Here is a 144,179-nt window from a genome sequence, read left to right as displayed (position 1 = left end):
TGGTGTCTCAAAAATGATGCGGCTTTTTATCTAAAGAAAATAGCGCGTGAAAATTCTTTATTTTACGAAATTAAAATTAAAAGGTCGTGCACGAACCAGCTTCTACAATACATGTTTTATGGTCGCGCGTGCTCGTCTTTGAACCTTCAAAACTGCCTCTACTTGCCGTGAGATGGCGCGCTCTTAAAATTGCCTCATCACATTCGAGACATAAAAAAATGTAAATTACTATACCAGCGATACATGTCCCTCTTTTAGTAGGTGGTCTGTATTTAAACTAAAGCCACGGTCACACCAGACCCAAAAACTCAGTTTAAGTCGATTTGATTGCCAGTTTTTGCCAATGAAATTTAGAGAAACTCACCAAGTGGTCTGACAAGTATTCTGTCCGGTTTCCTTCGTTTTGTCTTAATGGTTAAAATGTTACGGTCAGTAAATGTTATCATAAGTAACATAATAATAATAATAATAAGTATGACTCTTAGTCAAAATCATGGGCGAGGGGATTTTAAAAACAGAGCCCCCTAGTGTCTAAATGGGCGAAAAGCGAAATATACTACTACCGAAGATAGTAATACACTATTCAGCTCGTTGGAAGTACAAGTCAGTACTGGTCAGTTTTCGTTAAGTGTCATACTAATTGACTTATTGTTACTCATGATGTTAGATAATATTTGTCAGACTTAAAATAAGATGAAGAAATTTCCACGAAATGGTTTTTAATAAACTATTTTCGTTTGAACTACAGATAGGTTTAATTTCCATTAATGATGTTATAGTCGAAACTCCACAAAGTAACGCTCAGTCTTCATTATTATATTCATTATTCCCGTAATGTTCCATTTTAGCCCACGCACTTTTAACTTCGACAATACACGATAGTTAAGTGCCTGCTTAGCGTGTGGTTTTTTTCAATTTAAGCTTCGCAGAAATTTCAATAGATGGTGCTACGAACTCTACACATTACGTGACGTAGCGCGCGTTGACATGCACTTGTCTACAATGAAACGGCTGTTTAATACTCCTGTTTCATGAACTCCCCTTTTATAACGCGTGTCTTTGAAGTAACAATGGCCTAATTTTAGAAGTCATTGTCCTGTAGCTTTCTATTCTCTAGGGATTAGGTTAGTATACTAGCACGCAATAACTCAATAACAAAGTAATCTTTTCTAATCTAATATAGACATTGAACAAAGAAGTCGGCTGGGCCATTTTCTACAAACATGACAGGCAACACTGCTATAATGTTTGTTTATTAGTACGCAGTATTTAACTTTGACCTTAGTTACAGCACAGACCACCTAATCCAAGAAGGACTTGCATCAAACTCAAAAAAAGATGTATCAAAAGTGATGCGGCTTTTTTTTTACAGCAAACACAAAATAGCGCGTAAAAATTCTTTATTTTACGAAATTAAAATAAGATGTTAATTTTTCATTATTTTGTTTCAATCTTAATTTTAGGCCAGAATGTATTTAATTCTACTAACTGAGAACACAGACCATCTACCCGAAGAAGGACTTGCATCTAACTCGAAAAAAAGGCGCATCAAAAGTGATGCGGCTTTATTTTACGAAATAGAAATAAAAAAGTCGTGCGCGAGCCAACTTCTACAATACATTTTTAATTGTCGCGTATGGTCATCTTTGTACTTTCAAAACTACCTCTTCTTGCCGTGAGATGGCGCGCTCTTAAAATAGCCGCATCACATTCCATACATAAAAAATTTAAATTACTACCAGCGATACATGTCCCTTTTGGAGTAGGTGGTCTGTGGTTCCAGCTTTATTTTGGCAAAAGAATGCATTGATTTAAACGTACGGAGAATGACTTTGGGGAGACGATCTGTTGGCATCATGGTCTAATTTTCATCTCGTGGCGAGAAGGGGGGATGAAATTCGTCACCGGTGTGCGCTTCAATCGCGCCGGAAGACGTCAGTTTTAAAGAAACGATGAAATACTGTTAAGTGTTTGATTGGCGACTTGCACAGAAATTGTTAAATTTAAAAAAGCTGCTACTTTATTTTATTCGGAGCTTTCGGACCGTGGTCCTTCTTCAGCGAGTGACTGTTACAAGTGATTCTTTAACACGAATACAAAACCAAAAATATTTCTACCATTGGGCAATGAGCTTTAACCCTACTCTCGGATTGCAATACCGTGCCAGACTATCGGTCGCCTTTCTGGGTTATCCGCGTTAATATCATTTTATACTAAAATTACTATAAGACGCTACAGTTAGGTAGCCCAGAAAAAAAAACGTATTTACAAGAATCGTTCATAAATTATTAGTATTATTATTATTATTAGTTAGTATATTTGGTTTTGTATTCGTGTTAAGGAATCACTTGTAACAGTCACTCACTGAAGAAGGACCACGGTCCGAAAGCTCCGAATAAAATAAAGTTTCTTTCTAAGTCATGAAGTAGCAGCTTTTTTAAAATTTAACAATTTATAATAAACCATGGCTAAAAGTTTTAATATTTATTGCACAGAAATATTGGTTAAATCAAAGGACAACGATATTTCAAAAGTGCACAAGAAAATTTTATTTAAAATTTATTTAAAACATTATTAAAACTAGTCGGGTTTTAATAATGTTTTATATAAATTTTAAATAAAATTTTCTTGTGCACTTTTGAGATATCGTTGTCCTTTGATTTAACCAGAATGAAATACTGAGCTAATTTTATTGTTTTTTGAGAAAAGGACCTTACTCGTCGAGTATGAGAAGATTGGGATACACACTAAAAATCTCTCAAACAATAAATAAATACATTCTTTATTTAAAATTGCCAACTATTGCCGATATTTTTCTGCATAACTATACGGTAAAAAAGGTGTAGCTGAATATGCGATGCATCTTTAAAGCAAAACTTGGTCAGTAGGAGCATTTCGATGAAAACTACAGCAAATATTGCAACAATAACCACTAATTATAACATTTACACCAAAACGTCACGTGAAATGCACCGATTGTTACAATTTGGTGTCAAATTATGATAGTTGTACGCAGATTTGGGGACAAAATGTGTTCGACCTGTATTGTAAATGGAGTATTTAAACAGTCAACGAGATTTTAGTTCGCTGTACGCAATGTTTGTTTATTTAACCGAGGAATGAGCTATGTGTCGCGTTAATATCACCTCTTTAATCTTATTAAAAAGGGTAAAAGCAGAAGATTTTAGGATGACTGTAGAAAGGTGGGATAAATTTTACAAAACAGCACTTACAATCACTGCTGGGTGATGGGGAATGGCTAACTATGTCCCCTAGGAGGGGTTTTACAATCACCGTGTCGGTCTGTGGGTCTGTCTGTCTGGGCTGCAAACGCGTACGCATTTTCGGGGCAAAGTGTAATGACTGCGTACGCAGTTTCTTGGAATTAGGGAAAAGCTTTTTCCAAAAGAGCCATCTTTTTGTCATTGGGTATATAAAAGTTTATCAATTTGCGTTAGTATCGGGCGGGATTCGAACCCGAGCCCTCCTGCACGACAGGTGAGCGTTCTACCACAGAACCACGGATATATGTTCCACTTCAATGAAAATTAGAAACTCTTCCGAGGAGAGAAATATTTTGGCTTGCCAGCTTGTTTTGCAGAACGATCATCAAATTGAATGTTTCAAAACAGCACATTCATCACTTTCTACTAACTAGCGATAATTTTATATTAGCAGGTTAGTTTGAGTGATATAAAGCGAAGGCTTTTATGATTATGGCACATCCAAGCCTATGGCCTCCGACTTCAAGGGCCCCCACAAAACTCGATAATCCGTAAAATTCTGAAAATAAATTTATTGGAAATGTTACCTAACAGTGTGAGTTTGTGAAATGGGTATCTCAGTTACGGATATGAATAGAATTCAAAATACAATTGTGAGAAATTAGTGGAAATCACCGAAATTTTTTAGAAAATCATGAATAAGGTTTGAAGTACATATATTATTATTTGAAATTTGATTTCCTCGGAAGACAATGAAAAGAACTTGACTAGACAACTTGAACTCACAAGGAGAGTAGCCGAGGTGTATATTGCCGATTTTGTTCCAAGTCGATCGTAATGTAGACTTATATGAGATATGAAATTTCCCAAAAGGAGACGTTGCACTACCCATTCGATTCGCCATGGCAACAGTAAATGGTTTTGACCACTTAAAACAAAAATCTCCATTTAATTAAGCATGAGATTTTCTCGGTTTTAAAAAATTTCAAAATTTCGAAATTGGTCATTTGGACCACATTTAGGTAAATTTCATCAAGTTTGGGTAAATGGGAACATTTTTGTGTAAAATAAGGATAATTTTTGTTTTAAGTGGTCAAAAATATTTTGGGTTAACAAATCGAATGGGTAGTGCAACGTTTCCTTTTGGGAAATTTCATATCTCATAAAGGTCTACATTACGCCCGACTTGGAACAAAATCGGAAATAAACACCTCGGGTACTCTCCTTGTTAGAGGTCCCTAAGGAAACAATAGGTCTACGAGAAAAGCCAGAGTTCTTACACAGTACTGATGAGCCTCAAATGGACGAAACCGGTCTACTGTTGGAATCTCTGGCTAAAATTTTTCCTTTTTATCTTAACGTTGGAATTCAATGGAAGCCCGAGCGTAAAAGATGTCTGCTGAGTAGCGACCGCCATGCAATAATTGGCGAAGAATTTCACTATAAATTGCAATGGACTGCTCGGATATAGGGCACCCTGAATGTATATTAATAGGTCTACGACTTCAAAAAGCCTTAGTCCACTAATGGCTACAATTGATGACTTTATAATTAAATTTTCTAGTGAAAATACCTCCTACGTGTTCCGACCAAAAGTACAGGTAAATAAGGCCGTTTGTTAATTACAGGAAGTGATTGTGTGACACGCCAGAATGTCGTTTCAAATTCGGTCAAAGCGATTGAAGCGAAGTTTCAATTTCACCGACTTCAGGTGACATAGTCCATAATTTCTCAGACAGGCAAAAAAGTTAGTAGTGTCGCTAGATGCAGATTATTTGGTTTGAAATGTTCCGTAATTGGCGGATCATAGGATTCACTAAATAAGTCTATAAGTACAAAAAGCTAATTTTACCTGTCACTGTTGGTCGTCTAACCTTTGTGGAATAGTAACTGGTATGGTTGTTTCGAAACACTATAAGTGAAATACCAATTGCGATTTAAAGCTCGGTAAAACATCTCGCACGCGAACAAAAATGTAGATTTTTCATTATTTTGTTTCAATCTTAATTATAGGTGTTGGTTCATTTGATCGAAAAATATGTGATCGACAGTCGATCATTATATGTTGCAACTGATCGAAATTCCATTTGATCGAATCCCATTTGTCATTTGTTTCATAAGATCGAACCTTCAAATGATCGAATACTATTTGATCGAATTCAAAAGTATTTATAGTACCAGTTGGTATGTTTTTATTTTACTGAATGTCAATATGAAGTGCAGAAGGAATAATGATGGAATAATTCATGGCTTAAGTGCAGAAGGAATAATGATGGAATAATTCATTGCTTTAACTGTATTAAGCCACAAAGATGAAGAGATTTTTACTTTATACACTATATGATGGAATTTTTTATGACATCGACGATAACGGCCCGTTGTTTTTGATATATATAAATAGGGTCAGGTTAGGTTGATGTACGCGCGCCGTAGGTGCGTATGCACCGTTTCCTTTTCGATTTACTCCCAAAAACTAGTAGTTTTACCCTACAGTAGCTTTCGATCAAATTTCGTTCGATCAAATGCCATTCGATCAAATGCAATTCGATCAAATGGGACCCGTTCGATCATTTGGGAATCGATCAAATAGACTCAAACCTAATTATAGGCCAGAATGTACTTAATTCTACTAACAAGGAGACATCCCGAAGTGTAACCCACCGCTTTGTTTCAAACTCGGGGTATTGGTATTTTGTTGTCAAAAACATTTTTCGTTGCCACGGCCAAACGGTTGCCCATTGAATAAATTCCCTTTAGGATTTTTCAAGTTACATAAAGGTCTATCAATCCCCCGAGTTTGAACTAAATCGGTGGGTTACACTTTGGGATGTCTCCTTGTATGTGAGAACAAAGACCATCAACCCGAAGAAGGACTTGCGTCTAACTCGAAAAAAGGTGTATCAAAAGTGATGCTGCTTTATTTTACGAAATAAAAATAAAAAAGTCGTGTGCGAGCCAGCTTCTACAGTACCTTTTTTACTGTCGCCCGTGCTCGTCGTTGTACCTTCAAAACTGCCTCTACTTGCCGTGAGATGGCGCGCTCTTTAAAAAGCCGCATCACATTAAAGATATAAAAAAAATATCTACCAGTGATACATGTCCCGCTTGTGGTAGGTGGTCTGTGGTTAGAATGACTATGTAGATACGATTTTTAGCGTCGCTCCAAATCCTCCTCCTGGTCGAAGAGCCAGCTTCTTCCCCTCAAAAAATCAGATCATCCCGGTAACCAAAGTCTTTCAACACGACTGAAGCGCTCGCTGGTGATGTATTTCCTTCCCCCTTTTGCGCCGGAGGAAAATAGACCATGATGGCCGCGGATTGTATCCACATGTTTATACTCCCTAATTATTTTAATAATCAGCTAGGCTAGGCTAAGCTAATACCAAGGCACCACACAAGTCCAAAGTCACCTAGCGTCTTTTGTTGCCTTTAATTCAGGTGGCTGGGTTACAATGTGAAGGAAGGTGGTGACAAGCCCTTCATGCCACGCGAGCCAACAGCTCCCTACACTTACTATTACCGTTAACCTCAACAAGTATACTCTTAGTTAACCCGTTTTGTATACTCGCAGTTAGCCCGTTTTGAATACTCACAGCTAACCCGTTTTGTATACTCATATAGTTAACCCATTTTGTATACTCTTAGCTAACCCGTTTTGTATACTCGCAGTTAACCCGTTTTGTATACTCGCAGTTAGCCCATTTGTATTCTCTTAGTTAACCCGTTTTGTATATTCTTAGTTAACCCGTTTTGTATACACGCAGTTATCCCGTTTTGTATACACGCAGTTATCCCGTTTTGTATACTCACAGCTAACACGTTTTGTATACTCACAGCAAACACGTTTTGTATACTCACAGCTAACCCGTTTTGTATACTCATATAGTTAACCCATTTTGTATACTCATATAGTTAACCCATTTTGTATACTCTTAGCTAACGCGTTTTGTATACTCGTAGTTTACCCATTTTGTATACTCGCAGTTAACCCGTTTTGTATACTCGCAGTTAACTCGTTTTGTGTACTCGCAGTTAGCCCATTTTGTATACTCACAGCTAACCCATTTTTTATACTCATATAGTTAACCCTTTTTGTGTACTATTAGCTAACGCGTTTTGTATACTCGCAGTTAGCCCATTTTGTATACTCGCAGTTAACCCGTTTTGTATACTCGCAGTTAACCCGTTTTGTATACTCGCAGTTAACCCGTTTTGTATACTCTTAGTTAACCCATTATGTATACTCGCAGTTAGCCCGTTTTATATACTCACAGCTAACCCGTTTTGTATACTCATATATAGTTCATCCATTTTTTATACTCTTAGCTATCGCGTTTTGTATACTTGCAGTTAACCCGTTTTGTATACTCGCAGTTAGCCCGTTTTGTATACTCGCAGTTAACCCGTTTTGTGTACTCGCAGCTAGCCCATTTTGTTTATTCTTAGCTAACGCGTTTTGTATACTCGCAGTTTACCCATTTTGTATACTCGCAGTTAACCCGTTTAGTATACTCACAGTTAGCCCATTTTGTATACTCTTAGTTAACCCGTTTTGTATACTCGCAGTTAGCCCATTTTGTATACTCACAGCTAACCCATTTTTTATACTCATATAGTTAACCCTTTTTGTATACTATTAGCTAACGCGTTTTGTATACTCGCAGTTAGCCCATTTTGTATACTCGCAGTTAACCCGTTTTGTATACTCGCAGTTAACCCGTTTTGTATACTCGCAGTTAGCCCATTTTGTATACTCTTAGTTAACCCATTATGTATACTCGCAGTTAGCCCGTTTTGTATACTCACAGCTAACCCGTTTTGTATACTCATATATAGTTCATCCATTTTTTATACTCTTAGCTATCGCGTTTTGTATACTTGCAGTTAACCCGTTTTGTATACTCGCAGTTAGCCCATTTTGTATACTCGCTGTTAACCCGTTTTGTATACTCGCAGTTAACCCGTTTTGTGTACTCGCAGCTAGCCCATTTTGTTTATTCTTAGCTAACGCGTTTTGTATACTCGCAGTTTACCCATTTTGTATACCCGCAGTTAACCCGTTTTGTATACTCGCAGTTAACCCGTTTAGTATACTCGCAGTTAGCCCATTTTGTATACTCTTAGTTAACCCGTTTTGTATACTCGCAGTTAGCCCATTTTGTATACTCACAGCTAACCCATTTTTATACTCATATAGTTAACCCTTTTTGTATACTATTAGCTAACGCGTTTTGTATACTCGCAGTTAGCCCATTTTGTATACTCGCAGTTAACCCGTTTTGTATACTCGCAGTTAGCCCATTTTGTAAACTCTTAGTTAACCCATTTTGTATACTCGCAGTTAGCCCGTTTTGTATACTCACAGCAAACCCGTTTTGTATACTCATATATAGTTAATCCATTTTTTATACTCTTAGCTATCGCGTTTTATATACTTGCAGTTAACCCGTTTTGTATACTCGCAGTTAGCCCATTTTGTATACTCGCTGTTAACCCGTTTTGTATACTCGCAGTTAGCCCATTTTGTTTACTCTTAGCTAACGCGTTTTGTATACTCGCAGCTAACCCGTTTTGTATACTCATATATAGTTAACCCATTTTGTATACTCTTAGCTATCGCGTTTGGTATACTCACAGCTAACCCATTTTGTATACTCATATAGTTAACCCATTTTGTATACTCTTAGCTATAGATTTTATATATTGTAATTCTTTTTTAGCCCCTAATTCATCAGAACACACGTTTTTCATACGAAACAACATTGTTATATACTCTCCAAGTTTATGATACAAAAATCCCGACTACTTTCGGAACAACCATCGTTCCATTGTCAAGAGATAAAAGGTTAAGAATTTAAAACATTTTAGGTGATAAAAATAATAATTTTTAGGCCCCTTTTGTCCTACTATTGAATATTTGACAATCTAGCTATAAATATTTGACGATAATTTGCTAACTTAGGAAACTATCCGTGTTAAATACAGTGTTGATGACTTAACTGTTCTAAAAATCGTGTTTCAATGTTGATGACATTAATATTGTAAAGTGCAATATACAAAAATTAACATTTCTAAAAAAAAATTTAAGTTTCTTAAAATCTTTATGTAGGGGCTATTTTTACCATGGAAACAAACATTCAGAATTTCAAAAAAATGCATTTTACTAGATTTTATGAATTGTAAGGTTAACCTTTTCAATTTAAAGAAGTGGATCTAAGTCGGGAAAATGTGTAATTTTCATATTCGGAACTTTGTGTGGGCTAAACAAAAACGAAGGGTCTGACAATCGTACAAATCCCGTACACTCTAGATGAAAATAATTTTAGAAATATTGAAATCCACTTCAAAAGCCTGAAATCTTGATTCAGCCAAAAACTTCAGAAATATACACGAAAATCGTGCTCTGTAATCTCAAAATCAGTTTCTAGGTTCTGAAATCACTTTTAGATATAAAATCCCGTACGCGAAAATTTGCGAAAGTTGGACCACTCGAAACAAAAAAACCATATGTATCTAAGAAATATTTTCATTAGGTTCAAAAGTCAAAATTTCTGCCAAAGATTTCAACAGTAGACCGGTTTCGCCCTTTTGGCGATATAAGTAAAACTAATATACACCCTGGATGTATTTATTCCGAAAAGGATTTTGAAAAATCAGCTGGATCGTATGAAGTTAGTTAAGCATTGTCACCGGCCACCATTAACAAGGCTTTGCAAGTCGCTAGATGACTTAGTCCTGTGGTTCCCAGGGTTGTTCAAAATGCAAAATGAAAAATGCAAAATACTTTCTCCATGCATTTTGAAAATTGGTTTTTCTAAATGCAAAATGTAAAATGGTTTTGCAGCTGAAAATTAAAATACAAAATGTATTTTGAAAATGTTTTTACAAATACACTCTGTTTACTTTTAATTATTTATATTTTAATTATATTAATTACTAATGAATTATTAATAATTAGTAATTAATAATAATTACGTAGAGATTTCATAACCATCCTCTCAGCCAGCGTGGGATATAAAGCGGTGGCACTGTACGAATGTTCGTCTGCTTCTGAGTAAGTGAGTAACTGAGTTTCTCCATCTATGATTACTTGGGAGTAATTAGCAGACGAACTTTATCTACAAGAGTTGCAATGATGGTACCAGAGTAAATACATTTTGAAAAAGAATTTGAAAATGTTTTTCCACATTTCAAACCCACAAATTGAAAAAAAAGTTTCATAGAAACTCAAAATGCAAATCGTTAAATGCAAAATACTTTTTCTAACTGAAAATGCATTTTGAACAACCCTGGTGGTTCCTTAAGATGTTTCAAATAAATAATATTAGCAGCACTTATAAGAAGATGATCTCTTCACTCGTAAGTGATAGAGCAAGTACCGAAGGTTTTAGCAGTGAAATATTTATCGAGATGGTTGGACGCTTAGCGTATGACAGAATTCAAGGTTCTTTATTTGACTATGTCAAAAATACCAAAGTAAACACAATGTCGAAATATTGTAAGAAAGAGAAGTAGTAGTATTGATTTGTCTCTTTACAAAATGCGCTTCTTCGCGAAACAAGCTTCTTAAACAGGGATGGTTGGGTTCGAAATTACCCTCTTTTTAATCTAAAATTGGCCACAGAGTTGGGAAATAAGCGTATGATTAAATGAAATACTTTCAAAACTAGATGACGAGAAAGAGGGGTGTGTCGACGATAGAAATGGTTTCGAAAATCAATGATCGTAAGTTTCTTTTCAATTTTCTCATTTTAGCCGCGAAAGCAGGTGCGGCTTTCGTTAACCACCGCCCTGCACCCAGCGTTAGTTTTTCCCTCAACGCAGTTTCCTGAAAGGGTAGGCAATTCTAGAAGCCATTAAGAAATTCTTATCAGAAACGAAGGCGATTTGTAAAAGGGTTTAAATTATGCAGTATCCCGCCGCCAGGGGAATTAAGGCCGATTAAACTTCGATTGGCGCTGGGCAATTGATTTTCTTACGAAATTCGGCGCACTGTTACCCAACCGTTCGATGAATCTTTAGACAAACGGTACAGTTTGCGTCCGCCAGCTAGATCTTAATGTACTCATTCACCTCCTAATAAAGTATATTCAATAGAATATTTCTCAGTTTTTCGGATGGAAAGGAAACTTTTTTTCGTTTAACGCTCTTTTTGGAACTTCCTTTTTCCGAAAAATAGTTTCGATAAACTCGGTATGAAAGAAACTCAATTAGTGTAAGAATGATAATAGCGGCAAGAATTTAATCAATTTCCGGTTGTTAAGATTTCGCCCGAAGATTTCCAGAAATTGAAATGTCGGATTTAGCTCCCATTCATTTCATTGGAAACATCTAACGGATAAAATTCCAAATATTAAATTTGTTTAATCAGGATGTAGTTTTCAATATGAACTAATTTCCCTCGAAACCGCTGGAAATTTACCAACTGTATTACTCCGCCTAAGGATGTTAAATGTAAAGCATTTATAAATCATGCTTTCTACAGGGTGTTTCAAAAGGTTATGCAAAAATTTTAAGGAGTTGTAGGGGGTGAGTTGAGAAGTATGCCTGTTTTTTTTTCCATTTTCCTACGATGAGTTAAAAAAGCGCCAGAGAGCTTCAAAGTGTGGCCTACTAGCCCCTGGGAGTAGGCTGCAACAAGCGCAATATCAAGCAGCAGGGAAACGCGAACATTAAGGTTTGGGTTCGTGTGATAGGTGAAAAAGGCCTTTGTAAACAAATCGAGGTAACCAGCGTAAAAAAGTAAACTTAAACAGTATTTTAAGTCCCTGCTGCTTGGTTTTGCGCTTGTTGCAGCGTACGAAGGTATAATAATATATTATTGAATTGAATTGAAATTTAATTTAATTGAAGTCATTTTTCTAATGTTTATATTATATTGATTATTACATCTACCCTTGCCACATGAACTTATTTGCTCGTGCGGGCAGCTAGGAGCAACAAACACAAGGAGAACGCAGCTAGCCTTTAAACGTTAAAATTATATTAATTATATATAATTATATTATTTACTTCAATCGATATCAAATAGACACTACGTTAAAAGGCTAACCAATTAAAAAATAATTTCCTACATATATACGCTCCCGTATCGATCTCATTTTCATTAAATCAGAAGACAACTGGAAAGTACGCGTATTATATTGATCATAATGTGCTTTGTTTCTCGCCCACCTTGTCGAATAACTGAATAATGTACATTTACCAGTATATCGAAACTTGGTAGCTAAACGTATAGAAGAATTGATCGACGGAGCTCCCATCCGTAAGTAAACACGGCGTGATTCGTATTAGCTATGCCCTTGATTACACACAGCCTCTGTTTTAACCTGATTACTAAACCGACTTATTCACGCGGATCCCAAATTCAAATATTCTTAGCGTCTAGTTTACTAAACAACAAAAAAATTCTTGAAGATGGCGTTAAAAAAACACACCCAAAAAAAACTAATTTGAAAGCTGCATTGTTACGGTGTACAGAAACGGTGTCTGCAAAAAATCCAAAGAAACCCAGGGGACTCTCAAAACGAGGAGATAGGATAAAAAAAAGAATCATTAAGAAAATTAATCTATAGAGGGACGAAGTAATTAATTTATAAAATAAAACTTTGGGAAAACTTGAGAATCATTCTTTTAAGGGAAGAGGCCCGTTCTTGAGCCCAACTGGGAGCTCAAAATGAATATCCTCAATTGATTCCGCGAAAGCCCCCACGCGGCTTATTTATAATTAAAAACATCAAAAGCAGCGGGGAGCGTCCGAAAGGGACCAATTTTTAAAAGGGGCTTTGCTTGTTTGAACCTTTTGCGGACCTCACTGCAGCGCCTTGCGGAACCTTGGAACGAACTCGTAGAAATGAAAATGATCATTTCTGAGTGTTGGGCGGCCATTCGCCGCAAATGGTCAAGATTAATGGGATTAATTTTAATAATGAAATTGATAACCCACAACGAAAATGGTAAATAGATGAATATTTTAACATGAACGAAGAGAGGGAGGAGTAGCCTAGAATCTGTGTACGTGATTTCACTAAATTACCCGCTCAAATGCTTCCTATTGAAATTTTGGTCCATATAAAGAATTTTAGATTTTTTTTAAATGGAGATAATAAAGCTATTCTCTTTGTTTAATTAAAGAAAACAATTTTTCAAATAATCAATAACGTCGCCTTAGTCCAACATAAAAGAAAGAACGTTAATTGAGCGGAACTTCATTAGTTTATGTATTCTAAATAATACATAAAATTAATTAGGGATGACACGCGATGATTTTCCAAAATCCATATTTCGTATGATATATACACGCCAAAGTCTTTACCTATGACCTCCTTACACTAATCATGATATTTAGATTTTCAAATTCCAGATTTTTGAAAATTGGTTGAATACAAAAATGTAAAGCGGGTTGCAGACTGTCTACAACTATCACATCAGAAAAATTTGGTTTTTTAATATGAAATATTTCTCCGCATCGTAATTTCAACAATAAATAAGTGTAGGTCTTTGAGGTTTCCTGGAAAATTCATACCAATTGTTTTACCACGAATTTATTCATTTCATTTTATTGGGTGAAACCAATAAATAAACCTTTTACAGTTCAGACATAAACTTATCTTCAAATAATGTATTGTATACTTTTGCTACACGTTAAAAAATTCACGAATTAATATTTTAATAATTATTGTATGAAATTAATTGATGGTTTCCTTTTCAAGGTTCTGATAAACGATTCTCTTCTAAGTAATTTATAATATACTTCTTATACACGTTAATAAATATTCCCATTTACGGTTCGGACACAAACCTATCTTCAAAGTAATGTATTGTATACTTTTGATAGTAGTTAAAAAATTCATGAATTAATATTTTAATATATATTGTATGCAATTACTTTATGGTAAGTAAAATATAATTTACTTTTGATAGATGTTAAAAAATATCTTCATGTTTAGTTAGATGCGTGTCACCATGCAGGCTTCAAAATACCGTTGGTTTGACTTTACACGCGTCTCGATCGGAAAAGAAAGTAAAACATATCAATTTGTTTTTAATTAAAAGGGACAAGAGTGACAGGATCCCCGCCCTTGCAGCAAAAAAATCATTTAGGCAAAAGTCTTCGATAAAGAAAAAAACTGACGCTATCGAAACAGGAAATTAAACGCCGTGCATCGGCCAGCACTCATACTTTATGAAAACGTCTTTCAAAAAAATGAACGCGAAATTTATAAAATAAAATTCTTCTATAAATCACCGCTTGCAAACTCATTTTTAAGTAAAATATTGCCGCGTATCACGAAATTCCTCGAGATAGCCAATTACTTTGGAACAAACCTCCACGAGAAAACGATGCGCCCTATAGTTTATAACTTAAAGGTTAAAGTTGAAACGGTTTATCCAATTCAATCTTTTTAGATTACGGCAAGCCCTACTTCCAAATGTTTCCTAATATCATTGTTTTGCGCTTTGGGGAGACAATGCATAATGCATTACATAGCGGAGAATCCGGCAGACCGTCATCAACAAAACATTTTATGGTATCTTTTAAGGGTTTTAAGAACAAAAATATGAAAAGGTATGTTAAGACTTATTTACACGAGCCAATGTTTTTTAACCAACTTTGTTGGGTAAACTACAAATCGTAAAACACGTTAACAGGCAAAGAAACTCACTGGTAATTCTTACCAAAAAAACGTTTTCTACTAAAACAAATATGTACTAAATAATAATATAATTGAGTTTTGCGTAATCAAAAGGAAGTTACTATAATTATTAGATTTGAAAGATTTCAGTAAAAACCGACCGTTCTTCGAAAGCTGGCTAAAGAAGCGTTTGTGTTACCTTTTTATCAGTTCAACCGGGCAACAGTGTTTTGCAAAAAATTTTAAATTTACACTTTGGGTTGCTTGATATTAAAGTTCTATTATTATACACTTCAAGGATGATTTTTACCGTGACCTCCCGAATTGAATGCGAAACAAACTATATTTGTTGCTGGTGTATTTTAATCGTAATATTTGGAATCCACGAAGTATCTGATAATTTGAATTTCGTGAAATTCCAAGTCTAAAGTTTCAAATTAATATATGCCACCTAATATGTAGAGGAGTTAACTCGGCTGTCTCATGGCATAACCTAATAAACGCCAATTTCGAAAATTTAGAGTTAGTCAGGCCCGTAGCCACGGGGGGGGGGGGGGGGATTCGGGAGCGAGGTCCCCTCTAAAATAACTGTTGACCCCTCAAAATAAATTTTTATTTGTCCCCACCTGCCCCCTCAATTTAATCCATCCCCCATCTAAGAATATTCTCTGTCCCTTCATCTTTATTAGTTTTTTAAACTTATATTCGTTGAATTTTCCTTTTGGACCACTTGTCTTTGTCTAAGGTTTAGATCATTATTTATAGTTAACCATTTCTTAATAAAATACAAGTTGTAGAATGGTTTGCTTCAGAAAGCAACGGTTTTTTTGTTGAACACCAAAAACATTTCACGGCGCCACTTCGAAATTAGGTAACGAAATAAATGTGTCCCCTCACAAAAAGCTACTGCCCCCTTAACAAAATTTTTCTAGCTTCGGGCCTGGAGGTAGTAAACCGTAGTATAGTAAATTCCAGTACATAGGCGAATGGTACACCTACTGGAATAAATTCAATCCGTCAAAAACCTCCTGGATAAGTAATACCTGTAAATACCAAGTACGTTACTTTAAGAAATAATATCCATCATAATAAAGAAACGAACATATGTCGTTTACTAGGCTTTGCCCCGAAACCGGCCAACTGTGAATTCGTGTATTCGTCATGTAAAGGCATTAATAGGCCTAGCCTTAGTCTAGCGAAAGTAAGCGCGAATTTTCGGGCCTTTGAACTTGGCATCTCGATTAGCAATATTGGAATAGCGAGAAGCAATTGAGTTTCACGGTAGCGAGGGCGCAAACATCCCAGAAATGAGGTCTAACGGACTCTCAAATTATATAGAGCACCGCGTTGATTAATTACATCCCGGATATTGACTTGTCAGGAATCGTCAAAAGCTTAAAACCGGGCCTTGGTCTTTCGATAAGCTTCGGCCAACGACCGATTCGTCCCCGAAATTCTTATCAGCGAAAACATCGTCAAGTTTTATCAGATAATTTATTAACAATGCTAGACGTCGAAGGACTAGAAAAATATTAAAAACGTCTGTTTCGAGACAATAATTCAATGCTCGGGATCCGTAAACCACAGCAACGCCTTTTCAGCTTCTCGGGAGAGAAAAAAAAACGCTTTTGTTGCCTGGCATTCGGATATATATAAATAGCAAGACTAAAAGAGCGAGAAGGTATTAAAAACTTGAATGGCGGGTGCGAGTGCCTTGGCAAAATAAAATAATACCGGGGATCTAAAAGCCACGCGTTCCGTTTAGGCATTTTTATTGGCGATTGTTTTTTGTGTGCGACAGAAACGAATGCCTCTTAAAAACGCAAACACGAATCGATTAACACGACGCGAGCATCCAAGATCGATAAATCGTTCAACGTTTAAGTAGCGACATCTGTATTCCGAAGTTCTATTTGATTTTAAATTCCGTACTAGATCTAGTGAATATATTGTTTGCTATCAATAGCTCGTTCAATTAAAATAATTAAATAATAATTTGATCCACTATTAAGTTCTATAATATCGGGTAATGTGATTGATTTATACTGCAATCAGAGCGCAACGTCATCTACCGAATAACATTAAACAATTTACAAATATTTTAAGTGATTTGTAATCTTAGATAAATTTTGATTTAATTATTTTCTCCAATTATGTACAACTCGAAGGTTAAAATAACCAGTTCTGAAAATAATAATCCATTTATCGTGATATCATCGTCGGCTAGATTCAAATCATGATTATGTCAAGGATTCTATATTTTTGATTATGTTATCGAATATGCAAATCACTTTTATAATAACAAGAAATTCGGCACTTAAGTCGCCATCTAGATACGTTAAGCAGAACAATTGGCGAGAAAAGCACAGTAATAATATTTTATATTATCTTCCCATTTTATTTTATTTTAATTCAATAAAACTAATTTAATATTATTTTTTTAGTTTAATTTAATATTAATATTATTTTTTTAGTTTAATTTAATATTAATATTATTTTTTTAGTTTAATTTAATATTAATATTATTTTTTTAGTTTAATTTAATATTAATATAATTGTTATTTTTCATTTATTACGCCTTTAAGTTTAACCTCCAGCCCCAATTCTTAGAAAGACATTAGACGGTGACGAATCGAAAAGAAAAATCTTCTATATATTAGATATCTATTCCCCGCGAGCCACGCTACAGATATGACTCCGCCGATCTACCTTTGGCAATGCTGTCCACTAACACTAAAACGAAACCTACAAAGTTTGTGCATTTATCAGATTATAGTTTTGGCGCCATCTAGCTATGATGCACAGAACTAAAAATCGATTGCCGTGCTTTTCTTTTACGAACCTTGCGTTAAATCGATTGATTCACTCGCTTCACCCTGATTGTAAAATTTTAACAGGAAAATAATGCCATCTAGGTAGTGAATTATTATACAATCCATTCGTTCCTTTTAACACAATAAAAAGTATTAGCTAACATTTAAGTTTCCATGGGCGGTATACCGCTTTCAAACAATTAAATTTGCAAGTTCAAATAGGTGTCTGTTATAAATCGATTTTAGCCTGAATAAAAAATAACGCAGCAAAAGTAAACAGAGTATACCTTAAGGTTCGTGTTTTGAAATAATATTTTGGTCAATACTGTTCTCTTTTGTATTTTAGAAAAATATTTACTTTATAGCGTGAACTACATTTCTTTAGGGATTAACACACGTATCGACTAGTTTACATTGGCTTTACAATTTATCCGATAATACATCTTATTAAATTACTATTAAAATTATAAAATCACGATTAAATTTATTAAATTACTATTAAAATTATAAAATCACGATTAAATTTATTAAATGACGATTAAAATGATGAAATCTGGAATAAATTTATTAAATAACGATTAAAATAATTAAAGCACAAATAAAATTATTAAATCACGATTAAATTTATTAAAGCACAATTAAAATGATTAAATCACGATTAAAATGATTAAATCACGATTAAAATGATTAAATCACAATTATAATGATTAAATCACGATTAAATTTATTAAATCACGGTTAAAATTATTCAAGTAGATTAAATATTAATTAAAATGATTAAATTGTATTAAATCATGATTAAAATGATTAAATTGTATTAAATCATGATTAAAATTATTAAAATTATGAAATTGGAGTAAATCATGATTAAAATTATGAAATTGGAGTAATGATAAAAACTATTAAGTATTATTAAATCGTTATTGATACTGATTAAATCGTTTTTCGAATAATTAAATCTTATTTGAAATTATTAATTCGACATTTGATTGGTTAAATTGAGATTTGAATGATTAAATCGAGATTTGAATGATTAAATCGCTTGAAAATGTGGCTAAAAGTTAGGCTTACCCCCAAATCCCAAAAAAGCGGAGCTTCTGCCTGTAAACTTAAATAGTAACAGGGGCGTAGGAACGTTCTAGAAGTTGGAGGGGGCAAACTAAAAGGGGTCTGGAGAATGGTTTTGAATTTTTAATCGAGTGTAGCTTTTCCGAATGCACGTGTACTTTTTACTACTTTGTAAATTGGCGGGAAAATACTGAAATTTAAACACAGTTGTGGTTCTGTAAGCTTTTTATGCTTTTAAAATTATAATTTGAGCCTTGCGAAGATTTCAACTGACCAAAAAGTTGGAGGGGGCAATTACATTAGTTGCCCCTACCAGCCAATTTATAGGAATGGGCATTGCACCCCTTGCCCCCCCCCTGGTTCCTACGCCCCTGAATAGTAATAACTTAAATAGTTATTTATCTTCATTACGTAGTTTGAAACTTAAATTAGGGTGGTAGCTTGTAATTCCAGACACGTTTTAAAAAATATTTAAACATAACTCACACGCCAATTTGGATAAAATACGTGATAGTGTATACCTTTAAGCATCGATTAAGCACCCTAAATTTACGTATGGATGTTCTTTTTCCTCATATGCGTTGGCACGTTTCGGATTAAAGGGAGTTATTAGTTGGAATATTGAATTTGGCTTCCCTCATAATCGTAATAAAAATAAGCAAAATAAAGGATAATATATTTTTTTTTATCGGATGAGTGCGGTTACTAATTACTATGCACTTTATAGTATACTGTATTTAATTTGAAAAAATTGTGTTTTTTCAAAAAATGTATTACTGTAGTACCAAAGTTGTGAAGTAGCACCATTAAAACTTAGCCTCATTTAAAATTTCTTTGAAATTAGTGTAAAGCAGGATACGTGTCGATACAAAATTGACTTTAAACGAGACTAAACGATAAATTATAAGATATGCACGCTGCTAGAGTAAAATAATTTTTAATTCAACTAAACACTTTCAGTCTCGAAACCTACAGGTAAATTTTATTTAAGTTACCTTTAAAATTATAGGTACCTTTCCATATATCAGTTTGGCGCCTCGCCGGCAAGCTTTTGACGCCACTCTCAAACCAATTGGCATCCCTTTCCAATTTGACGAGGGGTGGTCGTTTGCTTCTAGTGGCGACCTACGGGTTTTCAAATGGTTCGACCTCCGGCTTCTTAAATTGGAACACGCTTTCAGAAAGAGTATATGACAAACAGAAAAATGATAGGTTGATTTCCGTATAAATTGCTACCGAAAAGAGTCTTAGTGGCACTGTGGCGTCACGCCTTCCGAGGTAGAGCCTATGATCTAGCGCCTGCTATGGTCAAATTAGATAAAAATGCTTAAATCTTTTCTCTGTGCTACCCCCGAAGAAACCCAATAGTTTAAAATTATAATAAATTGAAAATATTAACCGTTTTTAGCTTCTATTTCATCAATCATAACCCTCTAATACGCGTAATTACGTACCATTAAAAGAACTCACGCTTCTGTTTGCCAAATGCTAATAGTGTCTGCTATTATAATACTACTACTACTAACTTGTACCATGATTGCATTCATTTCAACCATTAATATCGAACTGCATTAGGTAGTCTGACCTCAGTCGCTAAGATGGGAGGGGCTTAGCTATCATGACGTCGGTCACGCGCTGCCGCCGCTCAAAAATTGTATTGAAGGGCAACGTTTTGAAACTTGACTAACTTTCAGTGCCAAGACTTAGCGTTAAATTTTGTTTCTAAAATTTTAATACACATCTTTTTGATTGAACGAAAATAGGTAAGAATATGAATAACAAATTCCATTATTTATGATTATCAATTGATTTGGTAGTAGTAGAGGTATTTTTCTAAGAATCACTAGTAATTTTTTTCGCCGGTTAAATCGCGCATCCCGGAAACGTTTTGTTTATCGAGTCAATGACAAATGTCTGTCTCCTAATTTGCTCAAGTGATTACGTAAAACGCGGAAAGGAACCGCCCATCTTAGCCCCATATGGTAGAAAGGGTAATGATTTACATGTAGTTCGATATTCATGGTTGAAATGAATACATTCATGCTTGTTCTAAGTCTATCTATCTAGTTTTCGATGGCAACCAAAAGAGGGCGTAGCAATAACCTTCGGTAACGAATATAACAGGTGTCAAAAATATTTATGTAGGCCTATTCCATTTTGCAAGAATTACCTTAGAGAGATCGCTTTATGAGAAAGTTTGAAACTCAAAATGAACGTCGCTGTTGAGGGTTAGCAGATTCTTATTTCTAGCCCAGTTCGTGAGGAAGTGAGGTCAAACTAAAGCGTCGTCCGCTCGTAAAGCGCGGGAAAATGTGGCTGTATAGTCAAGGGTACATAATGCATTAAAGCGTCTTGATTAATATGATTAAAATCGTTTAATTTAATTTTATCGTGAATTAATGAAGGATCAACGAGTGAAGTAAGATGATGTCCGAAATTGGCTACTCGATAAAGGTTCTTATAACTACTCATAATTAATTAAGTTCTTGGTCTATACGATTGAGTTGGGAATATAGTACTTCTAGAGCCAAAATTAGAGAAGACAGTGGTTGGTGTATGTATTTTTTCCTTAAGTGTTAGCGAAATAATAAGATAAAACATTAGTATCCTAAAAAATTGGATGTTCTTGCACTTGAAAAAAACCGGGAAATATTAGTGGAAACATCTACAGGGAAATCGGTCTGAAAATAGTTGTATGAACCTTGCATGTGAGTGATGTGACGTAACATTTCAAATCATTTAGCAAGAGTGCAAGACTGTGCAACTGAGTATACCAAAGATACTAACAGCTACAACAATAGTCAGCGTTGCCAGATGTAAAAATTGAAATGATTTAATATACGGACTCAAAAATTATTCAATTCTGCGTAAAATAAATTCACTAGCATTTTGTATGCTAGTTTCGAGAATTTGGCAAGTTAAAAAAAGTTAATATTAAAGATCAAATGACCAAAAATTGGCGTTATTGACGTCAAGATTTATTTTAAACAGAAGCGACTAATAACCTATTTGGGCTGAACATGAGAGCAAAATGTTAGTGAGTACGAAAATAATTGAAAATAAGCTGTGTCCTATCAGAATTATAAAAATTATTGTATGGTCTGTTAAAATAATTGCAAAAAGGCGTACCATAAATTATGGTACACTGGTAAAATTATGGTACGAGCAAAATCCGTAGCTAGAATTATTGAATTGTACAATAATTATGGTACGTCTGGCAACGCTGACAATAGTCTTAGTGGATAATTGAGAATAACGGTCGGAAAAGCCGCCGATCAGTTTAGGAAAATATTTGAGCGGGGTAAACATTTTCCCTGCTGAGAAACGGCGCTGCCAGGCAAGCAAATTACCCATTGGAAGGACCGTGTTTTGGCTTAGACAAAATAGTTCAGCGGCCAAATTAAAAAATCGTGCGTTTAGTGATAAAAGGGCGAAATTTTGTGTTTGTAGTTTTTGCTATAGGAAATTAATTTCCAATTGGAGGCACTGTCCATCTTCTAATTGACATTAGTTAAGCGAGATTAAAGTTTATTGAAAAGTGTTAAGCCCAGTTCACACTATACAATTAAATGGGACACTTAATTGTATTCCACTAATTGTAAGCAAGAAAATTGTAAAGTGTGAACAGAAAAATTGTAACAATAACTCCCACTTTTTCTGTTCCCACTATAAAATTTTCTTGCTTACAATTAGTTGGATACCATTAAGTGGACCAATTAAATGTATAGTGTGAACTGGGCTTCATTGATATGTATGATTGATATGTATGATTGTCCTTCAAATTGAAACAACGCCATTGGAGTGGACTCGCCGGTCAAGCACCGGGTTTCCGTGTGGATGTTTGTTTTGGGGGTCATTACTAGAACGTCTTTTATGTCAAACTCACTCTTGCTATAAGCGTAAAATTATTATTTCAAAGTAAACTGTACCATAAATGAAAACTAATCCAATTTTATTATAGAAAATCATAAGTTATTTTATATTTAATCAGTTTTAATAGTGTTTAAGAGTTATAAGGAATGGAGCCTTTACATCCGCCACGTTCACACAGGGCCGTGCACCGTAATTGAGCTTTCACACATTTACAGTTTTGTTACATCCTTTCACGCAACCGCATTTCAACATTTCTTGGCAAGCTTCCCCCGCTGTAGGTAATGTAATCCATAAAGGTTTAAAAAGAAAATTATATTCGTCCACCCAAAACTAGTTGGATCAGGTAGGATTGGACATTTTGCCATGGCATGACCATTGAGTTGGGAATATTAATCTAGAGATCCAATCAAATCTGCTCCCCGCGAAACAAGTTTTTGGAAATTACGAATGTGCCGTCTCCTCTAAAATGACGAGAACGCGTTATCAAATGACTCGTGGCGCCATCCATTATTTTTGAAAAAACAATCTTTTCGCCGGAAAACGCGTCTTATTTGAACGAACCATTGAGAGATAGACGGCGCCACGTGTAGAATGATAAAGTTTTCTCGTCATTTGGGAGCAGACGGCAGTATTCTTATTTTTTTTTAACTTGTTTCGCGAAATACTGAAATCCGACGTTTTGATTGGACCTCTAGATTAATATTCCCAACTCAATGGGCATGACTCCAAACATAACCAGCCTGATACGCCACTTTTAAGATATGTTGAAGAAGCGCATTCTGTGTTGGTGGAATTTTTTCAATTTCCCAATTTTTATTAGCGAAAAGTATTTTTCTGGCTTTATTTACATTGCTCTCTGAGCTACAAATCGTTCTATAGCCGGAAGCGAGTCACTAACGTCTTCAGTCGTTGGTTTCGATGATATTTTGCACAGCGCTGTGGTCAACGCTTTGAATCTCTGCCGCGTTTGCCAGGCAGTTCGCTTTCCCCCCCCGGCAAATGAAGAGGTCGTATCGCGGCCTTAAAGCAAGTGTCGGCTCCTATTTTAAGGTTAGTATCATTGGCGAGCGAAAGATGTCACTAACGTAGAGTTTAGTGGAAATTGAAACAAGTTGAGCAAGCAAATTATTCCCTCAAAAGTAGGTGCCTCGACGTACCTCTTCCTTTAATTGGCTTTGCGTAATCACGTGCGCAGTTAACTTAGCTTGGATTGGCTTTTCCGCAACCACGTGTTTCAATCACGTAATCTTCGACTTTCAAATAAATGACAATAAGTTTTTGAAAGTCGATCTAAGCAATCATAGCCATCTTCGTTACATAGACCCAATCAAAAATACAGAGGGCAACGATAGAGCCGACACTTGCTTTAAGAGCGTGGAACACTGGCAAAGCCAACGATTTTTTCATCACCAATTATTTGTGAAATAGTGGTGGCAGCAACATACCGAAAGCGATATAAAGCTTTTCGCCAAAAAAATTAGGAACGAAACTGACAGCTAAAACCACTACGTCCGTGTCTGCCGTCCTTATCATTATTCTCTTGTACCCGTGCTTGGAGCCGTGGAGAACGTGAAGCAGCAGACGGGTGTTAGCTTCTTCGTGGGTGCAAGGTGAGAGTTGTTCCGAATCTGGGACAATTAAGCTACTAGCGATAGTTTTTCCAGTTGTGACTACCACTGTTCTTGGATAGTCCTTGATAATTAATGTTGAGAGAAACACGAAGAGTTCTGTTTTATTTTAGTTCATGCGGAGAAACTCTGCCCAATTGCTAGGAACCTTTTTTGAGCCTTCAGCTCTTTTCCCCTTTTTATCCTGGCAGTTGATTTGAAACTATTCTAGAGATAGACGTCGGAAATAATGTCAGTTTGGCGAACGCTATCAACAAATTGTCCACAAATATAGGCAGCAAACGCGATTTAATAATCGTCAAACGTGGCGTGATCATATCACAATTACCGCGCCATCAATAGCTATCATGTCTACTTCTGGTACTGTGGACTGATGTACCTCATCAAAAACTTCTAGGCAATGAAATAGATCAGCTTTATTTACAAATCTCAAGCAACCATTTTCAGAGAGCGAAGTCGGAAAAGGGTGATTTTCGTGGCGAAAAATGTCATCTAGACTTCCACAGCGATTCTGTGATGCAATATAGAGCCTCGAATAAAAGTTGCGATTGCGTTTTATGGTTGAAATTTGATTGGATTTTGGCTTGCTCGCTAGATTTCTATTAAAAAGGGGTACTTTATTTTCTTAAGGTGTCATTGACGTCTACAGAGTGCTCCACTAAACGACTCGTGAAAAATAACCGGCTTTTTTATATACCCAATAATTTAAGGTATTTTAAAGCCAATGAATTAACGTCTTGGTCTATAATTAGCCGACTGTCAAGTACGAGTAGATCGTGACTAGTTGTCCTTGAATCGATTTCCCATTTCGTTTATGGTACTGATAAGGGAACTGACGTCATTTATTAATCTCTGTTGCGAACTCGAATTATCTTCATGGTGTTTAAAATCACTTGACGTAGGTTTTTCGATCGAAAATATAAACTAATTTACAATTCTTGCCATTTACAGCCTAACACCATCCACCTTAAATGGGCTGATGGTTTGTCAGTCAATGCAACTGCACGACCATCACCCTTAAGACACGCGTTGTTTTGTTCGTGACTTTCGTCGAGACTCTCGAGAGACATCCTTGAATAGTGCCTTTTGGTTTTGTTAACGGTGAATTTTCCTTTTCAAAATTGGTCAAAAACGGACGGGTTCATATCTTTAAGACAGATCATATCACGAATGTGTATACTGACGTATTTGGCGAATTTTTGTTGGTCGAGTGCGTGAAATATCCATTGAATTCCCTTCAAAGATTCCATGTAAAACCTGAAGCTGTGCACGTTCAACACAAGCTGCCAAAACTGAAATGGCGGGTGTTTATCCGCTTGCGTCTCGCTCCATACTTTAATACTTTCGAGAGCATCGACATTCTTACTCTTCTATTCTTAAATGGTATAGAGCACAAGCTGTCAATTGGTGCGCACATGGCATGCCTTTAAGAAAGAATTAGCTTTACCCGATGAAACAATACCAGCTTCCGTCCAGAATATCACCAAGCCTTTTTAATAAAGTCATTTTTATGTGAAGGCTGCCGACCATTATTACTAAACGGTAAGAGTTAGTGTAGGGATCTGTTGGCTCGCGTGGCGTGAAGGGCTTGCCACCACCCTCCTACGTATTGTAACCCGGTCACCTGAATTAATGGCTTTAAAAGTAGCTTGATGACTTAGGCCTAAGGTGGTGCCTTGGGTATAAGCCTAGCTAATTATTATTAGAAAAAAAGGTTTTTTGGCCATACGACTCCGGCCAGTACCACTGTATTTCTTTGGCCAATTTAAAAAGACGCTGATCGCAAGCTAGTTATGACGGGAATCTGCCCGGGATTCAAGATATTGGTGGCTTGTCTTATGACACCCATGGCATCGCGATTGATTTGGAATCATCGGGAAATAATGGAATGTTTTAGCTATACAATTGCTTGATATCTACAGCTAATATGGTTAGCTGCCCATGATACTGTCGAGTTACGATCGGCAGTCTTTTCCGGTGTAATGATATCACTGACGTGTTTACGCCATTTTGTTTCTTCTATTACCTCTCGTTCCATCAAATTCGAATCATTAAAAAACAAAGTGTTCAGCCCTGAAATTTCCGGTATATTTGGTTTTTTCTTTGGTACGTAAACCAGTTAGACGTTGGTATAGCTCTCCGGAAGGGTCGTCACTGTTTTTCCAGTTTTATTAAAATCGTGTAGCGCATGTTGGAAAAGAGGGCTTGTGGATGTCGGGTTGGGGTCGATGTTATCAACTGCGGATGTTGTAAAAACGCCTATATATAAACAAGGTGGACACACGGCTCCTACATTTTCATAGTGCTTAACTACAGAATTTCCGAGGTCAGCTGATACTCTTAGAATTCGATCATATGACACCGACAGTCCAAGCCTATAAAGAGTGTCTACTACATCTCTTGATCTCGTTTTAGAGTGCAAAATTGCACCGAGAAAAAGTGGGAGTGGCGTTTCATTTCACTCATCGCGCTTAATTACATTTTGAGGGATATTGCGACCACGATCGACATTTAATTATGTTATTGAACACTAACAATTGGCAAATCGTTAAACACGCTTGGCTCAGGTAATTAGATTGCGTTTCTATATTTGAGTCGTACAAAATCATCATCATGATTACAAGTGTTTATAGAAAATTAGGAAAACTATTTACTTGGCAGTCCTCCACGGAAATCCTTCAAAACTGTGGCTAAACCAATTTATTATTTCTTTTCGAACTATAGCTGCTTGGGCCAAAGCTATAACCTCAAGGTTTTCATTAGATACGAACTAAATATCGCGCCCTTCTTGATGCGCTTCTAACGGAGGAAAGTAATTTAATATTTTGATTTTCAGTCGTGTTGAATTCAGTTCGCTGCCTTGTCCTACAAGCTGAATAACTCTTTCTTGATACAGTTTTTTGGTGTCACTTAGCTTAAGAATTGTAGCCTTAGATGTGTCGTGAGTAAGAGCGTTTTCAATATTGATAAGTAGCTCAGCGAAAGTGGTTTCGTGAAACGTATCTGTAGCCTCATTAGTATAATTCGCAATCTTACTTCGATGACGATTGTAAAGATTTGTCAAACAAGCTCCGTGATACACAACGTTAGTGGCTACCATGTCTCCGGCACGTAGTTGGGCAATCAACGATTGATCTTCAATTTCTTGAGCCAAAAATCTAACCTTTCTGTCGAGCTCGAACGTCGAAGCTACGTGAAGGGCCTTTCCTTTGGATACTGGAGCGTCATAGAACAAACACTTGCTAGTGTTGGACTTAGGCGAAGAAGCACTTTTCCGGTTAAATTTTGTTGTGGGGCCATTTAATTCACTCTACCGCTTCTGTACCCTTTTACTGCAGCCAGATTTAGCTCCGTTGAATTTAAACGCAAACCGCACGTTTTGCGAAACTTAGCATTTTCAGAACGCAACGTAAATTCAATGCCCGAAACGTTGTCTAATGCACTTACATTTATGGTAGGTGACAAACACCTGAGATCTTGAAAAGCTTTTAAATTTTCTGCCAGAGTTTTGTAGCTTGTATAGCTTTGTATGGTTATATCCCATACAATCGAATTCCCATTCGACCGAATCAATATATAGCCAATATATTTATAAAAATAGCACCAAGTTGGCGGGGTCCCACTCAACCGAATTAAGTAATATCTGATTTAGTAGGTTAGGTTACACTCTTAAAAAGGTTGGGTCAAATGGTACCCAAAATGGGTAAAATTTTACCCAAAACTATGGTAACTATTGCACCTACCCAAGAAGTTGGGCAAACCTTAAAATACCCAAATTGGGCAAAAAGTATTACCCAATTGTGGTTCAATCTAAAATTACCCAAAATGTTGGGTAATAAAATATTAACCCAAAAAATGGGTTATATTCAAAATAGCCCAAATTTTAAGGTTAAGTTGTTAATTTAACCCAAATATCTTGGTAGTTTAAAATACCCAATTATAAGGGTTGATTGAAAAAGTGGCCCAATTAAAAGAGCCAAATATATTTGACCCAAAGAACTGGATTACTCCGTCAGAAATTTGATATATATTCACTCGTGAAGGTACTTATTCTACCATTCCCATTGTTACTACCCATTATACATCCAGGGTGCCCTATATGTGAGCGGTGCATTGAATTTTACAGCGAAGTTATTCACTTTCTATTGCATGACGGTCGCTTTATAGTAGACAGCTTTTAGGCTCGAGCTTCTATTTCAAACTCCAACGTTAAGAAATATATACAGAATCCAAATTTCAGTCAGAGATTCAAACCGCAAACCAGTTCCCCAATTTGAGGCTTATCAGCACTGTCTAGGAACTCCATCTTTACTCGGAAGAAGCTGCCGATATCATTAAATTAATATTCATCCAGGGTTCCCTAAATGTGAGCAATCCATTGAGATTTATAGTGAAGTTGTTCACCTATTATTGCAAGGTGGTCGCTATACAGCAGACAACCTTTACGCTCGGGTTTCCGTTTGAAAATCTAACGTTAAGAACTACATCAAAAGTCAAAATTTCAGCCAGAGATTCGAATAGTAGACCGGTTCGCCCTTTTCTCCGAAAGAAATTTTGACATTTGATATAATTTTTAACGTTGGATTTTCAAACGGAAGCCCTAGCATAATTGTTGTCGGCTGTTTAGCTACCGCCATGCAATAATAGGTGAATAACCTCACTATAAATTGCAATGGACTGCTCACATATAGGGCACCCTGGATGTATGTTTACTGATATCGGCAGCTTCTTCTGAGCTAACACGGAATTCCCTCACAGTGCTGATTATCCCTAAATGGGTGAAACCTTTCTTGTTTGAATCTCTAACTGAAATTTTGGCTTTTTTTTTACCAATCAAACCTTCAAGAAAATACCAAATATGGTATTCCGCTCATTGACGCTCTAACAATCTCGCTAACCCCGCCGTAAACCTTCATGGGCTAGTGAATGTTTCAGCGTTTTCATAGTGTTTGCTCAGTGGGGCTTCCTCACTGACGTCGTGAGTGAAACACGATCATTTTCAAACTAAAGTGCGCGCCCATTGTGGGAGATTTTCAAAAATAGCAAGCGCTTTCAACTTCTGCTCGCCTCTGATGTAACATGGTAACTTAACAAACGTGTTTTATACTACCAATTATAAAAATCAACGTTACGTCAATTTTAAATAGGGCACTTTAAATCTTGGCTTTGATTAATTATTAACGGAACCTAATAGTAAAGAAGGTTAATAGTACTTGTTGCTTTAACAAAGCAACCATTTCAAAGACCCAAATCTTAGGCTTTTTAAGAGCTAGGGCTTATTACAACAGTCTGGAAAGCTGCTGGTGAAGAGGTGGAAACTTGTCAACAGCTTAGATTTGTGCAAATTAAATCTAATAATAAACAATTTGTAACTCGGATCTAATTTTAAACGTAATCTTAAGTACAATAAATTAATTTACCCTTAAGCAAACTCCTTCCAACGTCTGTCGCTAGTTTATGAGGCGGGAAACGAATATCCGAAAAAGTGAGAAATAACTTTTATTCTATGAACCAGAAAGTTGAAAAGACGACCAAATTTCTTTTACTACTTTTTGGGCAGAAAACAACACAAGTTGGGTTTGTGCTATAATCCATAAATAACCCAAAAGCCTTGGTGAAACCCAGCTACCCAAAAACGTTGTAATAACCCGAATTGGGTGACTCAAAATAGGTCAAAAAATATTTTACCCAACATTATTTACCCAACAATATTTAGAGTGTAGGTTGGTTTATTATCGGATTGGACAATACTAGCTGCGTTTGGCTAAGTACTGTCCTCTAGGTCGCGTTGTAGACGGCCATCGTGATAGCAAGAATGAGGTTGGGGTGGCGCAATGCGCCCCCAGCGCTCGAGCGAAGCGAGTGCGCGGCGCCAATACTTATAATACATTGCACGTTTTATAAGTTAAACCGACACTAAAGACATAGTATAGGCTATAGTTCTGGTTGAGCTTAGGTAAGGTTAGGTTAGGTAAAAATCCGTCAAAATCGTTTGATTCGGCCGAATGGGAATTCGCTTGTATGAGTTTTCCCATACGACCGGATTCCCATTTGACCGAATGTATAGTAGTTGTATTTAATGTATCTTTTATATATTTATATAAAAATTTATCCCTAACATTATATTGATTGAAAACCGCGCAAAACGCATTTTTCGGTCAATTGGAATTCGGTTCACTGGTACATTTGGACGAATGGGATTCGGCCCAATGGTATACAATCGCTTTGTATCTATTAACAAAATCTGCGGGACAGGTCAGTTTTTCTGACGTTTCATATTGGAATAGAGCTCTGACACTGGGCGCGGTCTAGCCAAATTACGTAGGTGTGACGTCATATTCTTAATTTGAAAACGAGCCTTGGAGGGCAAACAGGGTTTTGGCGGCATATAGAGCTTACAATAAACTTACTTATTTTCTTATTAATTTCGTGAAATTATCTATTTAACATGTTAAAAATAAATAATTTTTGCGCTTTTTACGATACGCGGAAATCGAGACGGCAATAAGGTATATTTTTATCGCTTTCCATCATTAAACGAAAATAATAAGAACCAAGGCATAGGAAAACTCAAAAATAAGGAGGCAAAGGTGGATTCAAGCTTTATAAAGGAAAGAACCAAGTAAAGACAAAATTAAAAGTGCAATAATATGTTCTCTTCATTTCATCACAGGTGAGTTTATATGTTTCTTTTAAAATTTAAGTAAATAATGGTAAATTAACAAATATTTGTTTCAGGAGCCCCTGCCAAATTGTTAGACCAAGATAACAGAGATTGGATCCAAAGTTTGAATTTGGGTTACAAATCTCAAAATTCCAATTAACATTTAAAGATTATGGATAGAAGAGAAAGATTACTGCGAAGATTATAAATTACTAAATCAAAGACAAACACCCATGATACGCCTAAAGAGCCAAAAGACACCCTTATGGTTTCGGAAGAAGAGGTGGTTCTTGAAGATATCGTTTCTTTACCTGAACACGAAGAGTCTTCGTCTATTGGTGCATTCAAGTTTGTCGTAACATTCAAGATGCTTCAACTCAATCGGATTTGTGTGAAAAAGATATAGTCAAAATTGAATAAGAAATCTTTAGAAACCAAAACTTAATTCCAAAAACTACCGCGAAACTCAAAGCTACAGCAATTACGGAAGAAAACTTTCTAGATTAATTGAAAGTGAAATATTATTACAGGCTTATCAAGTTGTGAAACTCTGATGATTGTATTCAACATTGTCAAACCAAATAAATCTGCTCTAGCGAAATTTGAACAAGTTATTATTTTTCTAATGAAGTTGAGATTAAATCTGGACTTTTTAGATATAGCGTACAGGTTTAATGTTTCCAATCACACAGCATCAAGAATATTCCATTCAATTTTGGATGTATTTTCCCTTTCAACTTGGGCATCTTGTTATTTGTCCATCTAGAGATCAACTCTACAAAACTATGCCACGTTCATTTTTTAATGTGTTCGGGAATAAAGGAGCTGTTAAAATTTACTGTTTCGGGATTTTCATGGAAAAACAGTATAATTTGTTAGCTGAAGGGCAGTTCTTAATTGGAGTAACCAATTTATGCTCTGTTTCATTTTTGTCCAAAGCATGGGGTAGAAGAGTGTCTCATAAACACTTGACTGAAAATTGTGGTATATTAAAAAATCTGGGGCCTGGACATTTAATACTTGCTGGTAAAACATAAATATGATCCTTCAAAATATCTTTTAAAACATTATATTTAATTATTCATAGATACGAGGATTCAGTAGGTTTCCATTGTACTGAGGTGAAATTGCTTGCATTTAAAAATGGGGAAAAAACAGTTGTCAAAATAAAAATTGTACGCTTCTAAACTTTTATAAGCTTTCAATTCATCAAGCGTGTATGCACTTTTACGTAAAATTAAGTATGTAAATAAATCTAAATATGTAATTGGAATCCACAGTCTGATATCAGTTATGTTGTCATTGGGCCTAACCCCAACTAAATATGTATCTTCACCATCTATTAAAGTAATTTTATTAGCATACCGCTTCCCCACTGCTACGTCCGTAATACACAGACTTTTAAAATATTCACTTATTAGTAACTTTTGACTTATAACCAATTTTAAAACTGAAATAAATTAAAAATGACTAGCTATCTTCCATAGTTTTTCCCGCTGTAAAACCGTGCTTGTCCTCCAAGAGTTTGAAAAGTCGTCTGCTACAGCGGTTGTCATGGAAACGGAGGCGGAGCTTATGGCCAGTGTCAGAGCTCTATATTAAACATCGACTCGAATCTATTGATCTTCCTTCCTTTTCCTTAACTACTAAAGAACTATCACTAACTAACTGTAATGTTCACTTCATGGTTAATGAGAGCTATACCCGAACCGTGACTATTTGAGAATATGTGGGAAAAGCTTTCACTTCAGCCACAAAAGAAGGATTTTACGGGGTAAACCAGATGACCTAGAAATAGAATATCCCCTGGTTTTGTTGCATTGTAAATCCTACTGAACATACCAAGAATAACAAAGACCAAAATTTCCAAACGTGTCAACTTCCAATTGCCTGGGGCGCGTAGTTTTCGAAGGGCTCGGTTTCGAATATTAAAGGGAATATCACCTCACGTATTTGGCTTTAAAAATATTTAGCGCCACTGTACAGGGCAGTTTGAAAAATTGAAGGGGTCTTCCATAAAGATTGCTTTGCAGGTTACATTCCCTTTAAGTTTATTTTCATATCCGTATGTCAATATAAACTACGCTGTGATTAGCAGAGTATATTTCTACAGAGTACAGAAAATGCTTTAATCTAATCAAATGTCTAAAGGCCCATTTTCATGCTCGCTGGTAACGGACACAAATCATCAAAATTCGCATCCGCTACTCGCAAGCGTGAAAATAAAGCTAAAATATCTGTTTGAAACGGATCGACGCGGAAAGTGAACAACTGTGTAGCGGAAGCGGATTTTGTCGATTTTTACCCGCTACCAGCGAGCATGATAATGGGGCTTAAGACCTAACATTTTTTAAATTAAATTTACTCATGGGTTCCCGTGTTAACTTAATATAAATTAGGTGCGTCCACAGGTATTTCGTTAATGATCTGTATACGGAAGTGATGCAAATCCGCCTATTTTCCCAACCGATATTGTCCGTCCGTCAGTCACAGTTCACAACCTTTTAATGTACTTCACTCGGTTTCAAGACCATGCCTAGGTCCCTGCCAGTAGACCAAAAAATATAGCAGGGTTGTCAGATTAAGATCATTTTGTTTGAAATACATCGAAAAGGGAAAACGTTCGTTTTCTTGTCAAATTTGCATGCAGGAATTTCATATTTTGTTATATCACAAATTACAAACATTGCACTCGGGCTCTAAAATAAACATGTTAATTGACAAAAATAAAGTAACATTTTTGTAGTCCTTGGTTAAATATAGTTTAACTGTTCATGACCTTTCAATACTAAAAGTAGGGGTTCTTATGATCTAAATAGATTCGTCACTAGAGAACTATATTCTAAAAATACCAGCCTTTGGTAGTAGTAGCGAATAACAGTGATTTAACGTAAATATGTCTAGCGGATAAAATATAATGCCTGAAACTAAATCTGTGGAAAGTAGTGGGCGACTTTTGAATTTTAATTTGCTGAAACTTAAAGAGTAAGCGACTTTCTCAAACTGTATTTCAAACTCTGCAATAATATTGACCAAAATTTGCAAGAGTGTTATTGCGGCAACGTTTTACACTTGGTATACAACTATTATTTCAGGTAAATTCAACTATACTTTTAAATATCTAAAGGATTTACCTCTGGCGTGTCGAAATCATCTGTTGAGTGTGAAACTATACTCAGTTGCAGGTTAAGAAATGCCATATAGTATATTTGGCGGAAAGATACTAGCACCAATTTCTTAAATTCTGGTAAATCGGCGGCGGGAAGTTCGAATTTGGCCTGTTTACGGTTTGTTTGGACGTTGGCCTGGGCGGACGGCTTATCTATTCTACGTTATCGCAGGCAGCTGGGACAGCAGCTCCTCAAACATTTCTGGAGACGCTGCAGCAGCGAGTACCTTGCACGGCTGCAGCAGCGTCCGAAGTGGGCCACATCCAAACCCAACCTCGACGTCGGTGACCTGGTCCTGCTGAAAACGGACGATCTTCCTCCATCTAGGTGGAAGATGGGTCGAGTCACGCAAGTTCATCCTGGCGCCTAGGAGCAACAAACACAATGAGAACGCAACTAGCCTTTAAACACGCTAACAAAGGGTTGTGTACGAATTTCATTGGACGAGCGTCACGAGCCCTTACGCTGAACGTTTTACGGACGGGGAGGAAAACAATTTCCGAATTTTCCCCTTCCGACGGCAGCAGGCGCTAAAGCGTCTAGCCAATGAAAAACGTACGCAAGAAACTCCACGACTTTTGACGGGTTGCGTTCTCCTTGTGTGGGGCGTTGTGTTTGTTGCTCCTAGCTGGCGCGTATGGATGGGTTCGGGTAGTCACGGTGAAGACGGCGGAGAAAACATGCCAAAGACCCGTCGTGAAGCTTTGTTCGTTACCCTTGGAGTTTGAACGTTCTTCAAGGTGGGCGGGATGTTCGGACGTTGGCATGGGCGGGCAGCTTATCTATTCTACGTTATCTCATTAATTTTTTTTTATACTCCGTTCCGTTATATCATTCTAATTTGTATATAAGCGCTATGTAACATTTCATTGTTGTGTTGTAGTTTGGTTCACGATGATTTTAATCTAATTTAAACAATGAATAATTAAGTAATTAAGACCGTAGTCCAGTTCTTTCAGCGCTTGAATGCCCACGATCACGGTTGGATTTCTGAGTATACAAGCGCGCGTTGTATAATTTAGGAAAATACCGTTTATTGCGTTATATTTCAAAGTGATAATTAATTAACATATAGATAAAATTTAAAAACAGTTTTAATAATTAATCTTTAGTACTTCAAGTACTTAAAAAAATTTCGTTTGGCGAGTCCAGGGTAAGTATAGAACGGTAATTCCGAAATTACCACGTTGAAGTACATTAACCGTGCTATTTGATGATTGTTTAGGCGCACAACACTAAATATACGCTATAATGAAGCTTAAAAATATTAATCTACAGTAGAGGGAAAGTGAGGGTATGACATCGATCCCGGGTTCGGGTTTGGGTTCGGGATCGAAATCCGGGGTTTAAGGGGTGAAATGGGGGTAAAATCGTCGAAAAGTCAATGTATTTATGATATTTCTCGCGACGATTTGTTTTTTCGTATATCAACATATTATGTCCAGGCCAACTTGTTCATTTATCTACGCTTATCTCGAAAGATACTTGAACGTATATCTTATCAAGTTTTATCGTACGGAATAAGTTGAAATGATGTAAAAATTGATAACCTAGGCGACGCGTGCGCAGATTACCCCGGGGGACGCGGTTAATTTGAATTTAAGAGTGTTTTGACGTCATGGAATATTCGTTGTTAAAGTAGAATGGAAATATTTTTAAACTTCATTTTAATATCATTGTAGTATGCTTGACACTTGAACCAATCTCACGAGTATTTCTTAAAACGAATATCTCGATCGCGTTTTATCGTACGAAATAAGTAGAAATTATGTAAGTTGTATGATTAATAACCTAGGCAGGAAGATAGCGCGCGCGTGCGTGGATTACCTGGGAGGCGTGGATTACCTGGGAGGCGCGGATTGCCCGGGCGCGCGGTTAATTTGAATTTAAAACATGGATTCCCTCTCCGAAATAATTCATGTACCCAAAATTGGACCGCAAGTTTTTTTCTTTTAGGGGAATCTCTATGGGAGTTTAACATTACAATAAAGCTAATAGGTCCAGTTTGGGGTACTTTTGGTCCGAAATGGGGTACATAGGGCCGAAAATGGTGACTTTGGTCGTTTTAAGGGTACTTTTGTTCTATTTTGGTCCATTTTTGGGTACATCAGAAAAGCAGTTGGAAAAACGAAGAGCCTTATTTTTTTTTCCCACCCATCTCCAAACTCCAAAAATTTACTGCTTTAATTTATTTATCGCTTCCGTAGGTATAAAATAAGATAAAAACCACTTACCTATATTTTAATTACGGTAAATTAAAAATACTTAATTAGTGTACTAAGTTACGTTTAAAAGAACCTTTTGTAACAATTCCAATATGTAAATATAGGTATAAGGATTGAAAAAATACTTAAAGTGGTTTTACTGATAAACTCTAAAGGAATTTAACTTTAAAGGGTATCTTAGATTATTGTTTTTAATTTTATTCAAGTTGAAAACGTATTAAGAGTCCTTCAAAGTACTATAAAAGGATTTTATTTACGAACTTAATTCATATTTTCTTCAAACTTTCAATTCGCTTTTATTACTATTTAAATACGGTAAAATATAATTCTTATACACAAATATAGTCAGAAAGATACTATAAAACACTAAAATTAAAATTAAATTAAATTTGTGTGGATAAGATTTGTAAATATCATTTTGAAACTAATACCTTTCACGCTTTATTTAAGTCAAGCCAATAAAAACAATTACCTATATTTTAAATACGGTAAAATATAAATACATTTCCGATATGTAAATAGGTAGAATAACACTATGAAAAGTTCCTTTTTCTTCTTTTAATACGACAACACACAACTCTGATACGAAAATATATAAAGAAAATATTAAAAAAAAATTTACTCTACGTTCGATACGTTAAAATACATTTCCGATACACAAATATAGATAAAGAAATACTATAAAATGTAAAAAGGTAGAAAAATACTACACATTAACCATTATGAATTTAAGCTTACAACATCCTTCACGTATAGAGCATAACATATATGTTCAGAGTTAACTTGTTTCCTCGTTATCTTTATCGCATGTGTTTTAAATAGCGTATGGAATAAGTTAAGAATGTACTGAAATGGTGTATGTTTAAACCTCGTAGAATAAAGAGTAAAACATATGTTCAGATTCGGCTTGATTACTAAAGCGAATAACACAGAGACGTTTCCGGTGTAGTCACGTAGGAAGAAAAATACTACAACACTCTCTATACTCTACATTCAACACGTTAAAATATACTTCCGAAATGCCAATATAGGTAGTAAAATACTACAAAATCTCTATACTTTACCTTCAATACGTTAAATTACATTCCAATATGTAAATATAGGAGGAAAAATACTACAAAAGCCTCTTTTCTTGGCGTTCAATATGTTAAAATAGATTTCTGAAATGCAAATGTAGGTAGTAAATACTACAAAATCTCTATACTCTACCTTCAATACGTTAAATTACATACCAATATGTAAATATAGGTAGTAAATACTACAAAAGCCTCTTTTCTTGGCGTTCAATATGTTAAAATAGATTTCTGAAATGCAAATATAGGTAGTAAATACTACAAAAGCCTCTTTTCTTGGCGTTCAATATGTTAAAATAGATTTCTGAAATGCAAATATAGGTAGTAATTACTACAATTTAAAAAACGTTGGTAAAAAGAATATCATTTTAACTTATTTAATTGTGTTTTTTACCCAACCAAGCATTTATTTGAATAAAAGTGGTATTTATTTAAATAACCAATAGTTAAATAAAAATTGTTAAATGTTTAAATAATCGAAAGTGAACAAGCCTATTTTTTAAATAAAACAAACAGACTTTAGAGTTGATAAGATTTGTAAATATCATTTGAAACTAATAATTTTCACGCTTTATTTAAGTCAAGCAATTACATTTGTAAATATTGTAAATATTTTTAGGTAATAAAGAAATTAAGAAATGTTTTAATTAAAATATCTTTCATTTTCTACTACATTTTTAAAAATGAAAGAAGTTTAACAATATAATTATTCTAATATAATTTCAAAATCAGGTATTATTTAAAGTACAAATGCATAATTTAGTGAAGCAATTCTTATTTAAATACTTTTATTTAATTAATTTGTGTATCTGAAATGTATTTATTGAAAAATAAGTGGGTTTTACTATTTATCACGGTTTTATATATATATATATATATATATATATATATATTGGAATTGTTACAAAAGGTTCTTTTAAACGTAACTTAGTACATTAATTTATTTTGGAAGTTCAAAACGTATTAAGAGCCCTTCAGAGTACTATAAAAGGATTTCATTTACAAACTAAATTAATATTTTCTTCAAACTTTCAATTCGTTATAATTCGAATTTAAATGAAAACATCATGGATTATAGGTGCGTAATCTACTATACCTGAAAAATGGACTTTAGAGTTGATAAGATTTGTAAATATCATTTGAAACTAATAATTTTCACGCTTTATTTAAGTCAAGCAATTACATTTTTAAAAATGAAAGAAGTTAAACAATATAAAAATTTGTAAATATTGTAAATATTTTTAGGTAATAAAGAAATTAAGAAATGTTTTAATTTAAATATCTTTCATTTTCTACTACATTTTTAAAAATGAAAGAAGTTTAACAATATAATTATTCTAATATAATTTCAAAATCAGGTATTATTTAAAGTACAAATGCATAATTTAGTGAAGCAATTCTTATTTAAATACTTTTATTTAATTAATTTGTGTATCTGAAATGTATTAATTGAAAAATAAGTGGGTTTTACTATTTATCACGGTTTTTTATATATATACATATATATTGGAATTGTTACAAAAGGTTCTTTTAAACGTAACTTAGTACATTAATTTATTTTGGAAGTTCAAAACGTATTAAGAGCCCTTCAGAGTACTATAAAAGGATTTCATTTACAAACTAAATTAATATTTTCTTCAAACTTTCAATTCGTTATAATTCGAATTTAAATGAAAACATCATGGATTATAGGTGCGTAATCTACTATTAGACCGAACGGATTAAAAAATACTTAAAGTAAGTGGTTTTACTGATAAACTAAAGGAATTTAACTTTAAAGGGTATCTTAGATTATTGTTTTTAATATTATTCAAATTCAAAACGTATAAAGAGTCCTTCAAAGTAATTTAAAAGAATTTTATTTACGAACTAAATCCATATTTTAGAAGTTAGTTTGTATGAAATACTTACTAATACCTGAAAAATGGACTTTAGAGTTGATAAGATTTGTAAATATCATTTGAAACTAATAATTTTCACGCTTTATTTAAGTCAAGCAATTACATTTTTAAAAATGAAAGAAGTTAAACAATATAAAAATTTGTAAATATTGTAAATATTTTTAGGTAATAAAGAAATTAAGAAATGTTTTAATTTAAATATCTTTCATTTTCTACTACATTTTTAAAAATGAAAGAACCAAATAATTCGACGTATTTGTTTTTGAAATAACTAAATAGTTTGCATATTTGTCAAAAAAACTAAAGTAATTGAAATTACTATTAATTTTACTTGCAATAGTAAAATACTAAACCAAATGTATAATTTATATTTTATTTTATTTAATAAATTTAAACTATAATACTAAACTTTTTCAAAAAAAACTTTTACAAACCAAATTTAAAATACACATTTTTAAAATTTAACTACACCAGCTCCAAGTCAGCTAGCGACTTTTTTTTTAAGTAACTACTAACTACAATTAAAATCAAAGGATCTGCTATTTTTTTTCATGCTTTGAAAACAATTCATTAAAATCTCGAGTTTTTAAATATATGTAAAACACGAAGGAGCAGATCTTTTATCACAAATTTTCATAAATTATATTTAATTTAGTTTATAATAATATAGGGAACTCAAAAATTAAAAAACGAAAAATCAAAAAAAATTACTTACTTCAACCTTTCTCCCAGTTATTAGTTTCGTTTTAAACTTGGTTTACGTTTTAGTTTTACTTTGCTATTCTAGAAAATTCCAAAATTCCTTTAGAGTTTATCAGTAAAACCACTTACTTTAAGTATTTTTTTAATTAGTTCGGTCTAATAGTAGATTACGCACCTATAATCCATGATGTTTTCATTTAAATTCGAATTATAACGAATTGAAAGTTTGAAGAAAATATTAATTTAGTTTGTAAATGAAATCCTTTTATAGTACTCTGAAGGGCTCTTAATACGTTTTGAACTTCCAAAATAAATTAATGTACTAAGTTACGTTTAAAAGAACCTTTTGTAACAATTCCAATATATATGTATATATATAAAAAACCGTGATAAATAGTAAAACCCACTTATTTTTCAATTAATACATTTCAGATACACAAATTAATTAAATAAAAGTATTTAAATAAGAATTGCTTCACTAAATTATGCATTTGTACTTTAAATAATACCTGATTTTGAAATTATATTAGAATAATTATATTGTTAAACTTCTTTCATTTTTAAAAATGTAGTAGAAAATGAAAGATATTTAAATTAAAACATTTCTTAATTTCTTTATTACCTAAAAATATTTACAATATTTACAAATTTTTATATTGTTTAACTTCTTTCATTTTTAAAAATGTAATTGCTTGACTTAAATAAAGCGTGAAAATTATTAGTTTCAAATGATATTTACAAATCTTATCAACTCTAAAGTCCATTCTTTATACGTTTTGAATTTGAATAATATTAAAAACAATAATCTAAGATACCCTTTAAAGTTAAATTCCTTTAGTTTATCAGTAAAACCACTTACTTTAAGTATTTTTTTAATCCGTTCGGTCTAATAGTAGATTACGCACCTATAATCCATGATGTTTTCATTTAAATTCGAATTATAACGAATTGAAAGTTTGAAGAAAATATTAATTTAGTTTGTAAATGAAATCCTTTTATAGTACTCTGAAGGGCTCTTAATACGTTTTGAATTTCCAAAATAAATTAATGTACTAAGTTACGTTTAAAAGAACCTTTTGTAACAATTCCAATATATATGTATATATATAAAAAACCGTGATAAATAGTAAAACCTACTTATTTTTCAATTAATACATTTCAGATACACAAATTAATTAAATAAAAGTATTTAAATAAGAATTGCTTCACTAAATTATGCATTTGTACTTTAAATAATTCCTGATTTTGAAATTATATTAGAATAATTATATTGTTAAACTTCTTTCATTTTTAAAAATGTAGTAGAAAATGAAAGATATTTAAATTAAAACATTTCTTAATTTCTTTATTACCTAAAAATATTTACAATATTTACAAATTTTTATATTGTTTAACTTCTTTCATTTTTAAAAATGTAATTGCTTGACTTAAATAAAGCGTGAAAATTATTAGTTTCAAATGATATTTACAAATCTTATCAACTCTAAAAGTCCATTTTTCAGGTATAGTAGATTACGCACCTATAATCCATGATGTTTTCATTTAAATTCGAATTATAACGAATTGAAAGTTTGAAGAAAATATTAATTTAGTTTGTAAATGAAATCCTTTTATAGTACTCTGAAGGGCTCTTAATACGTTTTGAACTTCCAAAATAAATTAATGTACTAAGTTACGTTTAAAAGAACCTTTTGTAAGAATTCCAATATATATATATATATATATATATATATATAAAACCGTGATAAATAGTAAAACCCACTTATTTTTCAATAAATACATTTCAGATACACAAATTAATTAAATAAAAGTATTTAAATAAGAATTGCTTCACTAAATTATGCATTTGTACTTTAAATAATACCTGATTTTGAAATTATATTAGAATAATTATATTGTTAAACTTCTTTCATTTTTAAAAATGTAGTAGAAAATGAAAGATATTTTAATTAAAACATTTCTTAATTTCTTTATTACCTAAAAATATTTACAATATTTACAAATGTAATTGCTTGACTTAAATAAAGCGTGAAAATTATTAGTTTCAAATGATATTTACAAATCTTATCAACTCTAAAGTCTGTTTGTTTTATTTAAAAAATAGGCTTGTTCACTTTCGATTATTTAAACATTTAACAATTTTTATTTAACTATTGGTTATTTAAATAAATACCACTTTTATTCAAATAAATGCTTGGTTGGGTAAAAAACACAATTAAATAAGTTAAAATGATATTCTTTTTACCAACGTTTTTTAAATTGTAGTAATTACTACCTATATTTGCATTTCAGAAATCTATTTTAACATATTGAACGCCAAGAAAAGAGGCTTTTGTAGTATTTACTACCTATATTTGCATTTCAGAAATCTATTTTAACATATTGAACGCCAAGAAAAGAGGCTTTTGTAGTATTTACTACCTATATTTACATATTGGTATGTAATTTAACGTATTGAAGGTAGAGTATAGAGATTTTGTAGTATTTACTACCTACATTTGCATTTCAGAAATCTATTTTAACATATTGAACGCCAAGAAAAGAGGCTTTTGTAGTATTTTTCCTCCTATATTTACATATTGGAATGTAATTTAACGTATTGAAGGTAAAGTATAGAGATTTTGTAGTATTTTACTACCTATATTGGCATTTCGGAAGTATATTTTAACGTGTTGAATGTAGAGTATAGAGAGTGTTGTAGTATTTTTCTTCCTACGTGACTACACCGGAAACGTCTCTGTGTTATTCGCTTTAGTAATCAAGCCGAATCTGAACATATGTTTTACTCTTTATTCTACGAGGTTTAAACATACACCATTTCAGTACATTCTTAACTTATTCCATACGCTATTTAAAACACATGCGATAAAGATAACGAGGAAACAAGTTAACTCTGAACATATATGTTATGCTCTATACGTGAAGGATGTTGTAAGCTTAAATTCATAATGGTTAATGTGTAGTATTTTTCTACCTTTTTACATTTTATAGTATTTCTTTATCTATATTTGTGTATCGGAAATGTATTTTAACGTATCGAACGTAGAGTAAATTTTTTTTTAATATTTTCTTTATATATTTTCGTATCAGAGTTGTGTGTTGTCGTATTAAAAGAAGAAAAAGGAACTTTTCATAGTGTTATTCTACCTATTTACATATCGGAAATGTATTTATATTTTACCGTATTTAAAATATAGGTAATTGTTTTTATTGGCTTGACTTAAATAAAGCGTGAAAGGTATTAGTTTCAAAATGATATTTACAAATCTTATCCACACAAATTTAATTTAATTTTAATTTTAGTGTTTTATAGTATCTTTCTGACTATATTTGTGTATAAGAATTATATTTTACCGTATTTAAATAGTAATAAAAGCGAATTGAAAGTTTGAAGAAAATATGAATTAAGTTCGTAAATAAAATCCTTTTATAGTACTTTGAAGGACTCTTAATACGTTTTCAACTTGAATAAAATTAAAAACAATAATCTAAGATACCCTTTAAAGTTAAATTCCTTTAGAGTTTATCAGTAAAACCACTTTAAGTATTTTTTCAATCCTTATACCTATATTTACATATTGGAATTGTTACAAAAGGTTCTTTTAAACGTAACTTAGTACACTAATTAAGTATTTTTAATTTACCGTAATTAAAATATAGGTAAGTGGTTTTTATCTTATTTTATACCTACGGAAGCGATAAATAAATTAAAGCAATAAATTTTTGGAGTTTGGAGATGGGTGGGAAAAAAAAAATAAGGCTCTTCGTTTTTCCAACTGCTTTTCTGATGTACCCAAAAATGGACCAAAATTGAACAAAAGTACCCTTAAAACGACCAAAGTCACCATTTTCGGCCCTATGTACCCCATTTCGGACCAAAAGTACCCCAAACTGGACCTATTAGCTTTATTGTAATGTTAAACTCCCATAGAGATTCCCCTAAAAGAAAAAAACTTGCGGTCCAATTTTGGGTACATGAATTATTTCGGAGAGGGAATCCATGTTTTAAATTAAAATTAACCGCGCGCCCGGGCAATCCGCGCCTCCCAGGTAATCCACGCCTCCCAGGTAATCCACGCACGCGCGCGCTATCTTCCTGCCTAGGTTATTAATCATACAACTTACATAATTTCTACTTATTTCGTACGATAAAACGCGATCGAGATATTCGTTTTAAGAAATACTCGTGAGATTGGTTCAAGTGTCAAGCATACTACAATGATATTAAAATGAAGTTTAAAAATATTTCCATTCTACTTTAACAACGAATATTCCATGACGTCAAAACACTCTTAAATTCAAATTAACCGCGTCCCCCGGGGTAATCTGCGCACGCGTCGCCTAGGTTATCAATTTTTACATCATTTCAACTTATTCCGTACGATAAAACTTGATAAGATATACGTTCAAGTATCTTTCGAGATAAGCGTAGATAAATGAACAAGTTGGCCTGGACATAATATGTTGATATACGAAAAAACAAATCGTCGCGAGAAATATCATAAATACATTGACTTTTCGACGATTTTACCCCCATTTCACCCCTTAAACCCCGGATTTCGATCCCGAACCCAAACCCGAACCCGGGATCGATGTCATACCCTCACTTTCCCTCTACTATCTACATTAAATATTTATTGATTACTTTGAAATTTACGCGATAGAAATTTCAAAAATGGATTAATGTAACACGTGTAGGAACCTTTAGTAATAATTCAACAGAAAATTGGCGAAATTCGAAATTTCCGATGCCGATTTACCTGAAATTCGTGCTAGTATCTTTCCGCCAAATGTTCTAGATATTTTGCCTTTCTTAACCTGCAACTGAGTATAGCACAAAATGAAACACATTTAACACAACGTCCCATAAACCTAATTAACAGGACGTTTTGCGCAACAATTGTCAAAGGAATAGTCTGAACTATTATGTCTATTATATTAATGCAAAAATATGAAACCGCATATTCTCCAGAAATAAAAATCTTTTACATCTTAGCAAGAATATATTTATACTTATGGAGAATGACTATGTTAAGACAATCCTTGGCACGAGAGGGAGAAACGAAAAACGTCAGTGGCGTGTGCTTCAATCAGATCGAACGATACCAGTTTTAAGGAACCAATGTCATTCAGTGAATTACCGGGTTGATATGATTATTTCAGGGGGAATTAGCTTACTCTTCGAGCATGAGGTGGATTGAGTGCTATAAATCGTCTCTAAGTAGAAATAACAAGGGTTACCACGGTACCTGGAAAACCGGAAATGTCAGGGCATTTAAATATGGGTCTAAAAATCAGGGAAATGTCAGGGAATTTTTTAAATTAGTTTAAAAATCCGGGAAATGTCAGGGAATTTAAAAAAATAGTCTAAAAATCAGGGCATTTTCAAAATTAGTCTAAAAATCAGGGAATTTTCAAAATTAGTCTAAAAATCAGGGAAATGTCAAGGAATTTTTAAAATTTGCCTAAAAAATAGGGAAATGTCAGGGAATTTTAAAAATTGGTCTAAAAATCAGGGAAATGTCAGGGAATTTTAAAAATTAGTCTTAAAATCAGGGAATTTTTAAAATTAGTCCAAAAATCAGGGAAATGTCAGGGAATTTTAAAAATTAGCCTAAAATCTGGGAAATGTCAGGGAATTTTAAAAATTAGTCTAAAAATCAGGGAAATGTCAGGGAATTTAATAATTAGTCTAAAAATCAGGGAAATGTCAAGGAATTTAATAATTAGTCTAAAAATCAGGGAAATGTCAGGAAATTTTAAAAATTAATAAAAAAAATCGGGGAAATGTTAGGGAATTTTAAAAAATTAGTCTAAAAATCAGGGAATTATTAAAATTTGTCCCAAAATCTGGGTTATATCAGGGAATTTTTAAAATTTGCTATAAAAATTAGGGAAATGCCAGGGAATTTTAAAAATTAGTCTAAAAATCAGGGAAATGTCAGGGAATCTTAAAAATTAGTCTAAAATCAGGGAAATTTAAAAACATTGTTTCAAAATCAGGGAAATGTCTGGGAATTTTAAAAATTAGTCTAAAATCAGGGAAATTAAAAAAAATGTCTCAAAATCCGGGAAATGTCTGGGAATTTAATTTCGGTTGCAAATAGGAAACTTTTACTAAAATATAGGTTAAAAATACAAAATTGTGGCACAAAATAAGTCAGGGAAAACCTGGAAAAGTCAGGTAATTTTAATCTGTAAAAAGTGGCAACCCTGAATAAAGAAAGTATGGCTTAGAAATTATCGTAACACAGAATATGTATCGGGCTTCGTCGTTTTTTGGTGTCTCCAATCTTTGGAGAGCACCTTGCTAAGGGACGATTTTCTTTCTGTGATAATATCACTTACTTAAATATTTCGCAAAAAGAGACACACGACAAGGAACAATAATTGTTGATTTACGGCGTGACGTTAATAATAAAATTGTATTAAACAAAAATTAGTCGCTTCTCCAAAGCAAATAGAGTAAATATATTTATTAAGATGACGTCAGAGTGTAGCCTAATTTCTCTGACGGATAATTTGCAAACGTGTAATTTTGTTGCATTAGAAAACCTAATTAGAAGCAGCGGAGGAATTCATATAGTAGACTACCATTTAGAGCAATCAGTCGTTTTTCTTTCCAATTTATACCGATTTCCCCATACTACCTAAGGAGTAAAAAAGTCGGTCCAGCCGTAATTTAAGTTCCACATCGTAATGTTAATTAAGCTAATTCCCCAGGCATGTCCAAAACACTATATTCAAACACCTCGGGTACTCTCCTTGTTAGTATCGTACTTATAGATATTGTTACTTATGTTTGTTCGTTAAACACACGCTCACAGCTTCATATAGTGTCATATACTCATATTTATAAATATAGTTACTTATGATTGTTCGTTAAACACACCATTCACAGCTTCGTATTTAGTGTCATACTTATGATTGTTGATACTTATGATAGTAAATTACACAGCTTTATTTAGTGTCATACTTATGGAAATTTTTACTTATGTTTGTCCTTACGAGTCATTGCTTATGCAGACAGATACTACATAAAATATTCCTCAAATTATGTATCTTTATTTCTTTTAATGAATTCAAAGCTAACAGCTTCTCAAAACGTTGCAACGTGAATAAACCAAAGAATATAAAGCCCAGGAATGGAAGCTTCAGCTCCCTCTAGTGGAGCTTTTTTCCGCTTGTTTCTAAAGAGAGGCCCAGTTGCGATGCTTATTTCCGGTTTCTTTGATTGATGGTGATTGGTTGATTTTCAAACTGATTTTGTCGTTTTTTGCCAGTTGAAAAGAGTGCTTGTTTCGCTGCTTTAATAACTTTTCTGTTTTAATTATAAACAGGGTTCATACAAACATGGAAATCAGTGAAAACCAGGAAATATCAGTGAAATTTATTTAAAGCAAAAAAGTCAGGGGAAATGAAATTTTTCCTGAAAAATCCGGGAAATCAGGGAAAATAATTATGAGAACTCCAAATTATGTGCAATTTGTTTTAGTATTACTGAAATTATTACTTAGTATTGAATTCATACGTTCAATCTTGACTATATTATATTAGAAAGTGTAACAGTAATGCTTTTAACAATTTAGAGACCCCTATTGTTTTAAAAAGTACACCTGGAAAATATTCAAAACTACTCTGGAAAACCTGGAAATATCAGGGAAAATGGTTTTTGAAATATTGTATGAACCCTGATAAAGAATTTAAAATATAATTTAATTTTACGCGTTTACAAACAACATAAGTTTATGACGAATATTCCAGGCGATTTGACAAGGTAAGAATGGAAATAATATTTTAGGTCAATTAACAGTAATAACGTTAGTATTATTTTCATTTAGAAAGTCATAATGGGAAAAAAATCTTTATGGTCCCTGCAAATCTAAAGAAAATTGAAAAACCAAAAGTGTGAATGGAGCACCTGGAGTTTTTTTCGTTAAATTTCCCTCTTAAAAATCTCAGCCTGAGAGGTGCAAAAAATGGGTCGTAGCCTGTGGTAGGAAAATCTCACATTGTCAAACATCAATAAGTGGAGCCACATTTGTTCCAAGCATTTTCACGGGTTCCAAGGACCAACCCCAGAATACCCAGATCCAATTTCTTTATTTGACGTGTTAACACCAACAATATTTAAGACACCAACTTCAAAAAGTATTAGCTTCACAGGAACACCTAAAACACCAAATCAACAAGAAACTGAAACACTACTTATGAAACCCCGAAGATAAGATTACCATTTAGACGCCAAGAACTATTCTTAGAACATAAAACAAGTACCGAGTCTGAAAGATTACTGGTAAGATGTGTGGTAATTAAGTTAACTTATTTTTAATGTATATTTAACTCTACTTACTACCAGTACTTGTGTTGAAGTCACAAAATTATTTCCACCGACTGGTTGGGCTTTGGAGGTTTTTGAAAAAAACGTTTCATTTTCAAAACATGAAAATGATGTTAAAGTGATCAAGTGTAGATTTGATTTAGAGCCATGTGTACAATTTTGACTTAATATATTGGGTAAAACTTTTCCTCATGAAACGATTTTACCAAATGTTGATATCAAAAGCGACATTATTAACCTTTTAAATAAGGTAAATGAATTAAAATTATAACGTGGTAGTGTAGTTAAGGATTGGATAGACATTTTCAGTAGAAATTGTTTGAACGATGGCAAAAGGTGCAGCAAAAACGTTTTCTACAATGATAAATTTATATCGGTTCACAGCGTCAGATGTGTTTGGTTCCTCAAACTAAGGAAAAATCAAAAATGTGTTAAAATTGTACTGCATACAGAGGAACACTCAGGAAAATGAGGTTTAGAAGAGCAGCCCAAAATCTAAATGTGAAAAAAACCGTCAAACGTACCACAAAGAAAATAGTAGAATTAAAAAAAACTAAAAGGCAAAGGGAGTTGATAGAGAGTTCATTTAGAGCTAAACTTCAAGACGTGAAAGATTCTTCATTTACATCTATAATTTCTAAGGAGCAAATAAAAGCTATTTTAACTTCTAAATATGGAATGCGATGAGATCAGGGTTTTCTTAATTGATGTTGTTATATGAAAAACGAATCTAAAGCAGCATACGAAATTTTAAGAAAATCCCAGATCTTACCAATGCCAACAACCAGAACATTATACAATCATAATCATCTATTAGATTATTTTAGTGGATTCAACAACGAGAAGTACGTTCAAATGGTTCATGAGCTTAAAGATCATAAAAAATATTTTGTTTTGCTCCTAGATGAACTTGATGTAAAACCCGATTTAGTTTACCCCAAAAATACAGGCTTGCTCACTGGATTTAAAGATATTTCACCAGTTCACAACAAACAAGACGACATTGAACGTGAGGCAAAAGGCTCTTTAACTTACGAGGAGACTACCCGAGGTGATAATCACCGATTTTGTTGAAACTAGGTGGGTATGTAGACCTTATGGTAACATGAAATTTCACCAAGGGAAAAGTTGCAATGGGCATTAGTTTTGCCATGGCAACCAAAAATGTTTTTGACCACACAGTACGTATATTTTCTCATTGAAAATAGCATGGGAATCTGAGCGCTTCTAAGGGTCCTCCCACTGTGAAAATTTTCAAAACCAAAAAATAGATCAAAATTGACAAATGAAATTAATTTTATGATATTTCGATGAATTTTGGTCAATTTGATCAAAATTGATCAGAATCGGTAAAAATGGAGAAAAGCGAAATATAAAAATAAAAAGTTGTATTTACCAACTAATCGCCAAATCGACGGTAATAAATGAATTTTATCAAAATTAATAAAATAAAATTTAGTTGTTTGAATTTTATCAAAATTAATAATTTTAATTAGAAATATTATTATTATTTTTTTAGAAGTGCTCAGATTCCCATATCATTTTCAATGGGAAAATATACATACTGTGTTGTCAAGAACATTTTCGGTTGCCATGGCAAAACTAATGCCCATTGCAACTTTTCCCTTGGTGAAATTTCTTGTTACCATAAGGTCTACGTACCCACCTAGTTTCAACGAAATCGGTGATTATCACCTCGGGTAGTCTCCTCGTTAGATCCTTGGTAATAAGTGAATGAAAAGTATTCTTCACTTTACAACTTATTTGAGAATACTTTTCATCTTCTAAATTAATTAGGTCCTTTAGGAAGTTGTTGGCTGTTAAGTGATAATAAGATTTCAGATCATTCTTCATAAAGTCTAGGGTTTTTGTAAATGCTATAATACAAGCACTTGAATCTAATAAAACCAAAAATATATAATATTATATTACATAACATAAGATTATATCAATCAAAATACTAACTATTTACCTTTATCATTGGCCATCGTTGTATATGCAAGGCCTTAACGGAAGCAGACTACGTGCAGACGACTTTAACTTTTACCGGAAGTTCCTAACGCAACCTAAATCGTGGCCAATAGTAACCATCTTTCCATTCCTGGGCTTTATATTCTTCGGTTTCAGTTTCGTTTTAAGCCGTCGATATGAATGTTGGACTCCCCAAAGGAGTATGTAAAATCAAAACGTAATCATTATTATAATTTTACGGAACGTAATCAACATCCTGAAATTTGAGAGCGGACCAGGAGAGAAAAAACATCTATGCGCGAAAAATCATTTTCGAAATCTCAGATTTTGTTAAAATTCCCAAAATTCAAATGTCCGACTTCTCGGTTAAAAGTGTAGGCCGATAATTTTCGCCTATTATTTAAAGGACGATGGGAAATGGTGATTTCTGAAGTATTTGATAATTTGTTTAACGTGTCCTTTAATTCCAGCCACTTCAATGTCGTGAGCCAGTAAGTTTAAAATGTGAGCCGAACACCCGTACGTCAATATATCCACTGTTGTTGGACATAGCTCGTCTGATTTTGCTAGTTCTGCTCTCATATTCACCATGTTTCTTGCAATATCGGTTTCAAAACTTCCAACGGTGCACTTGAATTTTTGACAACTTTTAATAGCTTGAATAGCGAGAGGTAACAGTAGATACATCCGTCACTGAAATGCAAATATTTGGTTCCATGTGCATATGGCTCCATCCATACATTGCCATGTAAACTGTTTTCCCATCTAAATCATCCTTCATTTCCGATGATGACTAAAAACACCATCGAGCAAATCAGTTCCAATTTGACGTCGAGAGGGTGGCTGATAAGCTGATCTGAACATCGTGATTAGCTTATTGAATTCGGTGTGTTCAACATGTCTGAACGCTGAATTCGTAGCATATATAAATCGTGCTACTTGCACATCTTAACTGTTTCTTCTCAGTGGCAGATGTCCGAATAACAAATTTGCTTATTTTAGTGATGATGCTACCCCTAAAGGGCTAAAGGCCACAGCTTTCCTTTTTCCAGCTGATGTTCGACTAAGGCCTGAGTGTGTTGGAGTTAAGGAAGGGGTTATCGAACGTGGAGTTACTGGAGTAACTGCTGAACAACTTGAACCTCCAGAAGCTGGTCTGCATTCGGAATCTGTAAAGTATAGAGTAACACTTAAAACAAAATAAGATCTTTTCGTTATTTTACCAAAAAATGTACCAATTTGCCCAAACTTGATGAAATTTATCTAAATGTGGTCTAAAATACCTATTTCGTGATTTTCAAATTTCTTAAACCGAGAAAATCCCATGCTTTTTTAAATGGAGATTTTTTGGTTTTAAGTGATCAAAAAACATTTTCGGTTGCCATGGCAAATTGAATGGATAGTGCAACGTCTCCTTTTGGGAAATTTCATATCTCATATAGGTCTACATTACGCCCGACTTGGAACAAAATCGGCAATAAACACCTCGGGTACTCTCCTTGTCAGTCACTGGATTGAGAATCGAGGCATTTTCCGATTTAAATCGTCTGAAAATCCGAAGGTAGTCTATTGCGACTCTTGCGAGGTTGGCGGTAGACAAAAAAAATCGAGAGCTCAATTTTTTGAAACTGTTTAAAACACTTTTAAAACAGTCTTCGTTGCTGTTTTTTTGGTTCTCAAAAAAAAACCGTTTTAAACAAAAAACTTTTTTTTAAACATTAATTTTGCCAACCCTGAAGAGACAATTGATCGATAATGAACAAATAGCCGCCAATTAGGTAAAGATTGTTTTATCCAACAATTAAATGCTTTTATTTCGTCAACTCGTTTCTATAAAATTTAATTATTTAATTCCTTTTACAGTTTTAAATGTCTATTAATATTTCAAACGATGAAGAATATCGTTTAAAAAGTTTATATCAACGATCTTAACGTCGTGGATTTAAATAATTTTGTTTAAAATGCCATTGTTTTGTAAAGTACAACAATATTTCGTCTGTCTTCACCCAAAATCCTAAAACAAGCGTCAATTCACACCTGCATTTAAAAATAACAGGTCAATAGGTAGAAATATACGAGCCAAAAATGAGAAAATCGAATACTATAGTGAGTTGCAGTCTAAGAAAGACAAAATATATAGTACAATCGGCACAAGGATACCTCAGATCGTTTCCGGTCATTCCACCGCGTGAAATTTGAATTTGGCCATTTTACGGTCAAATTCGAATTTTGCTCTTTTTGTCGTCTTTTAGCGCCATCTAGAGACCGAAATTGGAATCTTTATTTGTAAATTTCATAATTGTGGTGGTGAGCAAATTTAAAAGATAAGGCATTCCTATCATTCTTAAATTTAAAATAGTATTTATAATTATTTAATTTTGTTAATTTATTTCTACGTCTTACCAGTTAAATCGGCAATTTCTTTTAAAATAGTTACCACGCTTGCTTTGGTGTAACGTTGTCTTAATGAGCTATAGACGTTTAAAATTATGTTTTTATCTTTACTTTTTAACAATAAACCTTTATCGTGCTTTTTATAGTAACCTCTTGGGCTATTTAAAATATTTGGAGCTTCAATTATCGAACCTTCTTTAGCTGCATTCAGTAATTAAACTCATGACAACATGAAATTAAAAAATAGATTCCAATTTCGGTTCCTAGATGGCGCGAAAAAACGATGAAACTCACGAAATTTGAAATTGACCGTAAAGTGGTCAAATTTAAATTACGCGCGGTCGACTGGCCGGAAATGGTCTGAGGTATCCTTGCGCCGACTGTACTATATATTTTGTCTTTCTTAGCCTGCAACTGACTATAGTGCCTTCACATGATGAAGACACTGGCCAAGGTTCTAAAATTTGACACGAATATTACCACCAACCTTTCATTTTTAGAAGCGATCAAATATTTGGTCTCGTTGCGTAAGCATTTAAAATTTGCAAAAGATCAGTTTTTAATCCTAAAGTGGAAAACATTATTTTAATGGTAGGCATAATTTAGCCCATCAGTATTTAATTATTTGGTGTTCGGTATTTTTAGTATCAATAATTTTTCTTTTTGAAATCTGAGACAGATTTTCACATTTACAATAGAATTTTGAGACTTCAAGGTAAGAATTTGAACAGTATTTTCGATTTTAAAACCATTTTGTTGTAGGTTTCAGCCTTAACTTTAACCTTTAAAAAATTAAGATCTTACGGTATGATATTGACCTTTACAACAATTTTGTTATAGGTTTTCAGCATCAACTTTGTCACCACCTTTCAAAATTTATAGATTTTAAGGTAAGATTTTGAATGAGATTTTGAACTTCGAAACCATTTTTTATAGGTTTTCAGAATTAACTCGGTATGATTTTGAGGGAAATTTGAACTTCATATCAATTTTTTATAGCATTAACTTGACAACAATTTTCATAGTTTTGAAATCGAATTGCAGGGTTGTCTTTGAGAAATGTCGACCGAACTTTAACATCATTTGAATGGACGCAACGAGAAGCATTACACAAGGTAACATTTAAACATGCGGAACTAATTAAATTTTTAAATTGTGCATAGATTTTTAGACTTTACAATTCGAAAGAAATTCCTCGATACTTTGATTAGCCTAATAAACGATAAAATCGATTACTAACTATTTAATTATAGTTACAAATATTCGATTATTTTTCAAGAAAATGTTCGAAACATTTGTTTGGCATATTCCATCCTATTGGTTTCGAAACATTCGACTAATCGAATATTGCTACGCATAGCAAAAATACAAAAAGAACTCTAATTCGTATAATATGATCTTAAAACAAACAATTATACAAAGAATGATTTTCTTTTCAGGCAGCGTTTGTAATTTCAAATATGGCAGCCGTTACTTTAAAATATTTATCGTTATTCCACTTTATCGCGGTTTGGGTAAATCAAATCAGGATCATATTTTCGACCAAAACAATGTGATAATGAAACATCTGACAATCATTTATATTTAAAGTAAATATAGACAACGCTTTTTCACTAAGCAATGCAATTTATAAATTATACATTCAACCATCTTAGAAGTACTGGGTATATCAACAAATAACAAATACATTTAAATCTTACAAATTAATTAACAATTTTAATCGTAATATATTTTGCAAAATTGTTTTCTGCGTCTAATACCTGTATTTTTATATATGTTTTTAAGTTAGTTAAGAGTTTAGTTTGTTTTACATATTCAGCACCTTTGGTAGAGTATTTTAGAGATACCGGTATTTTGGTTTTTGAAGTCGGTGCTTTAATATAATTTAATTATACCAAAAACCCTATTGTGCGCGTAATTGAAATGTTTGCACTCCGATTTAGTTTTTAAATATTTTATTATATAGTCTTTTTGTCGTTTGCTTTATTTGCGAAATAACTGATATTTGTTTGAAGAAACCTGACGTTCATCAATCAATTCCTTTATAAAAATGGCAAATAACTTCAGAGCCCCTTTTTCTTAAAGTTATTTGGATCGTTATAAAGTTTAGCCTTATATAAATAAATAGGCGTAATTTAAATTCAACGCCAAATGACAGAAATTATGGTCCTTCAGAATTTCGGTAATTCACGCTAAATGTTTAAATTTTTTATTATCTTCTAATACAATTTGCAATGTATTATAAATTTTAAACTACTAATAAGTGTTGTAATTGGGAATTACTAAAATATGGTGTTCTCATAAGGCTGTGTTTTATACAAAATAGCAAATTTGAAGACGAAGTATTTACGTTACATTTGAATAAAACAAGTGTCTAAATATTTTTGGCAATCACACTTGTAACGATAACTTAAGAAATAATTCCTAAATATAATTTTCGGGCTAAGGCAGGTCGCATTTTCAACGCGACAGTCGTGTTGGCGCTGAATTTAAAATAGGCTTATTTATCGTTCCACGCGGGACTACACCGCCATCTACCTTATATTTTTATCATTAAAAAATCCGCCGAACTGAAAATGTTTGGCCTCTCGTCACCAGGAAGAATCTCTCTCGCAAACAGCGTGTGTGTGTGTGTGTGTGTGTGTGTATGCGCGTGCGCTGGCGTGCGCACGCACGCGTCGTCGGAAAACGAAAATAGTCATCAACATATTTTACAGGAGGGGAGGGCGAAAGGGGAAGAGGGTGCGCGTAACTCGTCGCAACAAACTTTAAAGTTTTTAAAATATCTTTATCTTTGAAACCTATCCAAGATATCATTTTTTTTTACTCACTACCAAAGCAAAAGTCTTTCTTTTCCCGCTCCCCCTTTTTAAAAGCGCAAAAAGTTTTATTTTTTTATATATATACTTTATCAACCTATCCTGCTTTTTTACTCGCGTATAAAAAAACCCGCTATGTGTATATATATATATATATCGCCGTTCGCTTATGGTGAAGAATATTAGTAAAAGCAGAGCCCCCTTTCCGAAGCGTTTGCCAAAAAAGTAGCAAAAAACCGACAAAATAAAGAATAACTCGAGACGCGATATATAAACGAAGGTCTACGTAATAGGTTGTCGGAGGGACGAGTCGCCAAAAGAAAAATGGAACACCACAACACACGGTATGTATTTAGTTGAGCCCGTTAAATATATAGCTTTTCGTAATAGATTCGGCTATTTACAAGTTATTTTTGTTTTAATATTCTGTCTTCGTTAATCGCGCGATCTGGTTAAAAAATGTACAAAAACCCGCATATTTCGTTTTGTTTGTGTCCTTTTTTTTAAGTTTCCACTATGACACTCTCCGCGGAAAAGTCCGGAATTTCGTCGTCGATGATATACAAATACATTGTCCAGTAAATTAGATTGAGGACGGCAAAGGTACACGGGAATACGAGTCTAGCTGTACAATCTATTTTCGCGGCTATTAAAAAGAGCGAAGCGACCGCCGGGTCTTCCGCCTCGACCTCGAGTTGTTGCAACAGAAGCACGTCTCGAAGCCTTTGCGACTTGGGTCTTTTCCGACGTAGCCTTCGCCGGAGGCTCTGCATGCAACTGGAAGGCATTGGACGCGCCACTTCTTCTCGTTCGAACTCGATCACTTCCTCCACGGCGAGACTGCAAACGGCCGATCCTTCCGAATGCAGTTGCCCTTGCTGGAATTGGAATTTTGGCTGAGACGACGTCTCCGGTTCCAGCAGCGCTTCTTGGTTTAAGACGTCACCGTCTTGGTTGACGTCGCTGTCCGACGTGTGACCCAGTAGTTCAGCCTGCTGCCTTTCTAGCTGCTCCTAGATTTGAAAAGTCAAGCAAAATCACAGACACTGTCGCTTAGCGCAACGCTTTACAAGATTCAACCACAACGACGCGAAGAATATCATGCAAAATGCGCGCGATTAAGTAGTCACTGTGCCATACTTGTTTAACGGTGACGAGCACGCGCTAGTGTGAGGAACTATCTACTTCCCTATGCAGTTAAATCAAAGTTTTTAACGTGAATTTAGTAATACACCACTTCAGTTAAACTGTCTGAGCAGTGTTTCAAAACGCATATAGAATCTGCTTACGAAAAATGTCCATAGATGGTACAGTACCACAATAACAAGTCACTAGTTGGCTTAGGCCTATGTGATTCAATGGGTATTAGCTTAGCTTATTATTATTATTATTATTTATTATTATAAATACTGAAGTTATGTATTTATTTTATTGCGATTTTTATCAAGTCATGATAACATTTTCGACCCAAAAAAGTGATAATGAAACAACTGACATAATCATTTATTATATGTAAACAGAGCTAGAGTCAGATCACACGTTCTAATAATCATGATTTTATTTTTATACAGACAGAAGATAGAGAGTTGGATTTAATGTCTGTTAAATCATTAATGTTTCATTTCTCTAGTCTAGATCGATACTCCACCGCGAGAGACATGGAACATTCTTCTGGAAACAATTAGAAAACGAAGGATAAACTCATTCCAAAACATCATAAAAGGAATCTGGCAATAACCGTTCCAATGCCATATGAAACAAACATTAACGAAAACTTCTTCCGGCCAATAACATTCCAAATAATATGAAGCAGCGTTCTAAGGCTATTTGAACCACTTATCCGATTCATTTCAACCAAAAAACAAGATTTCACGGACATTTGAGAACACACAATCCCTTAGATCCGGGAGCCCTAGTGCCTAAAATGATATAACGACAGAGAGGGCTCGATATTCTCTGTCGATTGATGTGTTATTTTTATTTCTAACCCTAGTGGTGCGGGGGCAACCAATGTCCAACATCTGCCGCACGCAGTGCCCAAATGGATATAACGACAGCAAATGCTCGATATCCTCTATCGATTGGTGTATTATTTTTCTTTCTATCCTTAAATCTACGAGAGCCGTGTCATTTCGCATTCTATCCCTAACGATTGAAGAGTTCGATTTAATACGGCAACGACGGCGACATCGTACGTGATTTTAATATACACTATCCCCGAGGGAATCGTTTGTGAAAAGCGGAAGATAAAGAAGTTGGAGAAAGTTTATCCTTCAATAAATGCTCTTCAAAAAGATTCTTAGTTGGAAGTAAGCGAACCGTCTCTTAAACTCTGGGAGAGCTGCCGAAAAGCGAAAGTTCTTTTATCCTAGTTTAGCTTATTCCTGACTTTCATCCATTCTTTCGCTACGCTCGGCGTTCGGTAATCTTATCCCTTGACAAATTATGACCGAAGTAATTTCACTAGAAACCCTCGATTTATTTCAGGAGTTCATCCCCTGTTTCCTCCCCTAGATAAGCCTGACCAAATCCGTTGAAACGCTCCGGCTTGCCATATATTTACGCGAGCATACCCGGAGAATCCCCTTCAACTATTCGCCATACAACTTCCGAGTTGCGGAGAAAACCCGGCACATAAATAAACCCATATTACGGTATTTATAAATCGGCAACGATATCCCCGTATAGCTCATATTTCACTTTTATTCAAGTAACGGCAATTTTTACATTTAGCCTCGGTAAAGTTACACCACGAATCTGAACGAAATAGCTCAGGGTTTCCGTTAAGGGTTGCTACTATTCAATTCAGTTACTTTAAAATATCAAACAGCGCGAAAAGGGACTGAGTTTCATCATGCGATTTTAAAATAATTGGCAAGAAAAATAAAATAATGCATACAGTACCGCTATTTCTTAAGTTCTTAACAAATAGGGTGCACAATTTATAACACTTGTTCATCGGAGTTTCCATGCATTTGACGTGAATATTGTAACTAATAGCATAAGTCTATAATATTGTTCCATAAGTTTGTCACTTTGGGGAATATTTTACTGAGAGCTAGTAACGGAGTGACGTCATCCCAAGAAGAAGCCAGTGGACGCAAAATGGCGACGAAGCCCGTAATGCAGTCTGTCTTGTGAATAGCTCTCAGTAAAACTTTTGCATGTGATGCTTCACACTTATGCTAATAGTTGTCAGTAGACATGTCCATCTACACCATAAAAATAAAATCTTTATAGGCTTGAGGCATTTTTAAATGGGCCGAATTTCCCGGTGAAAGCTTACACCGTATCACAGGTAAATATATAGGGCCTGTATTACTCCGCATAACGATGTAAAAAGTAAAAGGATATTTACTTATATAATAAACTTATTATTTACCATGGTGAATATTAGTAGAAATTATGTTTAATTCAGAGAAAACGGCATGGTATTAGAAGATAAAACTTATTTTATACAAGACGTTTCGAGCCGAGGCTCTTCTTCAGTCGTTCGTTAGTTTTAATTTAAAATAATTAAAACTAACGAACGACTGAAGAAGAGCCTCGGCTCGAAACGTCTTGTATAAAATAAGTTTTATCTTCTAATACCATGCCGTTTTCTCTGAATTAAACATAATTTCTACTGATATTTACTTATTTATAAATGAAATTTTCGCTATGTACTAGTTTAAAAATCAAATTAACGGTAGCCTGCGAAGATAAATTTTTTAAGATGGATGTCGGTAGTATATAGAGAAACGTTTTGCACTGTGATTTCATTTGTTCGTCGAAATTATGTAAGCATATCAAAACGTTTCCCGCATTTTCGTCTTCAAGCGGTTATTAGAATTAAATCTTATGTTTGAAAAAGTCTAATGGTCTTTCGAGTGCGGTAGTAAAACAATGAAAGGGCATGTGGTGGCTTACCATTTCGGCTTGGGCCTTGAGAATGGCGTCTTTTCTTTTTTGCCTTTTGTGTTTCTCGTATTTATCTACAAAATTGACACACGCGTACTCGACCAGGGCGGCGAATACGAAGGTAAAGCACATGATGACGAACCAATCCAAGGCTGTGGGATAATTGGCTCTCGGTAACGCCGCTCGACCCGTGAAACCCATTGTGACCAGCGTCAGCACCGTCGTTGCCCCTAAACACACCAACACAATTTATGATAATGAAAAATTGTAATATCACCAGGAAAGATAATAGACACTTCAATAAAACATCGCCAAGAAGTAATATTTCCGAGAACCAGGACCTGAAAGTTACTGTTTATATGGTGCTTGTTTAAATAATGGAAACTTTTCACCCGTACGGTATGCAACAAGTGTTTCCTTTTAACCAGGTAGCTCTTTTTGACATATTAAGGCTTTGTAAACAGTACGTCGTATTTTTGCAAGTGAAAAGTTTCCATTATTTCAACAAGCTTGAACTTGCAGGTCCTGGCTCTATGATATATTACTTCTGGGTGATTTCCTTGAAGATGTTTTATTTAAGCGTCTATTTTCAAATTAATTGACACAGCACGGACTCATTATATACGTTGATTTCGATTTTTGAGGTTACCGGGTTTTTAGATCTTTTTAAAAACTAATTTTGGGTATTAAAATAGCACTCTTTTACTTGGGCTATTCAACTTTCAGAAGGTTGGATGACGACTCTATACGAGTAATAAAAACGTCTCACAATAAGTCAGACTTTTTAATCTCTCTTGAGTGAAAAAAAAATGGGGTTTTATGTTAATTTTCCCGCAGTCTCCTCTGTTGCAGAATAAAGAAGACCATGAAAAATAAGCAAACAATGATACTTAGAAAATAAATACATATTTTAAAAAAATATTTAAATTGTGGCTTTCACTACTTGAGTAAAGAAAGTTGTAATTAACCTATAGTTGGTGCTCCCATGCAGTAACGATAAAACAGGTCGAATTTGGGGAAAGTCTGATTTATGTACGCCATCCAATAGCTTCCGTAATACAACCTCCTAAAGCTAAATAAGCTGGTTTTACAACGATTTTTTTAAAGCTGGGTTTCAAAATTTTAAATATCAATTTTGAATATGCTCTTTGGAAAATAAAGATTTAATCGGAATAAAATAAGTGGGAAAATTTAGCGTAACATGTTTTGGTTTTGCATAACTATTTCATATTTTAATTACATTCAGAACTATTCTGAAATATTTCACCCATTACAATTAAAATTGAGGTGAAATCTCAACATTTTATTCTGAAGTTAATTAGTATTTTATTTAATACATGTTTTTTAAATGCTAACAAATTAATGACAATGCTTTACGTTATCTCGAATTAGAAAGGACATCTTTTCGACCGAGTGTACTTTAATAATCATTTACCGAAAAGAAAAATAATATTAAGTTGTTAAGTTAAAAGAAAACACACAAACCACTCAACTCGCAGGCTAAATTAGGTGTAAAAAATTAATAAAAAATTCTGATAGTGTTGCTGACTGAAAAATTAAAATTAAGATAAAAAATGTCTGGTGGACATAAGATTTTGACAAAACAAATGCACTATATAACAGTTTTATAGGAGAGCGTCTTTTCTAAATTCTCGTCGCTTTTCCTTACGCGCATGCAAACTGCTCCGAAGAAAGCCTCGCCAAAGAAATAAAGAATTTCCTATTCTTCGAGAGCATTGGAGCCGAAAGGAACGGAGAGAATAGGCTCCACCGATCGAAGCCGTGACTCCGAACCCTTCTCAACTGACACTCGCCCGAAAAAGCTCGATTTGCTGACTCGGCCAATTCACTAGCCTCGACTAAACTATCAGCTAAACCATGAAACGAGTCGGTGGGAAAGGAGCGAAAACTCAAAAGTTGGCAATTAGATTGGAAAAGCGGCAGTTAGTGAGTCCCAGCGAGCCTATTGCGCGTCCCTTCTCAAATTTGCAGCTTTTTTCTTTCGCCTTTTTAATAGTTCCCTCGTCGGCCGATTCCGCGAAAATTACTTGTAAAATAGAAGGGGGACAATTTGCTGGTAATTGTCTTTGACGGGGACTAGAGATGTCCGCTTTAGAAACCACTCCCCCAAATGCCACTGCCAAAGGAATGAATCGCGTCGTCCATTGCGTTACGCGAAAAACCTCTTTCATTTAAAAGTTATTTCCTTATTTTTTAGGGTTTATTTTTTCCTCGAGGTGATCTTAATGCAATTTAAATTGAGTTTAAAACTAGCAATAGTAAATGAGTTTGGTGATTGCGGAATTCGATTTGAAAGAAACCAATTTATTATGGTTCGATAATTCCGAGTAACAAAAACAAAGCGACGTTTTTGATAAGTAAATTTTGAACAGCCAATAAGAATCAACTTTTTTTATCATGAACGTTTTAATGTTCTATAGAACGTGGTGTTGCTCATCACGAAAACACTTTTTGCCCAAATTTCTTTCAGACCTTTCGTGATTTTTGCGTGAAAGATATATTTGATTTTTGCGAAGTGCAGGTTTTGGTTCGGACTTTCTCCTCGCTCTTCGCTGGAAGGTGACATTATTAATAAGGGAATTGTTCTTATCGAATTTCTGAAGCACAACGCGTTTGCAATCTAAGGTTGTCGGAAGAAACACGCAACACCACACCATTCCCTTAGTATCCCCTCGTTGGTATGGCCGTTACACACATCTCGCCCTGATTAATCAGATGGACGAGCGGACTGTATTGTCCTACACGTTACAATAGCAATAAAAATAAATCGTTTGAAAAGTATTCAATACGTTTATCTGAAAATTTAGCTTGACAAAACGTTTGTTTATGAACGAGTTTTAACGCCTTGTTTCTATCAACTTTATTGCTCAAAAATGGCATTCAAACCGAATTAAACTGGGTTATGAGGTCTAGTGTGACCGTGGCTAATAAGCACCAAATCTAAATTTGAATGACAAAAATATCTAAAATAAATAGAGAAATATTTGGATAAGAAAGTAATCACGCATTACGTGATTTTATTGTAATCCGACCAATCTTATTCGCGACTCCCACACGACGATAAGTCATGCATTAGGTAAGGAGCCAAAGGAATTGCAAGGTGGGCATATATAAAAGAAATAATCTAATTGAGAGGAGATTTTCTTTTGGGAATACTTTTCCAATCTAGTACTTCTTTCGTTATTTAAATCCAACTACGCCTTCATTAGCCTTAATTAGTCATCGGTCATTAATTAAGCAAACGCGGAACTTTTTCAAACAAATTAAGCCTATTATAATTCATTCTCCAAAAAGTCTCAAGGTCTCGTATTTTATAATAAAGAATAAAAAAATAATAAAAATTCAAAACCGATTAGTGTTAAAAACAATAGAAAAAAATGTCAAAGAAAGAAATGCATATCATGCAAATAATATTATGATTACTGCCAGCACCACGAGCGTCCAAAGAACAAATTCTGATCAAGGACTCTGTATGTACTTGCCCTTGGGAATTATCTATGGGTTCACGTTTCTAATAATGGAGCTTAGGACTCGGCCCCGCCATTTTGTGTCCTGTCTGTGAACGCTCATGGCGTCAGCCGCAATTTGGTACAAGACTCAAGAGGGGTCCCCCGTAATCGTACCAACTGCAAAAAGAAAATATACTTATGCCAGGGGTTTTCTAAAGGAGAAGTACACTCCGTTAAGGTTGAAAAATGTACTGACAAACAGGCGGAATTTTTTCCTCATTTGATTCTACTTGTAGAAGCGCATTGCCCAACAATTTATCCTTGTTACTTGATAAAACACCATTCGGCTAAGTCTAATTACGAACATCCCCACATGCAGTTAGGTGGATTTGTAGTGGTACTATGTATTTAAGGATAACAAGGTACGTAGTTTCTTTTTCGTTACGTAACATCAATATCTCATTTGTATCTAAAACACAGCAACCCGAGGGAAAACGCCTGCTAAACAAATTCTACGGTAGATTGCTGAATTTCTGTAGAGCGGAATTTATTAGCTAATTTTGACTTCTACAAGTCATCAATTGAAAATAAAATAACCAGATAAAAATCTTTAACAGAGTGCACGATTTACTGAATGAATCCGTGCTGTTAGCCAAGTAGACGGTCAAAATGGACGTGATCAACCAAAGGATTTGTGCAAATCGTATGAGAAAGAGATTTGACAATGTGTGTTGTGAAATGAAATGGGTCGATTTACCGACTGTGACTCTCCCGGCGGCGTCATTCCGGTTAATCCAGAAGGCGACCCAGGAAGCCCCGACGATCATGGCACATGGTGCGTAGATTTGCAGAATGTAGTAGCCTCGACGCCGCTGCAGGTAGAAACCGACTACGAGGCTGGACTTTCTTTCCTCTGCAAAATCGAAGAGACTATTTTAAAATGAAAGCCGGAAAAATATCACGCGGCTTTTCGCCACAATTGCTTTTGTCTTTGACCTTTGAAGGGTATCTTTTTGGAGCTGTTTACAGTGGTCATGTTGAAGAGATCGTACTGAGATAGCGTGACGTCGTCCGATATGACCACTGGATTCGGGCCTTTCCATCGGTACAGTAAGTCCTTGTCATCGTAGCCAACTGCAAAACAAAACGATAGATTGAGTAGGTTTTAAATCAGTATTCCGAAGATTTTATATAGTTTTGTTCAAATTATAAACCCAAATCAACGCGTCTTAAATGTTTGCGAGTTAGAAAGGTTTTCGAAACTACATAAAGGAGATAAAGTTACAACTAGTATCAGAAGGTGTACCGTGTACAGCGACTGCCCAACAATCACTATCATTCAATTAACAATCGAATGTAAAGCGCGAAACGATGTCGCTCGCTAAACACGACTTAGTCCTTTCATTTAAAGACGAAATAAATTAACTTATATATAGCTTAAGACTACTCGAGGCATACTACTTTAGAAGCTTTGAATTTTAATTACACTGAAAGTCCTTTTTTTTTCAAATTAGAAAGATTCACCTCAGTTTCCGAGGTCTTATCGAAATTTCTAGCCAATAAAATCTTTATAATGTTCATTTTACTAAATAAATCGATACCGAAAGTCAAAGGGTGAAAATCCCCGTTCTTCTGAAAACTCACTACCCCCTACGTTATAACGTCATCCGTTCCGTCTTCTTCAATTAAGGCTGGTTTTCATTAGGGCAAAAACGCCACGACGGCGAACGTCGACCTGAAAAATTCCCGTTAGGCCTAATTCGGAATTTTTGCGTTGACTCTCACCGTTGTGGCGTTTTTGCCCTAGTGAAAACCAGCCCTTCAGCTTAGGTGAGTGGAGGAGAAGACGACGCTATGGCGCAACGGAAGCGAGTCTTCGCAAGGTAGTAGTGACAAAAAGTACGTAATTTTTAAATAGGTTGAAGTGACTGTTTCCTAGTTTCTAATCAAACATTTCTAGCCAAATAAAATATATATAAAATGAATTTCCCAAAATCGAGTGTTGTAACTTTAAAAATGAATAGCAAAACTAGGACAAAACAATTGCGCGTATGTATAACGCTCGTAAATTAGAAACTAAATTTAGCGTCGACCCGTTCACGAGGCAATAAACATCAGGAAACTCCCGTTGATTGCAAACAAGAGCAAAACCATTTCGCGTCGACATTAATTTCTCTAATTAACGATTAAATTAACAAGACTAGAAAATTAATTTCGAGCTCTGAAAGCGGCTAGAGAACCTTTCATTAAGTCGGCGTACCTCTTTACGTCACGCCTTCGGACTATCATTATGGGGAGGCTCAATTGAAAATTTCCTGGCGGCGAAAAGAAAAAGAGTTCCGCTGAAAGACGCAAGGTGAGGTGGTTCGGCGCTCGGCTTTAGCGGGTACTTCACACTCGTCATAGCGGCGAGGCTGGCAGGAATGAACAATTTTTCAAGCCGCAAACTGGGAAAGAGCGGGCTGTTCGGAATTCATCGCGGCAGCAGCCCTCTTTCGACGAGTGTGTGTAGGACTGTTGGATTGGAAAATGGGAACCGGGAAAGCCCATTCGATATTCCCATTACGGTAATGGAATAAAATAAATGGAAGTTCGACGGAACGATTAAAGGGGCGGAGCGCGCCACTTTCCAGCGCCCCTCTTCTTTTGTTTTTTCAAAAGAAAAACCACGTATGTTTCTAAAGAACGTATATATATATCTCTCTCTCTCCGAATCATTTACTCGACCATTTTCAAACAATACATTCTCGAAATTCCCAATCTGATGACGAATGACCGATTTGAACGATGTACTTCCGTTATTCTATCTACTAGTTTCGTCATTTATAGCTCTATTTTTAAAACTGCCGGCTTCGTATTTTCCATTTCTGAAATATGAACCAGCTTTAGTCTAGGATGAGTTTAAACCTATTATACGCAAATTTTATTTTATTTTTCTTATTTATTTATTTTTACGGTTTAAATATGAACGTCTTTGGTTTTCTATAGTTGGATAAAATGTACAAGGATGTCACGCGCCTTTCACCTTTTAATATTTTTATGCAATACCAACTAGAGTACAAACTGACGTTCACTATTTCATTTTCTTTCGGTTTGGCAAGCCACGAAAATATAATTGTGTTAACTAAATTTAACAAATTTTTATTTTCCGTGTGCCAACTGGTTTTTACTGTTTAATATTCTCAGTGTCAACCGGTTTTTACTGTTTAATATTCTCAGTGTCAACCGGTTTTTACTGTTTAATATTCTCAGTGTCAACCGGTTTTTACTGTTTAATATTCTCAGTGTCAACCGGTTTTTACTGTTTAATATTCTCGGTGTCAACCGGTTTTACTGTTTAATATTTCCAGTGTCAATCGGTTTTTACTGTTTACTATTCTCAGTGTCAACCGGTTTTTACTGTTTAATATTCTCAGTGTCAACCGGTTTTTACTGTTTAATATTCTGTGTCAACCGGTTTTTACTGTTTAATATTTTCAGTGTCAACCGGTTTTACTGTTTAATATTTCCAGTGTCAACCGGTTTTTACTGTTTACTATTCTCAGTGTCAACCGGTTTTTACTGTTTAATATTCTCGGTGTCAACCGGTTTTTACTGTTTAATATTTTCAGTGTCAACCGGTTTTACTGTTTAATATTTTCAGTGTCAACCGGTTTTTACTGTTTAATATTTTCAGTGTCAACCGGTTTTACTGTTTAATATTTTCAGTGTCAACCGGTTTTACTGTTTAATATTTTCAGTGTCAACCGGTTTTACTGTTTAATATTTCCAGTGTCAACCGGTTTTTACTGTTTAATATTTTCAGTGTCAACCGGTTTTACTGTTTAATATTTCCAGTGTCAATCGGTTTTTACTGTTTACTATTCTCAGTGTCAACCGGTTTTACTGTTTAATATTTTCAGTGTCAACCGGTTTTACTGTTTAATATTTCCAGTGTCAACCGGTTTTTACTGTTTAATATTTTCAGTGTCAACCGGTTTTACTGTTTAATATTTCCAGTGTCAATCGGTTTTTACTGTTTACTATTCTCAGTGTCAACCGGTTTTTACTGTTTAATATTCTCAGTGTCAACCGGTTTTTACTGTTTAATATTCTGTGTCAACCGGTTTTACTGTTTAATATTTCCAGTGTCAACCGGTTTTTACTGTTTACTATTCTCAGTGTCAACCGGTTTTTACTGTTTAATATTATCGGTGTCAACCGGTTTTTACTGTTTAATATTTTCAGTGTCAACCGGTTTTACTGTTTAATATTTTCAGTGTCAACCGGTTTTACTGTTTAATATTTTCAGTGTCAACCGGTTTTACTGTTTAATATTTCCAGTGTCAACCGGTTTTTACTGTTTAATATTTTCAGTGTCAACCGGTTTTTGCTGTTTAATATTTTTTAGTGCGCCAAACGGTTTTCACGGTTTAATATGTAGGATCAGACCATATTTTAAGCTATTTAATTTAAATTTAAAGGGCCTAAATGGGTTTGGCTATTCTATAAATAACAATAACGGCATACTTAGATTTTGCTTTAAATCGCGATCTCAGTATTCACGTAGTGTTCTTATATGTCAAACACGTTTGCTAAAACAATCAAAGCTAGATGCTGAACACATGTTGGAATTAGGTTTCCGCGGGGACAAACTATACAGGACAATAATTCACTTTGCGTACTCACGTATGTACAGTATAGGTCTAGTAAAAAGAACCAGGGTAGATTAATAACTTGAGTTGACACAAAATTTTGCCATTCAAGGACTAGGAACGAAATTTTGCTGTCATTTTGACCTGTAAAGTCACAGTTTCGCTTAACCTATCATTTCCCGCGACCAATTTGTGTACGGATCGTTAAATGGTATTTTAACTGCGAAGTACAAATACGTAATTTCTTTCTTTCTCGTTTAAGGCGTTCTAACGGTGACAATAAACGTGCTAATGACATTTTTATTTTCATACTAGCGGTAAAGAAATTAAACGTTTCTATCCGAATCTTGTGCATAGAGAAGTTAGTAATAAAAAACATTGTACTTATTGTACATTTTTGTCCAATAACTCCAATTCATAACTTTGTTATTCGTAAAGAAAAATGTTTAATACAAAAAAAGCTTTTGTAAGCTAACTACTCAGACCACAGCTTAAGTTTAAATTAACGTTTAAACCTATAAAAATGTTCGTTGAGTTTTTTAAATAGCCGATATACTTCATGCAAAAATGCCAAAGCAATTGGAATCAAAATATATCCAGATTGGATCCAAGTGGATTAAGTATAATTTTAATTGTAATGTAAAGATCAAATCAAATTATGATCGGCCCATTTTTGGATATAATTTTGGAATAAAATTTAATCGATCATTTTTGAAAATAAACTACATTTTCTTTGTTTTCACAAATTCCCTCTCGCAGTAACTACACTCGAAAACAGCTAGTCTCATTTTGGTATTTTCAAACCCTAAAATACTCAAAAGTTATATTTTACTTGGAACCAAATTAGTACAATATAGCTTTTTTTCCAAGATTAGATTTATTCGTTATTTTCATTAGATAGCAACTTCCAACATAGTCCCAGCGGGTAAAAAAATAAATCTAAATATAAAGTTTTCTTTGTTTCATCATCCCGAAACGTCTACCCCGGGCTAAAAATGAATTTAAGAAAAAGGAGCGATTTAAGGAATGTAAAATAAAGAGAGGTTAAGATCGTGAAATACGTCTAAGAAAACGTCTAGTTCTGCATCGGAATTCCTTCGACGTATACTCTAGACGTATATCTCGGGCTTAATCTCTCTAATATATTTACCCTTCGTCTAAAGAAATGGCCCGTAGTGTCAAAAACGCTCAACTTAAAACAACAATCCTTCTTATTTCCCCGAGGGTCTGTTATGAAACCGAGTGAATTGGCCAAAGAAGAAAAACTCATTCGCGCTTCCTAGTGACTTATACAATAAAGCTTTAGGCAAATTTCACGCGTAGTTTGTGGAAAACGGCTCTTCGCTTCCTGCAGTCAATAATGTATTCGAGTTAAAAGAGAATACGCGAGCAGAGCCCTAATCGCGTCGTGATTGCCCGGAAGCAAAACCACGCCCCTTCGCCTTTCCCCTTATGACGCGATAAGGGGGGAAGACACTCCCCTTTCCTCACGTAAAATTTTCCCCTTTTGACGCGGTAAGGGGGGAAAACAATCCCCTTTCCTCGCGTAATCTTTTCCCCTTTTGACGCGGGAAGGGGGGAAGACACTCCACTAAAATCTTAGGTTCTCTCTCCGTATAGGCGGGGAATATCTTCGAAGAATCATGAAAACGGAGGCTACCTATTCTCCGGTAACACGAATGCATTCTTGGGGCAGTATATAGCCCCCTCCCCTCGGGGTATTTATTCACCTCCACCAAAACCCGAAAGCGCGCGACCGAAATAGAATTTGGTCTCTATCCAAGAATCTTAAACACGGAAGATTCAGAATTTAGATTTAATTTTTTGAATTTTTTCACATAGGAAAGGGGTTAGAACCCACGAACGTGATCTAGAATAATAAGCTGCTTTATTCCGTCTAGTGTATTACTTATGAAAAACTCGGGGGGGGGGAGGGGGAAATAAAGATTAATAGGGAAAATGGCTGATTTCAAAAAGAGTTTCTGGCGAAAACTGCCAATTTTTTTAACTTTCGTTGAATGATTTGAAAGCGGCAGAAACAGCGTCGATTTCAAGGTACTGGTAACTCATTAGTGGACGATCACAGATAAGGCTTTATAAACCCGGGACAGTCGTGAATTTGACGATCTCAAATTCAAGTTGGATAGATGTATGATGGCGCCATAAAAGGTTTTCATATTTGGATCACTCGTCGAATCTTTCATTTTATAACTCATGGAATCAGTGGCGGTGCCAGGTTTCTTTGGTAGGTAGGCTAATTAAATGAATGGGTCCACTTAATATTATATGTATATTATCTTCAACCATCAAGAGAGTTTACGATATTATAAATTTTAAAATTATGGTCCATGGTTATTTTTCAATAATTAAAAGTTTTATAAAAGACTGATACTTCATGGAATTAAAAACATTTTATTTACAAATTGTAAATAAAATGTTTTTTATGTCTTTTATAAATCTTTTAATTACGATATTATGTTCCGATTTAATAATTTATAATTATTTCGCTGAAGTATATGGGCTATTTTAATTTTGAAGGTGTTTTAATTTTCAATAGGCATTGACCACGAGCTCGCTATAAAGATTTCTTTTCGTCGTTTCTTGGAAGTTCCACAAACGCCAAGTTATTTTTTGGCGCCAGGATATTTCAATGAGGGCCCCACTATATAGTGACTTAAATTTTTTATTTTGCAAATGTTTTATACATAAATCGATTTGTGGGCCCCTAAGTGAAAGCAAACGCCATGGTCTGTCTCGCCTACCTCTAATGCTGTTAATCAGATATTTCGTAATTTGGTACCAAATTTTGATAAATTATTTTTAGATTTTAGAAATTTTGTCAAAGTTGTGCGCAAGCGGGTCTCCCAGGGATCCTATAATTCCTTTATTTATTTTCTATATTACCACCTTCTTACGCATTGTAACCCGGCCACCTGAATTAAAAGGCTTCAAAAGTCGCTCGATGACTTAGGCCAAAGGTGGTGCCAAGGGTATTAGCCTAGCTGATTATTAATCTACCACTTCAGTAACACAGTCACTGACAAGCCTTCTATTATCAGACATGATAAATACTTAGAATGTAAATTCCTTTACTCCCGATTCTACGAAACTTAAATAGTATCTACTTTCCAATCTTTATATTTAATATTTAAGTTTAATGTTGGTTTTTTCGTCTGATTAATTACAAAACATAAAGTACTTCAAAATTTACATTTTTAACTTAATCTGGATTTTACTTGACTAGCTAGGACTTTGATACAATTAACTTCGTAATTCGTAAGCATAATTTTACCACGAATATATTGGCGTATAAATCAGAGTACATCGATCTTTCTTTGGAGCTCGTCAATAATAATGTTAAAATCAAATAAATAAAAATGACTTACAACTTCCAATCTCCAGCGGACAGGCTTGGGTGTCCAAAGGATACTTTCTCAAATGCATGGGACACTGGGCTTTGATGGTGACCCTGCAAAAAAGTATTAAGCGTTTCAATTATTATTCACCGTGACTTACGAACACTATTAAAACATATAGTTATATATTATATACATACCGCGTCTTTCGCGCTTTGGAAGTAGGGCTAAAACTATAGTCTGGTAATACAAGTGGTTTCAAAAGGTTATGCAAAAATTTTAAGGAGTTGTAGGGGATGAGAAGTATGCCTGTTTTTTCCCCATTTTCCGACGATGAGCGCCAGAAAGCTTCAAAGTGTGGCCTACTAGCCCCTGAAAGTAGGCTGCAACAAGCGCAAAACCAAGCAGCAGGGACTTTAAATACTGTTTAAGTTTACATTTTTTACGCTGGTTACGCTGAAAAATATGATATATGAAGAAAATTAAGAAGAATTTAGGTTTACAGTAACACCGAAATTCGATCTTAAGAAAATATATAAATTATGATTACGTCAGAGAAAGTGGAAATGTTTGTAGCTATATAACCCAATGCAGGGTTCATACAACTATTGGAAAACCGATTTCCCTGATTATTCGAGGTTTCTCCACTGCTATTTCTCTGATTATTCCAAGGGCCAAGCAGCCAATATTTTAAGATAACCTCAAGAAAAACTAAGGTTTTATCTTTTTACGTAACTAATGTAACTCTCCATGAAATTGCTAACTTAACCAATCTTTTCACGAAGAAGTATATTGTGACTAATTTCATGTTTGACAATTGGTTTAAATACTCTTTAAGTTAATTTTTTTACGTTGGTTACCTCGATTTGTTTACAAAATCCTTTTTTACCTATCACACGAACTCAAACCTTAATGTTCGCATTTCCCTGCTGCTTGGTTTTGCGCTTGTTGCAGCCTACTTCCAGGGGCTAATAGGCTACACTTTGAAGCTCTCTGGCGCTCTTTTAACTCATCGTAGGAAAATGGGAAAAAACAGGCATACTTCTCAACTCACCCCCTACAACTTCTTAAAAGTTTTGCATAACCTTTTGAAACTCCCTGTAGATTAACGTTACGCGTTTATTGAAGGCATTTTTATATAGACCGCGTCAAGGCCCTATGTATATTAATGTAGTGAGGAAATTCAATACTCAAATGGGGCGAATAGTCGGAGAAACAAAAAGATGAATAAAAAGGAAATTCGAATGGCTTTTATGGAGTGAGACTTGCGCCTGTGGTTCAGCATTGTGCCAGGGACGGCACTCGGAGGAGGGGAGATGGGTGGGGTAATCTTTGTCACCGCTTTGGAGCAGCACGTCAGCGACCCTAAATTGACTTTCGTTGCTTGGGATATAAAACAAGTTGTCACGTCCGCCGACATCGCGAAATGAAAGTGCCCTTCCTTTCGTAAGGGTAGAGAGCCGTAATTACTTCTGAAAAACGTGTCTTCGAAACTCACGGGCTTAATCGGTATATGGTCGTGTAATGTCAGAAGGGCTTCGTATTGCCTCGTAGTCGTTGACTGAAGTACGGTACAAAAGTCAGACTTCTTCCAATATTTTTCTCCAAGACCATATTCCGTGGCTAATATGAAAATCTTCGCGTAACGTTTGACATCAATATATATTTCGCCGCTACGAACAGAAATGCAATGATGGAAACCATTTATTTACAAATTATTTTAATTAATAATTTAAGAAAATTATGTCGGAGTTATTATATTTTTTCTGAACTATAATTTATTTCTTGGAAACACTAGGATAGAATTTCTTGACGATTCAACATTTCCCGAAAAACGTCTCTTCGATTACGGATCGCCAATAATGGAAAACTGACACAAGCCAGAGCTAATTCCATAAGATAGACAAAGACAAAACCGGGTACAAATATTCCTAGCCAGAGGAAGCGAGACAGAATTCCTTTACATATATAGATATCGGAGAAAATACTCGAGCGCACGCTTTTGCCCAAGATGGAAGTCAAGAGGCTCGCGAGCGTACGCGGACAAGATCAAAGAAATCGGTCACCGCTACAAAACGCGCCGAATTACCGAACCAGAACAAATAAATTGCGGCTGACCGCATTAGCCGGGAAAATAATAGGATATACACGCAAAAGTCCAAGAGGATTTCTCGGTCTTTGCCCAACACACTGGTATATTTCTCTTCGCGGGAATTTGCGTCGCCAATGCGCCACGCCAAATAAAGCGACAGCCGCCCGTTGCTAATCCGAAACGTACCATCCAGCCTTTAACCTCTTGCCTCAAAGAGGTGGAAAGCCCACCACCATAATTAGCGTCAAACGTCAGTACGGCTAGGTACTTTAATAAAAAGTGTTACTCACTAAAGGGATCAATAACAAAACATTATTCAAAACAAACTTAATCGCGCTGTGTAATGGAACTTGGGCAGGTTGTTTTAACGCCCAGGGAACGACTTCAACCGTTGCCTTCTGTTTCTCGCAATTGTTAAAGTTACGTATCTAATTAAGAAGTTAAGCACCACATGTTATAAAAGGGAACTTCTATTTTTTATTAAGCTTTGCAGTCGTTTTGTAAGGTAAATGGACAGTGTTGTCAAAGCATAACGAAGTTCAGGTTGGCAACTAGGTTTTGCCTAACTTATCTTGGATTTTGGAAGTCGTATAAGGTAAGCGTGATGAAACATGTATTATATTGCTAAAGTGGTAGAGAAAGTTTGTTTAGTAATGATTCGTGAAATGTCAACAACCTAAATAATGTCGTGAAATACCGCAATAAAACTTTTCAATCTTCAACATGCGTTAATATATATTTCAGCTTTGGAATACATAGAATACGTACTACGTATTATGTTGTAGAAAAGAAGGAAGTTTTTTCGAACATTGCATTTAAAATGAAAAATTACTTTATAAATTGCTTTTAAATGGTATATTTACACGAAACATTTTGTTCGTCGAAATAGTAAGCAAATTGTGTTCCCTAGTTGATCTGTATATAGAACCAATGTGCGCTGTTATTGAAATTTCAAAGTAAAGAACATGTTATTTTAAAGTTTGATATTTAATATTTTGCTATTAGTATTCACACTATAGACATTTAAAAATCATTAATAACATCATTCTGAAAAATTATGTCCTGAACTTTGAATGAACATGCAAAGTCAACATTAAGTCCCTATTCGATACAAAATATTTATAACAATACGACCGTAAAAAAATCAATGATTGATTGCTTCGCTTTCGCCTTAAGAAAACAAAACTTTAGCTCGCGCAATGTCTAGGCGAAAACTACCACATCACACCTGGCTCGCGTTAAAATATGGCGTTTGTTGTAAATACGGTTTCGCGTGAGTACTCCGGAGGAAATTACAAATAAATTGGAAATATTCGGAAGCGGGACGACACGAATGGCCGAAAAATCTTCAATGAATATAATATTTCACATTTGGCTGTAGAAGAAATTTAAAAGATAATAATCAACTAATGTCCCCGTATAGTAAAAGTAAGAAAGAATTAGCGAGTCCTTTTCAAACTTGGTCAAAGTTTAGAGCACGAGTCCCGGTTTTCAATGGCAATTTACTTCATTTAAAAAAAAATCGTTTTCCTGCGCTCTTTCCGTCATATTTCTGGCCCTCAATTAAAGGGGGTTGCAGGCCCCCCCTTCCTTTGAAGAGGGGTGAAGGAGTGGTGAAAGAGAATCAGAGTGCCGAGGGCGGGGATGAGAGAAATGCAAATCGAAAAAAGGTAATGATTTTGATTGCGTTCCTATTCCTTCCTGAGAATTACCATTTCCAGCCTCTGTCTACGCCTACTTCCGTTAAAACGGAAATGAACTCAGTTCCACTTCCGTTACGCTAAAACTAATAGGCTGTCGCGTGCCATAACCAGATTTTATACTTTGACCGAAGCCTTTTCAATCTGCGCTTTTAAAGGGTGTTTGGGCGGCTGAATCAGTGGATGCACCGGATTTCCAAAGTTCCCAAATTTCTTTCGCTGTAATTGGGGCCTTGGAGGGCATGCCATTATAGTTCCGTGCATAGGTAGCATGTTGGCAAATGGTTTACAGTAGTGCAAAACGTGGTTTTCCCCGGAAGGTCCTAGAAATAATTACTTCCTTAAAGGCTAAGCCGACGTTTCAAAAAATCGTGATCCGGAGTCTCACCATTTAAATTCGAAAGTTTAATAGTTTCTTCATAAACTGAAAAGTAGATCCTTAATATTTTGTTATCTAAACTGAGATCCTTCATGGTGGAGTGTTTACTTTCTTTAAAATGCGTGATTTGGTCATTTCGTTTTAATATGGCACAAAAGTCGCGGTTGGTTTTAAGGACTTCTTATAACTACCCCAATTTGAAATTGAATCTAAATTTTAACTTGGGGCCGGGAAAAGTGTGAACTTATGGGGGAAAACTACCCAAAACCGTAACCCAATAAAATTCGAGCTAACGAGGAAAAAATACTCAAAACAGAAATTGAATCAAATTTCAAAAATATGCTAAGTTTCAAACCGGAACGGTACTAAATGCTCATAACTTAAATTTTAGTCTACTCCGATACCCACACCAGCCACAAATTGACTTCAAAATCAAGGCAGACCTTAAACAAACCTACTAAATATATTATATTACCAAAAGAAAACATTCGCGTTTAATGGAGAAACATTACGAGCAAGAGCCTTGGATGATGAATAAGCAGGAAAAGAGCAAACTTCTCTTTATATTAGCAACCGACTTAATTAAGCAGGGAAAAAACCAATGCTCCTCCTATTTCTTGTAATGCCGCGAAAATTAGCATCGGTTTTAAAAGGTCAAACTTCATATATGTACATAGCCGTTTGAGACGGACCACGCCCCGAAAGTAACGAGAAACGGCGTTATGCCTAATTTGTTATGAGGGTTAAGTGTTCCAATTCGACTAAATATATAAGAATAGCAAAAAACTGTATTCTGGCCTAGAGGAAATCATTATGACGTTGATTGCGCTTCGTGGTTTTAGCCAGTAATTGCGATTGCGGCCGACAGTTTTCAACGGGAAAATTGCCCTAATTAAGGACGTATACGCAATTATTTATACCAAATTAATAGGGTTAAGTGGCCCAAATTGGTTATTTTGGACTAAGCCTATATATATGTCACTTATTAGATTTGATTGCGGCCTTGGGTGGTACAAAATAAAAAAATAACACGTTAATATTTGGCCGGTTGGCCTTGTCTGTTAATTGTTAATAATCCAACCTATTCGCTCACTTTGGGACGAAAAGAGTACACCTTTTACTCCAAACTTCCAACTTATTCCATACAATAACAGCCAAACTGTATTTTGAAGTTGCTCGCTTTTTCCTAAAAATTAATCCAAAACTAGCGAATAGTTTTCGTCAAATATTATGAGAAATATTTCATTTAATAATTTTCAAAATGAAAAGAGAAGTAACGCATACCGTTTTAAAACATGATGTAAGTATTTATTTAAACTTCAGGAGAATGTGTGTATAGTTTGTTTCTTAATGAAAATATTTTGCGCTCTGCTAGGATGGAGGCCAAACTGTACAAGTCTTTCTGGTGCATTACGGGAAAGCATGAAAGAGGCTTTTTTAAGTTCAGCACACCGAAAATAATTAATTTCCAAGGACCACAAAAGAATATATAGATTTTATAGATAAACTAGCATTATTTTGCCGTTATTACGTGTCTTATATACTGGGTGTTTTAAAAGGTTATACAAAAATGTCAAGGAGTTGTAGGGGTGAATTGAGAAGTATGCCTGTTTTTTTTTTTTTCATTTTCCCACGATGAGTTAAAAGAGCACCAGAGAACTTCGAAGTGTGGACTACTAGCCCCTGGAAATAGGCTGCAACAATCGAAAAGACAAGCAGCAGGGAAATGCGAACATTAAGGTTTGGGTTCGTGTGATAGGTAAAAAAGGACTTTGCAAACAAATCGAGGTAACCAGTGTAAAAAAATAAACTTAAACGGTATTTAAACCAATTGTCAAACAGGAAATTAGTCACAATATACTTCTTCGTGAAAATATTGGTAAAGTTAGCAATGGCATGGAGAGTTACATTAGTTACGTAAAAAGATAAAACCTTAGTTTTTCTTGAAGTTATCTTAAAATATTGGCTGCTTTGGCCCTTGGAATAATAAGGGAAATCGGTTTCCCAATAGTTGTATGAACCCTGTATTAGGCTATATAGCTACAAACATTTCCACTTGCTCTGACGTAATCATAATTTATATATTTTTTAAGATCGAATTTTGGTGTTACTGTAAGCCTAAATATTTCTTAATTTTCTTCATATATCACATTTTTCTCCTGAAAACGACCAAAAACTAATTCCGGATTATGAAACAAGCACCAAGTACAAAACAAAAAATTCAAATATGACCCTAAAAGCAAACAATTGCGAAATGATCTGAAATTCAATGGGAAGAGTGAGGAAGCGTAGCGGGATTTCCATGTTAATTGGAGCAAATCGGCAGAGATAATCGAGACATTCAAATCACGGCCCGTTTCCCAAAAGAGAAAGCTAGTTTTTTCCTCTCCATTATATTAATAAAGGGCCGTGATGATAAAAAGAAGACGAAATTCCGAAACGTCTTTTGTCAAAAGGTCGAGAAAATTTTTAAAGAATTTAATAAGAAAGGGAAAATTCACTGAACTTTATCGAAATTCAAAGGCATAACTTTTAAGAATTCTAGTTTTATTTTTCTATTAGAAAACTTGAGAAAGTTTGCCATAGATTATCGGGCCTATACTCGCAAAATGGGAATTAACTTTAAAATAAGCAAATATGGAAAACCTTAATGATATTTGCTTATGTACGTGTCACTTCTTATTAATGTTTTGGCAAACACTCTACAGTTAAGTGCATTGGAATTACAATTTTAGACTGTTCCATTGTATAGTCGGCGCAACATCGATCTAATTGTGACTAATTGCTTGTGACTAGAGACTTTATTTGGCGCCAAAACGTGGAAGCCACTATTATAAACAAAACACGACCGGCAACACAGTATCGTGGTATTTTTATATTAGGCAGTAAATTTAATTTGCACTCACAAGGAGACTACCCGAGGTGGTTATCTCCGATTTCGTTCAAACTCGGGTGGTAAGTAGACCTTCATGTAACTTGAAAATCCCTAAAGGGTGGACAAGAATGGGCTTTCGTTTTGCCATGTCAACCATAAATGTTTTTAACAATTAAAAAACTGTTACTCGTATTTACCCAATATATGTATATTTACTCATTTTAACCAAAATTGACGTATATTGGTCCAAATGTACCAGATTTAGCCATGATCTGAATTATGTATCTAATTGATGAACCTTTTTTAATTTTTTTAAAAATATTGTTAGGGGGACCCTTAAAATCTTCTATTTTCCCATGTTAATTTTCATCGAGAAAATCAGTTTTAAAGTTGTGAAAAACATTTTTGGTTGCCATGGCAAAACGAAAGCCCATTCGTGTCCACCCTTTTAGGGATTTTCAAGTTACACGAAGGTCTACTTACCACCCGAGTTTGAACGAAATCGAAGATAACCACCTCGGGTAGTCTCCTTGTCAGTGAGTGAAAAAATACCATCTCGCATCATCTCCGTAATCATAATAAACTGTAATTTTTAATTTTGCACTTATTTCTTTAATTTTATTAGCGTTATTCTTGAATAAACCAAACTGTTAAAATGAAAAATATTTAATTGTTAATACCCTATTTTTTATATCAAATAAAACTAAATATCACAAAGGTTTGTATGTAACACCAGTGTTGGAATAATTTATCTCTCATTAAACAATTAAATGTTTAATTGAGGGGCAGAGTAAATATTTTATTTAAAATATCGATTAATTTTGAAATTTAATCCCGTCATGTAGGTTATCTTCAGTTGCGTAGCTAGACCTTTCCAGGGATAGCTCATATGTTAATGCCGCCCCCCCCCTTGGAACGTTACTGGTTATCTTAGATATATAGTAGAAATAAACCTATTGGCCAAACAACAAGAACGTACCAAAGGAATGTAGGATGGCAATCCGATTATATAGGATTGCGATATAATGTATCCAAAATTAACAGCTTTAATCACTAACTATTAATCTAATACATTAAACTAGTAAAAGACCACTATTGTATGTACAAGGTTGTCCTTCGACATGTTTAACTATTAATCTCGCAATAGTGAGCGGTTATTGGGCTCGTATCAAAGTCTATACCAAATGCACGTTTCAATTATAAATCAAAGCAGTATAAACCGAGCTCGCCGATTACTAAAGTTTTCTTTGACAACTTAACATATTTTAAAGCTATCATATCCGACGTACAGTCAAAAGCGATTAGTGAAAGCATTATTTTAAAGATTACCTTTAAAAAAAAGAAAATGGTTCAGCGAGCGCTCCATTCCGCGAGAGAGAGTGCCGCGAGTTGTCTCTCTACTTGAAAGAGAGAAATCTTATCCTGACACGTGTCAGAAAGAAATCTGTTGTCTTTCTCGTCGCTAAAAGGCTTTTACCATTCATGCATAGATATCTGGCTCGAGCAATCTAGACACTCCGTCTCAGCCTCAACCGGCGCTCCTTTTCTTTTTACAAAACGCGCTCCCTCTCAGTCATCCATTGGATTCATTGATGGAATTCAGAAAGAGAGCTTTCGTATGGCGACGCAAATAGAGTCGGCGGAGGGAGCGGGTTGTTCAAAAATCAATGGAGAGCAAAATTCGATATGTCACTCATACGGAGACGTTTGCTAATGCTTTCTGGGCGCACGCCAAATGGCCATTCTAAGTAACACTCCGTTAAGAGGGTTATAAAGAGCTGAGAATCACTCCGCTAACTAAAAAAGAAAACTCTCGTAACTTCTAAATAGTGAATGCACCTGTGGCATTGTTACTAATAAGGCTCCCGCTTTTAACCAACCACGAAAGATCGAGAGGCTAAATATTTAATGGCATCTTTCACAGGGACCTTCTTTTGGGGATGATGGTTGGAGGTTCCTCCCAAATCATTATGAATAGTTGGCAAAATTAGGTCGTTGTGAAGAATTTTTTGGAAACCCACATTTTTTTCGAGTTGGTAAAATTAGTATTTGACAACCTTTATTTAAAAAAAATTGAAGATTTTTACAGCCATTATTTTAAGAAGCCCTTAGATCAGTTGGCCAAATTAAGATTTTGTCCTTTTTTTAAATAACCCACTTTTTATTCATTTGGAAATGAAGATTTTGAGAAAACATTTTTAGCAGCCCATATTTTGGTCTGTTAGCAAAATTAATATTTTACTTTTTTTTAGGAAGCTCCGTTTTGGAAGTACTTATTGGAAAATTGGACTAGAGTTGTCAAATCAAGGCTTATCTGATCCCGTTTTGTAACCCCCGTATCTTTCAATTATAGGTACTACGAATCTATAAATTGTTTCAATAAATTAAACTTGTTCAGTCGTTTCATTAAATGTAAAGGATTATATAATTAGCGAATAAGTAGATTAGTCCATTATGAAAAGAGATAATAAAGCAAAACCCTAAAAAAATTTGAAAAAATTTAAAAACCTACTAATAGCTCGTACCGATAGGTCTTCGAGCGAACAAAATGACGCGAAACTCGGACCAAATAGATCTTCGAGTGAAAAACTAAATTAAATTAAATTCAATAGCCAGAAATTCCAACGGTAGACCGGTTTCGTCCTATTTGGGACTCGTCAGTACCTTGCGGGAAATCTAGCTCGCGACTATAACACCGAATAGAGAAACTAAGAATAAATATTAAAAATTTCAAAACGAGTTGCATAGCAACGGAAAGCTCGAAGACCTATCGGTATGAGCTATTAGTAGGTTTTTAAATTTTTTCAAATTTGTTTAGGGTTTAGCTTTATTATCTCTTTTAATAATGAACAAATCTACTTATTCGCTAATTATATAATCATTAAATGTAAAATCATTCTACTATCTGGCTGAAACAGAGCGAGCGAAATGATTTGTTATTATCCTCAATTTGAAAATATACGTGTTCTCAGAAAACATTAAATATCAACTCTATTTCAATGAAACATTGATCATATGAAGAATTAACAGACCATTTTCGAGTTCGCCACGAAGTTCGAATTTTCAAAATCGAGCTTATTGTGATATGAGGTAATGAAGGTGATAATTAATGCCCTGAATATATTTTGTGGAATCTGAGCAAAAATGTATAAATTGTGTTTTATTCGTTAATGATAAGCGAATTGAGAATCAACGTTTTTAAATCTATTTGTGTCTTTAAATATATTGCTAATAAACGTTTTATAGCTTGTAAGCGAAATTAAATGACCGTGAAAAGTCCTTGTATGAAGTACATTAATTAAACCAATTAAGAACTGACCAAATGATTTTTAAATTTGATCTCGTATCTTAGATATTTGAAGTCAATGAATGAAAATATTAATTGAACATGAAATGGCCAATTGATAGGATATGGAAAAACTTTTCGAATTCTAAAAAATATTCATCTTATGTCTATGGAAATTTTTTAATTTAAACTAGAAACCACCAAGTTAACTAACAAGGAGACATCCCGAAGTGTAACCCACCGATTTTGTTCAAACTCGGGGGATTGGTAGACCTTCATGTGTCTTGAAAAATCCTAAAGGGAATTTATTCAATGGGCAACCGTTTTGCCATGGCAACGAAAAATGTTTTTGACAACACAAAATATTAAATTTTCCCATTGAAAATAACATGGGATTTTAAACTCAAATTGATCAAAAGTTGATCAACTTTGATGTTTTTTTTTGTCAATTTTTATCTATTTTTTCTATTTTTGGCATTTTCGAAATTTCGAAATTTGTTCAAATGTTTCACAGGGGGGTCTTAGGAATCGGTCAGAATCCCATGTTATTTTAATGGGAAAATTTCCATTTGTTGTTGTCAAAATCATTTTTCATTGCCATGGCAAAATGGTTGCCCATTGAATAAAATCCCTTTAGGATTTTTAAAGTTACATGAAGGTCTACCAATCCCCCGAGTTTGAACAAAATCGGTGGGTTACACTTCGGGATGTCTCCTTGTAAGAAGATACCCCAATCTTTTTTTTCATTGTGCACCTGTTTTTTATTCTTATTGAATATCAGTATGGGGCTGCCTTTTTTCGTGCACCCAAATCTAAATTCGTGTTCGCGCAGCACAGCCTTTTTTGTACACTCGACTTTATGAATATAGTAATAGTTAACTTCTTCTATAAGGCTCATTCCTAAATTGGGTCATGAGTACTTACCTAACAAACACGTCTAGAGTTCGTGAAGGTTTATAAAACGCCTAGTACGTGATTCGGCTTCATAAATACGTAGTGAGCTCTTAATATATCATGTTCCGGATTGTCAAACACGCAAACAAATAAAATCTTAAACACAAATTAACCAGGAAATGTCACGGATTTAAATACACTTTAAAAAACGGCGAAAATGAATTACCTCATGGAATACTTTAACTGTCCGTCGTTCCTGACTCGGATGAATTTGTTGGGAACAGTCACTTTGTGTAAGTGCGAATGTTTACCGTTGAAGAAGTAAGTGTCGGGAATCCACACTTTTTGTAAGAACTTCCAGTCCATGGACAAAACGTCCATACCACCTCTGGAAAATTTCAGACGCTCGTCCCACCAGGTTTGCCGAAAATAACAATCCATTGAATACACCTATAGAAAGACGAGCGAATCCATTAATTTTCCCATAAAACAGAACACCCGAATCGAGCGATAGCCTTCTTGAAAAAAAAAGGTTATCTTTGTTCGTTAAATAGATCAGTCAACGGCGGAAATATTTGAAATTGCCTTCGACTAAACTATTCTAAAAAACACGAATATGAGGAAGCTCTACAAAGTGGAAAGCGCATGATGGCAACGGGTCAAAATCAGATAAGAATACCTCTTACCATGTCATTTTCCGAAAGTGGTCCAAAGCTTCTAATTTCAATATCAGTTAGAATAGTTGTCGGTCTGCCTGAAAAATAAAAAAATAAAGATTGCGGTTATCGTCGGAAAATTTCGCGGTATAATAACGTAAATAAATGATACCAGTTCAATTACGCGATCTAAACAAGCGCGAATGCTAGTCCTCTATTCCGCTAGTCTAATTAACCCCAATTCGAATGCATCTTCAAACTAAGTACCACGGTCGCTTATCTGTTTTGGCACTATTAAAATATCATTAAACGCTTAGAAATTAGATAAAAATGTTCGTCCGGGGAAACACGTTATTTCGGTGTCCTTGTTTGTTTTTCCGCCAGCGCGAGACGAACCAACCGTTGGCGCTTTCGAGTGACGCGTAGGGTTTATTTCTAGCGGCACATTTCCAGAATTAGCCAATTTTTAATGAAGAGCGTGAAGTCAGGTCGATATAAGAAATTGGAACTACTTGCCACGAGGCGTGCCCTCTCTAAATATAGATCCCGCGAGTGTCTCCCTAACGCGACGAACATCGAGACTTCTGGAGATACACCCGACGTAACCACACAACGACTCGGAGACATTCCCCGAGACCCACACCGCTAATACGAAGACCCGCCGCTTGCCAAGTTTTACTCTATCTGATTCTAAGTCTAACAATTCTATAAGTTTACCGCGTTAACTCTCAGCTTCTTAATGTATCTTATAGGTTTCAAAAACGTTGCCTAATTGAATATTCAAATTGTTTTTAAATTGGCGTTGAAGTTTTTTTAAATGTTTTCGATGGTTTAATTTTAATAATTGTGGTATTTTCGATCCGAAGATGAACTTCTGAGATCGAAACGTTATCTCTATAAATAAGATTTGGTTTTATTTTTAACTTTACCAAACTTGCTTGTACTTTCTTTCAAATATTTCACAATTCTTGATTTTTAGATTACGATATTAAAATTATTTTATCTTAAGGGTTATATTTCGATAACGTTATTTTCAAATATAACTGTAAGCAGTAAGCCTTACAAATCAAAATGGTATAATTATATTCAATCAATGAGGTGTTTCCATTGAAATATTTCACGTATACATTAAGTACCAACAAATTGCGCGATGAAAGATCCTTTCAAACACGTTTTTGGAATGCTTGTAAATGACAAAGAATTTCTATTTAAAAGAGATCACGACTGGTGCCTGGATTTAGTGCCTTAAAAGAACGGCATGTCCTATCGCGATAATCTTTCTTCACCTACTGCAATTCCACCCCAACCAGCGTGTCGCTTTTTTTAGTTTCACATCGAATATATATTCGAAGTGACACTATTGCTATAAACGGAATGTCTTAAGTGTTGTATGTTTGTTTGTCGTCGGCGTCGGCGTCGTGGAAAGCGACGACATGGTAGATGGAGCTACACATCGAGCAGTTAGTTTGGCGGGAAGTTTGAATTATTGCAGTTAGTTTGGCCAATTTCATTCGATATGCTAGAATAGGATTATAATTGGCGAGTGGCGGGAAGTTTGAATTAGACAATTTCTTTCGATATGCTAGAATAGGATTTTATAATAGAAATATTTCTCGACGTTGTAAATTAATTATAATTACTTACTATCTAAGCTATATCAATAATTCAAAGAAAATTAATTAAAAATGTAATAGGATAGTTTGGCGGTAAGTTTGAATTAGACAATTTCTTTCGATATGCTAGAATAGGATTATAATTGGCGGAATGTTTGAATTAGACAATTTATTTGGCGGAAAGTTTGAATTAGACAATTTCTTTCGATATGTTATAAAAGGAATATTTTTCGACGTTGTAAATTAATTATATTGGATTATTATTGCACGTCGTAAGACATCGAAGGTAGCTTAACTATTTAACCTTTGATACTTTCCGTCGATGTGAAACTAATATTCCGGCTGGGCCGCCTTGTTGGCTTAGAGAAAACCCAATAGAACTCCATTCTAAACAGGGACATCCTTCGTAAGACACGGAGAAAGAAGAAACAAAAGTTGATCTTAGAGTCGAATCAACAATGAACTGGCGCTTCAAATCGAGTCTAGTTTGGGGTAGAGTCTGCGTCGCTTGAACCGTTGGCTCAGTTCCGCTAAGCTACGGTCCTTGACTGTTGGTAAGTGATCCCGGTCTTTGAAGAGCGCCGACTCTCGTTGCTCGAATAAACACCGCCCCTTTCCAGCGCGTAATTCTTTTTCTCGGCAAATCTAGTTTGAAAATATTTTACAGTATAATGTTACCAGCGTGCTTTTGGAATTAGTTGAGCTTGAAAAAACTTAAATGGATTATAAATGGAAACCCGCGTGCTACGTAGCACGCGAGATGTTTATTTTTCGTTGCCATCTTTTACGCGCATTAAAGCGCTTCGGATTTTTAAACGCAAACTTTAAATTGGCTTTTTATCAAGATATTCGACAATCATTTTTTATTTAAATTAACTTATAAAGAGGGCAGATAACCGAAATTATTTATCCCTCCCATCCTTGGTTCCAAACGTCCTAATCCCTCCCATAAGGCGGGTTTTCGATATGTTTTCCTATAGGGTTTTCATCATTACGTTAATAAAGTTTTTGATTCAATAAATGTCGCGGTTGAGAAAACATTTTTGAGATTTAAAACTACACAATTGACGGATTTTGAAATGACGTTTTGGCGCGCGACACTACCGGTACATGTCTTCGGCACACAGACTTCTTTGCGTGCTTTTTTGACCATAACATGTAGAGGTATTTTCACGCGCAAAATGAATTTTAAAAGGCGTCAATTGAGACAAATTTAAAAATATATTTCCGTTGGGGATTTGATGTTTTTAAGATCTACTCTCGGATAGACTATAGATGTAAAATATTTGTGTTTGTGTAGTAAGGTTCTTATAGTGAATGCATTTTGTTTGAAACTTAAATTATGATCTAAACTTAGTTCTAGATGAAAGTCAAATGCCGTATTGTACAGAATTTGAAATTTTCATTAATGATACTGAACGTCTTATATTTTGTATTGAAGATATAAGTACGACGGTATTTTTTTGTTCATTAAATGTTATCTAACAAAGTCTGAAGTCTTTCTTCTCGACACAATTTTCTAGTGAATGCGAGGGAATTCTTAACCATATATGGTTAAGGATCAATTTCATATTTTCGTAAGTAAAAACGCTTGAATCGGCCCGCTGCCGATGGGCTGAATCGGTTCGCTTTCTCTCTCTCGCTCGCAGTCGCCTAATAAGTGTCATTCGAGACAAAACTTGATGTTCTTAAAAACCCGTCGGCGGGATATAACTTAATAATGTCAGCTATTTTCCGCTTTATAAATAGTTCGCCGGCGGTTGCCGTCATTTTTGATCGAAAGAGATAAGAAGCGCTCAGCGCTCGTGAAAATGCTCGAAATCTTCACCTCTGCTTAAGACGACTTTTTCTTGGCTGACCTTTTTTTCCTACTAATATTTTAGGTGCTTGGAAAAGATCATTTTAAGCAATGTCGGCGTGAAGAATTTAAACGAATGTTGCGTGTACTTTCGTATCAATAAATTAAAGATATGAAACTGTTAACAGATTGATAAGTTGTTCAAATGAAAATTGCGTTAGAAACTAGTTCTCTCTTTTTTAGGCACGGTACATTTTAGTTAAAGCCTACTAAATCACTAGATTTTGTCCAAAGGGAAGATCAAGCTTTAAAAATTTATCATGATTGAATAATTTTTAATCTTTATACAACCAAAGCTATAGATTTAATTTTAATCAGATTTATTGATGATTTAATGGTTCGAGGGGGTCTTAATCGATTATGATATCGTTTACAAGATATTTTTGTAAACCTGTTTTGAGAAGGAGTGCGAATATAGTTCGGCGGATAGTTATTTAAGTTATAAACATATAAAGCACTTCTTTACTAACTTTTTTGGTACATTAAGGTACCCGACGATAAAAAAATTTAAGGAACAAAACTTACTCAAAGGTTGTATTGGACAACAGTCCATGCTTGTATGGTATACCCTGCTTTAGCGAAAAATAGTAGCAGGCATTGAAGTCGTTTTACAATAGCTAGTTTTAAAATCAGTATTGAACTGATTTAGCCGGTCGTGTGACCGTGGCTAATAGAGATCGGCGTTTGAATAAGAAATTATCCAATTATTTATTTTTATTCATAACCGCAAATTTTCCGAAAAATATACGAAAAAACCGAATATTTTTGCATGTTAAATTGTTGTTTATTCGTATAAAATGTTCATAAAAACAGTTATTGTTAATCGAAATTTTGCCGGTTAATTTATTCGTTCCGCCGACCTCTATAGTGGCTATTGAAGCTAGTGGTCCATATTTAAGTAATGCCATAATAACAACCTGCCTGATGAATATGATTGACAGAAAAACGTTAATCACCAAATAATGTATAAAGCCACGGTCACACCAGACCTTACAACACAATTTAAATCGGTGAGTGCTATTTTTGAGTAATGAAATTTAAAGAGACTAGCCATGAAAATAAGTTTAATCTAGGAGCAACAAACACAAGGAGAACGCAGCTAGCCTTTAAACACACTAACGCAGTGTTGCGTACAAATTTCATTGGACGAACCTTTACGCTGCACGTTTTACGGAAAGGGGGAAGACAATTTCCGAATTTTCCCCTTCCGACGGCAGCGGGCACTAAATCTTCTAACCAATGAAAACTGTACGCAAGAAAATGCACGACTTTTGACGGGTTGCGTTCTCCTTGTGTGGGGTGCTGTGTTTATTGCTCCTAGGATTCATTGTATCTAACTTGCGATACGCGTGAAAATTAAGAAATTGCAAGCCGCATCAAATACAAAATTAAATAACATTTATCTTTATGAATAAATTGATGAAAACTTTAAAATATTTTCAAAAAAGAAAAGTGATAAGCATCTTAAAAACCAAACGAACAACGTGATTTTTACCACGCGGTAAAAAGCTAAAGAAGCAACGTTTCTTTTCGCAGCGGAAAATAAATTCCAGGGTTGGGGTGGAGGGGGATGTGGAACATACCGAAATGAAGCGTAACGAATGAGAATTGGGAGCCGAGAAATATGACGTTGAGATAGCAGCCAGCCTGATAAGATTTCACCGGCTTTAAAAATACAAGGTAAATTCTGATGAGCTGTCTCATCTATTACGAAGCCGTTACTCGAACTATTCGAGAGTGCAGCCTCACTCGTTCCATTTTTCAAAATCTGGCGAGCATTTTGGCCGGGTCACGGCGTCCCCTCGGCTTCTAAAATAAACATTTCCAGCACGTCTGTTCCAAGAATTTCAATTTTATTCAAACGTTTATTGTTCATGACTAATTTGGAAAATATGTCAGGGCTCTTGTTTGGCGCGGAAACAAATTCGCGTAAATGGAAAATGTTTAATGCGTGTCCTTAAATTTTAAATTAAAATTTTTTTTTAATTTAAATTTTTTTTAATTTTAATTTTTTTTTAATTTAAATTTTTTTAAATTTTAATTTTTTTAAATTTTAATTTTTTTTAAATTTTAATTTTTTTTAAATTTAAATTTTTTTTAAATTTTATTTTTTTTTAAATTTAAATTTTTTTTAAATTTTCAATTATTTTAGATATACGCGAAAAATGAAAAGACTTGTACATTATTTAACGCGTAGTAAGCGAGATTAATTGATTATTTTCAATAAAATAAGCGAAACTATAAGTCATACGTTTGCCAACTTTTTAAACAGGGAAATAGTGCAGTAAAAGCTCTTTGGTGAATTAAATATATCAAACTTTATATTTTCAAGAACATTTCATTACAAAGAAATTAGATCAATTTGTAGTATATTTTGGCACCAACAAAATAGATAAATTACTATGAAATACTTTTCTTTGAAATTTAATAATACACTTTTTCGTTGTTTCGTAGTTTAGCTAAGATTAAAGTGTAGTATCTTTTCGCGTCAAATAATGTTCTTTGAAATTTAATAAAAAGCTTACGTCATTTTGTTAAGATCAATTTTAAATATATTTTTGTATCAACAAAATAGTTAGTTCATATAAACTACTTTAATTTAATAATAAGCTACTTCGTTGTTCGATTAAGATCAAAGTGTAGTACATTTTAGCATCAGCTATATCTCGCTGCCACGTTCAGCATTAAAACCGGATCAATCTAAACGATACATACACGCTCGGTCTAATAATGGAATCCTAATCCCACAAAATCATCAAAAGACAATAATATTCTGAGCGTGTCTTACGAAAATCTGGACCACAGAAACTGTAATGGTAGTCGGAATTTTGCGTGTTCCAATCTCAACGATTTGTCAGAGCAAATTTAAAAAAAAAAAATACAGTTCTCACGTGATTGGAAAATTCCTTAAAATATAAACTACGGCAGAGCATAATTCAAAATAATAAAAGCAAATTAAAAGTTTCCGGTGAAGAGTGGAGGCGATTGTTTCCAAAAATAGCGCTCGATAAATTTGAAGGCGCAAGGTCCTGGTAAAATAATTAACCAAAAATGAGGCCACTTACGCACGCCATTATAAAGGTCAAAAATAAAAATTAAAAGAATATATATTAAAAGAGGAGCGGCAGAGGCTTGCTGGCTGATTTTAATTAAAAATGGGGTCTTAAGAAAAATCAATATTGATTGTGGTAATTAACGACTCTGCCTTTTTTAATACGAAAGCACTATGGACACGCTGGCCAGCCGGTTCGGGGCATTTAGAAACTTCCGATTTATTTGCGCCTTCTTTTATTTCGCTGTCCAGTGACCCGAATGACCCCGACAAAAGAAAGGGTTTAAAAAATACCGGCCATATATCATAAGCATTAGAGGCTCTTTAATGGGAAACAGATAGAAGAAGAGAGTTCATCGATTAGGACAATTATCTTCCTCTGTTAGAAAAATTGTAATTAACGCAATTACGTTATTACAATTACAAGATTTATAAAATACCGCTCTGTTCATTTTAAACTGTATCTGAAGGTTCTTATAACTATGCCAGTTAATTCTAAAACCATATCAGCTAGGCACAACCTTAGGCCTAAGTCATCAAGCGACTTTTGAAGCCTTTAATTCAGGTGGCCGGGTTACAATGCGTAGGAGGGTGGTGGCAAGCCCTTCATGCCACGCGAGCCAACGGCTCCCTACACTAACTATTGCAAGGTATATAACAAATTTGACGTCATTTCCTGTTCGTCATTAAAACGTTTATGGGTGGTAGGAGAAGTTAAAAAACGTTTTGAAAATATATGCAAATTTAACGAAGCTCTTTCTTAATCTATGATTATAACAGGGTTACCACGGTACCTGGAAAACCCGGAATCCCTGGAAAAGTCAGGGAATTTGAATAACGGTATAAAAATCAGGGAAAAGTCAGGAAATTTTAAAAATTAGTCCAAAACTCAGGGAAATGTCAGACAATTAAATTTCGGTTGCAAATAGGAAACTTTTACTAAAATATAGGTTAAAAAATACAAAATATTGGCACAAAATAAGTCAGGGAAAATCTCCAGAGATGGTCAGGGAAAACCTGGAAAAGTCAGGGAATTTGATTATGAAAAAACTGTGGCAACCCTGTATACGGATAAGTTATATTATGTTTTGATTTTAATTATTTTATTTTGCTAACCTGTGGGACTTCTTCCACATATTTTTGGTTTTCCTCATAACCAAACTGAAAAAACTATAATAAGAGCATAGCATCTTTCAATTAAAGAAACCTATCATTTTAAAAGTCGACAATTTCTATATTTAGAAACCTATTTTTAGAATTTAATGTATTTCTAGTACGGGGTAATATTTTATTGAAACCAATTTCAACGGGAGCTTTTGGTAAATGAACCTTCTTTCATACTTATCTTTTTTAAATCACTGAAATTTCAGCGATTTGATAAAATTAGTACTTAGATTCTAAAATTCAGAAGAACGTCGATATATATTTAAGTCATTTTGTAATAGGTGTTTCAATAAAACCGTATATCTTTTAGCTTAAACTTACGTTGCAAAAGCGTAAGTCAGTTGTTCGGTTATCAAACTAGCCTGGCTAGCCAAAGACACCGATTGGAATAGACGTTTAAATAAAACCTGTTCAACGATTTGCTATAGGCTTAGTAATACCATGGACCAAGAATTTCAGGGGACTCACTTTTCCCTATATTTTGACACGGTAGGCGTGGCCTAAATTGGAAGGCTTACTGAGGTACATCAGCCGCTTTGAAGCGCCTCAAGAATTTTGTTCAACTATATCACTGCGAGTTGGGGCTTAGGAGACGGTACGTGCGAGGTTAGGCTTGGTTCATTAAATTTTTTAAGTTTAGAAATGATATGGAGTCCAATAAATTTGATTGGAAAACCTCAGCCATACGCGGCTTACTGGTTATTTTTACTTAACACAATGGTTAATTACCATTATTTAAACTTTTAAAGGCTCAATTTCCAAAATAAAAGGTTTAAAACTTACTAAGCCTAATCATTTAACCGACAACAACGGCACCATTTGGTCAAAATTGAACGTGAACGCTCCAGCTTCTATATGAAACTACGACGGTAATCGACTTCAGCAACGCCACGTTTGTCCACATTAAACTAAAATTAACCGTGATTTTCCTATTCCCAGTATTCACGCGTGCTTTTTAAAGCCTAAACAGTGAGTCCCTTCAGATTCTTGGCCCATGGTAATCATAGAGATAGAAAAGAAATAGAGGGAAGATTACCGCGTTAAAGCACCCCTGTTTTTGACCAGGAAAATTCACCCCCCCCCCCTAACGCATGTATGAAAGCGGAGATGGACAGAATTTGCAACGCCATCTATAATTCCTTTTTTTACATCAAATGACAGTTGATTTTCCAAAAGGCATAATGTATTTCATTTCACCGCGCGTCGATGGCGCCACGTAATCTGCCCATCTCATGGCTTCCTACATTGGCGAAAAGGGGGTCGGCACTCGCGGTCAACTTCGCCAGATCCAATAGTGCCTCTATTTATTTTCCATCTCTATGATGGTAATACAAAGAGCCAGGACAAACTTGTAAACGCGTGATATGTTAAAGCGCGTGCTGCTTAATATTTCAATAGAGAAGGGCTCGTTCAATTTCACACGTGCCTCCTGAAACTAAAAAGTTCGTCAACTTTAGCGTGGCATGAAGGGCTTGCCACCACCCTCCTACGCATGATGACTTAGGCTTAAGGTGGTGATTATTATTATTATTAAATTTATTCAGTGACTCTCGCACATGCGCGTAGGGGGGGGGGAGGGAGTGGCATGTATTGAAACGCCTTTTCATACTCAAATCAACTACGTTTTTTCCCATAAGTCTCGTTTTCATTTTTCAAAGGGGCCGACACCGCGACCTTTAACTGTCTAACACAATTTAACTTCTGTTACGACTGTCGCCGTAACGACATTTTTTTAAAGCAACCCTCATTTCCATCGCACCTTTTTAAGCACACACACCAAAATTTCATTCAACTGTAATCAACACACATCCTAATTCTGTTTGTATCAAGTAATTTTGATCAAATAGTTATTTCTATAAATTTTTACGCTTATCCAACTTGTTAAAAGTAGAAGTATAACATGTTGCTCTTACGTCACAAGACTTGGCTTTGGCAGAATTATCTTAGCACGCGCGATTTGCACGAGCGTTAAAAATAGGAAGCTCCTCGTGATGCGAGCGCGCGCTCCTAGTGTTGGAGAAGGTAAATACGGTGACGTAAGAGCTACATTAAAACAAGAAGGCCATGTTACTTTATAGAAAGAACTATTTGAAGAAAGTGGAATTTCGTACATATCAATTTAATTGAATATAACACATTTTGGATTACAATTTTTATCAAATTCAAATTTGGATTTGCACACTTTTGGCTAAAATGTCGGAATCAAATTTGGTTTGCACGTCTAGACAGTCTAGGTTGTGTGAATTAATAGTTGCTAGCGAATTACTGTATAGGTTATATGAAAGCGCCTAACGCGTATCCCTTGAAAGCGAAGAACAAATCACGGCAATAAAATTGAGATAAATGGGACTAACCTCCGAATCCCGGCCTTATCTGTCGATCGTAGTTTTCCTCGGCCAGTAGAGTGTTTAAGAGATCCGACACATTGGCTACCAAGTCAGCGATTTTATCCTGTTCGACGTCGCTGGTGCACCTGCGAAACAAAATGACGGACATTCATTAATACGGAACGCGCCAGGGGATAGGACCCACCATTGCCTAATATCAGCCACTACCCAATCCCCACATTCATCAAATTCCTTCAGCCGTACAGAAAAGAGAAAATTGGGTCCTTTTCCTTGTCAATTCCGCTCTCCTTGCCTTCAAAAATTATATTTTTAGCATTGTGCCGTCTCACAGCGCATTGGATATTTCCGCTTTTGCGAACTAGGCCTGTACAGTTAGTACCAGAAGTACATAACGTATCCCCTTACTAGAGAAGTGTCCAGCCTCCTATCCCGCTTATGTTATTTGATCGAGACACTTAACTTCGCCGGCTCCCGTTGAATTTTCAAAACACGTCCGATATTCACTTTCGAAAATATGGTTTTTAAATAATATAATAGCATTCCAGAGTGTAATTGTAACATTTTACATCGTTAGACATGGTGCGATGTTCAAAATTAGGGCTCGGCGTTCGGATAAAAAATTTTTCGTTCATTTCTTTAAATCTTATTTAATATCCTTAAATAAGCAGTTAATTGAATTTTTAAAATTAATTTTGGCGGTTAATTTATCCGTTTCCCCGAGCCCTATACGAAATCCGCAACCATTGAAAAGTGGCTCAAGGTAGACGTTTCATTTTAATGACGTAGATGGATATTTCTATCGTAAGAAAAATGTTATAATCTTCTGATCATACCTATCATGAACAGTACATTTGACCCGACAAGACGAGTTAGTCCCTTTGAAAGTTAGTGAATAGGGTACGGTTTTTTCCTTTGACTCGGCGGTGCACGTTTTGGCGACTGGCTCGAGGGGGCTTTCCTCCATATTTAGACGGTCATTTATCAGAGCTGCGCAGCCAATTTAGCTCTAAGCGTTGACCATTTGTAAAGGAGTCTTAAAATATAAGGAGCGAGCCACCAAGATGTCATTATCGCTCTTTACTCAACAATACAGGGTTTTCGACTGAAGCACCGCGCTACTTATATATATTATTATGGGCTGGCGCGAGCCTGTTTCCAGGACGATGTACGAGCTAGTAAACAAGAAAAATTAATAATATCATTCCGATAAAAGCGACTACAAAACTACGAGTCGGTTTACCGCTACTGAAGGCTGAGGAACTTGATCGTAATTTCCAAAGGATGTACGCCATTTTGTTATTTATTAGGGCAAAAGCTTTTTCAGTTGTCCACAAAGTGGGAGTGTTTCAGCCATTAATATTCACATTATAGTTCAAGGAAAGGACTGGAATTGACCAATGAGGTAGAATAAATAGAGATCCAAATCCACCTTCCAGGACCTACCGTTTCCCGGGACAGTATTTGTTGAGTTGGAGAGTTAGGCCTAGTAAATGATATTAATCAAATTGTGTTGGTGCCATCTATCGTGTTATTAAAAAACTAAACCTTAATATATTTGGCAAAAGTGTCTGCTTATAGAAACAGATGGTGCTAACACGTTTGGATAAAGTTGAAACTTAAGCCTAATTCTCCTACTCAAATAAAATGTGTCCCGCGAATCCCAGATTTGTGTGGATCTCTATTTATTCTACCTCATTGATTTTGCACAATACGTGGTTTTCTTGGGTGGCATTCGATAGTCCTAGCAATGTTAGTACGTAGAAAAAAGTCACAATCATAATTCCCCACAAACGCTGTCTGCAAAAAGTGCCACAAACGTTGTCTGCAATAAGTGCCACAAACGTTGTCTGCAATAAGTGCCACAAATGCTGTATGCAATAAGTGCCACAAACGCTGTCTATAATACGTGCCAGAAACGCTGTCTACAATAAGTACCACCATAAGTATATAATATTGTTACATAAGTGTGACACTTACAATTCTTCACATGCAAAAGTATTATTGAGAGCTATTCACAAGACAGACTGCATTACGGGCTTCCGCTTGCTAACGCGTCACGCGTAGCCTTTGACAGCGCTTCGCTAGGGGGATATTTTCTTCTTGTGATGTGATTCCTAAAATTGACAAACTTATGGACCAATATCATAGACTTATGGTACCTGCAAATATGTCTACAATTAGTTTTATGGTTCAACAAGGTAGTGTCTTCAACCGATTCCCTGATAAAGGTTGATTTACCTGATCTCAGGAAACTATCACGATATTTTAGATATCGAATTATACGCATTTACATTGAGATATTATCAGATCAGTTGATGTGTCACAATGCAAATCAGATTATTTTAATTTGGAATTGTTATGAATTCATTTTACACCGACAGACAGATTGTGAGCAAATTTCAGATGCCTCGCAGTTGACGATTTTACCATAAGTCTATCATAAGGTCCCCATAAGCAAAGGACTAGGCCAAATTTTTGACGATCATATACCCGTTATTAAGAGGTGGGTATTTAAAATCTGATCCTCCTAGTGGCTACGTCCTCAACTATGCATTTCGGAAATAAATTTCGCGAAATGCATTATGAACGCGGCAGGAATCTCCGCCGCGAGCCCTCAGCACCGTAGCCAAGCTTTATTTACAATTTTATCGCTTTAAAACTTGAAATTAACACTTATCTTTGCAAAATGATTCATCAGAACCTAAAACTGGCTATTGGAAATAAGAGTTGTGTTTCTGAACCTATTTATTTTTCTCAAATTTGAGATTCCGACGCGTTTTGTGTGGCATTTATCAACCCGAGCGTGGCTGCTCTACCAAGTAAGATAATATTTTAGTTGTAGAAATTTTGAAAAAGAAGATGTCGCTACTGCCCTATCGTCGTACGTTCATTTTCCTCTCGAATGGACAATTCCGTAAACATGGGGCTCTATGCTAGACCTTTACTTATGGGGACCTTATGATAGGCTTATGATTTTACATATCTTCCGATTAAATTATTTTAAAAAATTTTATTACTGCTTATTCTGATTTCCTTTTTTCAAGGCTATATACACGTACTAAACGTATAAGTCAACTGTTCAGTTAACTGAATCTTGGTGAGATGGAATATACTGGATCAGTTCAGATCGGTTATTTAGTATAATGAATCAGATACAATTTGAGATCAGATTGCTATGTAAAAGATAAACCTGATCTTATTATCTTATTATCTTCAGCTATCTGAGAATAATGACCTGAATAATCTGATTAGTTGGCCGTTGGAACTACCACAAGGTCATTAAATCCATCCGGAATTTATCAAACGTTTACTAGGAAGTAGAGCTAGGCGTTTGGATAAGAAATAATCACTTTATTTATTTTTATCCACAAATGAAAATTATCCGGGAAAAAACTATTATTTTACGATTATTAAATTGCTATATAGCCGTGGACAATATCCATGGATAAACAGTTAATCGTAATTTTTATGGTTAATCAAAACTTTAGCGGTTAATTTATCTGTTTCGCCGAGCTCTACTGAAGCATTTCAGTAAGTCCATTTCGTAAATATTTTAAGTTACCCTTCGCGTCTCTTGTAGAAATTAGCGTTTCGAAATTTGGGGAAAATACTAATAATTTATAATGAAACTTTTAATTTCAAATGATTCAGACCTCAATATAATTTTTGATAAGCTTAAATATGAAAACAATACTTTAAAAACCTGCAAAAAAATCTAGAAACAGTATCTCTGCAGGACTAAGCTGATATAAACTTTCTATAGCGCGTGATAGGCAAGAAAACTAAAATCCGTACGAAAGAGTTTCGAAAGCTCCTAGTCGTCTATTCAACGTGATGTATTGAATCTTCGAAACACAATGGTCCATTTGCATTATCCGTTTGTCACAGAAAGAATGCGTACAGTGTTTCAATTTATATCAGTCACATTGTATACGTACTTATAGGTAAAAACGGCGCGGGGCTCCGGTTAAAGTCGGGAAACGTGTAGGGCCTAAGTGAATTTACCTGAGGGAATTACCCATACATTATTCAAATCCCTCACAGGGATAATAACCTTCAACTTGTCAAAACTTTCTATAAGATAAATTTATTCCGCATTCTAAAAGGTCCACTTTCTCCCAAGGCGTGAAACTCGGGTCCGTAGCTAGTTTATTTGGTACCCGTATTTGAATCTGTTAATATACGCGTTATTATTACAATGTTTAAGTTAATTTATGCTTTAGTTGACTGTTGACCTCCGGAATACAAACTGATCACTGCCCTTTCCAACTCCTCAAGCGCCCTTTTAATCCATGACAATCTTAAAATTCTAAACTAACCGTGAACCCTCCTCTTTCCTAATTATAAATATGAGAACTCCAGCCACCATCATCGCCTTCGTTGTAGCGTTAAAGGCTGCTATTCTCTATTGCAAAAACGCCATGGCGGCGAAAAATATTTATTAGGCCTAACTGAGATTTTTTGCGTCGACGCTTAACGTGGTGGCGTTTTTGCACTAGTGAAAATCGCAGCTTTAACACTTTTAGCTGGTACCGTTTTAAGCCATGGGCATCAGGGGCCAAAGGCCTTATCACAAAGGGGGCCCCACATTGGTGCACAAAATAAGTTTCAGTTGTAAATAGCAGAGCAACGATTTAATGTGTACGTTAATATTGTACAGCTTCTGATCTTTCAACTAGATAGAATAATATTACTGCAAAAAAATCACATATTATTCGATTAATGAAAACTATGTAGGTGTTGTGGATATCATAACCATAGCTATACATTTATGTCTAATTAATGCTACCGTTAACGCTCCCACAAGTAATGCCAATGTCTGGAAGGGCACCAAATTGCATTGTGCCCAGGGCCTACAAAATCCTGAAAACAGCTCTGTTCTTAGCCAAAGAAATACAGATGTGAAGCAGTCGATGTTAAGAATAGCAAAGTCGAGGCTTCAACCTGTCCATTACTCTCTGATTTGCAAAATTATTCCACACGTGCAGTATTTCTAAAAAGGTTGAAAATGAAATAACGATCAGCATAGGCGTGAACCGATATTTAAATCGAGTTAGACAACCATGTTATTATGCGCCCCCTTTTTCGTATCTTTTTAGTTTTCTCTAGAGTTTGGCGACGCTCTGATATATTTAAGGTTGAATCCTAGCCCTACGGTGCCTTGACGAGTAGACGACATTCTTCTTCCATATAGAATGAAACCTCTACTGGCCGAGTGTTATAACTGTAGCACGTTTGCAAGTAAAACATTAAATTCTAAAAGCAATCTACCAAATGCGAAAAAAAACCCGATCATAGAATACGCCAAGCCTTTTAAAAGGCCACACCGGCGCGCCGTTTGGAAAATTCGACCCGAATTTAGCCCGTGGCAGCAGATACGACCAATCCTATTCTGGAAACTAGCGCGTGAAACAGATCAAATTCAAACGCCGGTGTAAGAGCAGCCAACATTTTGCTTTACCCGTCAGAATTAAAATAGAAGTTTATGATCACTTGAGTTACATGACTTTGGCCAATCACAATTTTTTTCACTACTTAAAGTCTTTGACTAGTTGAAAATATTTCCATTGATAATATCATCAAATGGCGCATTAATTTCAGATAGAGATTCTGAATCAGAACTTGTATGAGGTGCAGTGGACTATTGGGATGCTTGATTTTCTACAAGCTCTACAAGCATGTTGTGATTTGTTTTAAATAAAATGGGATTGATGAATGATGAATTTATGATACGCCATATTCGCCATTATTTATGAATATTTAGGTCAATTTTTCACTAGTCAAATTGACTAGTGAGCCCCCAGATGTCGATTAATTTTAGTAGTCAAAGCATTTATTTTAGTAGTCAAATGCCGTGACTAGTGCCTTATGTCCAACCCTGATTGCAAACATGTTTCTATACCTGTATATCAAAGAAACGTTTACACAATGACTCGAAGGTAAAAGTAATAATAAGACGTTCCACAGAATTATAAAATTCGTTAAGAGACTGTACACTTTTGACAGGGAAAGAGTCAAAGATAAAACAAAAAAAGGAATAGAAACTGTAGTTACCAGTCTGGGCTGCGTTTTGGCCTAGGCAAAATAGGCAAATGCCTAGGGCTCGTATCTTTCGAAGGGCCCGGTTTCGAATGTTAAGTTTATTTTCAGTTCCGTATGCCAATATAAACTACGCTGCGATTAGCAGAGTATATTTAAACAGAGTGCAGAAAATGCTTTAATCTGAAAAATGGCCAAAATGTAAAATTTTTTAAAAGAAAATTTACTCATGGGTCTCAATATGCAAAAACTAGCTCATAAAATGCGCTAAGCCTTTTCGAATTTGCGGTAGGCAGTCGGAGCGGAACATTTTATGAAAGGCACTAAGCCTTTGTGAATGTGGAAGGTTTGTAAAAGTAAAAATCTTTAATGTTAATTGTAATAAGATAATTAAGTACTTTAATAGAAGAAATACACGTTCAAATTAAAATTTAAATAAACTAGCTCATAAAACGCGTTAAGCCTTTGCGAACGCGAGGAATATTTTTCGTGTTTCTATGTCTGTATTACAAGTCTGATTGCGAAATGTGCCGAATGAAGATGCTTATTATACAGATTATGATTTGGAATACCAAAAGAAAAAACACATTTGCCAAATATCACCAAGTCCAATTATTTAAAAATAAAGCTCAGTTTCATAAAGAGTATCTAACCATCCATTACGCTATGAAAATTGAAATAGATCGAGCACTCGCGTCAGCGCCTCTAGGGCTAAAAACACGTACTAACATCGGAGACCGAAAGACTGAACTGTATACGAAGGTTGGTACCAAAATAATACATCAAAAGAAATTGAAGAAACGTGCGAAACGTGCGCAAGAGGGTTAAGGCCTATAGTCTAACATCAAAGCGTTTGAAATCCAAGAGATTGGCTTAAACTCAATGTTTAGGAGGGGGGGTTCTTATTTAAAGACACGGTGCTGAGAGAGAAGCCTCCCAAAGTAGACCGAGCGAGGAAAGAGAGGTAAAGTGGGACCCGTGAATAAAGTAGGTAGCGTTTGATCGAGCAAGACTAAGGTGACAGTTGAGTAAAGGATGGGAAGAAGCCGAAAGTGTTTACCATCTCATTGGCCTTGCCGTAATTGTAAGGTAACCAGTTGCCGGTGGAACGTACGGTGCAATTACCGTATTTTTTGGCAACGAATCTCCCCCGCAAAAGTTGTACTAAACCCCAAAAATAATCTCTTGAGTTTCTTCCAAGCTTCTTCTCTTTTTTTCCCTCTGGGATTCTTCCTTCAAATCTTATTTCTCGAAGGAGACCTTCTTAATAAAGATGCGGAACTAACGAAAAGCCGCTCGAAAATTTGATACAAACATGACGTGAGAGTCGCGCGCGTTCTTTGAATCCCGGTATACTGAAATAAACATTTTTTTACACGGTAAAAGGTTACTATTTTCCAGGTGTTTCCTCGCTTCCACGTGATACGTCAATATCACTCTGCTACACCTTATTTCATCGCGGCTGAAGTATACCACCAGGAAGTACTTAAAAAATTTATTTATCGTCCTAACAATCTCGTGTTTTAATGTACCATTAATCGTAGCTAAACTCGACGGGCTAGAATATTTATCGTTTCAATGGTAAATTCAAAACTGAAATGCAAGAAATAAGTTTTTATATTTAAAGGACATCAACTTAGTTCGAATTTATAGCGAAAGATTCGTTCTGCCAGAAGTAAATAATTTATCTCTAACGAGTAAGTTACCCATCCCTCTATCCCACTGATTTTTCAAAAGACTTTTCGAAAGAAACAATCTTAATATTCTAACTTTCTATATGACCATTACATCGGGGAAAATATTATTTTATTCTTATAGATTGTAACCGAGACGAAGACGGGAATGAGGCTCAAGGGGCACATTCCACCCCGAAACGTAGGGTTGTATGTACATTTATTTTTATATATACTTTTTAGTTGCGTTCTCATTCGAACTAAGATCTTGGCTATGCTACTGGAATGTAAATATTTAGACAATGAAAATTAGCCTTGATGCCGTGTTCACATCCACGATTTGTCAAGCCGGCGAAGGTACATTCTTCATTTTAATGGCCTAGATAAGACTTAGTTAGATATTTATTTTACATATATTATCAGGGTTCATACAAACATGGAAAACAGTGAAAACCTGGAAATTTCAGTGAAATTTATTTAAAGCAAAAAAGTCAGGGAAATATCAGGGAAAATGAAAATTTTCCTTAAAAATCCGGGAAATCAGGGAAAATAATTATGAGAACTCCAAATTATGTGCAATTTGTTTTAGTATTACTGAAATTATTACTTAGTATTGAATTCATACGTTCAATCTTGACTATATTATATAAGAAAGTGTAACAGTAATGCTTTTAACATTTTAGAGACGCCTATTGTTTTAAAAAGTACACCTGGAAAATATTCAAAACTACTCTGGAAAGCCTGGAAATATCAGGAAAATGGTTTTTGAAATATTGTATGAACCCTGATTATGTATGTCATATCCGATGGTACAGGTCCAATTGGTCGAATTCATCCCGAATTAATCGAAAATCAAATGATCGAATTGCTTTTGATCGATGCAGTTTTCGATCAGACTTTTAATGTTTTTAGAATTGATCGAATGGTATTTCAATACTGCTTTGTTCGATATTTTAGTAGCAATTTTGTAGTATGAAATGTTGTTTAATTAGATCGAAAGGAAAATGTAGTAACCATTTTGTTTATTAAAAAAGTGCTTTATTAAATAAAAAATTTAAATAGCTTTCGAACCACTGTGGTTTGGAAGATGAGCGCTGGATTGGCGATCGAGATACCCAGAATCGAATCTGATAAGAGGAAGATAAGTTAGACGTCGCTGTGTAGAAAAGTTACGCGACCGAACTTATTTGCTTTTGGTTTATAGTAATATTTCATCTGACGTTAAAGTATAAAATATAATTTTGTAAAAAAAATGGGTGCAGGTAATTGGAATTAATTCGGTGAATATTAATTAAAATAATCAACACGCAAAAAACTGTCTAAATTATCTGTTTGGTATAATGACGGTCAATAATAATGTAAACCATCTAGAAACGAGAAGTTTGGAAAAAAGGCAGGTATAATTGTGTTACTTATTTTTATATTATGTAGGTTAAAGAAACATTGAACTTGGTATTATTTTCAACCCCCTTGTATGCACGGTAGATTATAATTTTGTACGTTGTCAGGCAGTTGTCCACGGTATTTTGAGTAAAACGGGTCATTGACGTATCGAATACGGTCGGGTGCCTTTTGTAAATCTGTTAATAAACTCTTAATTATGCAATCATTGAAACTTTGTTCAATATTTTAATTAATATTCTCCGAATTAATTCCAATCACCTGCAGCCTTTTAAGGCAGTTTTTCAGTTGGCCGCCTAGAATCAGTGTTGGGCATTTTCGTCAAAGAGCCGCTCACGCTCACGTCTAATTGAGCGGTAAAATTTTCGCTCCTATTTGTCCGCTCTTTTTTGAGCGGTAAAATCTTTGCTCTTGTCCGCTTTTTTGAGCGGTAAAATTTTCGCTCTTATTTTTCCGCTCTTCTTTGAACGGTAAAAGTTTCGCTCTTATTTTTCCGCTCTTTTTTGAACGGTAAAAGTTTCGCTCTTATTTTTTCGCCCTTTTTTGAGCGGTAAAATTTTCGCTTCTCTCATTTTTGTTTTGCGCTCTTTTAAAAAGATATTTTACCGCTCATTTTCGCTCATAATAACAAATCCGCTCACAATGAGATGAGCGGTGCCCAACACTGCCTAGAATTTAGCTCTCCCAACGCGCGTCGTTCAAAATAAATACCAAACGCTGTCAATGAAAATATGGGTTAAATTAGGTTAGTTTTCGGTTATCCAGCTTTTAATTAATTATTTAAAATTAGGTGCCATTTATCTATTTTTACTCCCAGTTTAGTATTTAACCGTAGTTTTATTTACAATAGTAGCTTCGATCAAATTCCATTCGATCAATTGCACTCGGATTTTTTTTCGATCATTCCTTGATTCGATCAAATGCAATTCGAACATTGATACCCAAACAATTACAAATATTTCTCAGGATAAATATTGAAAATTAATAAAAATTTGGCTACTCGGTGTTAATATAAAAAGTACACTCCGTACTGATATTTTCGTATTTATAAAATAGTTTTTTATCGCATGAAATAGTTTTGATAAGTCACTATTTTTTTTTCGAAACATATTTTGATAAATCCATCGGGAACCTGGGTATAGTAAATGTTTCAAGCGAGCAACTTCAGCGGTATAGGGAGATGCATACTGTGAAGCCTGGAAATTGCCGGCTTATGTTTAAACCATGTATGAGAGACAAACTGTAAAATACTATTTTATTTATAATAATATACAGAGTGTTTCAAAAGGTTATGCAAAACTTTTAAGGAGTTGTAGGGCGTGAATTGAGAAGTATGCCTGTTTTTTCCCATTTTCTTACAAATAAAAGAGCGCAAGAGAATTTCAAAGTGCGGACTACTAGCCCCTGGAAGTAGGCTGCATCAAGCTTAAAACAAGCAGCAGGGAAATGCGATTTCAGGGGTACAATGAATTTGCGAATGCTTGGGAATTGAGATAAATAACGAAAAACAAATGAGTAAATAAGAAATGTGCAACGAGTTTAATTAAACACAGAAGTACAAAGTGAACAGATTCGACATTGCACGAACAGAAAATATAAATATATTTCTCTAGAAGAGAGAACACACTAAAAGGATTCGGTCCGCTAGTTGGCACTCCGGAACCGAAGAGACCTTGTCCAGTGTTCTGATGCCGCTTATATAGTGGGCCCTCGGATGACCCTACTGGTCTCCAACCTAATTGGCTTGAGAAGAAAGCCCTCCAAGAAATCGTAGCGGACTCACTGTGATGCAATAGTCAGCGTCACCGGAAAACTTGACCCCGCTCTTAAAGGGAATATAACCTCAGGTATTTGGTGTGGAACACCAACGTTTGCAGCTCTGGCCACTCTTGCCTTTGGATTTAGAAATGCTTTGCGCCACTGTACAGGGAAATTTGCATAATTGAAGAGGTGTTCCATAAAAATTGCTTCGCAGGTTATATTCCCTATAACCCTTCGGCTCATAGGTCGCCACTTTCGGAGAATTCCTTCCCCATCTGCGCTGGCCCAAAACAACGAGATAACTCTCTGAAGTAAAGGGATAGGCTGTTAGGTACAAAGCGAATGCAAATGCGCACTTTACAATACTGCTTACTAAGAGACATTTTATAATTTTCTGGTTCTGTTTATGCGTTTTTGAGCTGTAAAAGGCCGAAATATTATTGCCTCTATTCTAAGAAACTACAGGAATTTCGTCACAAAATAGAACCAAATTTTTCAAAGCAATAAATAAATAATTCCAAGCATATATTGCTATTTTTCTCGTTACCATTTTTGTTAAGAAAATAGAACTATTAAACAAGTTGGCAAGCCAAAATATACCTCTCCTCGGAAGAGTTTTTAATTTTCAGTGAAGCGTAACTGTATCCGTGGTTCTGCGATAGAACGCTCACCTGTCGTGCAAGAGGGCTTGGGTTCGAATCCCGGCGGATTTAAAAATTATACTACACCGAATGACAAAAAGAGGGCGCTTTTGGAAAAACCTTTTCCCTGATTCTAAGAAACTGGGTACGCAGTGATTACCCTTTGCCCCGAAAATTGCGAACGCGTTCGCAGGCCTGACAGACAGACCCACCCACAGACAGACAGACAGGGTGGTTGTATAACCCCTCCTAGGGTACAAAGTCCCCTCGGAGAGGTAAAAAGGAAGTTAATCTTTCTAAGAAGCGTTTAACTTTCACTATAAATACTGTTGGAAAAACATTCTTTTAAATGAAAAATACCATCAAAAGCCATTACGAATCTAAAACTGAATAAACAAGCTACTACTTGTTTTTAACGTAACTAATGCCAATTACTCACGCGGTGGCAGAGATGCGAAAATAATTGTTCCACCATAAATATGAACTTTAATAAGGGTAAAATACGATTTCATTCGCAAAAAGGAACAAATAATATTTTTAAATTTGAAATGGTTTAAGCCCCATTAATAAAAGGGAAAGGGCTTAAAACGCGTCGGAAAATAGCTTATTAGTATACGAATGCACTTTGCGCTCAGTACGGGAGGGAAGAAAATCCTTCCAAAAAGCCCGATTTGGAGGACGAGCGGCAAGACGTATAAAACCGTCCGGAGCAGCTGACAAACAGGCGTTCAAATGCCCTCCCACCCCTGTCAGTGGGTTTCCCCTCAAAATCGTTCTACTCTTGGCTACCGAGAAGTCACCCGATACTAGCCTTATGAAAAAGTGAACGGAAACTCGGAGATCAAAGCCTTTAATCTCGGTACAAGGTTGTCGCTCGGTAAGTTGATTTTCCCCACCTTCAGTCGGGTCAAGGACTGTATGACTGCGCGGTCGTAGGCGGGGAGCCGGTAGAGTCTGCGCTCGATAATCAGCGAGCTCCTCTGGATAATTTGACGCTTGCCATTAACGGAAAGTGGCCAAAAATTATATCTTTGGGGCCTCGAGACGACTGGATGTAAGTTCTCCACTGTCAGAGATTCTCTTCTAATATAATATCCGCTCTATAACTCGGCCGGTACACGCTCCTAGCCCAAGTTTACACTTTTAGCGCAATCGGTTTTCTTGATTTATATAGTTTTTGGCACATCTTTCAACTCGAACTATAACGGGCACTCTCAGCGATGAGGGAGAGGGAGAGAGAGCTAATAAAAATTTTATAACCCTTAAACCCCGGGTTTATCCTCGCCAATTTTGTTGTTTGAATTTCACGTTTTTAAGTTCTTTACTGTTCATTTTTCGCCGAAAGAATTGTTTCTTTTCAGACAGTTTTTAAATAATGCTATGTCGCCGCCGCTGGCTTTCGTAATTAGCCTGTATTATATACTCATAGTTAGCCCGTTTTTTTTACTGATAGTTAGCCCGTTTTGTATACTAGTAGCTAGCCCGTTTTGTATACTCACAGCTAGCCCGTATTTTTACTAACGGTTTTATTTAATTTAGACGTTTTCACAACCTCTCTCCGAAATGACGAAATTATAAAATTGTAGGAAGATAAATATTTAAAATTGACCTAAATTTATAAGTTTAATAAATTATAGTTATATACCCTTTGACTTACCAATAGTGGTTAATTATTCAACAAAATCTTGATCATATCATTACAGAAAACAACATTTTTAAAATATGGTCTGTTCGAATTAAAATCAAATGATTAAAGCTAAGCAAGGATAAAAATACACTATTCATCGTAAACGCGGTTCGGCGAAACCATGAACCAAGAATTTAAGGGAAATCCGAGGGGCAGGTTACTTCCATTTTGGGTGCGTCTTAATCATAGTAAAATGATTAAATCAGGGTAATCGTGATTAAATCAGGGTAATCAAGATTAAAAAGTCTAATCAAGATTAGAAAATATAATCACGATTTAAAAGAGATTTAATCATTCTAATCATGATCTTATCTTTTTAATCAGGATTTAATCATTTTAACAGATTTAATCATTTTAACAGATTTAATCATTTTAATTAGATTTAATCATTTTAATCACGATTTAATCATTTTAATCACGATTTAATCATTTTAATCACGATATAATCATTTTAATCACGATTTAATCAATATAATCGGTTGAATCGAGAATGTATCATTAAAATCAAAACTAAAGTACGATTTAATCATACCAATCACGATATAATTTTTTAATCAGGATTTAATCATTTTAATCAGGATTTAATCATTTTAATCAGATTTGATCATTTAATCATGATTAAATTAGATTTAAACATTCTAATCATGATTAAACGTGATTTAATCAACTTAATCGTGATTAAATTGAATTTAATCAAAATAATCACGATTAAATCGGATTTATTCGTTTGAGGGGTGCGTCGTTAATCAAGGAAGTGATCTGCCCCTCGCGGAAATCACTGTTCAGGAAAATCGCGGTTAATTTTAGTTCATTGTGGGCATACTTGGCGTCGCTGAAGTCGATTTCCGACGTAGTTTCGTAGAGAAACTGGAGCGTTCACGTTCAATTTTGACAAAATGGCGCCGTTGTTGTCGGTTAAATGATGAGGCTTAGTAAGTTTTAGACCTTTTTGTATTTTTGAAATTGGTTGTTTAAAAGTTTAAGTAAAGGTAATTAACCATTGTGTTATGTAAAAATAACCAGTAAGCCACATATGAGGTTTTTTAATCAAATACTTTGGAATCCATTGTACACTCTGTTCAAAAAGTCTTTGCCCGTGGGATATTTCGAACATTTTCGCCCGTCATTTCTTGTATAGTTGCATCAAGTCGAAGCGGACATCGGTAATATATTAATAAAATGTTTAGCTACAAATTGGCAAAAATCATTTTCTGGATATACTTATAATTTGGCCTATTTTGGCCTAAAAGAGGGGGTGTCAACTTTTTCTTTTTTATTTTTGATCTCAGGTCATTTAAAACTCGATTTTCGTGTTCTCCGGGGTTGATTTATATTTAGAAAGTGTTGGAATTATTCAAATCGACGCATTGGTTCAAAAGATATTCACCAAAGACGTTTTCACAGAAATTGAGGAATATCTAAACATCTCACCAAGCCATTTAAAATATTAAATGTTAACGGGTTTTGTCGCCATCTATAGTTCCTAGAAGTAATATTTTTCGTTTAATTCTAAATATGTAACAAATTGAAGGTTAACATAAATATTTTCTGACGTCGCCCCTGTTCGTTTCTCAAATGAGCACATGAAAATATTTATGTTAACCTTCAATTTGTTACATATTTAGAATTAAACAAAAAAGATTACATTATTGGATTCGACATTCACTTTAGGAAACAGACCATATGTATTTAGGAAAAGGGGATATTTTAATTATTTTCTGACTATTTGATGATTTTCTGAGATATTTTTTATTCACTTTTTTCTTCAAACTTATTTGTATTAAAAAAAACACGGCATCTAATACTTAGATCAGTTTTGGGCCGGAAATAAGCATTAATATAAAGTCAGCCCGACGTCGTTTCGGAGTCGGTTCTTAGGTCTATTAAAAGGCGGTAAAGAGTCGACGTTCTGTAGTCGGCCGACCCTTTTACCCCTAGGACATTTCGACCCTAAATCCAAAGGTCGGCCGACCTACGGCCGACTTTAGTGTTTAGTACCGTTTGCCGACGTCGGGCCGACTCTAATTTGCTACAGGGGCGCCTATAAGCCCAAACTAAGATTCTCCAAGTGGCTGATGAACCTCAGTAAGCCTTCCGATATAGGCCACGCTTACCGTGTCAAAATATCGGAAACAGTGAGTCCCCTTAGATTCTTGGTGCATGGTGAAACAAGGGTATCAAGAAACGGCATTCTTGTTCGCATTCTTTAATAAAAGAGCGCCCTGAAGAGAACGGAGCGGCGCGTGAAATATGGGATCTGCGGATATACACTAAAAATCGAAAGTAGTTATTTATGATTTAAAGAGAGCAAACTTTTGTCGTCATTATGGGCTTAGGATGTTGGCGAATGGTTTAAAAATAAAAACCACCATAGAACCCCGGCAGAGGGGAAAGACGGAAAAATCAGAGTTGAGTTATCGACCGCTTTGGAACATCGATTACCTTTCGACTCCCTTAAACTACGGTGCAGTAGGGCCCACGAGGGACGGAATACAGATGTTTTCGCTAGAATCTCTATACTCGGATTTCTAAATCATTTTAAATAAATAATACAGGTGAGAAACATGTAACAGCTAGAGCCCGTATCCAGCCCCGGTATTCTTGGATGCTTTAATTATTTTTGGTGCAGCAAATATTGTTTTGGAACTTTTTTATTGTTTTACCCACCATCGTTTTTTCTTTCTTTCATAGTACCTCTTTGTTCGTTTTGATTGTTTTACCCGCCATCGGTTTTTTGTCAGTTGGGTTGTGGATGCCCAAGTATGCGTTTGGGGGAACTGGTTATCCCCTCGCGCCCCCGTCATATACGAGGCTGAAGTTTTCATGAAATACCGGATAGTCCAAGAACTTCACGACTCCACTTTGGAAAAATTGCAACTGGGCTAAATTTTATTTGGTCTTAACAAAAACGCATTGAAGAAACTTAGAACTATGTTCGATAATATTTCCCCCCTGCTACGATGATGTTATACTACTCAGAATGGAAACGCCCTAAAATATCTGTCTGTAACGCCATCTGCAAAATTCAAAAGTGGGATACTTTTAAAATTCTAAAATGGGCAGATATTTTTTAAATTGCATTACCTGAATGAAGTATTATGATTTATAATTATAGCAATAGTGATAATAACAATAACTAATACTAATTAATTATGATTTATAAACTCCCATTTTATAAGACTATATGAAAATATATGCACTAGACGGTGCCAGCTAGGAGCAACAAACACAGCACCCCACACAAGGAGAACACAACCCGTCAAAACTCGTGGATTTTCTTGTGTACGTTTTTCATTGGCTAGACGCTTTAGCGCCTGCTGCCGTCGGAAGGGGAAAATTCGGAAATTGTCTTCCCCCCACCCGTAAAACGTTCAGCGTAAAGGCTCGTGATACTCGTCCAATGAAATTCGTACACAACCCTTCGTTTGCGTGTTTAAAGGCTAGCTGCGTTCTCGTTGTGTTTGTTGCTCCTAGGTGCCAGTTAATTATTAACTTCATATTAATTAATATTTTCATAGTTCTTCCACGCGCTCTTGGTTTATGGCTAAAAAAAGGTCAAAATCTAAGTTCACATTGCATTTAGAGCTATACAACCTATAACCATAAGTAACATAATAACAATAAATATGACACTTCCTATTGCTTTAATGCTAATTTTCTAACCGAACCTGTTTTCGGCTCTGATACTCTCTTCAAGCTGTGACTTGGACTCGCGACTTACCGTTTTGGATGACTATGTTTTGATAAAAATTTAAGCTTAATATCGGAGAGCACGTTCTGGAGTCGCGAGGGGCTTTGGCTTTGTTTTGAAGCCCGCGTGCGAATCATGCGTGATAAAAAAACATGAGCTCGTGGCGCCGTGAAAAACTTTTTTAATTTTTATCATTTTAGCCTAATATTCCGCCTATTTATTGGAAACCAGGTATTTCGGCTTAGCGGAAGTCTCGCATATTTTAGACACTAGAGGGCTGTGTGCTGAGAAAACATCTTGATTACGCAATAACTATGAAAATCAGTTAATCTCTTTAATTGTCATACTATTGTTATTATGTTACTTATGCTATTACAGAATTAAAGGTTAGGCAACTCCCTTCATAAAAGGTCCTAGGTAAAATTATCATCATGTATTATCATACATTATATATTAAAATATTGAACGCTTTAAGATTATCCATGGAAAATATTAACTAAAAATTAATTATGTATTAAGATTATATAAAAGTGCTCTCAAAAATTCAACTCTGCAATTTGTCCGAAGATTTGGCCAATATTTAACTTAAGTTACCAAATTTCAATTACGGATCAAATTTAAATAGAAAATAATACATACTCCTGCTTAAGAAAAAGTTGAAACCCATTTATTTAAATCAGCCCTGACTATAACATTTTATAATCTATTTAATTTATTTATGGTTCTCGTAGTATATCTTCCGTAAAGGGAGATCTTGTTTTTCTAATGACATCACCCATGCAGAGACTAGTCCTCTAAATGTCATACTTATGAAATTTATTAAATACTTATGTTATTAATTAATAACGCGGACTTTATTCAAAAGAAGTAAAAGAAAACCCGTATATATTTTGCTCTACATTTTTAGACCAAGAATTTTAATGAAACTTAAACAACGGAAATTCAAAAGTAAACACTGGTGAAAAGTTGAAATTAAAGGCACTTTTATTATTTTCATACAATTTAAAATTAAATTTTGGAAATAAACGCGTATAAAAATATAAACGTTTCTAGCAATATGGACTACATACAAAGTAACATACGGTCGAAACTACCATAAGTCTTCATGTTCCGTAAGAGTATCAGTCAGTTGAAGTATTTTTGATAACTATGTTTGGTATGTAGAGTGACGTAGAATTGACGTCGTACCCGAAAAGATAAGCGCCTCTAGCGAGAACAATGCTCAACTTAAAATCAGCCAGACTCACTATGATCACGAAGCAAAGAGCACGTATTAGACCTTATGACTTAGTCTGAAGAAATGGTTCTCTAACACGATGAAGATAACGCACTTCTCTAACACACTTACGCGAAAGATAATTATAAGCTTACGTAACTACTTATAAAGGTAACCCGAAACTAACGACGAACTGAAAGACCATTTCGTCCGTATATTTGTTCCCAACATCCAATATATGTCAAAGTACAAACGTAAAAGTGTCGTTTTAAGCGCAACACTAAAACATGAACACGAGTACCTCAATCTGCAAGACAAGGAGCGTCGCTTACGGAAAACCCCTCGTTAATCCGTAACAAATGATACCTTGTTATTTACTACCCTAAAATTCGCGACTTCAGTACGATGCTTATCCCGCTTAGAACAAGAGCCTCCGCAGGCTGAAGAGACAATTGCCTTCCGAGCGGTGGTCACAGACTCAACCCCGTCGCCGCCTTCGTCCCCGCGTGTTAGCTGGCCATTGGCTCGACTACGGTACGAAAGCGATGTAATCTAAAGAAAAGTAAAGAAGCGCTCCGTGTCACACGCAGATTTCGATAAGAGTCCCGAAAGTATAACGACAGATTCGAGGTAAAAACTCTCTTTTTCGAGTAGAGACCCTTTTTTGAGACTGAGCTAAAATAGACGAACCACGCGAGAGCGAGGGCTACAGGCGCGAACCTCTCAAACGGTTAAAAAGAGAAAGGTTTCGAGTCTTTTTCACTTCCTTTTTATACTCTTCGTCTTTCCCGTGGAACGTAAGAGGAACCAGCGACGGGAGAATCTCCGGCAGGCACAGAAAGAAAGAAGAGATGCCAAAGAACGTGAGGATGTGCGCGCCGCATGTACACAGCCAATTCCTTTTGTTTCCTATGTGCGGGACACGCGAGTTTAAAACTCACGCATTTCTGCGCCCATAAAAGAAAAAAACTCTGCTGTACCCGACAGAGAATCAAGATGCTCCTACTGTAATAGCAAAAGTGCACGTGGCAACTTTCAGTTCCCAGTGGTTTGAGCATGGGTACAATCAGGGCCTAAAATAGTGGTTATCTCTGCCATTTTTGGACAGTTCCAAAACAACGTTTTTGCAGTATGAAAATTTAAAACACCTAATTACCTCGTGGGAGATGTCGTGATTGATGGGTCTTTCCGGTACAAATCGACAAACTCAGCCATGCTGAACAAAGTTACTTATTTACAGCACTTTTTTCTCTCATAATTTTGTTAAAATATTCGTCTGCTACAAATTCTGAATTCGGTGCTTTTATAGCTCATTGAAATTATGTTTTGAGGGTTTAGTTTGTATGTTATTTTTTGGGCAGTTCTTAAAAATCCTTATTTTAGCCCCTGGGTTCAATTAAAAGATATGACCTGGTGAAAAGAACAGAGCTGTAACGCAATTTTAACGCGTCATTGGGATGTCACCCGGAGAAAGCAGCACTGACGAAAAGATTTCAAAAAGGGGTAAATTTCGGGTCCTGGTCCACGCACAGGTAATTAATCTCTTCGACGTCATCCCGCGATAACAAAAGCTCAGTGTCGACCCGTTTTGGCATTCCGATTTTCCACGTGTATATTGTAATGTTAAAGACACTATTTATCGTTTAAAATCGTTAAATTTATATAAAACGTTCAATGTCACGATTTAGATCAAATCATTTGAAATTTCCATTACCTACACTCAACAGGGAAAGAGCACTATAATATAATTCACTCCCAACTGCAACCCCTTCAGAGGGACGAAAACGTTTATTCTCTAATTTTCCGATCGATTAAATCCATATATTAATTCTTTACTCCATTATTTCCAAAAGACTAACCATAAAAAATATAGAAGAGGATATATGCCGTGTGTATACTTAAGGCCCATTAACTTGAAGTTATGTTATGCTCTAGGCCTCGTCCATTATACTAACCGGAAGTACTCTTAGCTTTAGAATCTTGAGATATAATTTAGAACTTTGTCAAAGCTAAAGCTATATTAATATAGATAATGAAATGGTAGAAATTAAAAGTTACAATGTGTATAATCTACCGAAATCGTCTCGCACTTTTAGAGAAACAACTACAGCTATATACTAAGTATATTGTATTAACTTCGTACGGACGACAACGAACGGGCGCAAACCCTAAAATAGTCAAGTTAAGAGGCCCAAAGACCGCATTCCTGGCGTATGTACTTGTTAGAGATTGCGTAGTCGAGAATTGTCATTTAGCACGATTAAGACAATGGAAAATTCAGGTAGGGTGGCAAACTTTGGAACATTTCTGAGAGTATGCACCGCTAAAGTATGCAAAAGCGGAGTACCGAAAGAAGGTTTGTCTCGCTCGAAATCCGTACTGGGATTGACCGGAAAGAGGGCCCATCCGTTGGGGTACAGACTAGAGGTTCCAGGGGTTGGGGTGGGCCTGGTCGAGGCGAGTATAAATTGCAGTCGGAGAATAAAGAATCTAATTGTGGCTTTTTCTTTTACAGTGGCTGCCGAGCGAACTATGTTTGCAATTCGTGTACCCAAGGTTCATTTCTTGGCATCCAGAGGCTATGGGGAAAGAACGACGAAAGCGGGGAGTTGATAAGGCCTAGCTTATAGCGAATGGAACTCGGACTATTTATATAAATATTTCTTTGGTATTGCCACCAAGAATTCGGGTAAATAGTTTCTGCTTGGTAATCAGTTTTTTCTGTTATTAGTGGCGTGTCTTCGACGCTGCAAATTTCCTCCTGCCTTCAGACCTTGTCAAATGGCAAAGGTGTACCGGAACGACTTTCGACACGTTTTCGCTCTTAATAAAGTAACTTTTCCTATTCGCATCTCTTCATTAAAGTTACGGTTTTTCAGAAGGCCATCGAAGTACGTAACTTATTTTCGTGGTATGAATAGAGTAGCGGTTCCGGATATCCTCAAACGTCTTACACGAGGATGTAGAAATTACTTGACCTTTTGCTCTCGCTGCCCCAACTACTGTCTCGGCTATTCCGAGATTTTTACGTGTGGGCGTAAAAATAATATCCTTTAATTTTATGAATAAATAATTAAAATTAAAACCAAAAATAGGTTGAAATGGTGTAAGTTTGAATGGTTGAAATGTCAGGAATCTGTTGGTGGTTTTAGAATTTCACTACGATGAGTACTCTCTTCATTATATCGCAATTTCTGGTCTCATACTCGGATTAGAGTACGGTAATGTACTGTTCTAACTTCTAAGTTAATACGGCGATTTCAGTCATAAATGCTGAAAACCGAACACTACACTACACTACACTATCCATGTTTAGGATTGAGAAATGCAAATGAAAAATCTTATTAATATCTTGAAAGCAACAAGAAATGGGTGACACCATTATATATTACGCGAAAATATATTGTTTGGGCTTCAAAATATTTTTCTAAAATGACACATTTATAATGACGGCTTATACAATGAATTTAGTCTGTGCTATTTTCAAATCTATATTCAGGAAGGCTATTCTGTAAAAATCAAAAATGACCAAAAAAATCTCGATCCGTCAAAAATCGCAACGCGCATGTGAATTAGGGGCGGATATCGAAATATCAAACTATCGATTAATTTTGTGTAAGTTCAGTTTTAAGTGGTGGCAGCTAGGAGCAACAAACAGACCGCAGCTAGCCTTTAAACACGCTAACTCAGTGTTGTGTACAAATTTCATTGTACGAGCCTTTTCACTGAACGTTTTACGGAAAGGGGAAAGACAATTTCCGATTTTCACTCTTCCGACGGCAGCAGGTGCTAAAGCGTCTAACCAATGAAAACTGCACACAAGAAAATGCATGACTTTTGACGAGTTGCGTTCTCCTTGTGTGGGGTGCTGTGTTTGTATGTTACGCTTTATCCGGTATTTTAGTCAAATCATAAAATAAATGCTTAAGACGACGTAAAATACTTGTTTATTTTTGGTGCCCAAGACTTAGATTGGCACCATCGACCGTACGTCGAAGCATTTCATTAATATCACTTACGTCGGCATTATACAGACCGCAAACGATTTCGAATTTGACCAATTCTATCGATAGCAGTGTCATTTTTGACGGATCGGAATTTTTTTGTCATTTTTTATATTTACAGAATAGCCTTCCTGAATATAGATTTGAAAAAACAGATATTATAACAATTCTAGTACAATTATTAATACTTATTTGTAGAGAACAGATTATCAATACTTGTAGAGAACAGATTACCAATACTTATTTGTAGATAATAGATTATCAATACTTGTAGAGAACATATTACCAATAATTATTTGTGGCGAACATGTTATCAATAATTATTTGTAGAATTTCTAATGCAAGTGAATATAGCTTCTGTGTATCACTGTACACGTATTCTCTCAATAAATAAAATCAATCGCGTAATATTAAAAAGCGATTTCTCTATTAGAGTGTTTCCATTCTAAGATTGCTACCGAGTATATCCCGGTGGTAATGGTAGGGTTAATAAAAAGAAGAGCAAAAATAGGTCTGAACTGGAAATTCCTCGTCTACCTTTACATTGGAACAAAGTAGGCCTACCGTCCGGTGCCATGTATGTCTGGTATAGTTAATCAATCTTGAAGGAAAAAGGGGGTCCCAGAGTAGCTCTTTTTTTACGGAAGAAAGTTCTTCAAACGTCACTGAAAAGCCTTATCGATTTATCAAATTTTCCAGATTCGTTTCGTGGCAGTAACTTTTACAGTCCGTAGCGCCACGTTCCCTTATAACGGTCTTCGGAACCATTTTACACCCCTCAAAACAATATCATCCGACGAAGCGCGGTCGAAAACCCAGAAAAGAAGTTATAAGGGAATCCAAAGTCTCCCGGCAGGTCTTTTATATCGAGCGCGGGTTTCACCCCTCTTTGCGCCTTCGAGCGAACTTCCCCGAGAAGCCTGTAGTCAATTCGCTTTTCGAGATCGCGTTGCATAACTTGGAAGTGTTAAAAAGGAGGGGCCCGCGCTTCTAACTCTGCCGGAATTTAGTCTCGAAAATAGGCCGACGTGTTTAACTCGCACGCTTTCAAGTTAAAATGGGCTGGAAATACATTTTTATTGCGGAGTTCGTGCTTTATTTCGGAAAATGAGATCAGTCACGGAGAAAAGGGCTTGAATAGGAGGTCTTCTAGTACCTTATAATAAAAGACGAGGTTATTTTCACTGCCGAACGCCTATACGGGTCAAATGCGCGCGCGGCAATAAGACGCGGAATAAACCTTAAGTCGTTATTAATGAAGGTTAATAGTGACTAAGAAAAGATTCCGGTAGACTGCGAGCTTGGTATCGAATTACGTGTTCCGTTCTATTTTTGGAGCTACCCAAAAGGAGTACAAACTTTTGGTATAAAAGGTTAAGGTTATAGTAAAGACTGTGTTTCGGGTCAAAATGTAGTAGTCACCATTTGGAACCACGTGCGGTAACATTACCATCATGGATGGTTGTTCGTTTGCAACTATTTATACTAAGTAAAATACCATTTCCTTCTTTTATTCGCTATTTTCTAAATCGCCATCCGGTAGATCGATTTTATTTACATATAGCTCAGATGACCTCTCAGTGGTTTTCTGCGGAAACATAAAAAAAAAAGTTTAAAAACCCAAATAACAAATTTCTAATCTAGTGATATTTTGATTAATAAATTATGTTTATAAATAATAATAAATATTATTATTTCTTTGTAATTAAAAAAATCACAATTTTTAAATCTGGAGCGTTTTGGCTATCCAAAATTGGTTTTCCAAACGCGGGGGGCTTTGCCCACCGACCCCTTCGATAATATTTAATTTCTAAATTTTCAGGGTTTCCGCGTGTTTTAATTCTGATAACGAAGGGTTTCGCGAAAATTAATGGTTGAAAACCGCTGACCTAGGTATTTTTCTAAATATTGCAATATTGTAAGTGGAATATTAGCACAATCAAAGACAGATCGATCCTTCGCTATATACAAAGGTTCGTATAAAAATATAAACTGATTACAGAAATATTTACATAGTTATATATAGCCTACGTGAATAAAGTATTTTCAAAATATCGAAATATTATAAATGAAATATTAACACAATCGATGAGATTTCGTTATTGTACTGTATACAATGGTTCGCTTCAAAATTGAAAGCGCATGAATATCGACGTTTTTAAAATTTGCCTAAATCCTAGCTACTTTATTCTCAAAAGTGTGGATGATTGTAGGAAACTGGAATCAAGTTTCAAAAATGACCACGTAAAATCACTGGTATCAGTATTTTATAAAATCTAACATCATTATAAATTTAATTAACGCAATCAATGCTATACCGTTATTTCTATGTATACAAGAACCCATAGAAATATAACTAAGAACTATGAATATATGAAATGCTGGCACCATGAAATTATTTTTCTCAAACCAAGGGAATTGAAGGCGTGCTTTAGTGCATACATTTTCATATAGTCGTGGACATTGGAGTCTTTAAATTATAATTTATTATTATTATTTATTGTTATTATTTTATAATTATAATAAAAAATATCTTCCCATTATTTAACTTTGAATCAGAGCTGGGAGAAAATATCCCACTATTGCAATTTCCAGATGGCGCTGTAGACAGATGCTTAGGGCGTTTCCATTCTGAGAAGCATCATGGCAGCATCGGACAATGTTATCGTACATAGTTCTTAGTTAAATCTATGCGTTCTTGATGTATACAATAGTTTCGCTTAAAAATTATTATCGGTATATGAGTAGAGTTTCGCCATCAAATCTACATATTTCAAATCTTGCAAAATTTTCTCCACTTCATTATCAAAATGGAAAAAGCCGGGATGACTCCAGGAATCTGGGATAAATTTTGCAAATTCAATGTCTGCATTCACGAATACACTGAGAGAAAAAACTGTAGAATTTACAGAAATATTTTACAGCATCCGTTCTGTATTTTTTTAAATACAGTACTGTACTGTTTAAATTACTATATTCAAGAAATATTTACAATATAAATTACAGGATGTTTTTAGGTATTTAAAATACAGGGGCTTCATGTAGTATTTATCGTTGAATATTAATATATACATAAATTTTCAGTACATATTACTATTTGTTTATAGTAAAAATTAGAGGTTTTTTTCAGATATTTGTAATAAAGGACAGCCATGTAGTTTCTATGGTAGAAATGTTATATATGTACATATTTGCTCAATACATATTACTATGTATTTACAGTAAAAAATGAAGACGTTTTAAGGTATTTAAAATACAAATAGTTCCTGTAGTTATTGTGGTCGAAGTTGAATTGCTAGCAAACAGTAATAATCCATAAAAATTAATTATTTGTTGTAAATCAACTAATATGAAGAAAAGATTTTTAGTGACATCTCGTAAAAGCACCAATTGAGTCATATTTTTATTTACCCATCAAATTAAAACAAATTAATGTTTATACATTTAAATGAAAATTCATCGCGTTAGTGTTTGTGGTTTGAACTAAGTTTAATACGTGTCTGGATTCCGAGCTAAGGAGTTGCATTACTATGTTGTTCACGTGTTTATGTTTCTTGCTTTGGATTGTAGTTCTGCTGGAGCTTATCGGTATATATTTAGCAAATGTGTTGAATACTTTTTACAATTAAAGTACCTTATTGGTTAAAAATTAATAACGGAAATGTTAATTGTACATAAATTTATTTCAAAAAAGGGTAGTAAGAACAAATCAAATATATAATATTTCCTGGCTATATTCACGCAGTTTTTAAATGTAAATTCCGTAAAATTTACAGGCGTGTTAGAAATGTTAATTATTATTTCAGTTGTATACAATACAATGATTCTGGTTGAAAATTTGACTATGAGCTATTTGTATAAATTACAGGAATCTCAAGTAAAAGATATTTACGAAACTTTCTGTAAAAAATATAGAACATTCCTGGCTATTGTGCGTCCAGGAGTTCCATGAAATTCTACCGAATATTTTTCTCTCAGTGTAGCCACGAAACAAAGTCAATATGTACACACATGTATTATAACAATCATGAATTAATTTAACTGTTCACCTCGTGTTTTGCGGAACAAAAACCACGCATCTGGTCTTTTCCCAGCTTAAAGGGAAGCTAGCTAAATCACGAAGCAGAGGCTATATCTGCTCTTTGAACAGAAACTCTACGGCTAATAGTTATTAATGACGAGCAATGTTTTTAATTTCGAATCGAACATTTGTATTTACGTCGTTTATTTAAATGCTAATAAATATCTTATTGATTGTTAGATTTCATAGGTTGCTGAACATGTAATAGTAAAATCATTATCTGCCTTAACCTTGCTTCAGAACAGCATAAATCAGGCCCGTAGCCAGTGTGTCAGAATTTATAGCCCGGTGTACCTAGTAACAGAGACCATACCACCGGAGGCCTATCATCATAGTGCCCTACGCCAGCGTCCACCTAGCCCGGACAGGTGACAAATCCAGCATGGGTAGTAGTACCCTACTACGGATGGTCGCACCTTTGACGCAAGCCACTCATCCCAGCAGAAGGTGCAGCAATGGGTGGACCAATCCCCACTTCGCACACAGCAGTGGGATTAAGAATGGATGCTGTAGCAACTCTAGCCGACACCCTACCTACACAGGTAAGGAGTCAAACCCTTTGGAGAGAGCTCCTAAAGGGGAACGACGGGCACACAGCAGTCCAAGTAACCCGGCACAGCTGGCACCGGAGATCCCGGTGTTGTCCCAAAAGGCCGGGAAACAGGACCGCCGTGCCCGCATATGGAGGCCCGCCGCCCCACAGCAGGCTACCCAATCCGCCGAGGCGGCCAGTTTGCATGGACCCTCTCCGTTAGCCTGAGCCGAAGCTCAGTATCCAGCCCAAACCTGACCGAAGTCGGAGGTGGAGATAGGACCATTTGATCAGAGCTAACATCCCCCAGTGCGCCACCGCCCTTATGGGTTACAAGAGCCGGACCCCAACTCCCCGGTAAAGCCACCATTTATTGCGCACTCCGACCCATTTAGGGCCAGGCCCGTAGCCCGAAAAATTTCGTTAAGGGGGCATTAGCTTTTGGTGAGGGGGCACATTTTTTTCGTTACTAGCTAATTTCGAAAATTAACATAAGTGGCGCCGGGAAATGTTTTTGGTGTTCAACAACAAGAAAACTTTGCTTTCTGAAGATGAAGGGGTAGAGAATATTCTTTGAGTGGGAATGGATTAAATTGAGGGGGCAGGTGGGGGAAAATAAAAATTTCATTTGAGGGGGCAACATTTATTTTTGAATGCCCCCCCTTGGCTACGGGCCGGGTATAAATATAATAGATTTCCGGTTGTTATATAAAAGTAGCTTATATAAAAAATCTATTTTAACGCCGGCAATTTTACAGCCATAAATGGAGTTCTATAACTGCCTTTAGAGTTTATTTTAGGATTACCGAGCATATTTTCGAGTAGATAAAATGCGGAAGAACACGCGGATAAATATCTACATTTTGTTTTCACACATTTCTCCAGAGGGTAAAGGATAAAAGTTGCATAAATTTCAAAGAAGCGCCATTGAGAATAGTACGCACTATACAATATTAGATAAGGTATGAAAAAATAGAAGGCAAACAATTTCGCCGAAGAGGCCGGTAAAGTGAATATATAAATTTGTGAATTTAGAGTACCGGTGGAAATAAAAATAAATTATAGTATCATAGTAGAAATTGAAAGTACCACTACTTTCTATGGGTCTAAAGTGCAGGTAAATATGCCCGCACTACACCCTAAAATGTGAAGGTAGTTATTTCAAAACATTAGAAAACCTTTGGTTCTATTTTTCATATATTTCGACCATCAGTGGCTGCAATAGAAAACTATTTTAGAAAAATTAGAAAATTGAAAGCAGGGCTGGAAAAAAACCAGGCTTTTTCTAAAAAAAAAACCAGTTTTTCTTGCATTAAACCAGGTTATATTTAAACACTAGTTTATATTACCTTTCAACAATATTTTCGCTTGTGTTAATTTTTAACAGTACATACGGTTCTTTATTAACTAAAATGAAATTTAAGTTAAAAATAAAGTACCAAAAATATATGCCCATATTAAAAAATTAAATTTTCTGTGACTATACTTAAAGGGCTTACACGTCTTTGACTCCCTTTAACATCTTTGCTAAAGACTTTAAAGAAAAACACAAGTTAAGATACTTTATCTGTACCTAGTCGATTATAATTAGTCAGTTTTCAACTATAGAACAACAGTATCGCTTTCAAATGTGTTGTTGTAGATTTATTTTCAGTTTTGAATATTACCAATTTCTTGCCAGATTCGAAGATTTAGTTATAGTTTCGATTAAGATCAAATATTTAAGCCAAGTTTCGTAGTGTTTTGGTAAGAAAATGTACAAAAAATTGGGGAAAATTTAGCAAAGTTTAAAAAAACTTTGGTTTATTTTAAAAAAAACACACACACACACAAGACAGAAAGAGGTACTGGACAGCTGCTGGCTCATAGAAAAGCATATTGCATATTCTTAGTCAAATTATAAGACACTGGTCATTTTGAAACCTTACAAATTTGGGGATATTCAAACATTGTAAGCTTAATAAGCCTTTCTATAAAGTCATTACGCTTGCCGAACTGGTTTTCAATGTGCCGTGTTCATTACGAGATACGCAGGAGTTCAGTTCAGTTTTGAAGGTTAGATCTTTATAGAAAGAGCGACTCGTCGAATTTTAATTCATGTCATGTTCAATTTGTTAAAATGTTCCACGCGCTCTTCAATATTTTAACGTAAAAGGCTCGTGGATTATTTTATTTCAGGGAGCACGCGTGAAATCGCTCGAGCCCATTTACGCTAAAATATCAAGACTCGCGGATGGACATTTTTAACAAGTTGAATAAGAAATAAATAGAGTTAATGCTAGCTAGGAGCAACAAACACAAGGAGAATGCAGCTAGCCTTTAAAACACGCTAACGCGGTGGTGTGTACAAATTTCATTGGACTGAGCGTTTTACGGAAAGGAGGAAGACAATTCCCAAATTTTCCCCTTCCGACGGCAGCAGGCGCTAAAGCGTCTAACCAATGAAAAATGTACACAAGGAAATCCACGACTTTTGACGGGTTGCGTTCTCCTTGTGTGGGGTGCTGTGTTTGTTGCTCCTAGATGCTACGAGTGACGTGACCGACACATCTAAACAAGAAGGCCAATGTTACTCTATAGAAAGGCCAATTGGATTGCCTAAGGACTGAGGCTTTACCGATAATTCCGAACATTTTATATTAGACATCCTCTAACTTTCGTGGACAGATTGATATTAGTGTTAAACTATAAATTTGATAAATAATCCGACATTTCCGTAATCAAACAGACGCGGGCGTAAATATTGCAGTCTGGGGTCAGGTTCATGAGACGTAAAAAACATCCCAAACAAGCCAACAACCTTCAACAAATAATACCGTATAGGTTTACTGCTCGACAGATTTCACGAGCAATTTTCTGTGTACAAACGAATAAGGCGAAAGCGGAGAGCGGAACAGTTAATCACACGCTGATAAATCGTTCCTCTATACACGAGGATATTTGCGCAATCGCGAAGAAGTGCCGCTCGCAGCTAGAGAAGACAGGAAAAAACAATTGATAAAGAAGATAAACTAGTCAACTTTCCGTAAAGAAAACAGTCATACATTAAGAAGCTGCTTATTTGTAGCGGAAATGTTCTCGAAGTTTGTTAACGGTCGCTCTCCGACTCGGCGCGCCTTCAAAACGAACCCGGTACGCGCGTGAGAAAAGTTGGAAACTCCAGCGCTAGCTTCGAAATAATGTAAGATTTCCGTGCGAAGGTTGTGGGCGACATTGTAGACGCCATTTCCAGACGGTAAACTAGTCAAAAGTATACTGCAAAATCCATGGCAGAGCCGCGGAGGAAACGTTTTCTCATAAAAGAAAAGATCAGGGCAACCGAGAGGGGACCCTAGCCCCGGTAAAATATAAATTCCGTTACACTTGGGCCCCTAGGCTGCACGGGCTCGGTCATTTGTAATGCCCCCCCCCCCCTCCTCTCTTGCCGTGCCTGTAAAATATGCACCACGTTCAACCTCCAGTATGACAAAATTGAACTTGCTTAATGTTTAATCGAAATACGACACCAAAAATGTCGGAAGCAGTTCGAGTTTTTCCCACTTCATCAAATACCTTTTCAAAGTAAATAAACATTTATCTATAAGATAAACAAAATTCAAAATCGACAGTGATCCTTAAATGCAAATGCGCTTTACCTTTAATGTTGTAGATCTAAAATTTAATGAATAATAATAATAATTAGCTAGGCTATTACCCAAGGCACCACCTTAGGCGCAAGTCAGTTAGCGACTTTCAATGCCTTTTGAAATCAAGTGACCGGGTTACAATGCGTAGGAGGGTGGTGGCAAGCCCTTCATGCCACGCGAGCGAACATGAAAATTAACTATTACCGTTAGCGTTTTATGGAAAGAGGAAACAGAAAAACTCGGGGAAAACCCTTTTAATAAATGAAATGGGAAGTTACATGTTTATAATTACTTTGTAACTGCTCATTTAATTAATTCATTCATAAATTGCTATTTATAAACTGCATAGGAGAACTTTTCATGGTAAACTTCGCGGAACACTCGTGTACCGTGTGCTGTGATGTTTGTACAGGATGGCTATACTGTAAAAATTAAAAACAGGGTTCATACAGCCCTGGAAAACCTAATTGTAAACCAAGAAATATCAGGGAATTCGATTGTCGACAAAGAATTCAGGGATATATCAAGGAAATTCTAATTTTTTCAGAAAAAATCAGAGAAATTTTTGTGGGTTCAGAATGCTTTCCGTAAAGAGTACAAATTTACATCAATAAGTTTTCTTATACCTAATGTATCTACCTCAGGGTTGCCACAGTACATGGAAAACCTGGAATTCCTGGAAAAATCAGGGAATTTGAATATGGGTATAAAAATCAGGGAAATGTCAGGGAATTTAATTTCGGTTGCAAATAGGAAACTTTTACTAAAATATAGGTTAAAAAAACCAAAATCTTGGCCCAAAAGAAGTCAGGGAAAATCTGGAAACGTCAAGGAATTTGATTGTGAAAAAACTGTGGCAACCCTGTACCTTTTTGCACAAATAATAATTTTTAACTTTATGAAATGAGCTACTCTATTAATCTTAGTTTTGATTGTGGTTATCTTGCAACTGGAAAAATAAGGGAAATATCAGTGGGAAATTGTCTATCGGGTTTCCATGAGTTGTATGAACCCTGTAAAAATGACCAAATAGTATCGATCCGTCAAAAATGGCAATGCGCATATGGAGAAGGGGTGAATATCTAAATATCAAACTATCGATTGTGTAAGTTCAATTTTAAGAAGTGGCAGTATGCTACGCTATATCCGGCATTTTAGTCAAATCATAAAATACCATTGTAGCAAATCGAAATCGGGCCGACGTCGGCTGCAGACGTAATTCGCGGAGTCGGGTGGACGTTGGCCCACTGCACTATTTATGGTCTAAATGTCCTACTTGATTTAGGGTCGGCCCGACGTCGTATGTTCGACTTCTGCCGACTCTAAATGTTCGTCGTATGTATTCCGAAACATCGGTGGGCCGACTTGGTAATAAGTCTTAATTTCGACCCAAAAATTACTTAAAGGTGTTAGAACCAGACGAGTGGTGTTTAAGAATTAAAGAAAAATAAGTCAGTCGAAAGCTGTGAAGAGAAAGATTTTTAATCATTTCTTCGATCACGGCGTTCGCCAGCTCGTTTTTTTTAATCTTGCACACGATTAAAGTAAAGCAATTTGACAATGCATAGAACTTTTTCCATAAATTGTATTTAAAAGTAAACAAAATAGGACAATCTAGCACAGTTAATTTTATCGATTTAATCGTTTATCTATATACGTATTAAAAAAGTTAGCACAGTATTATTTGTAAAATGTTTTGTTCATGAAACCCATAAGATGCCCAAAATCTCAATTATCAGAAAACAGTCCCCTAGGAGGGGTTATACAACCAGCGTGTCCGTCTGTGGGTGTGTGTGTGGCCTGCGAACGCGTTCGCATTTTCGGGGCAATGGGTAATCACTGCGTACGCAGTCGAACAACCGTTTTAGCAGTTTAAAGGTTGGCAAAACCACCGTGTGACGGTAAGCGTTAACGGATAAATTTGCGATTGCGTTGAGTTTTTTTTCGTTAACGCCCACCGTCGCTACGTTTGTTATGCGTATTCTCCAACTCCTTCTTATTGACTTTTGGGACGGACCGAGTGCTGAGTGTTACGGCAACCTCTCAACGTCCAATGGCAGGGTTTCCACCAATTGTTTACGGTATTCGTCTTAGTATCAATTTGCGATCGCATCGGGCGGGATTTGAACCCGTGACCTCCTAATTGGCAGGCGGACGTTCTACCACAGAACCACCGACACTTGTTACACAGGACGCCATTAAAGCAACTGAAACAGGACAAGCATCTAGGGGAATAAAAGGGCCATCGGCTTTGCTTTTTCTGAATTATTTTGATATATGTCAGGACGTAGTAGTTGATTACATGCATTGTTTTTCTCAAGGTATTGTGAAAACCACGACAAATATGTGGCTCGATAGCTCGTCTCACACCCGAGATTTCTATTTAGGTAATAAAATATCTGATCTGGATGACCGCCTTCTTTCGATTAAAGTTCCCAAAGAGTTTTCTAGAAAACCTCGCTCCTTTACAAAGCGAGCTTTTTGGAAAGCTTCGGAATGGCGCAATTGGGCCCTTTTTTACTCTCCATTCGTATTAAAGGGAATTTTAAAAAGAGAATTTTACCAGAATTGGTTAATTCTTATACATATTTTTCACACTCTGCTCGCTCCTACAGTGAAAGTCGACGAGTTATTTCAGATACAGATTGCTATTAATTGTTTTATGAAAGGCTATCAAACGCTTTATGGAATACCACATATGACATTTAATATTCATCAATTATCACATTTAGTTGAATGCGTTTCGCATTGGGGTCCCCTCTGGTTGTATTCGGCTTTCCCTTTCGAGATGAATAATGGCAATCTTTTGAAACTATTCAATGGCACCCAGAAAATACAGGTACAAATTTCAAATAAATTTCTACTTCTGCAGTTTTTACCATCTTTAATATCTGAGCAAAATCTATTTAAAAATAATCGCCGTTTAGAAGAATATTTACAAAGCTTAACAAACTATTACAGTTATTTTCCATCAAATAGATCTCCTTCTAAAAGCGTAATTTTAGGAAAATCTCAGAAACTTTACTTGGGGAGAAAGGACGCAAAACTACTGCGGGACTTTAACGTAAACGTCGAAACTGGAAATATTAGTAGCCATTCTAAATTTCAAATTAACGGCATTTTATACGCTATAGATAATCAAAAAAGTAAATGTCGGGAAAATTGTTACATAATCTCTTATATTGAAGGAAAATATTTAAATATTAAAATTAAAAGCATTTACAGCACGCTTGCGGGAATGGTTTATATAATTGGACACAAATTGAAAATAGCTACTGCAAACCCAATGCAAATTACTCAAGGAATAACGTGCGATTTGAAAAATTTCAAACAAGTAGAAAGAAATGAAAATGCTATTTGCTTTAAAATTGATGATTCAATAAGAAAATGTATTTCCTTAAATTTATCTGAAAAACAATATATTTGTGATTTGTATGTTTTTTTGGAAGGTAATTAATTAAATAAAATAAATGATGCTATCCGCACTAAATATTTTTATCTCAATCTACCATAAACAAAATGTGCTTAATATTAAATAAATGATTTACCTATCTCACTATTCGATAGAGCGCGCAAAACTATGTGGGGGGTTGGAGCTGCCGCATGCATGCCCCCACGAACATGGTTCACAGTAATTGCAGTTAATTTTTTAAAAAAGTCGAAAATCGCCAGTATTCGCAAACCCCCCCCCCCCTTTCTTGGTCGAATTAGCAAAACATTACTATGTCAGCCCCCTCCCCCTTCTAGAATAGGCGAAAGTAAATTGCGCCCCCCTCCCAAATACATCCATTATTCGTGATATGTATCGAAACCACTCTTTATATTTCTATAGGAAGTATTCCATACTAATTTCTATAACGCTTTCTAAAGTGTAGGTCGGTATAAATCTCTAAAGAATGAATACGGTATGAAGTTCTAAAGTCACTTCTAAAGGTCGGATTTCCAATTCTCTCTATAGATCACATTAGGTATAAAACTCTATAGAAATGGCTTTAGACAACGTTCTAAAGAACAAATTTCTAAACACATTTCTTTAGCTCTCTAAAGAAAATATTTATATTGGAAATGCTTCTTTAAGAATATAAACAACTCGATAGAATTTTCTTTATAATTCTAAAGGAAGTTTTTGTGAGGGACTTCATTGAAAATTAGACCTTCAGCTTTATCGGAAGCGTATTTAATAGAGTACGAAATTTTGGTTGAAATTATTGCATCGAAGAAATTCTAATTTAGCGTTTTCTCTATTGATTAAAAACAAATGCGCCACCCAGGTTTCGAACCCAGGCCATTCGGCTTGGCAGTCGAACGCTCTATCACAGAACCACCGATAGCTGCTTAGCTTCACTGAAAATAAGACACTCATCGTAAGCATAATAGGTAATAAAGTCTTGAATTTTTTTATGAATGAATTTATGAAGGCCTAATCTGGTTTTTTTACGAATGAAATTATGTTGATTTAATATTGTTTGTTGTGTTTTTTAACTGATCGAGATTACTTTCTTTTTTTGTCTAATCTTTGGTATTGGTGGTTTTTTCTGTCTTATATTTGTATCTACTATTTTTTAAGTTTATTTCCTTTTTCCCGCAAAACCGTCCAGTCTTAGAGGAACCTTTAAGAGCGTAAGTCATGCCCAAAAGCTTATCCGGTTTCATTATAATAACGTGAAAAATCGTACTAGTGAATGGTAAGGTGTTGCGCTTCTTGATATTATATTTTCTACTGCTTGATTTCTAAGTATTTGAACTAATTTATTGCTTGACTGCGTTATAATATTTTTCTATTAATTATTTTGATTCTGAAGTCTGATTGCTTGACTGCGTTATAATATTTTTCTATGAGTTTTGTTTCTGAAGTCTGATTGATTGGGTGGTTATTGTGTATGTTTCTATTCGTTATTTTTATTTTTTGATACTCTAATATTTTAAACTGGATATAGTATAACGTTACTTCTGCGTATTTCGAATGTGCGTGACGTGGAGGGTATTTTCACGTTTTATTAGGATCAGTTTTTTTAATTTTAAATATCTTTCGTTTTATTTGTATTTTATTTCGTTTTTTCAGTCGAATATTTTTATCGAGTTGTATACATCGTGCGCTTACACTTATGTTGGTCTGGTTTGAAACTGGGTCGTCATTACTTCGTAATTTATTTTAAACGTTTTCTCGACTGATTAAGATATTTAATTTGAAATAAAATGAGCGTTAAAGATGCGGCAAGTATTTCGTAAGCGAGAAAAATACTAATACCCTCTGTAGATATTTCTTTCATTAAAATTGGCTTCGTATTATATTTAATTGATAAACTTGTACCGTAAATAGGGTTAAATTCAATTGTGCATTGTTTTAGTACGTCTAACTCGCTGTTGTAACTACTTAATTTATAATATTCTGAATAAATTATACTCGGTTGTCTCGTCTCAATTATTTTAATTATAATTAAAATTTTATACCGGGCGGGATTGAACCGGGATTACGGTTTTAGTAAATAACTCGGAATTGCGGAGATATATCTTTAAGAGTCATCTCGAAAAATTAATACCGCTAGGGACAATTCTTCCGAGGAGAGGTATATTGTGGCTTGCCAACTTGTTTAAGTCGGAAATTGCACTATAAATTTCGGTGAGCACCCTGATTAAGAAAAGTCTGAAAAACATACATATTTTTTTAAGATTAAGACTTTTTGGGTTGGCTTCGGTCATGGACCTAAAACGACTTTCCGACCAAAGACCGACCCGTATCCGACTCCCGTGTGCTACAGCGGTCGCCACCCTGACTAAGAAAAGTCTGAAATACGTACATATTTTTTTAATTCGAAAAAAATTAGGACTTTTTGTGTCGGCTTTTGGTCATGGACCTAAAACTGACTTTTCGACCAAGACCGACCTGTAACCGACTCCCGTGTCTTACAGGGGTAAATGCTTAAGCGGACGTAAAATACCTGTTTATTTTTGGTTCCCATGATTTAAATTGTCACCATTGACCGTATGTCAAAGCATTTCATTAGAATCACTAACGTCGTAATTACAGACCTCCACGATTTGGAATTTGACCAATACTACCGATAGTTTGATATTTCGATAGCAGCCTTTTCTGCACACGCGCATTGTCATTTTTGACGGAGCATGATTTTTTTTTAATTTTTGATTTTTACAGAAAAGCCTCCCAGGTCACTGCTAACAGCTTTCGTAATTTATTTTAACCTCGGTTTCAGAAAGAGGAAACTACCACTCGAAGGGAAATTCCATATTTTCCTGCTCTAAAATTTACGACTCATATTTGAGATATCCGGGGATAGAGTTTAAGACACGCCAGTCTATGGAACCTTCAATAATAATTACTTTAATTAGCTCCAGTGGAAAGTACTGAATTTTTAATATCAGTTGCATCACGCCAAAAATATATTTCTTAAATGATGCGACTGCAACCTAGTTTTATTATACCGACAGACATCTCGGCTGTCTCATGGCAAAACCTTTTAACCACCACGATCGTAATTTTGAGATATTTGCTTTTTCAAAACCTAAGTTATAAGATTTTAACGTGGTTTTTAATGCGAAAATTATAAAATCCAAAACCATTTTTTAAGTCATAAATAGTTAAATATTTATGACTTTTACCTGAAACTTTTACAGTACTTTTGTACATGCCTTAGTAAAACTGATGCGTAAAAATCTAATGTTTCCAAAATTTGGTGGTTATATGGTTTTGCCATGGGGCAGCCGATCTTTCAAACTTTAAGGTGAAGGAATGGTTCCCATTTCCACGAACTGAGATCAAACCATCCTAAGCAAATATTTTAGCACCAAGAAAGCTTCAAAATTTACTTCAACCCGTAATTAAATCGTTCAAAAGGTCGGTTTAATCGAGTAATTCTTCCCTTGCAAGCGCTGAACCGTCTTTGCATCGGTCTCCGTAAGACGAGTCAGTGTTTTAAATATTTTATCTTGTCTTTGGGGATTCACGGGGAAATCTAAATACGAAACTCGAAGTAAAATAGTAGAGTGTTAGTGCACGCTATCATTCGGTGAACTCTGTTGGAAGAACAATAGCCTTGGATTGAAGGCTTCGCGCCTGCTGATGATTGACTGGCGCTACATAGATATACTTTCGTAAAAGCGGCGCTGTGTTAGAAGTCGATGCTATCTTCGCAAAAGGGGATTTTATTTAATGCCAGTAAGTCACGAAGATTTAAAAGGGAACTATAAAAATAACTCCGCGAGCAAAGTACGTCAGAATTTCAAATCCCTTTATTTTGGAGCCAGGTTTTTAACCCACATTCCCCCTTTTAGAAATAATAATCAAGATCTCGCTCGACTCACTCGGAATAATTTGCCTGTTTTAAAAATGCTTCCTCCTAAACATTACATGAAAATACTGAATTAAAGACTTCGCAGCGTACGGCCGAACTATAATTAAAAATTATTAAGGCCCTGTGAATCGAATAACCATGAAATATACTACTATATAAATATTAAATCATATATTTAAATAATCGAGGCGATTCACAGGGCCCGATAATTAAGGTTCTTGATTTAGTTAGCGATGCAAAATTTCCAACTTTGGATCAACTTTGAAATAATTAAATAAATGTTTTGCAATTGTATTACTAAAATACAAATAAAATTAGTTTAAATTTAACATTTAAATTAAACTCATTCAAATCAATAAATATAACGCTAGATTTGCCTACAAAATTTGCAATCCAAAACTGTCAAGTAATTTTGTCTTTATCGTAATTGTCTTTCAGTTAGCGATGCAAAATTTCCAACTTTGGATCAACTTTGAAATAATTAAATAAATGTTAAGCAATTGTATTACTAAAATACAAGTAAAATTAGTTTAAATTTAACATTTAAATTAAACTCATTCAAATCAATAAATATAACGTTAGATTTGCCTACAAAATTTACAATCCAAAACTGTCAAGAAATTTTGTCTTTATCGTAATGGTCTTTCAGTAACGTTTACAACTAGGTAATATAAGAAGTTGACAAGCGAGCAATCAACGTCATTCACGATTCTAACAAAATCGAAATATTTCCAAATTTAAAAGTATAACGATCCATATAGTATATTAAAAATGCAAGCTTCGTTTCCAAGGTTATTATCAAGTTATTACACCGTTATACATTTTTTAATTCGTCGTGGTTTTTGGTCGTCATATAACTTAAAATCTTTCCTTTAAGAAGGCTATGCCCCTAGCTCATTTTTGCCTTGTCATTTTAAATTTATGAAGGTTTGGGTCGGCGGGGGAGCCCGGTCGCAGCTTATAAAGAAAGTGCCCCTCCCCTTACTTCCGTTTTCCACGATAATAAATGAATGTAACTTTTCCGAAACAGCCGACAGATTTTAAAATATAGTCTATTAAGCGAAGGAAAAGACGCAAAAACATGGATTTTGCAACTCATTATCCTTTTATTAAATTTGCGGGCGTGGAAAAAAATGGTGAAGGTATATTTACGTGACTCTTTAGGGTAGTAACCGATGCCTTGTTAATTTTGAAATTCGAATGGCTATTATTTGTAAATGGTTTAGTGAAATTAATTAATAACCATTGGCGAAACTTAACGAATACGCGTCTTCTAATTCACGCGATATGTCAAACAAACTAATACTAGAGACCCGGTTTAAAAAGATTTTTTCTGACCAAAATAAAACCAATGGCAAAGATAAATTTCAGTCCCATTCCGTAGTAAAATGGCGCTATTTTCCATTTTATCTATTCATTGGGGATATAATTTAAGCGAGTGCTCTTTGGTAGATGCCACCTAACCGGGTCAGTCGCTCGCGGGCCGACATCAAGTGCCGGACCATTCGGACAAGATTAATATCGTCCGACACTCGACTATTCCGATAAAAGAATTCTATTGGCCCACAAATTTTCGATCTGAATAGGTCCCACTACCAAATTGACATTCGAATCCTTTAAATCAAAGTGAAGTCGTTCCAATTCTCCGAAAACAGGCGGATAAATCTCTTCACGGATGGCGAGAATGCTAAGTAGGCGCTACTTCGTTATACGTTTTATAGAAAAGCATTGTCGATCTGATATTGGCGATGTAGGCTTAGCCTAGATAGAATCTTAAAGAATGGTTTCTCACCTGGCTGGAACAACGAGGTAACCCAGATAGAGAAGCAAAGAAAATACAAACGCGAAAAGGCTGGAAAGTTTGTGAACTGGTCGAATAGTTAGACGCGAACCTTTCCTCGAATTCTCCGCGGACGATAGCTTTGAGGGTCCTTCTTCGGACGTTGGAACTGTTTCAGTCCTCGAAGCTCGCATCACATTTTGTCACAACCCGACTGTCCGATGGCACGTTGTCGCGCGAAGACGTTTACGGTGACCCTCTTGAAGCGCCTACTAAGACGGCTCTCGACGTTTTCCGGAAATGGATAGCTTCACGCGCTTCTGTCCGCGCGTCGTCCTGGTTGGCGGTTCCGCGTCAGCTCAAAGATTACGCGACCATCCGGCTGGGGGCGAAGGTCACCCGCTGCGAGGAGGCAGTTCCAACTACCGGACAATCCAGACAGTCCGCTCTCGGTCGTGCCGTCGGACCCCTCGAACCCGCTGAGCAGCGCGGAGACGCTTTCAGGCATAAGCTCGCGTTTCGAGTTTCATTAAGGCACAGTCGGCTATAAAATCCTCACTCACTCCCGCTTTCTGAACGAGTCAACTAAAGCGGCGCGACTCATTCGACGCGTTCCTTCGTAGTCTCTCGTGAGCCATATCGCTCGGAACTCTACTCTCTTTTCCCGGGCCGCTTTGAGGGGAAAGGCAACTTCAGGGGATCCAGAATGAGAGAGAGAGAGAGAGTAGAGTGACTTTCGGAGGTAAAAACCTACAGCTACTTTGGCGCCGCCTGCTGGGTAGAAATGAAGCGAAAATTTTGGGGACCGGAGGGAAAGGGGCCAACCAACTTGGCTACACCAACTCCACTGCCGGCTCCCTATACCATTGTGATCCGTTGTTTGTTGGGATTATGATATTGATTTCTATACTTCCTTACGATGCTACGACGACAGTTGAATCAAAGTTGGCCAGCGACGCTTCGCAAACTTCACCGTCCCACCGATTTTGATAGCGACCTCGTCGAAGGCTTCATCAGCGGGTTATGAATTGCTCGAAACCCCAGGCCGAAACGTTAATACCGTGGACGGATTAGCTACAATATATATCCACCTCGAGTCCCGTAAAAAGTAATAGGATTGCGCCTAAAATGCGAGGGAGCTGTTTAATTACGCTGTAATGAAAAACGGGACGGATTCTCGTCTCTTCATTACAACGAGGCGCGCTTATTTTTAGAGCGGACGCCTCTTTCAACTCCAATTCAATTAAAATAAATATAGTGTTGAGGGATAATTGGAGCGCCGACTTAATCGTAATAAATTGCTCTATCTATGGCGGTACTGAATTGATTGTTTTGCTTTCGTTAGGGATGGATCGATATGGGTACAGCCGATATATTGGCTATTCGTGGCCAATAATATCAGCGTTAATATCGGAAGATATGCCGATATTAACAAAGTTATCTATCATAACAGTAGTGTTTATGACTATGGAAAACTGGCTAAGCCTTGTACATAAAACTAAGTTTAAAATAAAATCCACTATTGACGGCTTTTAAAATTCATTTTGCGCGTGAAAATACCTCTACCAATACCAGTATCGGCCAATATCGGTTTCGCTAAGCAAATATCGGCCGATACCGATATTAGAAAAATAGGCCAATATATCGGTTACCGATCCAGTGACCAACCTAAGTCCGCCATTATAAATCACATAGCAGTAATTGTAGATGGTGATTTTGCAACATTTATGAAAAAATTCTACATTAATCCTACTGGTTTTCTTCCTTTTAAGAATGTCTAAATTTTAAACAATTTTATATAAATGATACACTTTACTCATTTATCAATAAATTTTTCAAACAAACTATTGATTACAGTGAAATAACTTGCTTGCGTTATTATAAAATACTCTATTCACGTAGGTTACCTTAACTATATATGAAAAATATTAAGCTGGGTAATTTACAAGAAAAAAGAGGTATTTTTCATTATACAACTATGTGCACCTCAAATTTACTGCTCACTACTAATCTACTATGAACGCGGCATTATCGGTCATGGATTGTTCAAAATGGTGGAGCACACATTTCGGCCCGAAACATCAACGTCTGTAGTGAATCGAAGGTGATAAGCGCAACAATCAAACAGCAACCCAAACACACTTATTTGAAATGAGCCATAGTTTTTATAGTGACGATAACGAAGCTGCCGCTTGCTTCGGACTCGAAAGTTTGAAATCGATAGCAGCAAGCGTGACCGCGCAAGGAACGCTGACAGCGAGTGTACTACGCACGACAACTTAAATCAATTGTATTAACACGCGTGGAAGTGAGTTAAGAGCTTTGCCATCGGCGTCACGATTGGCGTACGCTTTACGTGTACGGGTTCGCGGTACATTTAATGAACCGCGAAACGAAAAGTCGCAAAGTTGCAACAACCCTTTGAAAAGAGCGCTTTCTGAGGCTAAAAATAGAACGCATAATCGTGAACTGACGTAGTAATGTCGCAACTATTCGTTCCGTAATAGGCATACATTATTAATAATCTAAGAAGTGGAATATGAATAGTATTATACCCTGGCTAAAAAAATCTGAACAAGCATCCACTTTTATATTTAATCAGCAAACATAGGTGCACTAGCCCAAACACAGAACGCCTTTAGCACGAATTACGACGTTAGTTTTTATAGCAAATATCACACCCTTAGTGTCATATGATCTTTGATTAGAAAACGGGGGTTAGTCACACTTAAGTAATCAGGCGTATGATTAAATTGCAGTGTTGGGTCGGTTTCACTCCTTTTGGAGAATGTTCGTTGTCAAAATGAGCGGTAAGTTACTGGAAGTGAACTGAAACAGCCGAAATAATGCTGTTAATGAGAGATGGTCAAGAATAATAAATATCCCATCGCTTGCATGAGCCACAGAGCTAAGAGTTTCAATATTCTTATCCATTTCATTTCACAACTATGCAACGAAGGCACCATCCCCTGCAGCAAATTAGAGTCGGGCCGACGTCGGCAAAAGGTACTAAACACTAAAGTCGGCCGACCTTTGGATTTAGGGTCGAAATGTCCTAGGGGTAAAAGGGTCGGCCGACTACAAAACGTCGACTCTTTACCGCCTTTTAATAGACCTAAGAACCGACTGGGAAACGACGTCGGGGCGACTTTATATTAATGCTTATTTCCGACCCAAAACTGATCTAATTATTAGATCCGCGTTTTTCGAATACAAATAACTTTGAAGAAAAAATAAAAGTGAATAGAAAATTATCTCAGAAAATCATCAAATAGTCAGAAAATAATTAAAATATCCGCTTTCCTAAATACATATGGTCTGTTTCATAAAGTTAATGTCGAATCCAATAATTAAATGTGTCTATTTTAAGTCGGATAATGGTTGGCATACCGACCATAAATAGTCCCATAAATATAGTCGTCGACTATAAAGCGACTTTTCGACCGTACCGCGACCCAAAAACGACTTCTTGTGCTATATACAGGGGATGTTATTTGGCGTATTCAGACATTGGTATAATTGGTTTACTTTCATTCATTTTCTTACTTCTGAATCTTATTCCCTAAAGATTAAAAATAAAAAGAGTAATATAAAATAATATAAATCACCGAGTTTGTAAATTTCACTTTAAACGAAGAAATTACGAAAATGATATAAATTGAAATTTCATTACTTTAAAGCCAATATTTATGTCGTTTCAAAAAAATTTATTAAATTAATTAGGATACTAACGCTTTGAAAAATTAATAATAGCATTAAAAATAAATGTTCTATATAACTTGCAAAACATATTGTCTCATTATATTAAAACGATCTCAATCTAACTTGGTTCTGAACACAATTTATAACCAAAATGATTAAAAAATGTAAATTATATTCGTGACCTATAATGGAGCTCGTTACATTTTTCTCTTAAGCATATTAAATTCCTAACTCTGTTTAAAGATCAGAAATAAAATAAAACTTTTATTCTCATACGTTTTCATATCTACGGTAAAATGATCTCCATAGTAAAACCAGATGCACCTGTATCTTTATTGGACTAATCGATTGAAGCGTAGTTTATTTATTTTAAGCAACGAACTTACTAAAATAAACCGAAAATATAACGTAACTCAAAGTGAAAGAATTTTGTACGTTTCAAACAAACTCGCGCTAGGAAGTTGCGAAGGAGATCTGGCGCGCATTCCATGGATGGAATGAACGAATACAGGTTGGAAAAGAGTCCTGTATCCGGGAAGAGGGAAAACGTGTTTAAAGAAATCAAAAGATGAGGCCGGACACGATATGGGCGGGGAAATGCGCCTCGTACTTTCCTTTTCTCTTCAGAGACGCTTAGTCGCGACGACATGGATTTGACTGACCATCACGGACCGTTAGACCGCGGAATGACCAACGGACCAATCTCGCCGAACGAAAACAAAACGCCTCTTCCGATCACCGGTCAGTCGCGGCCAAGTTCACCGAAACGGTCAACTAGATTCTTTCTTTCCTTTTAAAAACACTCCCACTCTATTCGTCACTTTCAAAAAGTAACGGACCAACGTCTGTTTCATTCGAATATTCATAAGACTCGTCGAAATATGCCTTTCCAAACTGACCAAAAACTAGGAAACGTTTTGGACTGTATTATTGCGTACCTTAACTAATTTAACCATTTAATCATTTGTATTGTCCTAGGATTTCACAATTATTTCAAGCGCAAATTATCTAATACAATGGGTTTGACTTCTTTAATTCTACATGTAGTTGCAGCTTTGATTTACAGGAAAAAATTTTAAAGGCCTAGGATTTCTTCTGCCAGTTTTCCTGTAAGTTTTCTTCCCGCCGCGCAAATATCCTGGTGGTAGGCCAACCGCAGAACACATTGGCCTACCACCAGGATATTTTCGCGGCGGGAAGAAAACTTACAGGAAAACTGGCAGAAGAAATCCTAGGCCATTAACGAAAATAGTTTTATAAAGTTTAAATTAAATATTTAAAGGCTAAATAAACTAATTGGATTCGAACAAAATTAAAACTCAATCCACACCTATTTTAAATATTTAAAAAATATTTATTAATATAAATCCTTTTTTACTTAATCAATGTTTTTTTCTAAATTTTAACCACTTAATTAAAGTTTGATCTTCGAGTGTAGAAGTGTAGCCCTGGGCACCCATTTCATTTTCAATTTTCGATTTAAATACTCCCTGAAATGACACGGCAAAGCTTAAAATGCGCGTTAATAAATTATTCACGTAGAATGATACTTTATTCCTACGTATTTTTTGAAGCGCCTCGCGAAGAATTAAACTTGTATGTTGCCAAAATGATTTTGACGCAAAATGACGCAAATTACTCGCGACAAGAAGACAAACAACGTGAAAAAAATTGAAAAAAGGTAAAACTTGAAAATGTCAGAAGAATGGTCGGAGCCGCCGAGAAAAACTTGGCTCGCGTAGTGCATAATTAAAAGAGTAAAGGCTGCAAATTTGGTACTCTCTCTTTCTCTCTGTGGCTGTCGGAGTGCGTAACTCCCGGTTTTCGCTTTCGAAAAGGGAACGCGAAAGAAAACTTCATAAAAAGTGACAAGTCCACTCAATCAAAACGAGAACTCTCTTCCTTTTCTCTTTATTTTCGTACTTCATCTTATGGCCGCTCTGTTCGCTGTTGGGCCAACTAGGCAACGCCCGCCAAAGTAGCCAGAAAACGTACGTATTGTTCAAAAACCCATCTCAAAAATACCACTTCTAGCGATGATTGCGGACCTAACGAAAAAATTACGCTGTCAACCACCGAAAATACCACGTTAACGGTAATTAAGCTGCAGCCTAAATTATACGAACAATATGTAATTACTTCTTTGTTAGGAATTTTAGGAGTTAAATATTTTTGTCGAAGTTATGTTAATCATTTTCTGTAATATGGTAATTCACCGATCAAAACAATAAAATGTGTTAAACTAAACGTTATTTGGCTACTTGCGTATAAAATCAAAAGAATACAAGTTGGCAAGCTTGCCAAAATATACCACTCCTCGGAAGAATTTGCCCTTGGGTGTATTAACTACTGGACACGGTACTCAATGATATTTCGCCATCAAAAGCGTCCTCCAAAAAAATCCTGGTGCCATCCCAACCAGTAGATTATTTTTTATTTTAATTATAAATATTACAAATGTTATTGCATTAAACAAATTTCCAATATCAATAGAACAAAAAACCAACTTTAGACCCAAAACGTTATTAAATTACCAAAGCAACAAAATGAGAAATAGAAAACACAAAATTTAAAATTATTAGAACGCTCACGAAACATAAAATAAACGTGCAAGAAACTATTTTATAGAGAAAAACCAACTCATTGTAATATAGGTCTAAAAACAATCAAATTTATATGGAAAAACAAAAGTTTCAGTGAAAGCACAAATAAAAACTGCGTGGGCTCATGACGACAACCCAACGAAGCCGATAAAAATCAATGCAAATAAAAAATCGTAGACATGAATTATCCCACACATTATCAACAAACAAGAAAAATAACCAATAGAAAAATATATAAAAATAACCCAACTAAATAACAAGTTAATTAAAATACTTAGGAATCAAGAAAAAGTCAATCTAAATACCCACAGTAATAAACATTGTATTCACAGAAATATGCAATAAAAATATATAATAATAACCAAGAACCCATAGACTTACGTCTATGGGTTCTTGTAATAACCCAATCAAACAACAAGGTAATTCAAATATTTAGAAATCCTGAAAATGTCAATCCATATACCCAAGGTAATGAAAATTGAAATAGAAAAAACCAAAAACACCTTACCGTTCACAATTCCCGGCTTACATCGCACACAAAAAAACCTTAACTGAATAGTGAAGGCAAAACAACAGTGCATATCTCAAAATGAATAAAACCAATGTAACCACATTAATGAAAATGTATCACACATTTAAAGCCGATAAGAAAACACGTAAAATAAATAACGAAGTTACGAGTAAAGTAAGCAAAACGAAAAAAGCGCGTAGTATACCACTTGAAATTGTATTCATAAATGACCCTTAACGGTTCAAAAGTACCGATAGACAAAAAACTAACTAAGTGTATCACCCACTGGTTCTACCCTTTATCCCCCTTATCGCTAAAACAAGATTTGACCTTTAAAATTTCATACGTAAAAAAATGTAGACTTTAAAAACTATGAATATTATCTTCCGCTTTAGCTGAGCTTATAATTTTCAATGAACCGTAACATGTATCGGTGGTTCTGTGGTAGAACACTCGCCTGTCATGCAGGAGGGCTCGGCTTCGAAACCCGTCCGGTGCGATCGCAAAATGATGGTATAACGTATACCGTGAACATTTGGTGACCTCAGTCCGTCCCAAACGTCGAAGATTCTTCACGTACAATCACAATTCGGAAAAGAAAATTATAATACACCCCATGACAAAAAGAGGGCGCTTTTGGAAAAACCTTTTCCCTAATTCTAAGAAACTGCGTTCGCAGCGATTACACTTTGCTCCGAAAATGCGAACGCGTTCGCAGACCAACAGACACACAGACCGACAGACACGGTGATTGTAATACCCCTCCTAGCTGATATAGTCCTCTCAGAGAGATAAATATTTAAAACAACAACTTTATTTATGCAAAAAATTATTTACATTATTGTTTTAAATAATTTTTTGCGTAAATAACGTTGCTGATTTTAATTATTTTTTATTATTATATTTCTAATAAAATGCATACTAAAAGGAATCTTTATGTATTAACTTGGAATTTGTAAAAAGCCACAACGCTGCTGGAGAAAAGGCTTGGATTAAACCACGTCGAATATACCCTGTCGCGCGTATTTTTTAAATCATTGGTGAGTGAAAATCTCGGCTGTAAACCACGCCTGTTTCTATGATAATTATCAGAACCACCATGATCTTCCTTAATTTCGTGATTCTATGCTTTCAATATTATTTAAATAAACGTGTATTATATATTTATATCCAGAGAATTATACATCCAAGCCCTTAAAATAAAACATTTACCATGCATCCACTCCATAAGAAAATTTTCTTATTTATAAAACATATTTGGTTGTGCATTAAAAAGGTTTAGTTAGTTGTCGTAAGTCCATTAATTCTATTTTATTGACCGAAAAATCAACGAAATCTTGGGAAGCAAATAACATTAGCAGTATAGGGAGATGAATACGAAATATACTTTTTCTAATTTTTATTTTATACTTCTTGTGAAACCTATAAAGAACCACTTTCGAAGCTGAAAATGGCTCAGTGGATAGAACAAGTTGGCAAGCCAAAATATACCTCTCCTCGGAAGAATTGTCCCTAGTAGTATTAATTTCGCTTTTTTGTTTATAATTTTAACGGAATCGGGCCGATTTTAATTAAACGATATATTATCGAAATTTTGTTAAAAGAATATTCCCTAGGGCCGCGCGATAAATTTACGACATTAATTTCCCGTCGCCGTTATATCGAAAATTTATTTGGTTCGGGATTGCCAGAACTGTAATGTCGTGGGCGAGTGATTAGAAAATAAAATTGCAACCTGAATTATGTAAAATTATAAATGTTTATTTTTATTCAGAACAGTCTCTGGAACGTTCTAGATTTAACTTTCATCAATAACCCAACAATATATATCCCTTCTACGTAATTATACAGAACTGGTACTCAAGTGTCCAAGACTAGATTAGATTTGTCTTAGTTCATTGTGATTGAATTATACTGAGTAATTTTAAACTCTGTCTTAATTAACAGCTGACATATGGTCGCTACTAATTACTTCCAATCTACTTAATAAGCCTCACAGGTTGAGTTGATAATTTCAAGGGTATAATTAGGTTATTCCAATTCAAAAAATAATAACAATCAATTTTATCTTACATCTGACTTGAGTTAGTTCACAATTAGTTTAACACTTTCAGTCTTAAACACGCACTGTTCATACACTTAAGTCCATTCACTCACGTTCCAAACGCGAAACACAATTTAACTCTTTTCTTCCCTAAGGAAGTCAATGGCTCGGCGATGAACTATCCGCATTGTTACAATGCGACCCGAGTTCAATTCCTGATCACGATCAAATTTTACATTAAAATACTAAAATATTTAATTAAATATAAGATTAATATAATCTATAAATATTTAATTAAATATAAAATTAATATAATTTATAAATATTTAATGAAATATAAGATTAATATAATCTATAAATATTTAATTAAATATAAGATTAATATAATTTATAAATATTTCATTAAATACAAGATAAATATAATTTATAAATATTTAATTAAATATAAGATTAATATAATTTATAAATATTTCATTAAATATAAGATTAATATAATTTATTAATATTTAAAATGATGTAGAGTAAATTATAGTAACTAACATTCGCCAAAGCTGTTTTTTAGAAAAACAGCGTAAATTAACAATCGTTGGTGGCTGAGTGGTTAGAGTAAATCTCTCTCACGAGGCAGACCCGGGTTCGATTGACGGCCGGCGCCAATAAATCGCAAATTGATACTAAGACTAATACCGTGTACAATTGGTGGAACCCCTGCCATTGGACGTTGAGAGTTGCATAACACTCAGCACTCGGTCCGTCCCAAAGTCATTAAGAAGAAGTTGGAGAGAAAACGCCCATACAAACACAACAGACTCAACATCCACAACCAATCTAACACAAACAAAACCAACTCATCACCCACAACCGTCATAACACGAACTCAACATCCACAACCATCATAACACAAACACAACAAACTCCACACCCATAACCGTCATAACACGAACTCAACATTACCAAATACCCAATCAAACTGAGTTAAAACCGTCACGACGGTGAGCGTTAACGAAAAAACACCATCCAAAACAAACCCATCCGCAAAATAATCCGTTAACGCTCACCGTCACACGGTGGTTTTGCCAACACTACGAAAAACTGCGAACGCAGAGATTTCGAGACATTGCGTACATTGATTAACCTTTGCACGGAAAATGCGAACGCGTTCGCATGGCAGACACACAGACAGACAGACACGGTGATTGTATAACCCCTCCTAGGGGACTTTGTCCCCTCGGAGAGCTAAAAATATTTAAATTAATTTAAAAAATAAAGAAAATTCTAAAATATTGCACTTTTTTAAATATTTATTGTTAGGTTCGTTACAGGTATATTAAGTATTAATATAACAAATAACATCAATTCAATTTGGAATCATAAACGTCTCACCTAAGGTTGGATGTTAGGCACTACTTTAGAATGTTGCTATTGTTCTTTAAAAGTGTTGTGGCTAGGATTATGTTATTCCCACTCACCTTCAACCTTCCCATAATCAATAATAATCAATAATCAGCTAGGCTAATACCCAAGGCACCACATTAGGCCCAAGTCATCTAGCGACTTATTATGCCTTTAAACAGGTGGCCGGGTTACAATGTTATAGAATTGAATTAATTGTTTTGCCTAAATTGGTAGAAAATTCATTATAAAAATCAAATTAGAATTTTTCTATAAGTTATCATCTGCAAACGCGTCCGCCTGAAATATAACCGCAAAAATAAATACACTGAAAAGGTTATCCTAATTAAATTTTGAAATTGTCCTAGAATATATCATTTATATTTATTTATATTATAAAACGTAGTTTATTTCGATAAACTGGTATCTTTCGAACTTAATGTTTGTATTTCGTACATTACAATAGGAAGTATTTAATTAAGTATGAAGTGAGTTATTCGGGATTTGGGTACGTTGTTTGGGCTTTGAGACAACTGCGGAGGTAATTTGTCGTTGCTGCGAGGGAACCACAACGCGTCTGCTATTTAGCATTTTAGCTGCACTTAAAATGTCAAAATAAACCATTTAAACAGCTTATAATGTATTTTTTATTATTTAAATTAACTCAACATTGCACATTAAAACAGCTGATATTAAATGCTTTAATGTTTTTTATAGAACCAAAACCAGCACATTTTTATCATGTAGATATACGTACCAAAACCACAGAAATTACTGTCCAGGGGAGTTCTTAAGGTACTTATAAATGGAACTTCTGGAAAATAAAAGCTTAAGAAAAAGAAAACCAATTATAAAATATGTAGAATTACCCGTTGTAATGTTATAGTGCGGTTTGTCGAACAACATAATTTCATTTAAAGCTAATAATTTAGCGACAAGATTAATGTAATTCCCACTGTGTGCTTATATAGAATTCGGAAATTTATTTAAATTTTTTCTTTGAATCGTGGGTTATTGTTATTGGTGTAAAAACTAATTAAACAAAGAATGCATTTATTTATACTTATAGATAATGGATATGTTGGGACGATGTAATAAACTTGAAGTTAGCGTTTATAGTTAGTGTAGGAAGCTGTTTGCTCGCGTGGCATGAAGGGCTTGCCACCACCCTCCTACGCATTGTAACCCGGCCACATGAATTAATGGCTTTGAAAGTCGCTTGATGATTTAGGCCTAAGGTGGTGCCTTCGGTGTTAGCCTAGCTGATGTTTAGCGTTGCTCCCAATCCCACCATTATCTAAAAGTAAGCTTTTTCACCCTTAAAAAAGTAAATCAGCCTTTCCTAATTATAATTAAACACATTCTTGTTAAGCTTTATAAACAAAGATAACATGAAAAGATCATTCTTTTTCTATTAAGATTTTACTGAAATTCTAGGATGAGCGAATATTATTATTTATTATTTATTATTATATTATTTCCGGAAATCTAGAAATCCACAAGAAATATAGGGAATATTGGAAATCCAGGATAAATAATTGGAAATATAGAGAAATAAACGGAAATACTTTTGATATTTCTAGAAATCTAGTAATAGTCGGAAATACTTTTGATATTTCTAGAAATCTAGTAATAGTCGGAAATACTTTTGATATTTCTAGAAATCTAGTAATAGTCGGAAATACTTTTGACATTTCTAGAAATCT

The 144,179-nt window shown here is 35.3% G+C and overlaps 1 protein-coding gene across 3 annotated transcripts; it reads right to left on the bottom strand.

Annotated features, from left to right (window-relative positions):
• Window positions 1-51,347: 51,347 nt before the first annotated feature.
• Window positions 51,348-132,881, bottom strand: LOC149943501 (gamma-aminobutyric acid receptor subunit alpha-6-like). 3 transcript variants are annotated; one of them, XM_090174891.1, is made up of 9 exons: window positions 132,234-132,881; window positions 92,786-92,904; window positions 82,775-82,842; window positions 82,315-82,538; window positions 70,893-70,975; window positions 63,869-64,006; window positions 63,630-63,785; window positions 59,412-59,632; window positions 51,348-51,458 (listed from the first exon to the last, which is right to left on the bottom strand). In XM_090174891.1, the coding sequence occupies exons 1-9, from the start codon at window positions 132,413-132,415 to the stop codon at window positions 51,402-51,404; spliced, it is 1,248 nt and encodes a 415-aa protein (XP_090031017.1). In that variant the 5' UTR covers window positions 132,416-132,881; the 3' UTR covers window positions 51,348-51,401. The 3 variants fall into 3 exon arrangements, with proteins under 3 accessions (XP_090031017.1, XP_090031015.1, XP_090031018.1); XM_090174889.1 differs by lacking the exon at window positions 51,348-51,458 and adding an exon at window positions 54,962-56,515; XM_090174892.1 differs by lacking the exon at window positions 51,348-51,458 and adding an exon at window positions 58,539-58,714.
• Window positions 132,882-144,179: the final 11,298 nt, after the last annotated feature.

The sequence above is a fragment of the Leiobunum rupestre genome, chromosome 5 (genome assembly GCF_980474605.1).
Source record: "Leiobunum rupestre chromosome 5, qqLeiRupe1.1.hap1, whole genome shotgun sequence".
In the NCBI taxonomy this organism is placed as follows: Eukaryota; Metazoa; Arthropoda; class Arachnida; order Opiliones; family Sclerosomatidae; genus Leiobunum; species Leiobunum rupestre.
This window is presented reverse-complemented; position numbering and strand designations above follow the sequence as displayed.

What these genes read in the sequence shown, in the direction of transcription:
- LOC149943501 (XM_090174889.1), bottom strand. Translation starts at nt 132,415, where the DNA reads ATGCGAGCTTCGAGGACTGAAACAGTTCCAACGTCCGAAGAAGGACCC. An exon ending in TCCGCTGGAGATTGGAAGTT is followed by an intron (nt 64,007 to 70,892) that starts GTAAGTCATTTT and finishes TTTGTTTTGCAG; the next exon opens with TTGGCTACGATGACAAGGAC. An exon ending in CGCCGGGAGAGTCACAGTCG is followed by an intron (nt 59,633 to 63,629) that starts GTAAATCGACCC and finishes TGGTGTGTTTAG; the next exon opens with GGGCAACGACGGTGCTGACG.